Source organism: Strix aluco, chromosome 20, assembly GCF_031877795.1.
Source record: "Strix aluco isolate bStrAlu1 chromosome 20, bStrAlu1.hap1, whole genome shotgun sequence".
Taxonomy (NCBI): domain Eukaryota; kingdom Metazoa; phylum Chordata; class Aves; order Strigiformes; family Strigidae; genus Strix; species Strix aluco.
Window position 1 is genome coordinate 5,599,468 of NC_133950.1, and position 121,896 is coordinate 5,721,363.

Genomic DNA, 121,896 nt, shown 5'->3' on the forward strand with positions numbered 1-121,896 from the left:
GCCATCTCAGCCCTGCTGCCCCAGAGAACTCCAGCCCTGCTGCTGGCACAGAGTACTTTGCTCCAGGACACATCCCTGCCTGTAAAATCTCTTGGCAAACAGCATCCAGATACTGGGAGCAGCCCCTGGGATGTTCCCACCATGTTCCCTGCCTGCGAACAGTCCCTGGGGAGTGTGATGATGCACTGTCCCAAACCCGGGCCAGGGACTGTTCTGGCAGTTTGTCGTTACACATGATCACATTCCTGTACCCAGCAGTGTCCCCAGGAGCTGCTTAATTTAGAACTATAGATGTGTCCTACGGGATCAGGCGCACTGTGAGACGCAGCACTCCAAAGATCCTCCTAAAGGGGAACCTCTTGTCATACCTCCCCGATCCTACAACGTGAACACGCTTTTGACCCCCCTCCATCCCCATGCTCATCCAGAGCAGACACAGAGCTGCTCAGTATTTTTCGACGCAGCCATGGAAGACAGTTCATAACCTCACTAGCAGAGATCTGCTCTCCTGCACTGTAACATCAAGCTCTGTCTCAGCTTTTTGACTCTCCACCAAACACAGGAGCTGGCACTTCCCCTTGCTGCGACACAAAGGGCACCGGTTCTGCTCCCTGCGGAGGCGTGCCATGGGAATTGTAAACACAGCTGCTTTCATTAGGCGCATTATTCACCCTCTGGCTCAAAGTTGGACTGATGGTGTCTCAGGAGCGTAATGGAGAGAATATTAAAATGTTTTTTCATTGCACTGCCTCACCTAGATACTACGTGCTGCACTACTCCATTGCACAACTGGATGTCTGGAAAAGGGAAGCCTGAAAAGATTACTGTAAATAAGACTTAGAAAGAAGACAAAAATCAGGGGAAATTATAAGAAATCAGTAAATCAATGATCAATCTAGCGAAGACATACCTCTCCTTGCCTCACAGTACTAAAGATCCTCTCAGCAGAGCTCAAAGACACAAAATTGAAAACTGATTTGTGTTCACTAACACTGCAAAATATGAGTGAAAATTCTTTACAGGAGACAGGAAGTTTGGTTATAAGGACCATGGGATTACCCTAACACCCAGCATTTCTGCTTCCTGGAGCAAAGCAATGTTCTTCATTATTTGCTCTTAAACAATATCTTCCAAATATCCATCTACTTTACACCCAGAGACTGTGCAGCTCTGTCCTCTGGTCACTAGTCGAATGTTTTGGTTATGTTTTCATCAACTCTGAGCACACCTTTGCCCGATAACCAGTGTTTTCCTTTGTTTTCTTCCTCCTGCTCAGGAGAGTTTCCCACTCGCCTTCGCTTTCTTTGGCTTGTTTGTGGCCATGTGTCTGGACAGCCCCAGGGAAGGGCCCGTCTTCACTGACATCATCCTAAAAAGCAGCTGAAACATGTCAGGTTTGTTAAAAAGAGGCACAAGTGGGAGAGGCCGTTGTAACTGAGCCTCTGTGTGTCCTCAGAGGCCGCCACCAGCACACGCCAGCCAGTGGCCCAACACCACCGAGTGCCATTGTGGCCAACATCACGGTGACTCTAGGGGACATGGTGGGGACCTGGGGTAGGTGGCGGGGACTGGCGAGCATGGGGTGCCCAGTGGTGGCCCAGAACATGGCGGCGGCCTGAGGTACACGGGGATGCAGCAGGGCCCTGAGGTACATGGGGGAACCCGGGAACGTGGCAGGGCCACGAGGTACAGTGGGGGACAGGGGGACACCGCCCGGCCCCAAGGCGTTGGGGGTCACCTGGGAACGCAGTGGGGCCCTGAGGCAAATGGGGGACAGGGCTCAGCCCTGAGCACACGGGGACACGGTGGGGCCGAGGGAGGGCAGGACACGGCTCAGCCCGGAGGTACCTGGGGGACACAGGAGCACACAGGGACATGGCGGGGCCCGGAGGCACGCGGGGAGCTCGGGGTCACGGCAGCGCCTGAGGCGGACGGCGGACACGGGCACAGGCCGCCGACCCCAGGCCGCCCCGGCTCCCGCCCTCCGCGCCGCGTTGCCATAGCGACGCCGCCAGCCCGGTGCCCCGGCGATCTGTCGCTTTAAGAGCGCCGGGCCCGCGGCCGCCCCCGCCCTCGCCCGCCCGGCGGCCGGAAGGGGGCCGTGATGCAGCGCGCCCGCCCGCCGCCGTCGCCCGGGCTCTCAGGTAAGCGCGGCGGTTCGCTCGGCCCCACCCCGCCCGCCGCCGCTACCACCGGGGGAGGCGCTGCCCGGGGCGGCGGCCCCGCCCCGCTGGGTGCCCGCGGGCCCGACCGGCGGCGGCGCGGCGGGGCTGGGGGCGGCGGGGCCGCCGCGGTTCCGCCCCGTGCCCGGTCGCGGCGGGCGGGCGCAGGTGCGGGAGGCATCGGGACCGCTCCCGGGGCGCCTTTCGGTAACCCCCCGCGGGGCTTTCGGCCTCCCGTGGGTGTTGGGGAGCAGCGCCCGAGCGAGGGCGGCCCGGCGGGGTCCATGCGGCCCGGGCCGTGCTCGCCCCCGGGGCCGGGCACCCCCCGCCCGGCTCCTGCGGCCCGGGGCAGCCCGCGGTGGGCAGCGAGGTGGGACCGGGTTGCTGAGTCCCCCCCCCCCCCCCCCCCCCCAAACCGGGACACCCGCTTTTGTGCTGGGTCGCGCTCCCCGGGCGCTGCTCGGGACACTCGGGGGGTTCACGGCGGTGACGTGCAGCCTCAGACCGTTCGAACGAGCGCTGCCCGCCCGGCTCCGGGCTTTGCTTTCTTTGTTAGGCCGGTTTGCCGGCCGTGTCAGGAGCCGGCTCCAGCCCCGCCGGCGGTCTCGGCAGCAGAGGCTGGGCTGTGCCGTCCCGCGGCCAGGCCCGGCCGGAGCGGGGCCCGCGGGAGCGCTCCGGGGCTCTGGTCGCTGTGTCCCTGCCCTGCAGCTGGGGCAGGTTGGGGGCAGGTTCCTCGTGGCGCTGCCAGGCGCTGCTGGGGCTGGGCGAGGTAGGAGTAAGTGGGCAGGAGGGAGTAAACTGCGCTGCTGCGGTGTGGAATGACCCTGTTCGTTTTGTCAGGTCCTGAGATCCTGTTTTTCTCACAAGCTTTGAAGTTCGACCCTCGTGCTGGCTGATGGTTTCATTTGTTTGGGTTTTTTTTCCCTTTATGAAAAAGAGCTTTCCTTTTTTTTTTTTTTTTTTTTCCCCTTAAGCAGACGTCTGTGGGAAAACTTTGCTTTTAAACTTTTATTTTGGCCTTTTTTGGTTGATAGTAATTCAGTTTCTTGTTTGTTGGTGCTTTTCCTTTTCTTCCTTTTTGTGCTGGATGTGCTGGCTTTCTTTGGTCTGGCTAAATGTTCTTGGGGGGGTGGGAATTGGGAAAAGACAAAATATGAGAATCTGGGATTATTTCATGTCAGCTTCTCTAGTGGAATCTTGTAAGTCAAAGGGGAAGAAGAAAGAAGTGATCAAGTGGAGCTCGGGGTGCTTTACTTTGTTGGAGGCAGAAAGGGAAAAATCTTTTGAGGGAGTGACTGAGATTTTGTTTTGCTTATATTTCTCTTCTTTTGAGGTTGAAAGATAAACCAACGTTTTGAAATGCTTCAGTTTAAAATGCCAAGCTCTTTTTCTCTTCAACTGACTCCACTGAAAAAAAAAAAAAAGTTCCTTTAAAAAAAATGTAGCAGCAGTTCTCTAGTTCTAGAGCCAGAAGTAGTGGCATGTGTGGGCAGAGAGGCCGTGCTGCTCTTCCATCAGCCGTTCCTGCCTTCTCTCTGTGAACCATAAAATTAGAAAGGCTCCGATGTCCGTTTAGGCTGATTGTCTGGGTAATGTGGGCCGTGGAAATAGAGAGAGGCTTTCTGTGAATTAGCTGCTATGCCGCTTGGGGCTTGCTCAGCCTGTGGGTTCTGGCCTCTGGTGTATAATTGAGGAAAGTAATTGTATTTTAAGAAGACTTAAATCTATTACCCAGGTGTGTGCCTGTCCCCTGGGCAGATGTCAGGGTGTGTGAGCTTTCTTTTGCTGCCAGCAAGTGATCTGTGGCCTTTGGATGCTCACAGGCTACAGTTTGGAAGTTGCAGCGTCTTAAACTTTCAGGAGCGGTCCCTGCAAGACCCTGAGGCTCTCTGTCCCCTTCTTCCCCTGGGAATTGCCCAGGTGACCTGCCTCCTCACCACAGACCTGGCTTCTTTGCCTTTCCTAGGAGCTTTCATCTTTCTCATTCAATTCACTGTCCAGGAAGACTTTATTTGTTACGTCTTTCCTGATTTTGGTTTTTGTGCACAGTGACAAGCCTGGCCACAGAAAGCACAGGTCTGTGGTGAGGGACGGAGAGCCAAGAACAACCAGAACTGGGTGTAATTGAAAACTCAACTTTGCAGTGAAGGAAGGTGTTCAAAGCATGTGGCTGTCTGTCGAGGCTTCAGGTAGCTACTTGGATAACACTGAGTGGAGATTTGGATCCTCCACTTCCAAATAGTCATTGAGGAGAAGATGTCAGAAAGTCTCCTGAGTGTCTAAATACTTGGGAATTATCTAGGCTGGAGTCCAAAGTTGAAATGGCAGTAGGACTCTGGGTGACTTTTCTTCAGAGGGGCTACTTGCTGCTGCAGTTCTGCACCATCTGATGTGGTTGCGGGTTGCTGTTCTGAAGATGTCCTAGAGTGACTTCAGAATAGTTGAAATATTCAGAAGCCGACGTCTTGGAGTACTCTGCTTGTTCTGTCTTTCCTGCCCTTTCTTCCCTTTGAGGTGGCTGTTTCCTGGGGAATTTGGCTGCAGTGGGGGGGTCTGTGCTCAGGAGGGACCAGCAGTGTCCTGTGAGAAGGCTTTTGGGTATCAGTAACAGCCTAGAGCCCCTGCTGAGTGGGAGACCCGTGTGGAGAGCAGCATGCCCACCCAGGTGATGTACCTGGGCAGCGGTGTGGCTGCGCTCTGGATCTCTCCCCGTGGCAAGCCAGGGGCACTGGGATGCTGTCTGCTGGGCTGAGCCAGCCCGGGGCAGTTAAGGGCATGGCAGAGGCCTGGTCATCCAGGAGGAAGAGGAATTTGGGAGAGAAGCAGATCCGAGAGGGAGGAAATGCCCACTACAGCACAGAGTAGCTACTTCTGCCTGGTGTACCCTGGCTGGATCAACTTTAGGCAGTTTCTCCATGAGCCCAGGGATGAAATTCACTGTTTCATTCCCCAAATGTCCTATCGTCCCCTTGGGCTGTTTGTATCTGCTGGTGTTTGCCAGACATTGCCTGAGCTGCTCTTAAAACTGCAGCTGTTTTTGCAGGTTCCCAGTTACTGAACAGTTGTTCTTACTGTGTTTATTTTAGTGGTTATAAACTGATTTTTAAAAAGGAGTTGGAACTTGAGCTGGAAAGTCTCCTTTTTCTTCTTCCCCTTCATGATTTGGTTGAGAAGCTGCACCATAGGAGGTAGCAGCTGAGCCCTTCAATATTGCTCCCCTTTATGGTTGGAATTTTGAGATGTGGTTTCTCAGGGATTCGGGGGCAGTTGTCCTGCACCTTGATTTTAGCAGAGACATATGTTTGGGGGGCTGTCTGCTCTAATCCAGTAAAATTAGGAACTTGGCTAGGGAGTAAAAAGCTTGAAGGAGACTTTTTCATTTAGCCTGAATGTTTGCAGTCACAGCTATGTCTTTCTTAAAGACACAGAGCAAAAAGTTTCTTTAGGGCAATATTTCAAACTGCTGTGAGGTTCAGAGTTGCATTTGGAGCTAGAAGGTGCCACAGTTTCTCCATGACTCTGTCATCCTGCATTGTACAGGGCAAAGTCCCTCAGGGTGATTCTCACAGTGGGTTCAAGAACTTAAGGGTTGAGATGTAGGTAATCTTTTTAAAAAGTAGTAAGTAGCTTTAGTAAAGATACAAATTGAAGGAAAACCCAATGTGGTTAACTTGATCCTTTGCTCTCATGGTAACAAAAGTGTTTTGCCTTTCCACTCTGATCTTTGCTTCCTTCTGTTTGTTTCATAACAGTTACTTTTACAAGTTGAACTGAAAATAGGTGCTGGAAGTGGTGAATAATCGCTTCACTTGGAATAATCCATGGCGGGGAAGAGCCAAGGGTTCAGTCCTCCTGATCTCTTTTGTTAGAGACAGGCTAGCTTTTTCTTGTCCCTCCTGTGTTCTGTGTTGAATATTAAACAGTGATTTCTATGCAAGAAAGTCTTTCAAAGTACTTGAGTGACCAACTAGGGGCAGCTGAGAAAGGGTTGCCTGGGAGATACTGTTGAGAGCAGCTAATGCAGGGTGTGACAGCTTGCACGGAAGAAAGTGAAGAAAGGCAGGATCGTGATCTGATCTTCCCTGCCTCCCCTTTGGGGTGTAAGAGTGGTGATCCTTCTGAAAGCTCGGGGGATGCAAATGTGACCGAGTTGGTGGGCACAGGAGTTGTGCTGCTAGTTCTACTCACCGCAGTGCTCCTTCTAAAGAAATAAGGTGCAGCTGGCCCTGTGAAGATGAACTGAGAATGTAATCTGGGAATCAAATGCTGCGCTTCATTTCCTATGCTCTTCACAGTGCTCGTGCTTCCCCAGGGTTTTCACTGGGAAGGAAAGGATGTTGCCTTGTAGAGATGTAGCGCAGGGAGGAGCGTAGGGCTTCTGAATGCTCCTGTAGCATCACCAGAAACTTGGGTAAAATTCTGTTACATCACTTCAAGCAATCTCAGGGTAAAGCTGGCTTTTCAGGAAGCTTATTGTTTGTTCCCTTACTCCTCTTCAGAGCTTCTGCTGTACTGGTTATTCCTCTCTTTGGGTGCCTGCCTAGGGCTCAAGTGATAATTGTGGGGAAACGCTGAAATACGTATCCAGAAGTAAAGAAAATATTCCGTTTTACGTGTTCAGGTCACCACTGTTGCGTGTTTAATGGATTGCTTTTCCGGATGCTGCTCGACTTGCAGCTCTGAGTTTGTTCTTGTACTCTTCCGGCACCTACTTAAAATGAGTTTGCATGAAAATGTGACTGCTTTCAGGCTGTGGAGAATGAAAATGTGATGCTCCAGTTTGGTGTTGGCAAACTGTCCTCCTGTCTGGAGTTGTGTGGGAGGAGAAACAGTTTCTTGGTTGTGTGACCCCAATGGGGAGAAGAGCAGCTGGGATTTAACAAACTGGTTAAAACTATATAGGCCCCCAAATTCTCCAGAGACATCTCTCCTTTCCTAGAAGCTTCCTTTTAACAAGCTGATTTCTCAGGCTGATTGCTTGCAGATGAGATCATGCAGTGTGTTTTGCAGGGAAAGAATCTGAACTTAGGCTGGTGAGCCAGAAAGTTTTAACACACAAGTCACATGCCCGGTGTCCTCATGGCATGTACAAAACACTAGAGACTGTGAAAGCATCCGTCTTCAGGGCAGCTCTGTGCTCCAACAAGAGCTTTCTGAATATGCAGAGGTCCAAGGGATGCTCTCAAGTGCTGGGTCCTATTGCTTGGACAGCAACAGGAGATAGCAAGGAAGTATTTCATCTTTCCTTAGCTCTGTTTCTCTCTTTAGTGTGTGTGGTGTTGGGATAAGCCCAAGCGAGGGAAGGCTCTCATCTTAATTCCACAGACGTTTTTCTGCTGGCTTCAGCAAAGGAATTTATGTAGAATGGATGATATTTTTTCTGTTAATGCCTAAGAACATTCTGAGCAGGGAAGACTGGATGCTAATGTTCTGTTGCAGAAGAACCCACCAATCTCTGGTCCCTCTCAAAACAGTCACTGTTTTCTATTTCTCTTGATGGCAGCTGGGTTACAGTGTCCTTAATAGAAAAGCCTTTTTCAAAATAATCGCAACCATCATTTAAGAATGTTGAAAATTAAACAAAGCTGTTCTAAGGTGATGTTGGGTGGTGTTCCCAGCGTAGGGGAGCAAGCTAAAAACTTCTGTTGCCAGTAGCTATGAAGTACAGCCTGTTCTCACAGGCGAGGTAAAAGGGAACTTTCCTGATGCCAGGGCCTCTTTGTGCCTAAAATTACATCTCCCAAATCAAGAAGGCATTAGTTATGCAAAAACAGATGGGGGCGGAAGTTTTGCTAATATTGATTATGGAAATAGGAGCCAAGGAGCCATTTGCTTGCTCTTTAAGAAAAATAAAATTTGGAGTCAGACTGGGTGGGGAAAATTTCAAGTCCTAAACTTGAAATCTACAGACGTTTTCTGCAACTTGAAGACAGGAATGTATAAAGCAAGATGTGTAACACCTCCTACCACTGCACATGAGTGTTCTTCTGCCTGTAGGGGACTCTCATTGTGGGTCACTGTGAGCTTGTTTTCTGAAACAAATAGTTGAAAGTAAATCTTACAGGTAAGCCCAGGCTTGGTGGTATTGTTTTTTTCCTGTCACTGTGCTGCCTGTCACTTAAGCATGTCTGCTGTGTGGAAGTTTATCAGAAGCTCTTTCCAATGCATAACTTCACGCAGGTATTTTATAGAGGTGGAAAGTCAAGCACACAAGTGAAAAACACTTATATGCAGACTCGTCAAACTTCATTTGGCATCCTTGTGAGTGTGTAGTATAATGCAAGTTAAAATACCTACTTTCTATGTCATATTATTTTATTCCCTAGGTAAAATAGTTGTGACCATAAGTTGCTTTGGTTCCGTGCCTTTGCTCACTGGCTAATAATCCCAGGATCCTTCATTTAATGAAGAAGGCTGGAAAACCACTTGTTGCTCTGATGGATTGCAGTGAGTTGGTATATTTTTCATAACAGCTCAACCATTTCATTCTTCACACTGCTCCCCCGGATGGGATCCTCTGGGTCCGCTCATGGGCTGGCTGTCCACCTCGAGATTGTCCTGGGGCTGCCGGCTGGGTTGAGCAGTGTGTACACATGGGAGGTGATAATCTGTACCCCAAAGAGTGCTGCCTAAACCTTGTTTTGTCCATGAAATGTCAAGTATGGAGCTGTTGAAACACCAGCCCGCTCAGAACTGATGCTTGCAGAATGTATGAGCAAGGAGTTAAACTGGGTGGAGTTGTTCCAAAATCTGGATTTGGGGCCTGTCTGCTCCTAATGCAGCAGCTCTCTGGGTGTTTGCTTGGAAGGGCTCCCAGCATGGATGATGCTCTCCTGACCTGATTTGACTTTCCTTTCGTGATGCTTGGGTACTGTGCCCAAATCTGTCTGCAGCACTGTGCAATGCAGAGCTCTGGTGCCTGATGAACCTGAAACAAGTCAGCTCCTGTCCAGAGATGGTGGGGAGATGATCAGCTCATATGTGCCGTGGGGAATGGAGGAGAGGGTGAGAGCTCAAGAGGAGAGACAGACAAACAAAGTACACAGTTGTGTTTCTTCCCCAGGACTGTCCTATGTCCCGAGTCTGCCAGCTGCAGTTTGAAGGCCAGAAGAATAGGGCGGGGTATTTTCTTCCAACAGATGAATTTATGCAGTGAAAATGAGAAGTTAGTTCAGTTTCTTTGGGAATAGCATTTAAGGTGTAAAAATGTCCCACCCATCAGTAATGAAGAGCTGCTGAAGAACGAGCAAATACAGAGACAGAGCCTGCAGAGCACGCTGTGTTTGTAGCTCTTCTTTTTCCTTGGAGGATGATAATCTGGGCATGTTTTTGTTGCATGTATCGTTTGGTAGTGGTATCAGTCATTTGTGTTGCCTTTTAATGGAGAGCTAAACCAGCCAAGCATCAGGTTTTGTTGTCCCATCTGTATCATTGCTCTGTTATTTCACTTGTGCTCGTTTGTTTCTGCCTGTCAAAAAGTGTAAAAAGAAAAAAAAAAAAGGGGGGGGGGCAGAAATAGCTGGAGTACCAGTATTCTCCAATATGAAAATGTCAGCCTATAATGAGTGTTTTTCACTAAGCTCAGGCTGTTTCTGCTGTTCCTGACAAGCTGTCACATCTTCGTGCTGGGTAATGTGATCTTCCAGGAATGTTTATCTTTCATTTCTGCATTTATAGTGGAGCTGAGCTTGGGGGTGCTTGTGAGAACATGTGCAGTGCGAGCCTCCAACGCCATGTTATTGTTTGGGATGAGGTGTTGGCCATGTGCACTATGATTCAGTTGCTGAAGAGAAGAAATCAGCAGACTAGCAGAGCTAGCCATGCAGTGAGCTCCCTTGCTGTTTCCCTGGACAAGGGTCCCAATGCTGTAAATTCATCTCATGGACTTTGTTTTTAAGTGCATGTGTTTTGCATTTGTCTGGATTGTGATGGATATTATTCAAATAATCCAGCTTCCCAAAGTGTCCTTCCTCTTTCCATCAGTTTGACACCATGCATCTACGTATTTAGCTAGCAGCAGTCTTACGTTTTCTTTCATGTTTTGGGAAAACCTGGACAGGGTGTTACTCTGAGAAAATAACCTTTGCTGGCCAGTGCCGTGGGCAGATACCATGGGTCAGACCTGGCAGCACCACGGGCAGATGGCTGGGAGGAGTGGCATTGGTGGCAGTTTCTCTGGTGGCCAGCGACCTTCTTTCATCTTGGTGCCTGCTGCTGCTTCCCCATCACCCTCCAGACAAGAGCACCTCGTGTAGATGTGCTGCCTTCTTCCTGAGGACTGAACCCACCAGTGATTACATGTGGTTCAGTCTCTGCCACGGCACTGGAAGGGCACCAAATAGCAGCCATGCTTGTGAGACCTCCCTAGAGTAAAGACTTACAGTGGGGTTTTTCCAGTTGCTTCTACATCTTGAGAGCTATTGGCTGTTTTGCTTTTAACCTGTATTCTTGGAATTATTGCAAGCTTTTCTATTTGAATACAATGCCAAAAAGAAATCTCTTATGGCGCGTGTTAATTTGTGCAAGGACAGTCTGAGGCAGGGTACTGTGACCCTCTTTGAGACCCGTGCAGTACATCAAGGATACTGGTACTCTGGTATCCCTGCCAGTACAGAATTAGCCTTGATTGAGTCAGTGCCGACATCTTCGTTAACCAAGCTTTTCACATAATCTAGAAAGATTTCTAGAATAGAAAGTCAATGCAAGTCTTCCATAAAACTGTTGGCATTAATTATTCTACCTCTTCTCATTCGCTATCACAGGATGATGAAAACAGTGGTTGGAAAGGACATCTGGAGGTCTTCAGTCTGACCTCCTGCTTGAAGTGGGACTGTCTCCAGCATGTGATTGCCTCAGCCATGGCTTTGTCTGGCCAAGTCTTGACAGTGTCCAGGGATGGAGCAGTGTACCATGCAGGATCAGCTTTTGTTTGCTTTTGTTTGAGAGTTTTACCTAGTGAACCACCTTATAGTGTGGGTTATGTGTTTAGGTTTGAATGACCTCATCCTGCAGGTTTAAAAACATTTAAGTGAACTGTTAGGAAATGTCCCAGTAGAGCTAATAATGTAATGTGTAATGTATCTGCATCCTTCTGTCTTTTCTGTGCTAGTATGGGAAATATGAGCAGACCCTATTGCTGTTTCTGCAGGAAAAGGCAGGGATCCTGTTAGGTGGTTTTCTTATGTTTGCACGGGGTATTACAGCTGAAGCAGCATTTGTAGGACATGTCCCATTGTTGGAATGAACAAATGGGTGTTTTCCCCTTGCTATTAGCCGTGGCATTTGCCCAGATACGAGAGGGGCTTGTCAGGAGGCGCAGGATGAGCGCTGGGAGCATCCTTCGCCCTGAGGCTGAGTGTGGGATTGGTGCTGGCCAGCTGTGCGCCCAGGCTGAGGCCACACATGCACAAGGCATGCAGTTGCCTTTTATCTACCCTCCTCAGCCCCTTGCAATGGGAGGAGAGGGTTTTCCCCTGTGTCTGCTGCACTTATTTCAGAAAAAATACCAGGTCATGAGATGAGTGTGGCTGTTGGAGTGCACATCTAAGTTGCCCATCGTGGTCCTACGTGTTAATGGGAGCAGCACAGCTCCCTACATCTGAGAAGTAAACTTGCCTTCAGAAATGCCACAAGCTTCAGGACGCAGTGGGTGTCCATGAATGGCACGTAGTCAGGCCAGACCAGAGGCCTGCTGCTGCTTCTGGGCTGGGCTGGATTTCTTCAGACTAAACTGCAGATTGCAACACCCTTATGCTTACTTAGGCCAGGAGGCCTTGCTTGGAAGGGAAATGGCTGAGATGCAAGGAGCTGCTGAGGAGGTGGAAGCTTCCCTAGCCAAGGCCTCTTTGCTAGACTCAAATCTGGCTGCATCCCTGGACTCTGCATCCCCTCGTGTAATGGGGAGATTCAGAAATGATGTGTGTGCTTCACTGGCACTGAAAATGAGAGCTCCTGTGGGCTGGTTGGGATCTCGCTCGACACTTTCTGCTCTGGAGATTCATGTTGTAGTCCTGTTAGAGAGCAAACCAGCCGTTGTCAGATGAGTCTGGTGGTGTGGAGCAAGCAGCAGTGTCCTTGGGTGGGTTACAAATTCTCACTCACGCCGTGCAGAGGGGCCCGTTGGTATCCTGCCCATCTGAACTGCTCACCCGAGAGCACACTCCTGCCTTTTGTTTCCATACCAGAGCCAGCAAAAAAGGCTGGGAGCGTGGGTCTTCTGGTTATTTGAAGATGATAGTCCTTGCTAAGGAATCGCAGAAATGTGGTGACTACTGTTGTCAGCTGCTCTCTGCGTGCTAGCTTCGGATGAAAGTGCAGAGGTCAGGTTTGGGGTTGTATGGCTGGAGGGTCCTGGAGCAACAGCTGTACAGGGCCTCAGCCTCTGGCTGACACCCCTGACTTTGGCTGACAGCTCTTGTTTTACCAGCAGTTCTTCCATGCACCACTTATTTCTGCAGGGGTCTGTGCAGGTGGAGGAGCTGTAACGGCATCACTGCTGTAAGCTGAGCTCAGCCCGTTCGGTGGTTCAGTTGGTTTGGTGTCCCTGGATGGGAAAAGCAAATGTCTGGTGCTGAATCTCTCCCTTCCCATGTGCTGTTTCTCCTCACTGAAGCTTATAGCCAGTGCTTATAGTTTGCTTTGGCTTTCTGCTCATATTCTCCATGTCTCTGGAATAAAATCTCCAGTGAAGGAAGCTGATTAGCTTTTCTCTTAGCTGGATTTGGAATTAATACTCAGACATTGGTCTTCTCAGGTCTGCGCAGCTTCTAGTTTTTGAGGTGAGATATGCCAACGCAGATTCACCTGGGAGAGAGGAACGGACTTGGGGAAGTACCACCTCAGGTGAAATAGCAGGGCTTTGTCCCCAGCAGTCCTGGGTCCTGTGCAGCTCTGCTTGTCACAACTCTCCTTACGCTGCCTCCCTTGCTCCAAACGCCTTGCAGGGATGGAGGGCAGAGAGAGCTGGCCTGGTGTGGTGGTGGGGGAGGAACAGGTGAAGGGCAGTGCTCGGGACATCAGATACTATCTGGTGCTTCAAGAAGAAAGGTCAGCTTTGAAAGAGGCCTTGTGCTGCTGAATATATCAACTGCTTCCAGGGATTAGATGTCAAAAGCCCAGAGCAGGGGCTTACTAGCTCATGGCGGTTGAGCCCTTCCTTGGAGTGGCAGCGATTCTCATCTGCAGTGCCTGCTGTTGCAGGACACCAGAGGTGTGAAAGATGAGAAGACAAGAGGGTGCTTGGCTCATCGTGCAGACAAGAACAAGGCAGAGATGCTGGAGATGTCCTGCTTGGGCTGGTCCCAGTGTCCAGGGATAGGGAGGGATGTCTGCAGATAACGGTTTTCTCTGCCCCATTCTCACAGCTGCGTCAGCAGAGATGGCCAAGGAGAGTGTTTACAAGTGTGTCCTTGCTGAGTGCTGCTCTATGCCAGGAATTTACTCCTTGTCTGGATGATGTATTCACTGGGGCTTTGTCATTACACCAACTAAAGCTAAATTGATCTCACTCCGCTTGTTCTGACCCGGGGGTATAAGTACTAGTTTTCTTCTCTACTCTCACCCTGTATTTGAGGCAGCCCCTGGTGTGTAGCAGCTGGGGACTGTGTTGTTTAAAAGACAGGGCAAATGGGAGGCTGCTGCTGTTTGCATCTTTCCTGGTAGTATTAAAGCTCTGAGTGAGATCTGGGGGGCTGGGGAGGAGTTGTTATTCCTCCACTGTCACCTTCCCAGCCATTCTCATCCCTGGGTGAGGGAGCTGTGGTGGCAGAGCAGTGCTGAGGCCTCTTCTGCTCCTGTGTCCCAGCAGGACAGGGTTTCACTGGGCAGCTGCCTGTGTGCCCAGAAACAAGTAGCTTGGCTCAGCTGCAGAACTTTATCTGTTGGGGGCATGAGGATGTATCTATCCCATGGCTGGACCAGAGGTTGTGCTTAATTTAGTGATTTAGAAAGTTGCTGAGGGGCAAAGGAGAACCATACTGCTGTGGTATTTGCCCTTGAGGACTCTGGCATCTCTTTTCAGAGCAGGAAAGGCTTCCTTGGCATGGGGTGGGAGGTGTGTGGTGGAGGGTGAGTGCTCCCCTTGTGCCCTGTTGTCTCTTACACTGCTTGGGGAGCGTTTGTCCCACGTCAGGTGTCCATATATGTCACTGCATGCGCTATCTTGTCCTCTCTGAGCCTTCTTCCCTCATCCTGCAGAATAACTCTAGTCAGTACCTTGTATGCAAGAGTGGTTTGTCAGTATTTCACAGAACCATCGAATGGTTTGAGTTGGAAGAGACCTTAAAGATCATCTAGTGTCCGTGTCGTTGTCATGTTCCCCCCCGCCACAGGCAGGGACACCTTCCACTAGCCCAGGTTGCCCAAAGCCTGTCCAGCCTGACCTTGAACCCTTCCAGGGAGGGGGCAGCCACAGCTTCTCTGGGCAACCTGTGCCAGGGCCTCACCACCCTCACAGGGAAGAATTTCTCAGAGGATGTCACACACGTGTGCCAGACTTGCCCTCCCTGCTGTGCCAAGCTCTGCCCTGCTTCCCTCTTTTCCCAGGTTTATGGCTCAAAGTGGATTTCTTTGCAGAGGAAGGACGATACTAGCAGAACTAGGCTGAGCAGATGTTTCGGCTGAGGTAGGGTGGGAGTGAACATGCTCTCGCACTATGGGTCAGGACAGAAGAAGGCTGTAGGGTCTAAACAAAGCACTTTTACAGCAGGCTTCTGCGTTGCATCAAAAGTTCCTGGAAAGGTGAAGGTGGGAGCTGGCTTTTACCACCTCTCACTGAAAGCATAAAAAGCTTAAACGTTCTACAGGTCCAGCCTCCTTAGTGGGACTGTCCTGTGCTCTTCAGCTCCTTTGTCCCTGCATAGCTGAAGGCTGCTCAGGTGATGTTCTGGTCCTGTCTGACATGGGACATTGGAGCTTACTGGGATCATTGGACCCTCCTGTGGCCTTCTCAGATAAAGGCAGGTAGAGGTCCTGCCGTGGCTGGGCTCGGTGGGTGTCTGGAAGGCAAGGAGGGTAAGGATCATGGAGCAGAGCTGCTGTAGGACCGGTGGTCTGGTAGTATTGCTGGAGCAGCCTGTTGTGTGTTTTTTTTCTGGCAGAAAAAGCTTTTGGGTGCTATTCTAATGAGTGTTTTCCTATTCTCATCTGGATGTGTATTCCCAGCTCACTGTTGGTAACTGGGTCAGTTCTCTGGCCATAAGTCACAGGTCTGGTGCATGTCTTTTTTGACATTAATTTCTACAATGGGATTATGTAGCTTTTCCTCTGCAATAACCTTGTGCTCAGTACAGTGGAGGGATCTGCTCAGGTGGTCAAGGCCATTGGTCTGTCTTGAGCTGTTTGTCTAGTTGCCTTCACCTTAGCATCAGCATGCTCACTGCTGTTCATTTATTTCTCCCAGTGCCACCTGATCAGGCTCTGGGACAGCAGAAGGAAACTTCCTGATTTCAGTGCGAACAGCTCACCAGTTCATCACCCACGAATTTCAAATTTCTGCTTTGCTGCTCAGCATAGCAGGTTATTTTTAAGCACTGGAAGAAAAAAACCCCTGCTTTTAAGCCTGTCGAGGCACTTTCAAGGCATTATTTTCTATTTTGTGAGACCACCTCTTACCTCTTAGAATGCTTTTGAAATGCTTTTGAGACACGATACCCTATAGATGCCTAAAACCCAGACAAATTGCCCTGCGTTGGGATAAACAAGCTTTTGTGTCTAAATTTGTATATGGAATTTAGTATCTGTTAATTGGACTGATCTTTTCCAAAGCCAAACACAATCTCCTAGAGAAACTATAAAAATGCCAGCCCTGGCCTGAGCTGATTCTGCTCCCTCGCCATTTGGAAACCTGCTCATGCTGCAGAAAGCTGTTCTGTGCAAAACCAAAACAGGGTCTGTTGATGTTATTTCTAGTCCTTTGAGAAGATGACTTACTGGTCACATGTGCTGCTATGAGGTCATTAGGATGTCTCTCAAATACACAATTTGAGAACCGATGATGCTATTGCAGAAGTATGCTCCCTCTGCGATGTGAGATGCAAAACTCTCTGAAGTACTTTAATTTGTAATAGTCTGAGTGGGATCTGTTATTGTGCATATTTGGGCTCATTCCAATGAAAAAAGGGCTGTTTTCTGCTTTGCTTTGTCCCTAGATTGATTAGGGAATGTATACCGTGGGGTCAAGTTACATTTCAGAGGGCACCCAGCAGAGAGCTTATTTTTGTGTTGAAGTGCTGAAGGCAACAGTGAGTCTAACTGCAAAATCAGCAGTTTTCTAGCAGTGCTTTGTGCCTCCATGGCGGCGTCCTTCCCCAGGGAAGGGAGCTCCTCAGATGTGTTTGCTCTTCCTGATGCTGCAGGGAATGGGGAGTTTTCTCTAGACCCTTGATGTTGCTTCTGTGATGTGCATCTGCTTTGCTTTTATTGATGTCCCTCCTGGACTCCCTGTTCCTGGGTGTCCGCAGGCACCTTTGCCCCACACTGCAGGGGCTTGTATCCAGCTTGGTCCCTGGGCACTGTTATGTTGACAGGGCAGGTATCCTTATTTTGGCAGGAGAGTGTCTTGTAAGTTATCTGAATCAGTAACACCCTCTTGGAGTAGAGCTTCCCAAGCAGGAAGGGGTCTCATGTCTTTCTACCTCCACCCTGCTGCTGGGCGTGTGTTTCTGACCCAAACCATATATGAGCCTTAAGGATTGTCCCATCCCTCTGAGCTGATCAGTGCACTCAGACGTGGAAAAATTACTCAAGGGGGGGGAAAAAAGTAAATAGTTTTCTATTCTTGGTACACAGGTGAATTGTGTGGCTGAGATGGGGTATGGAGGCAGGGAGGAAGATGGGAGCAAGGCAACATCTGGCTGTGCATGTGCATACATATGACCATGTCTTACAGCTCACAGCTGTATTTTCCAGTTGGGACTTGGTGTGGGCACAGTGTGGTTCATGTCTGCTTCCTTTTTTTCTTTTGAATACCTGAAATACCTGCTGCTTCTGTTGATGCTTTGCTGTGATTACTGCTTGAAGCCTGGTGTAGCATGGGAGTCTTCGAAGAATGGGCTGAATTGCTGCTGTCTCCACTTCTCAGCTTCCTGCTGTGGAGTGCCCGTGAGTGTCACTCCTGAACAACATGGGCATCCACTTCCCACCCCAGTGCTGCTTCGCAGCCCTGTGCTGCTGACCCCAGGAGGATGCTTCCCTGCAGCGGGTTGTCCGAATGGGGCATCACAGCACTTCCCTTGCCGAGCAGCTTCCTTGCAGGAGGCAGGCCAGCACCTGTGTTTCCCAATGGGCAAGTCAGCAAAGTACTTCTGCTCTTCAGTCTCCTTCTGCTGTTGTGTTCCTTGCTGCTCGTCCCCTAACTGGGGCTTTATACTGGTGTCGCCAGGTGATGTTCCTCTCAAATCCCAGTGGCCTTGTCACCCAGGTGAGCGTGGCCCTGGCCTGCTGCAGGCTGCCCTATTCCAGGGCTCTCCAGTGGCCCCAGCAGTAGCTTTGCAGCAGAGCCCGGCCGTGGGCAGGGGCAGCAGGCAGTGCTGGAGGTGGAAGGGCTTTGAGGGCTGTGCAGCTGAAGAGCAGTTCTGCAGCCCCACGGCTGTGCCCTGTGGTGGTGCCTTACTGGGTGTGGGTGGTCTCCCCAGGGTGCCCACAGCCTGCTGGCCCCGTGGCCATGTCAGTGGCTCCTGTGGCTCCATCTGCTGCGGTCCTGCTTGTCCTGCCACCACGAAGCCTTAGCATCGTTACCTGCCTCTGAGGTTCTCACTGTCACCATTGGTAATTATCTCCCTGCAAGTGCCACATTCTGATACTGAGTTTTGTATTTTCACTCTATTTCTATATTTAAGTGAAAAGGAAATTAATGTGATGTCATGCAGCTGTCTAACGGCTGCAGTAGTGAACTTCACTCCTGTGGGAGCCCAACCTGAGGGAAGCAGACAAGAGTGAGCTGTTGCGATGAACATGTGATGAGCCCCAGCGTCACTGCTGGTCTCTCCCTCATCCAGGAAAGACCTTGAAAGTCCAGACGACTGAGAAGTGCCCTGCTCTGCTCTTTGGTTGCAATAATCCCATCGGCTGGAATTGCTTAATAAATGACTAGTTCTGTCTTTGCTTTTTACCTTTCCCCTATGGGTGACACATGCTGGTGAAGAATGAACGTGAGGAGCACGGCGTGGCGATGTCTTTGCCAGGATTTTTCCTGCGGGTGCAGGCAGCTGTGTTAAACAAGAAGGTGCAAGCTGGCTCTGCAGTGCTGTGCCGGGGCCTGGCTTGCCCCTGGGACTACACGGGCCCTGCTTCCTGAGCAGGAGAGCTGCTTTATGTTGTGGTTTTACTAAATGAATTCAAAGCTTGGCCTTCCTCCAGGCGAAGTCTGGGCCAAGTGCCAGCGGAGCAGCCCCTAGGGAGAGCACTGGAGCAAGGAGGGGCCAACAGCAGGGAAGAGCAGAGGAATCCAAGAAGGCAGATTTGCCTAGAAAACAGCTCTGTTTCCATCTGCTCGGTCAGGAGTTGCTATAGGAACTGGGATGATAGAGGCAGGGCCATCTCCTGGGCCTGTCTGTGTGTGCGGAGGGAGGGAGGAGGGAGGAGTTACTCAAGTTTGAACATATCATGTGTGCTGGTGGAAAGTTGCAAGGAATGTCGAAACTACAGCCTGGCTCAACCTATGGAGTTCAAAAGAGACACAGCAGTTGTTCCCTGTGCTCAGCAGGCCCCGGGCAAGGCAGGTAGGGTCCTTCCAGCGTAACTCTGCTTTCAGCTTGCGATCAGCTCTGCCCCCGCGCGCGCTTCTGTTGTTGGCTAAAGCACAAACGCCTTTGCAGACTTGCTGGAAGTGAAGGGGGTTTGTAGCGGTGGCAGTGCTGGGAGGTGAAGATTTCTCTCCCTGGCTGGTAGGGAGATGGTGGCTCTTTGCTTGCTGTTTTTTGTCCCGCGACTACAGGAGGGGTTCCCAAATCCCGGGTGTTCCCGCAGCGCTGCATGCCCGGGGCCCTCTGGGACCCGTGGGATCTGTTGTTGGGTGGAAATGTGAAGCTGGCTGGTGTCATTCTCCCGCACAGAAGTGGTTTCTGGGGCTGTGGCTCTCTGGGAAAGCCCATGGCGTTTGAGCTCTCAATCAGACATGCTTGCCTGAAATGTTTCAGGGCTAAGGCTGAGTCAGATATGCAAAAACTGGGGCTGGCAGCGAGTTGTTTGTGGTAAGGTGGGGGGGGACATGCTCCTGCCCTCCGAGCCCCAGCAGCTCCTGCCCGCTGCGAGTTCTGTGGCTGTGTGTTGCCTGTGTTCACTCTCCTCCTGAGGAGATGCAGACTGTTCCCTCCTGGTGCACCTACTGCAGTTTTTGTCACAGTCAAACTTTCTCAGATTCACATTTAGCCTACAACACAGGAGTATGAATATGCAGGAAGCTGCTCCTGAGAATCCTTGTTGTTAGTAGCAGTCCCTCCAGATAAAATCAGATTATTTCCCCATTGTCTCAGGTGCTGAGAACTTTCCAAAATAGCCGTGTTTCCACTGGAGCGTTCCAGGGTTGCTCACTGCTTTGCAGGTATTTATTTAATAGGTTTGGCTGAAATTTCATCTCCCCTTTTTCTGTCACGGAGGATAATCTCTGCTAAAAAAAAAAAGTGGGTAGTGTTGTTTCTCTTTTTGAGAAGCTGCACAATAAGCTGCTGAAAACTGAAATGTGATCTCTATATGCAGACATAAAGCTTGCCAAACTGGATTAGATCACAGCCCACCTACTCAGGCACCCATCTTATCTCAGGCAGTGGCTGCTTGGCACATTGCACATGAAAGCCCAAGAGCTTGAATGCAGACAAATGTGGAATAACCTGCCTATGTAAGAGATAACTTTCTGGTCACATTAATGACTAGTTTGCTTATGCCTGGCTAGATGAAAATTTGTATCCAGTATACTCTTTCTTTTACTCTGCTAATGGAATTGCAGATGTTCTTATTGTGTAGATCCGCTTCCAATATTTTATTGAATTACTCCCACATTGCTCTGTGGCAATATGTCCCAGAGGCTTAATGTGCATGGTATGCCGTGGAATTTAATTTCCTCATTTTTAATTTGTTGTTTTTTAATTTCAGTTAATTTTCAATATGGAAAAGTAAATGGGATCCTTTTTTTGGTCTAAGCATCATTATTGTATGTATTTCTTTCCCCCCCCCCCTCTCCTGTGTCTCTCCTCTTTGCCTCAAACAATCCCAGGATTTTCCTACAGCTACTTGCCTTCTGTGTAATTGCTAAATCTCGTTAATTCTCTGTAGGCTCCTCTTTTCTGGTCTGTCCTGAGAAAATTTGATCAGAATCAGCCATTGTGGCTTTCCATAGCTGTGAAATGCTGCTAGAGCTTTTTCAGTCTTCCTGTCTTTTCCTTTGTTTATAAGCAAAACATTTGGTTTGATTGCTTGAAATACAGTGTGGTAAGCAAAGATCTTCTCTGAATGGTCTATAGTCATGCTAGGTATTTGAAATTTGAATAATTGAAATTTCATCTCTGTACATGAGACGTTACATTTTATCTTGTAGACTTGTACTAGTCAATAGTAACCCAGCAGAACTTGGTTAGACCTGCCTGGAAATCCTCCCCGGAGTCTCCAGGTTTGATGCAGCAACTTCAGCTGCTCTGTAAGTGTTGCCGCTCGCTGCTCCCATCTTTGCCAGGCACTTCACAGAGTGGTTTTAAAGTTTAATTTGTGTGGTAAACAAAGCTTGCTCAAGCAGAATGTAACAGCTGTGTGTACCCAGACTTTGCTTTCTTGGTTAGGTGCACTGATGCACATTCTGCTCGGCCTCTGTAGAAATGATGCCCGCTGAGGACACAACCTGCCTTGTCCCCTCTGCTTCAGGCCAGTGTGCTGTTGGAGGGCAGTAAGACTTTCCACTTGCTGCATTTGGTGTTTGGAGTTATTTCAATCTGTGGAATGCAGTAAGAGATGATAATTTGTGCTTCTTTCTGATATTGAAAAAGCTTCTTTAGGTTTGGTATCTTTTTGTAGATGTATGGCATGGCTTTTCACATCTATAGACATTTTTTTGGTAAGACTACAGCAGAGCCAGTAATGCTTCTCAAGCTCAGGGCAAGGTCTGTGTGCCAGTGACAGGTGCACTGAATTTTTGTGTTATGAACATGAAGAGACATTTTACAAAACTAATAAAATGTAGCTTTTGGTAGTATCAGCATTTCTGTGGTGGTTTGATGGAAACTAAATGGCCAGCTAAATTAGTAGATGTTCCAAAAGAGTATTTCTGGTTTGACTTTCACTGAACCATCTCTGAGTTTGGCTTCCACCCTTGCAAAGAACAGGAGCTTCTCAGCTCGGTGCTGGGTACTATGTGCCCCTGTATGCGACTTTGCTTCCCTCTGGTTTTGCAGAGTCTGTCCCAGTAATCATGTTTTATCTTTTTAAAAGAAACCACTAGGAGCAGTTTGCAAAAAAAGTTGTAGATAAGTGGCTGTTACTGTAAAGTGGGTATTTTGGAAGGTAGGCGATTAATGAGGAAAGATAAAGATAACTGAAAAAGCATAGCAAATATATTTCAGGACAGTAAGCAATATTTTAATATCTGTGTAACAAAATAAATTTCATCAATGGTGTTTATATTGTTGAGAAAGGTTTAAAAAAACCCTCTTAACTGATTGCTATACAATACTGAGAGGTAAAACATTTCCTGTGTTTGGGGAGAAGCTGGATGATGTACTCTCCTTTATGAGGATATCTAAATACTTTGTTGCAGTGGTAACCAGGGAGGGTGTTAAACACAAGATAACATTTTGAAGTCTTTGAAACTTGAGCAAGATTGGAACTTGTTTGTTTAAAACAAATTGGCAAAACAGCTTTCTGAATCCTGGCTGCTGATGTGTAATAAATCTGGGAAGACTGAAGGAGTTCCAGAAGTTTGGGAAAACACAAATGTTGGAGCAGTGTTTTAAAACAGAGTGGGAGCACATAACCAACAGGTGGTTGAGACTAACCTCTGTCCAGAGCAAGATCTGGGGAAGCTGGTGCATTTGTAAATTGGTGTCAAATTAAAGAAAGAACATGCTTAGTGATCCATGTGCTCTGATGGAAAGCAGATCACGTCCAAAAAGTCTTCAGATTGTGGTTTTTAATGAGATTCCTGTCCTGGTTGCCAAAAGTAGCTGCGTTGACATCATATACCTGGATCCTGACTAAGTTCCCTGCTGTTGACCAAATGCTGCTGCTCCCGGGAGGCAGAAGAGGCTCTGCTTCGGGAGCAGGAGTGTGTTGGGTCCCCGGGGCAGGTCCTCCTTGCCTTGGGCAGGGTCTGATCTCTGGCATAGCCTTCATGCTCTACTAGGGTGCCTCACCACTGCTGGTAGCTGGTGGGCTCTGAACTGAGAAACACCCTCCTGAGCAGTTTTGGTGGTATCTGGTCCTTATTTGCTGTTAGTGTAACCAGTCCCTTCCCTCTCTCTGTGTTAAGGTGGCAGTATCTTGGTTTCCATTTTGCTGATTAGTACTACGTTGAATGAGTTGATTTAAAAAGTGCCACTTGATACCTCTCAAAAATAGTTACCAGTGGGAATGTGATCCCCACAGTCCCTAAACAGAGGGCCAGGGAGTAGTGTGCCAGCCATGCTCTGGCATCAGTAGGGGACAAACTCAGTTATTCCTGAGTTTGCCCATGAAGAAGCTGGTGGGAGTTGTAGCAAAATCTGACCGGAGCTGTCCCATGCCCAGACAGAACCTTGGTCTCATGAGTAGTGGCTTGGGAGAAAATATTAAGTAACTTAATACTGAAGTTTGGCTTCACTGAAGAGGTTGATGGAGCCAGGCTGGTTTAGTCAGGACAAGAGAAGGCTTTGGGATACCTAAGGGCAGATTATTAAAACAACAGAAACAGAGATGTATATCAGGAGGGTTGACAGTGATCACTGACTGAAATAACAGGAGTTTCTGCCTTGGCATAAGGAGGGCTGAAGTTTTCCCTCTGCAGACAGTCAAGCAGTGGAAGAGGTTGTCCAGAGAGGTGGGGGAGTTTCCATCATTGGAGGTTTTTAAGACCCAGCTGGACAAAGTCCTGTGCAGGCTGCTCTGAAATTGGTGCTAACCCTGTTTTGAGCAGGAGGTGGGATTAGATACTCTCCTGAGGATCTCTTCCAGCCCAAATAATTCTGCGACTCAGTAACCTGATCTCCTTCTGAATGCAAGTTTGAGTACAGTTAAGTAAAAGGTTATGGCGAAGCCCCTTGAGAATGGGGAGGGAGGAAGGTGGTTTAGATTGAGCGCTCTTAATACTCCATCTGTCATCTGTGTGGTTAACATGTCATATATATGGTTGCTGTGTGAGACTCTCGCAGTGGAAGATTGTAGGTCTTGAGAGGACTATTGCTAACTTGTAGCTGATATGTTTTGAGGATAGTTTAAAAAAAAAAAAAACAAACCCAAAAACAGAGTAAGCAACCTCCTCAAAAGCTGGAGAGAGATGCCAGTGTAAGGAATAGAGTGAAAATGTCACTGTGCCATGTGCTCCCTGGTGCCCATTCTGCATGGCAAGGAAGCTCTGGTAAGGGACAGTGATCATTGCTGCCTGGGCAAGGAGGACAGTTGGAGCTTGTTGTTTGTGCACATCTTCTGTTCTCCTGCCATTTCTGCCCTCCCTGCATCATCTGTTATACAGAAACAGTGGGACTGGAGGCTGCTCCTCGGTTGAGAGAGGGCTTTCTGGAGTGCACGAGTCTCGCCTTGCCCCTGCTGCTGGGTTTAGGGTTCCTGGAGGATGGTGTGCATTCATGTCCTGCGTAGAGTTGGGACGTGCCTGGCAGGTCGGTCTGGGTTGTGGGAAGTACCTCCAGGTCCCTTAGTTAAGATAAGCAGAGAGCACCCTTGCCTTAGGGTTGGTGGGGAAGGGTATCTATGTTTTTGGATTAGCCGAGCCAAGAACCACCAGTTGTTAGTACAATGAATTGCATTTCCTTATCTTTGGCTTTGCCTTTCTAATGGCTTCTAATTTTGGCCTGGTTACTTTGATGGATTAAATTACATTCGTTCATTTATCCCTAAGTCTGGTCTTGTGACAGAAGTGCTCTGTGCAGTTTCACAATCCAAGGACACCCCACTCCCGTGGGACTGGCCAACAGGCAATGGGAAAATGCTGGAGGATTTGTGGGTCCCTAACTCTTTTGTAAAAGCACCTGCACATCTCTGTAGGCTGTAGGTAAGGCACTCCTCATGTTTGAGTCAATGGGCTGAGCCTTCTCCTGGTGTTACATGGCTATGTCATGGGTGACTGGAATTCTGTTTTTCTCCTAAAATGTAGCAAGAGTGAGGTGTCACTTTTTTCATAATAACCCCATTAGATGTTTGGCTACAACATGGAAAACAAGGTTCAAACCCTCCGCAGCCTCAGGGCAGTCCTATCGCCCACCCCTCAAGAGGATGACCACAAAGTAACTCAATGTTCCCATTCTTCTGCCACTGCCTCATACCCAGCTCTGTGGTGTCCCTGTCCCCTCCCCATGTGCCACTCCCACAAGTTGTGGTCCCTTTCTTAGTCCCATGTGTTCTTCTTTTGTGTCTCTTAATACCACCTCAAAGATCACGCTGGAGCCTATTCCTGTCTCACTTCTCCTGTTGCTGTGTCTGTCTTCTCACATGCATCTTGATTAACCTAACCCTTTCACCTAAAATCTGGTTGCTTTTATCTGTCCAGCCATGTTACTGCTCTGGTTTGTGGTGTCACTGTTCCTCCTCTATGTCCCCCACCACATTTCTAACATTGCCATGGGTTTTTCCTCTTTCTGGCCATCTCTCTTGGTGCCTATATCCAAGATCTCCTGTTCCAGCTTCATGCTTCATTCCAGGATTTTGCTGGGCCTGCCCAGCTCCCCTGTCACTGTCTAGTGTGTTGATTTTTGGTGTCACTGTTTGCACTTGGTTTGTCCAGGTGCCACCCGTGTGGCATGCAGAGACCTCTCCCAATGCTACCAGGTTGACCGAATCTAGGGATGACCATAAAGACCACACTGAGTTCCCTGGAGGGAAAACTTGTTGCCTTCTTGCATGGCTCCTGCACACATGGCATGGCTGTCCTGATACTGGTCCCATCTGTTCACCCTTCAGCAGCTCTGCTGGAGTCGGTGGCCCTCTTCACAGGCCAGCAGCCCTGCTCTGTTTTTTCCAGTCTTATGGCAGTTGACTTCATTAGAAGATACTGCCTTGCCTTAAGATTGTTATTGTTGTCCCCGCGCACTCTTAGCATGATGCTAGCAGAGTTGCAAAGGCAGAATCTTTGTTAATAGTAAATAGGAATGTATAGGGAGGAGACAACTGGGGCTTCAAAGCCCTCTTAAAAAACCAGAATTCATACCAGCAGCAAGAAGTATTTGAATTGTAGACTAAGCAAAACGTTTGAAGATGTGATCAGAATCCTTTCTGCTAAGCATTTTCATCAACAAATTCTGTTTGGTCCAAACTGGAGCTGCATGGGCTGTAAGCACGTGCTTCAGAGGCAATCTGCTGGATTTGGGGTATCTCAGGTAAATTCTGAGGCAAAGAGAAATGGTCCGCTATTGTTCTGGAGGCACAGAAATGGAAATCATGCTTTCCAGCCTTTATTTCTTCAGGTCCCAATTAGTGGCTTTGGTGTTTCCTCCTTGAATTCGTTTAGGAATGCTAAGAGATTCTGACCAGTCCTCCTGACCATTCCTGAACCTCCTCTGAAGATACTTTGATTAAGGATAGCTCCTGTTGTAATACATAGAGTGCATCATACACACAGCTATGAGTCTTGATCGTGACTGTGGAGTTTCTTGGCGCAGTGCTGGGCATCTGTAATGGTATTCCTGTAGCAAACCCTACAGTCCCGCTCCGAGGTAATGATCTGTGAAGGAACCAGTTAAAACAAATGCCTGTTTCAGTTGGGATCTAGAGAGTCTTGCAAACATGCCAGACCTCCATAATGGATCTCTGGAGGGAGAACAGTACCTGGAGGAGCTCCAAGTCCCACCTTCTTCATGCACATCACTACAGAATAGCTCCGTCCTGCGCCCATGGTGCTTTTGCTCGCAGGCCCCATGCTGGGCTGGGGACAGCGCTGGGTCACAGCGAGCTGGTTCTCTGCGGAGAGGTGGATTGGCTTTTTAAACATGGTATCTGCTGGGTATATTGGGAAAAACTGCCCTCTTTTGCATTTCTTAGTGAGTTTTTCAGCAAGTAGATTTTTTTTTTTCCACTCTCACAATGATTGTAACAGGATTTTATTCTCCTGCAGCCAGCTGTTAGCAATTAGCAACTTGATCCATTCAGTCCTGAGAACAGAGTTTAACACTTTCTTGCCTCTGTGAGGATGTTGCTAATCCTGTTTTTGCTGGTTTCAGGCTTTCGCTGTAGTTTTGGCACTTTCTGTGTATGTGTGGGCAGGTCAGGAAGAAAGGCCTGAGCACAGCAAGGGACTCTTAATACAGCTGAAAGAGCTACAAAGTATCAAGTCTACCCAGAAAAAATCATTAGGAAGATGATTTCCAAGCAGTTTGTACAGAGGCTTGTATTCAGTAGTATATTCCAGTGTGTTCTAGCACTGAGAAGTGTAGAGTTTGGAAATCAAATCTACTACTAGCTGAGACTTAGACTCAGCAGAAATCAACATCAGTAGTTCTTCAAACAGCAATTTCTGGCTGTATGAGCTCCTGAGCAGAGCTGAGGCTCCTCTAGATGATGAGACATGTGAAAAACACTCTTGGTGACCTTGCTCAAGAGAATAACAGCTTCTGTAGAGCACTAGAAGATGAGACATTACACTGTTTGTTCCCTGTGTGCAGCATCTCTCCTGAGACTGCCAATCATGTGCTTTGGTGGTCTAGGACCAGGATCCAAGTGTGGCAGGAAGAGCAAGCCCAGCACAGCCTGGACCGAGCTGCAGGGGTCCCTACATAGGGCTGAACTGCTGTAAATACTTATTCACTGCCACACACAAAGGTGAGGATTTGTCTCACCAGACTGTGGCCACCTGGGAGTGATGAGGCTGGTCCAGATCAGCTGTTTAGGATCCCTCTGTCATCAGTGGAGATAGTCACATCTTGAAGATTCATCTGGCTCACCTTGGATGCTTTTTAGGCAAGGGCCAAATTCAAAGCCAGCTTTCATTGGCGCATTGCTGCAGATGGGGGAACTCTTGAGCTATCTCTGAAGGTTTCCTTGTCTTTCCTGGAGGGCAGGCTGGTCTTTATGGTCACATCTTCCAGTTCTGGCTTGCAGTTCCCCCAAGCCACACCGTTTTTGCTTGACCTGCTGAGCTCCATGTGCCCATCAAGTCCTCAGAAGCCCTTGGTTCACAGGGTGCTGGCTGCAGCAGGGTGGGACACACAACTATCTGTGCTGCCCCAGCCCATACCTTTCCTCCAGCACTGGTCGCTGGCTCAGTGGCAGGAGCTGATGTGGTGCTTGAGCATCTCTGTGTGACTCTCCTTATCCCCATCCCATTCCCTCTTCCATCCTGTTATCTTTTACATTCTGATCGCTGTATTCAAGCGGTTAAGTGATGTGACTGGCTATGTGGCAATAACAATAGGTGTGATTTAGAACATGGTGTGAGCTTTGTGTAAAGCAAATGGGCACTTAAATTATGGTGTTTGGCCTGTACCTGGTTGATTGAGATAATGTTGCTGTTTGTGTTACACATCACATTATTACACTGCTGTGACATTGGTGGCTGTTGTTATGACTTGCACATCATTTTGAGAGGATGACAAGCTTAGCACCACTACTCTTTTGTCAAATGACAAAATCCTTATGCTAAGACTCAGTACTTCTCACTTGAGGCAGTAGCTGATCCAAGCTGGGCTGTGAGCTCTGCTGATGGCAGAGGGTGGGTGCTCCTTCATCCCTGTGCTCTGCTGCAAGCATCTGCCTCCCTGCTGTTGATCCTTCTTTGCTGGGCTTTTGGATCAAATGGGAAGCCAAGGCATTTGAACACTTACAGTTCAGATCTCTGGGGTTGCTCTCATGTTTGGTTTTTTTCTTCAACAGTGGGCTCTGGTCCTCACCTAGCCACGTACGATTGCTGTTTCAGTGCTCTCTGGCCACCTTTTCCCTTAACGCTGGCCAAGTTGGAGGGAAATCTGAGGGTGTGTTTTGGTGGGAGCTAACATGTGGCTTTACTGATGCCTGACCCTCTCCCTGTTTGCCAGGCTCTGTTCCTAAGCCCTGCAGGGGTGATGAAGGTGTGGAGTGTATGTGTGCTTGCCTGCTGCCATCTGAGGGCTCCAGCACAGCTGGCAGCTTTTAAACCTCCAGCTGAGAAGTCACCTGGGCGATGTCTCCAAGCTGCTGTTCTCCTGCCAGAGTCTCCTCAGCAACTTGCAGCTCTGTTCAGTGGCTGGTCCAGCATGGGGACATGGGGCAAGGACGCTCTCTAGTCCAGGCTATACCCACATAGCCCAGCTGATCTGGGCAGACTCCTGGGTCGTGGTCAGGGCACCCCATATACCACCAGACAGCTCTCTGCCGTGTTTCCCATCAGCTGCTCCAGGAACATGGTTAAAGCCTTCATGTGCATGACACTTTCTCATGTCCTGTGGGAGGACAGTATCTAGTGCTGAACTCCACAGTTCCTTTTGCAAGTCCTGCTTGGGGAGCCTCCGGGGCACCCTAAGCAAATCACCTGCATAGATTAACATCCACCAGGTTTGTCTTCAAATTCTGCTGCAAAAATGTCTTTACAAAATCTCCCTCTGCATGGCTACAGGAAGTCTCTGCTCCGTGGTACTTGCAGTCTGTCAGGGGATGGTGGGAATTGATGTGTTTTGCATCTGAGATCACTCCCCTCCATTTCAGGGGGGAAAGACAACCACATAGCTTGAGAGTGCTTGGTCAGAATCTCTTTTCTGATTGCCAGACCTTCCTGCTGAGATATGGGCTGCCTTTTCTCTCCAACGCTTTGCTTTTGCATCCTCACCGCCCAAGATGCCACAAAATCACAGAACCTTGTGGTCACCTTCCTCCCAGCCTTGGCCAGGGTGCTCGCACGGAGCACGAGAGGTGGCTGAAGCAGCAGGGGTCCTGGCAATTTTAAGGTCTTTTTTGTTTTGCTTGCATTGTTGCATGACTGGGCATGGCACAGCTGGGCAGCATCCACTGATCATTAGTCTCCCCTCCTGCGTGCGTGTTTGGCTCTTTTCCCAAGAAGGCCCTTAGTTGTTTTTCAGGCTCAGAGCCATCTTTTCTGATGGAATCCAGCAGGGACAATGGCCAGTAGCAAATCCTTAGGAAAGAGAATAAAAACAGGGCAAGCCTCAGTGATTCTAACCCTGATTTAGCTTCTGGGCGTCTAGCAATCTGCGGCTGGGGGATTTCCTGAGCCAAAGGTTTTACCTTCGGATTTAAGAAGCTGGGGTGTATCTTTGTTGTGAATATATCTGATTGTTTTGGTATCCATGGCAACGCATGGCTGTGACTTGTACAATTTAATTATGTTGGGTGGAAAAAATACAGCCTTTTGTTACAGATCTTTGAGCTAATGGCATCTGATGCTCTTGCACGTATGCACTAGTGTAGTGATGGTCCCTTTTTTATCATCTCTTCCTTTACTAACAAATGCTAGCATTCAATTTTGCCTTTTTTACTACCACTCTGAGGATTCTTGAGCAAACACCCTCTGGTCCTGGCAACTTCTCATTTATTGATTTGTTCTGTTTTCTTTTCCTCTGACATTTCAATATGAGACAGAGCCTCTAACCTTCCTTCTGTAAAGCTGTCTTCCAGGATGGGAACCTCCCCAGGCTCTTTGTAGGACACAAAGAATTCACATAACTGCTGATATGACCTTGTGTTGCTTTAGGTGTTATCATGGCTTTCCACTGAAATTGCCAGTGTTTAAGCCCTTTGCTATTTTCCTTGTTTCCAAACAGGAAATTAAGTGTGCTTGCATGTGAGTGCACGTGCTCTTTTGGCAGCAATGTGGACATGTAGGGAGAGATTATTTTCACCTTGTTTTAGACATTTATCTTAAGGTTGTGTGACAAGTTCCAGAGTGCCCCCTTAGCTACTTGGAGTGTACATCTGGTGCAGATAGAGGTGTGCATTGGGTGGATAAGCCTTGCTTGGGGAGCCTGCTTGGACTGTCCAGGTTCATTGTAGATGCAGCTTCAATACTTCTTAATATAATAAGAGAAGTGAAGAATGGATGGGGGAGAGATTCCTTTGCATTGGACTTGTTTAAGAGCATTTAAGAGACTATGTCCACACAGTAGTCATGGCAGCTGAGCTCCTAAAAGCTGAATTATATTAATAGCTTTAGAGATGGTATGGGTAGTCAGGCAATTATTAGTTCTTTGCTAAGCCTCTGATCAGGGGATGGGTCAGAGAGTAGGGTTGAAGTCAAGACACTCTTGAAGGCGTGGAAGATTGCCCAACCCATCACGAGGCAATGCCAATATAGCAAGTCTGCAGCACAGAGAAGTCCTGTCTTTGGAGGACTCTTATCTTCTCTCTTTGCTTTGTCTTTCAGAAATGTAGATGGCAGCTGCTGTCTTTGAAGGACTCGTACCCATCTGACCCTGCGCAGCGCCTCCGATTGCTACCATGATCTTCTGCATGCTGCTGTTGGCCTCACTGCCTGAGCCGTCTGGCACCGAAGTCAACCCTGGTAGGGAGCTGCCAGGCTGGGAGAGCAGACTGATCTCCCACCCTTCATCTGCTCGTTCTCAGCCTTTCTTTGCTCCTCATGTTGAATGCATATGAATGGATTGAATGCACATAAATATAATCACTAATGTAGTTCCTGAATGTCCTCCTCTGGACTGAGATATCCAGTCTTCCTTGACAGCTGTGCTGGAGTGGGACACCTCTCCTGACAGTCCCAGGAGGGCTCAGGCGCATGGATATGCCCCTCTTTCTGCCCACCCAGATGGTCTGTGCTCTCAGCAGGCCTGTCTTGAGCTCTGATTATCCCTTCATCACTTTAACCACGTGGCCTGCAGAACAAACCTGACTCTCGACTGGCTTGGAGATACTGCGCTCACTGTGGAAAGCAAATTATCTATTAGCAAAGCATAAGCCACAGCTCTCCAGCCAGCAAGAGGGATTCTGGAGAGAGAAGTATGGAAGGAAAAGTAGAAAACCCATCCTAACTTTGTGCCAGATAGGAGACAGGGATATGAGTCTATGAGTCCCTGTGGAGGGCATGACCTCTTATCCTACAGGATTTGGCAAGTAATAATCATGATGAAGATGAGTAAGATAATTTGCAATATATTGCAGAAATCCCCATAGTGAGGTGGTTTGAGCTGGAGACAGTCTGTGAAATAAATGAGTCTAATCCTTTTCCAGCTTGGCTGAAGGTGTGGTGAGGCAGCCTGAGGGCCTTCGTTTGCTCTGCTGGCTCTGGCTCTGTCTGGAGCCCTTTGGCTGTGTCCGGCTCTGACCCTGCTCTGGCCTGTGGATCTTTGCAGAGGTTGGAGGTTGTGCTGTAACCAGCCAGAGGTGAAGCGAGGCCTGTGGGGGAGCTCAGCAGGCACTCCCTGTTACTCAGCTGTTCTCTGCACCATACACCCCCCAGCATGTCCAACTTTGAGCTGGGGCTACCTGCATCTTGTTCTGGTGCTTAAAAGCTAGTGGAAGAAGAGGGAAGATGGGAGCTAGTGGGTCAGTCATGCAGATTCCTTCTGGTGGTGGTAAGCACAGAATTTGGTACACCCAAAGGTGCAGGAGTAGCTCCCCCACCACCAGATCCTGGGAGGTGGGGTGGGCCCTGAGCACAGGGCTGTGGTCCCACACTCCTGCAGTAATCTTTTCCACCAAGAAGCAAGCGTGTAGCTTTGCTCACACTTCTCAGTTCTGCCTGTGACTTCCTCAGGCAGCTTTTCATTCCCAGCTCCCACAGCTGCTCAGCTGCCTCTCTGGGGGCCATGTCCTGTTCTCACTCAGACTCCAGCACACCCGTAGCCCAACTGATGCTCCTCAGCTGCAGTGCCTACAGGCTCCATTGATTATCGTGTCCTCCTGATCTGCTCCAGGAGTGGTCTGAAGCACCTCCTGCATTGCCTTCTAAATCAAAGGGGCTGTTCTGTGGATGATTTCAGACCTATGTGGGAAGGATCCTGTGGAGTCCTTCTGCCTAGCATCAGTTAGATGAGTTAGACCTCACTAACAGAGGTGAGCTGTGACATTCTTCTGAGCCTCAATGTATCCTGTCTGCCTGGCAGCTGAGTGTGTCCCTCAGTGTGTAGTAAAGGGTCAGGGATATCTGAGCAGGAGTCCTGGTGGCACCTAAACAGAACCCAAGGATGGCTTTGCTCAAGAGTATGTGCATTCTGGTGAGAGCCTCACGCTGCTTGTTTTGATGAAAGCAACGGCCACGTGTAGAGTGCATCCCTTGATGTCAGGGACACTCTGGCATCCATCTGCCAGCCCTGGTTTTGTGAACAAATGAGTTTGGTTAAGGACTGCAGTAAGTCCTGGTCTCCCAGAGTCCTTCCCAACTAGCTAGCTCTCCATCTGGCATTGCTGTAGGGTGTGCACTTGACCTTTAAATAAGTGTGACCAGACAGGACTCCCACTTTAGAATCACAAAAACACTTGCTGCTTTCAGATAACTCCACACTTCTGGAAAATCTTCAGATATTTACCCATAGTTCAGGAACATACTAGCTTTCCAGCAATAGATCAGATTGTACTGGTCTGTGGTGGGACAGGTAGGAGTGAAGACAGTCGAGGCTAGTTTGGGTTACTAAATTTACTGTTCAGTATCAGAGCAGGGTTAGAGCTCTTGGTTGGCTTTCAGCAGCCATAGTTGTCATGCTTGATCCCAATCAGACATCCCAGTTGCCTCCCAGTGAATTCTTCTGTAAACAGGCCTCTTAAGAAACCTCAGACATATGAATGACTGTTCTGGGTGAGACTAGAGGCCCATCCAGCTTGATGTCCTGACTCCAGCAGGGTCCCATCCCTGCTGGTCCTGGCAGAGTGCACAGCTGGGCGAGCACACAGCAGTGCTTTACCCGGGTATGCTCTTGGCTCACTGCAGTCAGCTGCTTGGGAGCTTTCTGAGCTAGCACTTGGGTGTTTGCTTGTGGTAGCTGTGAGTTTGTCTAGCTGATTTTTGAACCCATGTGAACCTTTGGCATTTGGAGTGTTTAATAGATTAAGGATGCATATGTTGTTTTTGAACTCTACTACCTGATCTTTTGATGCCTCCTGGTTCTTGTATTTTGAGAGACAGTGAGTAATTGTTCAGGATATAAATGATCTTTGTCATACTTCACTAATCTCTTTTATAATGATGGAGGCTGTTGGTCTTTCCTTTTGCATCATCTGTGTTGCCTTCTCTGCCTTTTGATGGGAGAAAGAAAGAATAAGAGCTCTATTCCATATCTGACTGGCATCTGACCATGAATACAGACAGTGGTGTAATGGTGTTTTGTGGTTTTTGTATGTATTCCCATAATTGCTTTTTTCTGGTATCATCAGCAAACATTGTCACCTCACCATCCATCTCCTTTACAGGATTATTTAGGAATACATAGAACATCACACATCTGTTGATACTGTGCCTGAGAACAGCTGCAGCCAAACCTATGGGAACAACCTCTGTTTGCAAACATTTCTACACTGAAATCTGTCAGGCAGTTATTTGGTGGTTGTTTATTTTCTGTGGTGGTAACAGCAAGGTGGGTTTCATGCCTCTGTCTCTTCTTGTAGCTTCTGAACCTGGTGAACAGCTTTATCCAGGTACAAGGGTAGCAGTCCTGAGATACAGAGATGAGGAAGACACCCAAGGCAGTGCCCTCGCTGGGGGAAGCGGTGAGGGTGCCAGCCGACACGTGTGCCACTTGGGAGTGACTGGAGCATGTGCTGGCACTTGCCCGTGTCACTGCAGACAGGGCAGGAGCTGGGGCTGTTACGGTGGGGCTGCTGTGAGCTCAGAGGGCAGAGACCAAAAATCTATAGGGAAGTTCATTTCCTTTTTTTCTGGGACATCACTGAGTATGTTTTTCGTTTTTTAATTGTTTCATGATTTAATCCCATTTAACTTTTTAATCTGTTGTTGATGTCAGTCTGACAAAAATATCTTGCTTGCCTGTTTTGAATACTGAGCCTTAATGAATGCATTAAGATTCTGAGTTTTCTGAAACATCTCTAATATTCCAAGACACGTTTAAAAACTTGTGTCAGGGGAGAGAGCTTGGCCAGCTTGGATTTATAAGCTACATCTGCACTGTCTTTGGTGTACTGAGCTGTACTGAGCTTGTAGAGCTCCGTGGCTTGAACCAGTTGTGTTTGTACTCCCTGGAGGCACCAAGTTTGAGAATCTTCTCATGGCTGGAGAGAAATGCTTGTTCCACTTGAGGCTGGAGGCAGGGAACAGACCAGGATGGGACAGTGTGGATGCTCAGGGGCTTGTGCTCAAATGTAAGCTCTAACCTGCAGTGACATGACAGAGCAGGTGCTTCCATAAGCAAGTCTAGTCATCTGTAATAGAAGCTGTTTAACTTCTCACTTGTTACTGGACTAGTGAAAAGAATAATTGTTCCTATTTGAATGTAAGTCAAGCATCCAGTTTATTCCAGAAGAAGAAGAAGAAAAATCTTTAACCAATGCTTCCTTTTTATGTCACATAATTTTTCATTGTAAAATAGGTCCATGCAACCAGTAACACTAGTATGGTTTTGGATTTCATGTTCTTAAAATATTTCTTTGTAAAGTTTTTGCCTTGCCAGGACTCTGCTGAATGATACTAACTGGGAGTGTATTTCATACTTATAATTTCAGTTTATGGTAATTATGAAGTATTTAATCCTTTTTATTTGCATCCTCTATTTTATCATTGTCTTGTTTATTCCCTGGGCATGATAGCGTTTTGATTAAACTTGTCTGGCAATTTAGAAATAACTAGTACTGATACCTTTTTTTCACTGCATGTGTTCCCATTTTCAGCTATATGCCGCTACCCTTTGGGTATGCATGAAGGGACGATACGAGATGAAGACATCACTGCTTCCAGCCAGTGGTACGATTCCACAGGACCCCAGTATGCACGGTAGGTTAATCTCTGGCAAAAAATCTAATCCTTTTTTTCTCCTAGATATCCAATATGTGATTGAGGAAGAAGTTCCCTCACCCTTAAAGGAACCTGTTTAACTTGTTTGCTGCTTCTGTATTAAATCTAATTAGTGCACAGTGAAAGACCAAGAGGCAGTGGTCATAGTCCCAAGCTGTAATATAGGAAATTCTGACTGAATATTAAGGAAAAAAAAAATCCTTCCCCATGAGAATGAACTGGTGGGACAGGCACCCAGAGAGGTGGTGATGTCTCAGTGTTTGGAGACTTTCAGGACTTGGCTGTACAAGGCCTTGAGCAACACACTGTTGCTTTGGAGTTAGCCCTGCTGTGAGCAGGAGATTGGACTAGAGGCTTTCAGAGGTTGCTTCCGACCCTCATCTCTTCCTGTAGTTCTGTGAATAAATCTCTAATGGATTTGTGACTTACAGGTCAGCTAGGGACAGTGCCCCTGGGAGTCTTGTAGAGCGCTTTAAATAATAGGAAATCATTTATGAGGATGAACTTTTCAACAGCATCCTATTGAGGAAATGGGCTGTGTCCACTTTGACTCAAAAACCTGGAAACTGCAGACTTAAGGAATTGTTAAAAAGCAGCTGAAGAAATTTCTTTCAATGTCAAGTAGTACTACTACAGTCTCTCTCATAAGCTTGTTTTTTCACTTTTTTTGTCATTTCATTTTGCTCAAAGCTACTAACTGATGATTTACAAAATACTTACAAATGTAAGTTTCCTTAGAATTGTTTATAATGATGATACCAAACATTCCTACAGTTTTGGTGCAAGTCAGATACTAATTTCAGGTTAACTGTGATACTTGCATTTTTATGGTGAATTTGGGCAGTCCAAAAGGATAAAATTCTACTAGTGTTTGATTTCTTTTTTTCAGTCTGTGGTAGAGCAAAGATGCTAAGTGTTGTGTGTTTTAATGGAGTTTGAACAAGCCTGGGGGTCTGAAAGCTGGGAGACTTGTTTTGTTCTCCAAGGTGTGGCTTATCTTCAGTTCTGCAAATACTTCAGGCATCACTTGCCATCTGCTACCATCATCTCTTTGCCAGGGCAGCTGGATGTCCGCAGGGTAAGACATGAAGACGCCCTCTAGCTGACTTCATTTTGTGAGAGGTCACAGTTTGTCCTGTGCAGATGTCTGTCCCTGCCATTTCACGGTTGCCCTTCCTGCATTTCTAATAACTTCCCTTACTTGCCACTTCACCATGAGAAAGTCTCACACAAACCTGAGACAAATATCTTCTCTAGCCTGTGCCTTGACCTTCAGTGTCTCCTTCTGGGTACTGCCTGCCTTGATAGATGGGGGTTGGGACTCACCAGTCCCATCAGTTAGAGATGGGATAGCTGTCTGAAAGACAGGGGCACTTCAAGGGCTTGCTGTTTGCTAAGAAATCCCTGTTGCTAAAAAGCCCACATGGTCTTGTTGTGTCTGGATAAATCTTTCACATTGAAAACTCACCACCTTGTGGCTAGCAGGGCTAAGCCTACAGAAGCCTAGGTAAGGCAGGGCTTCCTCTAGTGGCTCCACCTGCTGATTTCTGAAGCACTCTGCTCGGCGTGCAGTCTTCAAGGATAAAAGCCTTAATCTTTGCAGGTGGTGCCACAATGTTCAACTTCGAAGCAGAGACCCTTCACGCTGTACACCTAGCAGTGTCCTGCAGAAGCAGCTCTGAATGAAGAGGATGTGAAAGATGTGTTAAGATTTGTATTTGTACATATATTTATGTAAATATATAATTTGTAAATGGGCAGAACTTTTATTTCTAAAATGTATTTTAAGATAGCTCCTCTTTGTGCTTTAGAGCTGTAGGAGGTGGTCAAGCAGAGGTTCAGGCCTCACTGTATGGGGTTTAGAAGTGAGTATGCACTTTACCAGCAAGTGCTAAAAAGCATGCAGTATGCAGTTACCTGCTGAGTAGCTTAGTTGTTTCTGTGTGAATGTATGTGTCTGGGAAAGAAATTACTTCTAACAGTTAATGAAATAGAAATGAAAGAGTTGTTTTGAACAGGGCAAAACTGTCTGCAGGACTCTAAATCTAAACTGACCATCACCCCAAAGGGGAGAGGTATTTGGCAGCCAGCTGTCAGGTCTCACTTGCTGATTTGTTTTCTTTCTCCCAATTCGCAAAGTTTCAAGGTGTTTCCTCAGTTACTGGGAAGGCTGGATCCTTGGAAGTGACATTTTTTTTAGTGTGTGTGGTTTTCCCCTCAGGTTACAAAGGGAAGAGGGGGATGGAGCCTGGTGTCCGGCTGGCTTGTTGCAACCAGAAGATGTACAGTTCCTTCAAATTGACCTGCACAAGCTCTTTTTCATCACCTTGATTGGGACTCAGGGACGGCATGCTCGTGCCACAGGCAAAGAATTTGCCCGGGCTTACCGACTTGACTATAGCCGCAATGGAGAGCGCTGGATCTCCTGGAAAGATCGTCAGGGCAGGAAGGTGAGTGTAGCAGGAGCTGAATCCTGGAGCATGCCAGCAGTCAAGTCATAGAGAACTAAACTGTAGAAGGCACGTCCTCTATATACTGCTTAGTGCATCGTACTTTATCCTGACTTCTCTGTCAGGCATTCAGCATCCTCTGCCCTAGTCCTGTGTTTGCTGTGACCTTGGACTATTATTCCCCTGATCTGATCCCCCAAATCATTGCCGTGACTGAAAACTGTGGCTCTTCTCTACCTTTCTGTCCATGGTCAAAACATCATGTGAATGTCCCTCTACTAGCCAGACACTTGCTTCTAAATTGGAAGCTGCAAAACAGATGCCTGCTTTGTGATTAAAAAAAGGGAGGGGGTGGCTGGGAATGGAAATGAGTTTCTGGATGTCTGATGGCAGTTTGCAATGTAGGGAGCAACGAGGAGGAAGGAGTTTAGAGGGTAGGAGAGGTGTGCTGAGCACACACACTCAGAGAGGCTTCCCAGCTCACCACAGGTATCTCCTGCTATCTGCAGACTTGAGCACACAGCTCAGTGCTGGCTGTGCTCTGGTCATGGCTTATCCTTTGTTAAACTTCCCCTGGGAAGGAATCCCCTTCTCTCACCTGCAGCTTGTCTGACCTGATCACCCTGCCTCAGCCTGGCTTGTGGAGTCTGAAGACCTAAGCCAGACTAGAAAGGTCCTGGGTGTGGTGATGTTTTCTTGCACTGGGGGTGCTTTGGAAGTCACAGTGGGGTCTGTATTGCAGTATTATGTAATAGCTTCTAGCTTGTTAATGAATTATTTGCTCACTCAGACCTTTCATTGGCTATTTGGCCGTTACCATTATCTTGCTTGTCCCTCACATTTTGGTGTGTGCTACAAACACTGTTTGCAGGATGGGAGGGGAAGTTTAAGCTCCATGGGGCTGTTCATTGTCAGTACTTTCTTAGGTGAAGTCGGTTTGCATCTTGAGTTACCCCAGGATTCCACTGGTTAGACTGTCCACAAGTAGCTAAGTGCTTTTTGTCTCCCACCCCAGTCCTGTGCAGAGCAGTGTTCTCAGGCACTCAGGACTGTAGTGTCATGTGTTAGTTTAGTGTGGGTCAGTTTTTGCAAGATCTCTCTCTTAGGCCGTAATAAGGTAATGAGTATGTATTCAGCTCTGTATGATGCTATAATTTGAGCCATCATTTATTCTGCTCTGTATATGTGGAAGTCCACATATATTCTGTCAGTGTGTATATGTGTTCCCCATCACATGAGACCAAAAAGTTTTTTCCTTTCTGGTATCCTTAGAGAAGATGCTTCTGCTCCTCTGCTCCCGCTGTTCTGGACACACACAATGGGATGCAATTCCTGCCATTTCAGCTCCTCTGAAAAATGACTTTCCATAAAACATATTTTTCAGAATGTGTCACCAGTAAGGGGCAGATTCCATTAGTGAATCTATATTTCAGAAGCACTGCTGTCTGGTCAAATAATTTGGTAAAAAAGTCCTGTAAAATCATTCAAACCTTGGAATGAGATGCAAGATCCTAATTGACTTATTTGTATGCATTAGGAAGGCCTCTTCCAGTCCCACAGTTGATAGATGCCCAATCACTGATATTTCAGAGCGTCACTCTGAGCCCGTCTTGGCATGTCTCCGTCCAAGGGGATCACACAAATGTTTCAGTCAAACCCCTTCACTGTGCTGCTAAGTCTGACATGTAGCACATGCTGCTCCTCACCAGGAAAGTCACCTGCAGCTTTAATTTGCTCAGTGAAGGCGAAGAGTCAATTTGGTGTCCCCTTGTCTCTGACACCCGTTAAGGATGGTCCTCTCCGTTGGCACTAATGTTGCATGGCGCAGCGCTGTTAAGTCTTGGTCCCTCATCAGCTTCTGGTATCAGTCACCTGCAGTTGTTTGTCAGCAGCACCACTTCGTTCTTGCCATTGGGAACACTGGCATCAGTAGTGGCCGGGTCTGAAAATTGGTGCTGAGTTTGTTCACACACAGCTGATCCGCTTCGGGGTTTTTGGCCCTGAGAAGCTGCGTGCTCAATAGCAGCAACCCCACCTTGTGGAGGTGCTGTGTAAAGAGCATCTTCTCTTCTGCTTCTCTCAGAAGAGGTCTGTGCAGGAGAGGCAAAACTGCCAGCTCTTCCACTACAGAGCTGGTGTAAAGGTACCTGCTTCTGAGGGGGATGGCTGAAGCTTTCTTCCTCTGTCCAGCACTGTCCATCTGGGACTTCTTGGCTTGACATATCTGTGACCTCAGATTCCCTGACAAATGGTCAACTCCAGAGGATCTGTCCAACTTCTGTGATGCAGATGTGAGATATTCTGCCATATGCTGTCTCCTCTTGGGTTTTATCTCCTATCAGCAAGGTGTTGTGGAGCCATCTTAGGTGGCTTCCAGGTCTCCTGTCTTAGGCCATCTGACAGCTGAAAGGGTTAATTGCTGTCACTTGGTTCCTGAAGACAAGGATTACTTCTGCGTCCCTACTTCATTAGAAGAAATCACGGGTGTTTTTCCTAGGAAGAGAGATATTAAGAGGCTGCAGATTAAAAGCAGAAGAGGATGAGGAAGCGAGCTTACTTTTTGACTTTCCTTCTGTTTTCTTTGGTCAACTCCTGGGACTATGCACCTTTGCAGAGCTGTCCAGCCAGGTGCAGGAAACTTTCACAGCTATCCTGGTGCAGCCCAGTAGACCACCAGATGTGACTGGTTCTTCAGGGAGATGCAGTCCTTTGAGTGGTGTCTTTTTGTGGTACAGTTAAGTCTTTCACTTCTCAATGGACTCTCCAGCCACACTCACTCTCTGGAGATCTTCCTTGCTGTCATGAAGAGGAAGCCACCTTTTCTCCCTTTTTGGCCTCCCTCATCTTTTAAATTGCCTGTTCATCAACAATTGCAATCTATGTGGTCTTTTGGGTAACCTCAGCCTCTGATTCATCCTTCCCACTGATAGCATCTTTGAACAGGAGCCCTCAGGCTTGTAATTCAGACTTTTGATATCAAAAGTGTTCTTATTTTGTTTCCATAAGTCCAAATCCTTTCCAGAAAATCTCTTGGGTACTTTGTGTCCAATGCTGGGGGATTGACAGCTTCAGCTGTTTCCACAGACTGACTGTCAAAATAAATAGTGGATTGTTCCCAGAACCAGAGTGAAACCAAGGTGAAGGTGAAAGTCCCTAGCAGGATGGGGTGACTGACAGTGCTCAACACTTCAGTTCAAGACATCTGCTGTGCACCACAGGAATTTTGTTGGCTTATAGAGAAAGGACATCAGGACCCTCCGCCAGGTAACTAGCGATGAGGGCAAGTGCTCAGTTACCTGTTGTTAGGATGTACATGGATACTCGCTTGAAGAAAGAAATGTTACGTACGAGTAACTGGAGCTCTCTGCAACATATAGTACCCATGTACATTCATGTCCCACCTGCCTTTCTCCTCTCCCTCAGAGTACTGCCTGGTATGGGTCTGCAGCGGACAGGAGGTGCAATGGCAGCACCTCTCACCCTGTAAGCCACGTACCAGGTAGGAGGAGGGGAGCAGCAGCAGCTAACCCTCTGCAGCTACTGCATGGGACAGCTTCCCCAGTCTCAAATGATGGGGTACAAGTACACCACTGTACAAAGGAGCAGCACAACAGGGAGAAGTTGCTGCTAAGGATCTCTCTTTCTCCAGGTGATCCAAGGCAACATCGATACTTACGACGTGGTCTTGAAAGATCTTCGGCCTCCCATCATTGCACGTTTTATCCGGGTGATTCCTGTGACGGAGATGCCAATGACTGTCTGTATGAGGGTGGAGCTCTATGGCTGTGTCTGGTATGGTAAGTAGCAATTTCCATGCTTGTCACTGGAAAGTAGTCCTTACACAACGCTGACTGGGACGCACCTGCGTCCCCACGTATGCAGAGGGAATCCCAGGCCCACGGAACTGCTTCTGTTGGTCTACATCATAAATAAAAGGATCGTATGGACAGAGATGATGGAAGGCTGCTGCTGCTGTATTTCTGAGGTATATGGCCTTCTTTTTTAGATGGTTTGGCATCCTATAGCATCCCTGAAGGAGGGACAATAGCGGCTCCTGGCTTCCCCATCGTTTATCTGAATGACTCGACCTATGATGGCTACCAGGAGCGCAGGTGGGAGAAGTCGTCCTATTCTCTCTCGGTCACTGTGCAAATTATCTCTTCTTTCCTACTTACCCTGTCACTAGTATCTTGTATCTCAAACACTTCTTTGAGACCTCCAGAACTGCAAGTTAGCCTACTAGTTCTCCAAAGCATCGTGGCTTTGTTATTCCAGGCCCTTTGACAGGTTGTTAGTTTCTCTTAAAGGAGGGCACGGGCTCGGGATGCATCAGATTCATTTCCCCCAGCTGACAAAGGCTGGCAGGAAAGAAGTAATTTTTTTGTTATTGGAAGTTGTTGCTGCTTCTCTTTAAAGAGAAGACTGTGTCCTTATACAGCTAAGTGCTGTCTTTGTTCATAGCTTCCATGTTTACATGATGTGATGACACAGTCCTGATGTGTCTGGTTGCCCTAAAGCCCTCATCACTCTTGGTCTTTAATTGTGCTCGTCTTCATTACACTGATTTTTTTGTTGGTTCAGGTATAGCCTTCAACTGTTGTTGTTACTGCAGATCATAAGGTGCTGCTACTCTTCTGTTGCCCCAGATTGGAGTGGGAGAGCTGGCTGGACCTTCTACCTATGCAGTCCCAGTGTCCCTGGAGCAGATGAAGGTCCTTCCCCTCTTCATTGCCTTTGTTGCTTCTGCAATTTGATATCTGAAATGCATTCTCTAGCAGACTGCATCTTAAACTGTTGCAGGAGGTCTCCAGGGTAAACTGGGCATCCGAGAAAGTGCACAACACCTGAACTCTAGGCCTGCACTTGATACCTGTGAGCTTCTGGACAGATTTGAGATATTGTTTTTGAAAACAAAGCTCTCACGGACTTGAAACAACTTGGAAAACTGCATCACTCCCTGTGAGAAGCTCTAGGTCAGCAGAGGCACCACTGCCAATGTGGTATGAAAGGAAGGTGGCTGATTACTCACTGTAAAGATTTCTTGGGTATGATGCTTTTCCAATTTGGAGTCAAAAAGCCTCCAGTAACTGGATTTTGACAGCTCATTACAAGGTCTGTTAATTTTTCACATCACTGTGATCAGTTAGGGTGGTATGTTACTGAAATTTTGAGGTGTGTCTGGTTTACCCAATAGTTGACTTTCTTGGAAGGAGAATTCATTAGGAGTCTGTATCTGAAATGTTAAATAACTGGCCGAACTTTCAGACATTTAGTGTGACCACTTTCTTTGCTATACAGATTTGAGTGTGTCTCTGACTTGAAACGTCAGGCAAACTTAGGCATGGGTAGTCTCTTGAGGCAGCATATCCCTGCCTGTGCAGGAATGTTCCTAATAAGTGATCTGACAGTGTCTCTTCAGTGACCTGGTGTCATCCATTGACTTAAGGTGCTTTTATTATATGTTCTGTTTCATTTGTCATTAATCTCCTGAAAATTTTTAATGTTGCCTAAATTTTTTTATGGTTAAAGGTGATTTTTATAAACCTATTTGTGTTCTGTCACGCTGGAGGTTAAAATAATGGGGTGGAAAGTACATTCTTCATGCTCGTAGGATGTTGCAAGATACCGGGCAACAATGTCTTTATATGTTAGTATCTGATGCTTTCAAACTGCATTGATATAGTAGGAATTGGATATTTAAAAATAAAAAAAGTTTATGTGCAGAAAGATGTAGGTGTTGCACTTGGCTGTCCAGCAGTAGCTTAGGAAGCTGAGTCTGCTGGGGCGTGTCAGGGAGCTACAGATGTAGGCACAAAACCCAACGTGCTAAGCAAGGAGTCTTTCAAACTACTTAACCTCTAGGTCATGTGCCTGGCCAGGAAGCAGGAGTCTGCCTCTTCCAGCTGTTAATCCTGTTTTGGAGTTCAAAGGCATGCATACCTGTGCAAATTCCAGTGGCAGGAGCCTCACCTGGAATGGACTTGCAGAGCTTCCGTGTATGTAGCAGCAGCCCGCCCGGGTTACAAAGTCTGCCTAGAGGCAGCTGAATGAAACAAGTCCAGGGAGCAAGTTCAGGCACTAATACAGCTGAACTGTTTGCACTTTCCCTGCTACAGGACAAGGGACATCCCAGGGATGGCTCCTGGAAGGCAGGTGGGTCCGGAGTGTACCACATCTGGCATCTTCTACTGTGGGACAGTGCTGGAAAACTGTGTAGTGGGCTCTGCACTCTCAAATAGGAAGTGGAATGAGGCAGGGTCCTGGGCGAAGAGTCTGATCAGCCTTGGAAGTGGAGCCGATAACGCTCTCCTCTTGCACAAGGACCAATGCCAGAAATGATCCCAGTTAGAACTGGCTGGGGCTGGGTGAGCTGCCCGTGGTCTCACTGTTCTCTTTCCTGCTTTTCTGTGCCTGCCTGCAAAACTTTCCCCGCTGGTTCCCCCAGGACAGGATGGAGCAGTGTTCCTCCCATGCAGCTCCATGGTGGAATGCTGCAATTAAAGCTGTTTGGAGAGCGTACAGTGTCATTTTCTGTAGTCTCAGTTTTCATTCTTAAGAGACTCTGCTCGTAGCTTGGCTTTGCTGTCAGTGCTTGATATCAAGGCAAAAACTTCTGCCTTTTCCCAAGAGGGGAAAGATTTTTAAAAGCCCAGCCTGAGCAAAATAAAGGTGATGTTGCATAAGAACAGGGAATGAGTTCTTGTCCAGGATGGGTTAGGAGTAAATAATGTTTTCCCAATACCAGTTGAAGGACCCATGTGCTTTCACATTTGAGCTCTCCTGGCTGGTATTCTGCCTAACTGTTGGCTCTTTCTTGCTAGGCACTTGTACGGCGGGCTGGGCCAGCTGACAGACGGCGTGCTGGGACTGGACGACTTCACACAGAGCCACCAGTACCGCGTGTGGCCAGGCTACGACTATGTTGGCTGGAAGAATGAGAGCTTCAGCACGGGCTCTGTTGAAATGGAGTTCCAGTTTGACCGACCACGGAATTTCACCTCCATGAAGGTAGTCAGCGTTGTCCCTCTCCAGCAACCTGGGCCAGGCTTTGGGTCTGGGTGCTTCCAGATTGCCCCTTTGGGTCCTCTTCCCAAAGCAGGAGGATACAAGGTGCCTGACAGCAGAGTCCACCACAGGCAGAATTTGAGCAGATGTCCCAAGCTTGCCAATGTAGAAAGGTGAAGCAGGGGAGCACTTGCCTCTCCAGATCTCAGACACTCTCCTTTCAGTATTTGGCTTCAAGGAATAAAAAGCAGACACCTGAAGCAGTGGTTAGGCAGCTGAGATGGATTTAGGATGTAGACTACTTACTGTCTAGGGGCTGCCTGACCCTTGAGGTAAAGGAATGTGGTTGTGCTTCCATCTTGACCAAGAATTTCTCTGGATGCCTCAGTCTGTGCTTGTGCTGTGGGAAATTACTTAAACACACAGGAAAAGGATGAGCTGGACTTTGAGTCTGTAGTAAACAGCAGAATCTTTTAAAAAGGATTGGTGGCTTTTCTTGTAGATATTTCAAATGAAGGAGAACCCACCACATCCTTAAGTAAATTGTTTTGGTGGTTACTTACCCTAGTTTTATTTTGTCTATTTTTAACTTCCAACCATTGGCTCTTAGCCTGCTTTTGCTGGCAAAAATAAGAATCCTGCCTTCTCAGAAATTTTCCTGCTTCTACACTGTGATTAAACCACTCTCTTAATCTTTACTTCAGTAAACTAAGTTGGCTGAACTTCTCAGTGCCTTCCCTCTGAGATCCAGGGTAATTTTTGTAGCTGTTTTCCAATCCTTTCTTTCTTTGCCAGTGCTCTTTTGGAGGTATAGAAACTGGAACTGGATGCAGGCTTTCCATCAAACTACATAAAAGAATGGTACCAGTTTCCTGCTTTTGGACGATTCTTCTTTGTTTATGGATCTTGTGATCATATTAGTCCTCCTAGCCAACGGACAGGGAGCCAGTGATCATTAGGACGTTGGTATCATGCTAAAAGTCAGTTCAAAGTTACTGGCGTCCAGCATAAAAGTCCAGTGCAGAAAGCATCACTTTACATTTGTTCTGAGTGCACTATCCTGAAATGAGTCAGTCCTGAAAACCTCAGATTATTTTAGGAAACTTTGATTTTTTTTTTTTAATTTTTTTCTCCCCCATTTAATTGATTTTATTGCTAGTAATTCTGCTGTCTCCTTCAGATTATTGAAAAAGGTAGCAAATAACCTTGAGCTAGGAATACATGCTTGTTAGAAAAATGCCTAGAGAAGAATTTGTGCCTTAAAATTTGTAAGACTTACTAGTTGACAATTTTTAATCAAATTAATATCATTCATGAGTTCATACTATGCTAATATAGGAGTCAGATGTTATAATGAGTAAATCAAACGCCTTACCAGAGTCTGTCATGTAAACACAGCCATCCTGATCAACCAAACACATAAGCTCATAAAAATAGCTGCTTCATCTAGTAATTAATTACAAAGCTCTATTGATTAGCATAAGTTATTCTTCATTACTTATTGAATGTTGCCTGTTCCAGCTTTACATTATTTTGTACAGGCTAGATGGTCTGTAAATACTTGATGTCTTCATACCTGTTAGCTTTATTCCAGTCTTCCAGTTTCCAAGAAAGTATTAAAAATAAATGTTAGTAAATACTGCAACTGCATTTCAAATTCCTTAGGCTTGCATATTATAAAATTGGACTTTAGTTAGGTGGTGTTTGAAACAGAAAGTATCTCTGTATCAGTCCAAGATGTGAACATAGCCAGCTCGTGTCCAGATATGTCACCAGTGGTATATTGCAGGCGTCAGGCTTTCCTGCTTGTTATGGATGACTATCTCTCCTTATTGAATAATGTCAACTAAGCTTCATCTGTTCCTAATTATATGCAAATACCCTTCTTTTGTCTTTTTACTGCTCATCAGGCCTGTCATCCTCATTACTGCTTCACTGCTGTTCACTGCAAGACCTTGCAGAAGCCAAGCAATTAATAGGGTTCAAAGCTGCGCTTAGTTTGGAAACTGTTGTTGTCACAGTTGCTAATACTCCACAGCCATTAGGAAATAATTTCTAGAGTTGCTAGGGAGGGTCAGACCACCATGGCTATGGAAATGGAGTAGACTGAAGGGATACTGAAGACTTTAAGGGTCACCTTATTCCTTCTGGTTCCTGGTCGCTGGCCACAGTGCCAAGACGCTGTGGTCCAGAGCTTCAGGACTGCATGGCAGAAGTTCTACTGTCATGTTTGTTTGAAAAGGTGCAGGGCAAGATTTGTATCGAGGACAGACAGTGGCACAGCGTAAAGGATCCTTACAAGCCTTGTCCCTCTTCATGAAGCCTGCTTCCTGGGGAGTGCTGGAGGCCTGGGAGAGTGCCAGGTGTTTGGTGTTGAGGGGTCTGCAGTGCTGCAACCCAGGAAGGTGGAGATGTCACTTTTATGCTGGAGCCTCTTGGTTTGTGTGGAGCCCAAGAGCAGGAAAGGAGAAAGTTGCTACCAGCTCATAGAGAGCAAAATAAACCTCCCAGATACAGAGGTGCAGTCAGCCTGAAAGCAGTTTGAACTGTTTAGTCTGAAAGAGGACTATGTGGAGCTGTAACTCAGAGATGAGAGAGGATGCCTTTGTTTTAGTGAGATGTTAGCCTGGCAGCATAGTGATTGCTGTTTAAATTCCAGCATCATTAGTTAAACCAGTGGTGTCATTGCAGCAGGGACAACCTGATGATGAGCCACCAGGAGAGGCTGATGGATGCAGGCTTACACAGTGGTTTTCCTAAAACTTAGATCCTCAGTTGTCTTCAAGGTGCAACCACAGCAGGAGAGCTGCTGTATGTCAGGGGACTATCTTCTTGAGCTTTTACCACTTTCATAAAAAATAGCTTAAACTACAGATGCTGAAGGCTTTCTGAAGGAGACTAGAGCCCAGGTAGGGTTTTTCTTTCTTAGGATATATAATCAAGGAGAATTGGTCTGTGAGGCTTCAGATTAGTACAGAGTTTGTTCTGATTGATTTTTATATGGGCCTTTTGAAGAGCCTGCCAAAACTTGACCATTAATGTAGCTTTTGCATGTAAAATTAAGAGCTATTTCAGAATCACTTTTTGCACAAAAGTTCTCGTTGTACACAAGTGGCTGGAGCTTTACTGGAACAAGTCACTCATTCTGGGTTAGGAGTATTCATAAAGGGAGATATTAGAAATAGAAAATCTTCATGAACAGAAAATCCCTGAGGCTTGATTTAGGCTTCGGTAAATCTTCCTCCTGATTTGTCTGTTCTCTTCTTCCTAGGTGCACTGTAACAACATGTTTTCCAAGGGGGTGAAGATCTTCCAGAAAGTGGAGTGTCTGTTCAAACCACGCCTGATTGCAGACTGGGAGTCCGAACCTGTTGGAGTGGCAACTGTCTTAGATGACAAAAACCCCAGCGCTAGGTTTGTGACTGTCCCCCTCAATCAGCGCGTGGGTAAAGCCATACTTTGCCGCTTCTACTTTGCTGACACCTGGATGATGATGAGTGAGATTTCCTTCCAGTCAGGTGAGTATTCCTCCAGTCAAGCAGATCTGGTGAGGTACAGAGAGCAAAAGAGATGGCGTGGAGGTGCAGGACAGGTGGGGTTAACATGAGTGTGGGGCTACATGATGGGAAGGAGGTAATGGAAGTACTGAAAGGGTTGGAAGGGCAATGCAGGGACAGAAAGATCCAGTGTACAGTGGATGCTCTTCAGGCTGATACTGATGCACATCTGCAGAAGCATAATCAGGGCAACCAAAAACTGGACTATAGAGCATGTCTTCTTTTTGAGATAGTTGCCTGCAGGTTATAGGATTGAGTTTTACTTCTTTTTACCAAGTATTTCATTATGAGTAGTTTAAGTATATCTACAGGTAATGATCAAGTTAGCAGATTATGAAAAATAAGAGGCTGACTTTCTTTTTCTCAAGTTTTAACTATGACACAGAAGTCAGTGTCATGAGGTGCTTTAAAAGGCTCTAGAAGGGAACAGACAAGAGTCTTGGAGAGAACAGCCAGCACTGACAGTGAAGTGATCTGGCTAGAGCTTCCTACTGAAAGGTCCCTGATCAGCTATAGAGAGAGGAAATTCCTCTGGAAGGAATACTCTGATTGCAGCTGCTTGCTTATCTCGCTGATGGCAGCCTCTCCTGGCTACCCTCTGTCACATGGGACTAGGCAGACTCTTGGTCTAGCCTGGGGTGGTGATTCTTATAATCATGCTAAAATGAAAAAAAAAAAAAAAACCAAACAACCCACCCAAAAAACAAAACTGTTGCTCTGGCCAAGCTCGGGGGAGGGTCCTGCACATGCTGGTGGTTTGGTCAGGATGTCCACGCTGCTCATTGTAGAGGCTCGTTACTGCAGGTGTGCTGGGAAGTGCTGTGTGAGCAGGTGTCTCTGCTCATGCTGTTTGTGACCTGCTGCATGGGTCTTGTCCCTGTCCTGCTTGGGAAGGCCGGGGCGATGGCTGGGAGTGCACTGACCGCTGGCAGGAGCAGGGAGGTTGTTTGTTGGACTGACACCTTCCTTTCCCTTCCACAGACATGGAGAGCGTGAATCCTAATTTCATTACGGTAGCTACAAGCACAACAGATCTCCTGCAAACAGAGTGCAATGTCACCGAGGGGACCTGGGGTAAGGACTCTGTCACTTAGCTGTGCCAAGGGCTCAGGTGTTGGGGGATTTCACAGTAACATCCTCATCAGCGTGGTCACTCCCTCTATTTCTGAAGATCTGGGTCTGGCCTGGTTATTGCCCTCGTGCACAGAGCTGCCTCTTACAGTCCTCTGAACCTCAGCTATTCCTTCTTCCCTCAGCTGTGAGGCTGCCTCAGAGCAGGTGGGCTGAAGGCATGTGTGCAGCCAGTGAAACTCTGAAAACTGTCTGCTCTGATATGGATCCACTGCAGGAATCTGTTCCAATGCTGAGAGCAGTCTTTGATTGCAGAAGTCCTCTGCACAATTCTCAGCTGTGAGCCTCCAAAATGAGAATTTCTGATAAGAGCAAAATGTGAACACAGCTAATGTGAATGCTTAGGAAGCTGCCTGTAGGAAGGGATGTGTAGGAAGTTAGCCAGCACAGATAACAACCTGTGCTTTGATAACTCCAGATTCTTCTTCATACCTCTGATTGCAGAAACCACATCTTCTGTAACCAGCACCTGGATAGGAGAGAAAGCAGATGACTCCAATACCTCCATCCTTGTGGGCTGCCTTGTGGCAATTATTCTTCTGCTCCTGATGATTATAATCATTATTCTTTGGAAGCAATATGTTCAAAAAAGGTTGGAAAAGGTAATACAATGGGTTTATTTTGATGCAAGTTCAGTACTAAGCATTAACCCCAATGAGCTCAGAATTATGTGGAAAGCATGGGGCTTCTCCAGCTCCACAGAGCAGCTAAAACTCTTCTCACAGCAGGGGAGGATGCCAGCCCTATCCAAGATGTTACTGGAAATTGCTGCACTTGCAGCCAATACATTACTTAACAACTGAGCATCGTCTCAGCATTTTTTTTTCCTCTTTTGCAGGCCCCACGTCGAATCCTGGAGGAGGATGCCACAGTTCGCCTCTCCTTCTACAGCTACACCATTGCCAACAACCAGACCCAGATCCACCAGTCAAACCCCACCTATGAACGTGCTTTCCCACTGGATTTGGAATATCATCAGCCAGCTACGCTGCTCCAAAAGCTTCCAGAGCTCTCCCAAAGTGCAGAGGATTCAGGTAATGTAATTGTTAGTCTCCAGAAGTTACACATTTACTCTTTTATTATTTCTCTCAGATTTTAAAATGCTCTACTTCTCAGTGTCTAAGTAATCTTCTCTGACTCCTATGCAAGACAGTACTAACCCAGGCACCTAAGAGCATTCTGGAGCTCTGAAGCTTTTTAACATGTACCTTTGGCAGGTGGAGCACCAGCCCCACTAGAGGGTGGTGGTCTTTTATTGTTTTCTTTGAAGACTGTGTTTATACATTAGCAGGGTCATCTTTTAGGAGCTGGTTTTGGCAATCACAGCAATCACACATCGTTTGTCTCATCAGCCCCTTGGCAGTGGAGTCGCTGCCTGCAGCACTCCTGGCCTGTCCAGACCGGCTGGTGGAGAAGACCTTTAGCATCTTTTCCCGCAGCAAGGGCTCTTTGAAATTCCCTTAGCAAAAGCAGAGGGAAATTCAGTGGAGAATTGTTAGTAGTGCCCTGGCTTCCAGCCCCTGGGAAGCTTTTGCATGCAGGCAGAACGAAATATTTCCAACAGCGTTTTTACTCAGTGATGTCAGTGCTGATTAGTGAATGGAAGGGCAGTGCTGCATTCCTCAAGCACTGACAAGTTGCTAAGATCCAGCATTATGCTACACAAGGAGACGGATTTGGGTTGAGTCAGGATGTGAATTTGAAGCAGAACGAGTGTTCTGTGTAATACTGACCATACAGGGAGTTAATTATAGAGTTATCCCATGATATTTATGTAAATAAGCTGTAAGAGGTATAGCATAACATGGAAACCTCGATCAGTTGTTGTTGCAGAAGGGGATCCAGAACAAGTTTGACATTGCAAACAACATCCCTGTGTCAGGTAAGGGGAACAGGTCATGGTTAGGATGAATCAGAAACAGGAAGTCACTTCAGACTCATGCCTCCATGTCTGGGCAAGAACTTTAGCGCTCGTAACTGGGCAGAACAGGCAGCTGTTTAACACAAATTCACTGGCACCTCACAGGTATTCTGGTGTCTGCAGAAGCGCAGCTTGTTCTGGTTTAAGCCCTAGTTAAAACAAAGCAGTCTTCCATCTGGTGAGCCTTGGTACGAGGTAGCAGGCATGCAATGAGGCTGGGTTCCCAGAGGTCTGAGGGTCGAGAGGAGTGGAAGCTGGGCCGTACTGGTTTTATGGAGTGTGTGTGTCTGACTCCACCTGTATTTGGTTTCCCCTTAGTGTGCAGTGGGGACTATGCTGAGCCTGACCTGACCAAGTCCACTCCTCACCAAGGCTTTCAGAACAATGTTCCTCACTATGCTGAAACAGATATCGTCCACCTGCAAGGTGTGACCGGCAACAACATGTATGCAGTCCCTGCCCTCACCGTGGATTCACTGACCAAGAAGGACATCTCAGTGGGTGAATTCCCACGGCAGCAACTACGACTCAAGGAGAAGCTGGGAGAAGGACAGTTTGGAGAGGTACAGTCATTCTCCTTCACTTTCTTCCAACAGAAAGGAGATGCCTGGCAGAGCTGAATATTCTGAGCTGCCTCTGGTGCTGCTTCATATTTTTGGGCTGAGGGTTCTGCATACCAGTATTTTATTTAATATGTGCCTTTGCTGTTGGGGAAAGCTGATGTCCTTCAGGATAGACTTCAGAGAGCCCCACTCTGCACCTGTGAGGCTGCTGCTCGGTACCACATGAGTCTTTCTCAATGGATGAACTTTGCAAACATTTTCTGTTCACTGTTTATATCCCTGTTTACAACATTATAGAAAAGGCCTGGAGGTGGGAATTCAGACTGTTTCATGGTCTTCCATGGACATATCAAACGTGATGGCTGTCACCCACCTTTAAGCATGTGAGTTTGAAAACTCTAGCAGTGACTGCAGCCAAGACAGATTGATCCTAGCTGTAAAAACAGCTTTCCCATTAACAGATGGAGGTCTGGTGGGGCTCTGCACGCTAGTCCAAGCAAAGACAGACATTTCCCAAGCCCTGTGAAGCCCTCACGTGTTCTCTAGCATTGCTGCTTGCTCAAGCCCCAGTTTGTGTCAGAAGCCTCAGGCAGCATGATACATGCAACTGTCATTTACCAAGCTTTCTCTTTACTCCTTGAGCTCTTTTCAAGCTGTGAATGTTTTCACCTTGCCTTTTCTTCTCTCCCTGCTTTATTTCCACGCTGTTCCTAGTTCAGTACTGAGCAGGTCTTCCCATCTCCTGTTCCCACTCTTCCACTGTCTCTATTCCCAGCTTTTACTCACTTAGACTTAAATTGTACCTGTCTACTACATTTTGGCAAAGCACAGTCCTTTACTGGCTGCTTCCTCCTCTGTGATGTGCCTGTCTTTATGGTTCCTCCCTTCTGACAGCACACCTTCCCTACCCCAGCCCCTTCCTTATCCCTCTCACTTCTTTCTGGATCAGTCTGTGTATTGGGAAGGTGCTGACATCCTCAGCCTCTTCACCTGGCTCTTCAGTGTAGCCCCTTCTGCTGGTGCCTGGATCCTGCCCTGTCTTGGGCTGTGCTTCAAAAGTGAAAGAGAGGCTTTTTTTTTCTCCTCATTGTTTTGCTTCTGGTTTCTCCTTCCCTCTCATTCATGTCCTTCTAATAACTGTCAAAGCTTTCTCCTCCTCTTCCTTTGTGTTGTCAAACAGCAGCAGCCAGCCTCTCCCATATTCATTTTTCTTGGAGATTGATTCAGAGCCTGTTGCTTTCTTCACATCACAGGCTCTTTCCCTCACTTTTGTAAACGTGCTGCATTGCGTTCTCCCGTCTCTCCTTCTCACCTCCTTAGTCTTTACCAAACTGGTCATCATCATCGTATGCTCTGCCCCACTGCTCTGGCTTAGTGTGCAGTCTTGCTTCTAGAAACACGGCTCATTGCCTTTTTCACCTCTCCACTCAGAGCTCCCTTCCCTTTCAATCTTTTTTTCTTTCTTGCTCCTAACCGTCCCCTCCCAGGGACACATTACCTGTGCTTGTAATATATGTGCTTAATACTGTGGCTCTTTCCTATTCCTGTTTATACTTTCACCACAGCAGATTTCATTCTCTGTGTAACTGCAGCAGCATCTTTGTACTTTTGTTTCTGTTCTGTGGGTTTGTCCCATTTTCTATGTTGTCTCCTCTTTCTCCTCACCATGCTTATCACATAATTTCTTGCTGCTTTCTTTGTATGAAATTCATTAAGCTTCCATTACATTCCCCTCACTGCTGCAAGTCTCTTTGATACATCCAGTCTGCTCCCCTCCTCCAGTCCTTTTTCATATTCTACACACTCGGGTCTGTCTACTTTCCCCGCCCTAGCATCTCTTGCCCAGTTCTTCATTCAAATATGCATTTTGATAACTTCTTAAGCAAGTGTCTTGTCACCACTTCTTATACAACCCTGGCAGTAATTTTATGTCTTCATTTATTTATCTGAAGAAACTTGGAGTTCTGTGTACTCATCAGAGTACTCATCTCTGGTATGTTCACAGGTGAGGTGTTCACAGCATGCATGCACAGACACATGCGGCACTTTTCTCCTTTTTTTTTTTTTTTTTTTTTCCCTGGAATTAGAGGACTCTGGATAGTTGTCTGTAGTTCCTGGATGCTCTTCAGTTAAGTTTGAGCGGTGACTCAAGCCAGGCTGCAGGACAGTGCTGGGCCTGTATGGCTGGTGTGATGTGCTGTACATGCCAAACCTGCTGCAGCCGTGCTGTTTGCATGCACATGCAGAGTAAAGCAGACAACTCCAGGCACAGTGGCCTTCCTGAACATCTCCAGTACTTGCTGGGCGAATTGGACTGCCCCAGTAGGCTACTGGCACCAATCTGTACATGTGCAGTAAATTCAGTGTGCGGGGGACATCAGGCTGCAATCAGTGTGTGTTCCTACCTCATGGGCTGTATAGTGTACGTACACATTTTGTCCAGGATCTAGGGCCAACCTATGGGCTATTTCTGATCAGAACAGTGTCACCTTCATTACATCATTCACTTGGTCATTCTGCAACTGGTGACCAAACCAGTGACCTCAATGTGACGTTGTTTTCCTCTGGTTTCCTGTCTGTGCATGCTCTCATAGTTGCCTCTGCCTTTTGCCTGGCAGGTGCACCTTTGCGAAGCCGATGGCCTGCTGGAATTCCTGGGCGTCTCATCTACAGAATTCACTCACCAGCCAGTTCTCGTGGCAGTGAAAATGCTGAGATCAGATGTCAACAAAACTGCCAGGTAAGTGCATCTGCGGTGCCGACCGTCTGAGAAGGAAAGCAAATACTCTCCAAGCGACAGTTCCACATGGGTTAACCCTGGTGACTTCTGTAAGAGAGTGTCATGTGTCTCTGGTGTGTGTTCTGTGTGGTCATGTAAGGAACAGGACACAAGGAGGGAGTTGGGGATAGGAATAGACATAATGTCAAACGAAACTGCTGTATTAATCCTGTCTGCTGGGGAAGGGGTCAGTGTTGAACACAAGCACAGAACCAGCTTTCAAACTGACGGTGTGCCCAAGCATAAATGTCTCTGAACTGAGATTTTCTTACATGCTGCTTCTGCTTTCCTTAGACAAAGGAATAGTTCTGGATTTGAACCTGTGTTTTCTGTTTTATAAGAAATGATTTCCTGAAGGAGATCAAGATCATGTCACGGCTGAAGAACCCAAATATCATCCGGCTTCTGGGTGTGTGTGTGCGTGATGACCCCCTGTGCATGATAACAGAGTACATGGAAAACGGAGACCTCAATCAGTTCCTGTCGCAGAGGGAGATTTACAGCAAATTTGCCGTTTCAAACAATATTCCCTGCGTCAGGTAAGAGTTGCTGCCCAGCTTTGGGACAGAACAATACAGAACAACCAGTTTCATCTGTTGTGCCTTCCAGGCAGTGAGCTTCCTCCAGCCTGGCCACTGCCACAGCACGTACTGTGGACACTGGTCCTGCTTGGTGTGGGAGGCTGTTCTGGAGGCCTCTGGAGGTCTGTGTTCCTGTGAAGTGTCACTGTCTGGGGGATGTTCTGGTCACGGTGACCATATTAGATGTGACCATCTGTTTACATTAGTGGGCTTGCATCAAATATTTCATTAATATAGCAAGCCAGTTGCATTATGGCAAGAATTTTGGGATGAAAATCAAGAATGTCTCTTAGGCTTTTAAGAAGGTTTGTATGTTCTCTGGATGACTAAAAAAATATTACGTGACTGGAGTTGAGTGTGGAGCTGCACTAAAGAAAAATTTCACCAGCCAACAGAAGGGGAGAATATTTGGTAAAGAAAGCCATTTTCTGTCAGCAGTGGCACTTACTTCCCTCCACTGTGAAAGGATTAAATCTAACATAAGAACATCTCTATGGCAGAAATCCTTTCCTTAGAGGAGAGTTGTGTGTAGGACTAATGTATTCTGATGTGTTCTAACATATAAAGAACCCTGCGCTCATCAGAAGTTGCAGCATTGCTTAGCCTTTGGCATGTACCTCCCCAAAGGATTACATTTATTTATAGCTCAAGAACTGGGCAGTTAGGCAGAGCCAGTTCTGTTGATGGACTGGACAGGCGATGGCTGGGTCTTGCCATGCCAAAATAATACCAGTGTTTCTGCCAGTAGCTGGCAGCGGTCAGTGGTCCTGTTGGGGAGTGTTAAGCTGGCATCCTGCAGTTATTACACACAGAAACTGTAGGATGGGAGAGAATTTGCATCTGAGTAGAGACATACTCCAGCTCTCTCCTGTCTCCCCTTTAGACTTGTGGCTTTTTTTCCTGGCCAAAGCCTCAAACTGTCCTTTCTTCTTTATCTCCTCATCTCTCATCTGACTTAAGCACTGTCACTTACATTATTCTTCCTTGGTTTCCATTACTTGGCTCTACCTCTAGTTTTTCTTTCTCTCTAGCTGATCCTTCAGCCTCTCCTTTTGTCCTTCCCAGTCAGATACAGTTTCTCGTTAAAGGAAGCCGGTATGACTAGCTCAGATAGCTGTCTGTACAGGAGTTGTTTACTGAGAATGAAATGAATCCCCCTGCCAAAGCGTGCAGCTTGTCTCTGCAGTGCTGTGAGTGTCTTGTAGGGCAAGGACCAGCCATCTCACCTGTGTCTCAAGCCCAGTATTTGACGCACCGAGCGTGGTGACCAGCCCTTTCCTGCAGAGAGGTCACACGTTTCTAAGTCCTTATGGCTCTTTGGTATTTGAAATGAATCTCCCTACTGTCTCTCTGCCTATTGAACAAAATGTGAAGATGAGTCTGCTGAGAATTGTCTCCCGTCCTGCCCCTCTATGCAGAGCTGCACGCATCAAGCCCTGCTGAGCTTGGTGAGCAGAGGGGCAGGGAGCCAAAAGGCAGGGAGCTGCTGACGGGCCCCTGCCAGCTGCGGGAGGGACGGAGAGAGGGGGACGCTTGAATGGGAAGAGCAACAGCCCCAGGCAGGGACATAACTGCAGCTGAGCAGGAGGAAGGGAGAACGCAGGATCTTGGAGGTGATGCCTGCTCCTGTGCAAAAAGCTGACAACCAGGTTGTCAAGGTACAAAGGGGTGGCAGAGTTCCTTCTCCGGGGGCACAACAGGTCCACCCAGGTCAGGAGAGACGTCGAGCTGACTGTGGGACCGGGCCCAGTGTCACCTAGCTGAGTCGTGGTGTCACTGTGCTGAAAGGCTGGCAGGGCAGTGGTGCCCAGACCCGCCTGCCAGTGCTCTGCTGGGGCGAGGGGCTGCCTCTGAATCGGTGTAGCCATGGCTTAGTTGTTGATTAGAACAGATAGATTGGATCTGTTATTGTTAGATGCATTAAATGATTGTAACTTAGATAACATGGTAGTGGTTTTCTCATTGCCACCAGAACGCAGAGGAGACGACTAATACTTTCCCTTTCTGACCTTTATCAGAGAAATACTAACTGTGAACAGTGTATTAGATTTGTTGTGACAAACGCTTGGTTGTGTGAAGCATTTGAGCACGCACAGTGGGAAACGAGGCGAGCATCACAGAATGGTAGTGTGTGAAGAATGCTGAAAGTCAGATGGTGCAAACTGTGTGCATCATGCAACTTTACTAATGCTATCTTCATCTTGCTAATGGGGAATTAAAATTATATCGGATGGAAAATGCATCTGTTTATACTTTCGGTAATATTAAACATATAAAGAAAAGTAAGCACTCTTTAATGTTAAGTGCCATACTAATGTAAGTATGCAATAGTGGCAGTGTTTGAAATACCAGGCTAAGCAGTTTTTAAAATACAAGATTCTGAGATTGTACAGCTTTATTTTTATGTCTCTCTGCAAAAAGTTGATGCTTTGATGCATAAACTCTTTGAAAATCTTGAGATTAATGCGTGATATTAAAAATCTAAAGGATGTCAAATTCTAAGGACCCTGAATTTCAGGGACAGCTTTTCAGGGACAACTTGTCTGTTCTTGCCTAGTCACCTCAGGAGCTTGGCTTAGCCTGGCAGGTGAGGCTGTTAGTGCCCTGAAACTAGACAGTTTAGTTTCACTGTTAGGGCAGGAAATAAAACGACAGGTCACTGTAACACATCAAATGCAAGAAAGAGTTAAGGATGGGGAACTCTATTGATTTTTCTTTCTGTTATGTTTTCTTTTGATGCAGCTACTCTAACCTGCTGTACATGGCCACCCAGATTGCCTCTGGAATGAAGTATTTAGCATCTCTGAATTTTGTGCACAGAGATCTGGCAACTCGCAACTGCCTGGTGGGGAACAACTACACCATCAAGATTGCGGACTTCGGCATGAGCAGGAATCTTTACAGTGGGGATTACTACCGTATCCAGGGAAGAGCTGTGCTGCCCATACGTTGGATGGCCTGGGAAAGCATCCTCCTGGTAGGGACTGAACAAAACCATTCTCTCTCCTTTCCTCTGATTTTCACTGTGCCCCTGAAACAGTAACACCTGTATGTGTAACAGTCCTTGCAGCATCAAAGCGTGTGCTACAGATGGCCCCGCTGAGAAAGTCTGTTAGGTTGTGTTGGACATAACTGGTGTCCTGGGAAAGGAGCGTGCCCTCACAAATAGGGCACAGATCGTGGAATCATAGATGGTTTGGGCTGGAAGGGACCTTTAAAGGTCATCTAGTCCAACCCCCCTGCAATGAGCAGGGACATCTTCAACTAGATCAGGTTGCTCAGAGCCTCGTCTGATCTGACCTTGAATGTTCCCAGGCATGGGGCATCTCCAACCTCTCTGGGCAACCTGTGCCAGTGTGTCACCACCCTCACAGGAAAGAACTTCTTCCTTCTCTCTAATCTAAATCTACCAGCTTTCAGTTTAAAACCGTTACCCCCTGTCCTATCCCTCCCCCCTGATCAGGAGTCCTTCCCCAACTTTCCTGTAGCCCCTTTAAGGCCTGGAGGCCGCTCTAAGGTCTACCCAGAGCCTTCTCTTCTCCAGCTGAACCCCCCCAACTCTCTCAGCCTGTCCTCACAGGAGGGTGCTCCAGTCCCCTGAGCATCTTCATGGCCTCCTCTGGCCCCGCTCGAGCAGGTCCGTGTCCTTCTGATGTTGGTGCCCCCAGAGCTGGACACACACTGCAAGGGGGTCTCACGAGAGCAGACCAGAGGGGGACAATCCCCTCCCTCGACCTGCTGGCCACACTTCTCCTGATGCAGCCCAGGACACAGTTGGCTTTCTGGGCTGCAAGCACACGTTGCTGGTTCATGCCCAGCTTTTCATCCACCAGCACCCAGGTCCTTCTTGGCAGGGCTGCTCTCAATCCCTTCATCCCCCAGCCTGTGTTAAAACCAGGGGTTGCCCCAACCCATGTGCAGAACCACGCACTTGATGTTGTTGAACCTCATGAAGTTCACATGGGCTCACTTCTTGAGCTTGTCCAGGTCGCTCTGGATGGCATCTTGACCCTCAGCCCTCATCTGGGGCCTAATTTCTGTTCTGTGCCTGGCATTCAGGATTCCTGCTGGAATTGTAAGGAGGTTGTGTTTCTGTGGTTATTTCCCCAGCTGGGGAGCTGACAGGGGCAGGGACAAAACTTCATGAGTTTCAAGTGCCGAGTCTGGTTTTGAGGTTGCGGTTTTGTTTCGTGTTTAAGGGTCCTGCTGTCTCCCCTTAGGAGACTGTACGACAGCCCAAACACATCCAGTCTGGAGGCAGTTCCTTAATATTCAGCCCAATATTTCTTTCTCAAACTAGTTGGTGAGATCACCTGGTTATACTTTCTTACAATGCGTACTCTGAATGCCCAGAAAAATTGTAATTATCTCTGCTATAAAGGCTGATAGGCCTAAACTTTTCTAAATTCCCCCTATTTTCCTGGTTACAGCTGCATCTAAACCATAAGTCACTCCCATCTTCCTTGTGCAAACATCTTCCAAACATTGACAGGCTGCTAGGGTTGCCAGATAAGCCTGGGCAATCCGGTCTTGGATGTTTTCTGTCCAAACAGACCCTCCAGTCCCCGATTGTTTTCTGTTGTTTTCTGAGCAATCTTCGGCTGCTTTTTACTTCTTCAGAAACACATTGTTCCAAACACGGCCAGTTTGGGCACATTTTTCAAAGATGGAAAACAGGGACAGCAAGCAGACTGTCGCAGACTACTTACATGTGCAAAGATCAAAATTATCTTGGCCTTTCTCTAAGAGTCTGGAGTCTGCTTTGGCTCTGCTTTCACCCCGAGGGCTTTGCTTCCTGTTCAAAGGCTTTTCTGTGCTGCACTGCTGTGTTTTGGGTGGAGGTAGGCAGCAGCTATCCACCCTCCTGCCATAGTCCATTTTTCTACTGCTGCAAATACAGACTTTCTCAGGAGGGACTGTAGCCTTTGGCTTTCTGAGACTTGCTCCCTGTTCCAAGAGATTTGTCCCAGTGAAAACTGCACCTTTTTAGAGCTGTTCTGTGGGTCCCACAGACATGCTGCTCCTGCCCCACAAAGCAGCCATGTCATACCTCATTCCCTTTGTATTGCTGGGAGCAGGTCACCTGCTCTGCTGCCTCTTTCAGAGTACGTTCCCAGGTATGAATTCTGCATCCTCATGTTTAGCTGCAGAGGGTGTAGACTGAAATGGTTTTTGCTGAATGTGCGCTGTGAGCAACCTGGGCTTACAACATTCTTTCTGTTCCCAGGGCAAGTTCACCACAGCCAGTGATGTCTGGGCATTCGGGGTCACCCTCTGGGAGATGTTCATACTGTGTAAGGAGCAACCTTACAGCCTCCTCTCGGATGAGCAAGTCATCGAGAACACAGGAGAGTTCTTCCGGAGCCAGGGCAGGCAGGTAAGAAAGCAAATGTCATGTGTCCTTCCTTCCCTTGGCCTGGTCACATCCAGGTGGATCTCCTCAGGGCCTTTCTGCTGGCCTTACGTCATCTGCAGAAGTCTCTGCTTCTATTACTCATCTTCTCAAGTGTGTCCTGCCTCTCTTCCCCTTTATCTAGGCTCATTGCACCGACTTTCCTCTCTGAGTCCCACTGGAAGAATCTTTTGGCCCTGTCCAGTGCTGCTTCCTTATTATAAGCCCCTTCTATTTCAATCTGCCCTGTCTTCCTCAGCTTCTCTGGGCTCTCCCACACGATCCTTTTGCTCTTTTCCTCGGTCAGATCTCTCTCCCACTAGCATTTTTTTCTGGAAGATGAGGAAGCACTTACTGAGGTGGGGAAGGAGGAGTTGCTAATTCCCAGGGATTAGATAACCTCTGTAATTATTTCCACATATGCCAAGAAGCCTTTGACCACCTTTAGTTGCTGAAGGGCTTTTCTGTGTTGTTCTGTCCTCTATTACTAACTCCCAGGCAGGACTGTGCTGCCTTCAACAGGACAATCCAGCTCCTCAGTACCGAGGATCACTGTACCCCAAAAAGGAGGAGTGCCAGTTCAGAACAGTTTGCTGTTCTCCTAAAATTCACCTTTAGCACCAAACAAGTTAAAGGATTAAAGGGAAAGAAATGATGGGAGGTTTTATTCACTGTCTCCTGAATACTAATGATTTAGTGAAGAGCCTAAAAGATGTGTATTAAAATGAGAGGGGGAAAAAAATCTGCCAAGCTGTGCTTTAGATAAGCTCTAAAAGGTGTTTTTTCTGTCTCTGCTAACAAGCTGTCACGATGCTTAGAAAGCCTCATGGGTTGTCTACGGTGAGTGAAAGTATTTGGATTTTATTGTGGTAAATTTGGTTTTGGTTTGTGTTTTGCTGTCACTTGGAAGACAAATCTCTGAAGCATTCATATTTCCTGGGGGACAAAGGACTGTTTTGTGACCAGCTCATCAAACAAGTTGGCAGAGTGTCCGCAGTGCCATTTGAGATGGCGTCAAAGCTCCATCCAGACTCCACTGCCAGATTCACGCTTAATGGATTTCAAACAATGCATGATGGCCGTGTCTTGTAAACCTAGAATGAAACTGTCCTTTTGATGTTAATTTAGTAAAGATTCAGTTCTCTTATGAAAAAACACTGAAATAGCTGTAACTTTCTTCGTTTCAGATCTATCTCTCCCAGACTCCTCTGTGTCCTAACCCTGTGTTCGACCTGATGCTGAAATGTTGGAGCAGGGATATAAAAGATCGTCCCACTTTTGATATGATTCACCACTTCCTGCTAGAACAAATGGAATCAAACATTTGACTCCAGAAAAAGAGGCAAACTGTTGAGAACAGAGTGACTTTGGTGTCTTTGCCTGTACCTCACAGGAAGATGGTCAGGCCACCTTGCTCTCCTCCCTTGACTGTACCGTATTTAAGTTGAGATGTCCATGGCAGCTGCTCATTCTATTGGCCATGGTCTGACACACAGGACCAGAGGATCTCATTTGGTTGAAAAATCATCTCCTCTTCTGAATAATTTCCTGGGAATACTGTGAGAGGGGTTTTGTTAGATACCCGTACACCTTTGGGCAAAAGGAATGAGTAAAACTTTGAGGGACTTGGAGCTGTCTCCTGGGTGGAATAGAGAGCTACCGGTCGGTGAGAGCGCTACCACTCAAGAACAGATTTTTAGAAGTAAAGACTTCAGACTTCTAAAACTATTCCATTAAATCAAATGGAAGTCTTGTGCACATTAGCAAGTGTTTCTGTATGCTCTTGCTACAGACAATATGTATAGTGAGACTAGAAATGTCTAGAGCTAGGAAATGGCTTAACGGGCTTGAGAACTGATGGAGCATTTAGCAACCCTTTGGAAGTCATGCTGCCAGGGTCTACGGAGGATGCTGATACAAGAGTCCAAGATCATGTTCTTTTTTCCTGTGGTTGTTAAGCACTGCTTTTGTTATATATGTGCGTTTTCCCCACACTGGATTTTTTTTTCTAGAAAAAAAAATTTTGAAAATGAATGTTAAAGGTCATAGGAAGGTCACTGCGGTAGAAGATCTTCTCCTGACCTACAAATTAAGGCTAGGGTAGGGAGTTTGTATTGAAAAGTAGCTGATACTGTACTACTGTCACTATGTAGATTTATTAGCCTAATGAACTTGTAGCCACAATGGACTGATGTGCAATTAATCCTGTATAAGTACCCATTAATATGAGATCTCTAAGTCAATGCTGTTACATGTGCAGAGGGAATTTAGATGTGGTGAAACCGAATGGCTGAGAGCAGAACCCGCTATGTCACTTGTCCTGGCTCACGCGAGAGGAAGGGGAGCAGAGCACGGGTCGTCCCCCGGCACACGCGTGCGCACGCGCGCTCGGCTGCGTGAGTCTGGCGGCAGCGGTTCCTCCTCAGGGCTGCAGCAGGGCTGGTGCTGGCGGCCAGGCAGATGCGCTTCGGCCCAGGCTCCTTTGTCGCCCTGATCAGCTCTGGCATCGGGAGGTGGGACTGACACATCCCCTTAGTTTGGGCTTGGGTTTTGTTTTGGATGCTCCCTGCACAATGCAAGACCATTTACTCATTGAACTTGGGGTTGGTTTTTGTTTGTCGTGTCACAAACGGCTCATTCTCTGGAGGGTTTTAGAGGGCTCTGAAATCCATTTGGAGTGAGTTAGAGAATTCAGCTCGTTTCTACAATGAATCCATTGTGGATTTACCAGGTGCCTGGGGAATACTCTGCTATTCCCTCTCGAATCATTTAGCAAGATACTTAGGACCAAACCAGATATTTCATAAGCTGGAAGAAGATGAAAGCTCAGCACTTGGCTTTTTTTAAACAGCATCCAACATAGCGCATATTTCCAGTAAAGATTATAAAGATAATTTGTATCTTAGCCACAAGCATAGTATGAATGGCTGTCTGTGCTGTAAGAGGGCACTGCTGAGAGGGGGAATGTCAAAACACTTACAATATGAGCATAACTTATGTTATGAATTGGCAGCTGCCAGGACGGACCATGGCATGGCCATGTCTGCCCCTGGGCAGAACAAACTGTCATGAAGTTTCCCAGTTGCAGCTCACTTGATGGGCCCGTGCCCAGGTTGTCCTGCTGCAGACCTGGCGTGGGGCTCCCCTGGCTCCATCCGAGCTGGCCCCCGAGCCCTCTTCACGTGCCAAGGAGCCGGAGGGTCCATCATCTCATCTCCCTGCGAGGGCTACACGGGCTCAGGTGAATCTCACCCCCAAATATGTTTTTTTTTTCTCCTTTGACTAGAGGGGCCCAGGGTGAGCTGCCATTACAGGTGGGCACCATCTGTCTGGAGTTGGGTGATGGGGGTCAAAGCCAGCGCGGTCCCTGCTGCAGCCTGTTGGGCACTGGTGGCTGACAAACCACACATCAGTGGTATTTCTGGAGTATTTCTATCCTGTTCCAGAAAATGTACCCAAGTAATGCACAGCCGTGTGTGTGATCGCCTGTACTTGGGAGGTTAGAGATACCAGAGCGCTGTAACGTCACCTGGATGGGCTTTGTACTTCTGTTACGTCAGGATGTGCTGTTCCTCCGCTGACATGTTGACATACGAAGTTTCTCTCGTATCAATAAATTCTAATGATAACCTTGACAAAAGTGAATTTCTACTTTTTTTTACCCAGGTGTCTGTACTGAGGACTGATACTTTGGTCTGATTATTCAGTAGCCCTTTGTTAAGTGTGACCCCAGGTTTGGAAGAAGCAGCCAGTGGCTATGGCTGTTTAAAGGAGTGAGCTTTGAAGGGAGTTTCTGAAAATGCTGGGAAGATGCTGGCATGAGCTTCCTCAGGAGCTGAGGAGGCTGATGGGACCTGGAACAGCTTGGGATCATTGTTCCATGCCATGAATATGGTGCTGCATGTCAGTAAGCAATTTATTTTCATGTTCATGTTAAACCTAGAGGAAGATCTAGGCTGGGAGGGACCTTTGTAAGCCTGTAATCCAGTTGTCCACTAAAAGCTGAGTTAACTTCAAAGCTGCATTGGGGTGCTCTGGGTGTTCCCCAGCTGAGCTTTGAAAATCTCCAAGAATGGAGATGTCACCATGAGCTAGGGCCGTGCCTCTCCCATGGGGGAGAATTTTCTTCTTGCATCCAGTGGGCCTTCCCCTTGTTGCATCTTGTGCCTCTTACCTCTCGGTGTTTCGCCGCACACCTCTGAGAAGAGCCGTTGTACACCTCGCAGACCCATCCACCCTGCTGACCTGGGGCTGCTGGAGAGGTGGGCCCCTGACTAGAGCTCAGGTATTTGGGCAAACTCAACTATATTTATAAAGGCTGGATATTCCAGATCTCTCAAAGTGTTTAGGTACTAAAGGCAAGAGTCAAAGCAGCATCTTTATCTCCTGAGATAAAATTTTGGATGGAGTATAGACACCTAAGCAGATGAGAACAACCCTTGAGTACTCTGATTTCTGGTTAGTATCTTTGAAGTAGCTGCCAGCCATGTGGCCGAGCTCTTCAAGGCCGCAGAGGGCTTTGGCAGTGAAGCAGGCTTGTTGCTGCTGTTGTAGTTGGTGGAAACAGCATTGGTGTGAACAGATGTAGTGGTCTTTGACTTGAGGAGATACTGGCCACTGTGGCTGTTCAGGGAACAGGAGGCCCAAGTCCTGGGCCTGCCTTCAGCTGGAGGGGCGTGAAACCCACCGCACACAAGACAGCATGACCGTGTGATGTTGGGAACAGAAACAACCTTTATCCTGTGTGAAGCATCCTCAGCCAGCCAGGCGGGGAGGGTGACAAGGGCAGGGAGAGGAGGGTTGAGCCTTCCAGCGCAGCGCAGTGAATGCCCTAACCTCCGCCTTGGGGTTTCCTCCCAGAAAGGTGGGCAGCGGCTGTGTGTGTGCAGACAGTGCTGGCCTGGCCCTGCGTGGGCTGCACCGGTGGACAGGGCACACACAGCCAGGTTCTCCTGGGTTGTGCGTGTTGGACATGAACTGCAGCGTGACCACGTATCTGTGCTGGGGCTGCTTATGGGGAACATCTGGTGCTGCTGTCCCAAGGGCTACGAGCCTTCAGGAAACCTGACAAATGCTATAAAGTCTCCGTGCTCATCCAAAATTTCCAGGTGGGGAAAAAGACATGTCCAGAAAAACCTGACAAGCTGTGTGCTGCAGCTGGAAGTGCTGCTGGGTACCGACACCGCTCCCGGCAGCATCACAGAGGTTTCCCGGGCGACTGCATCATAGTGACTCTCCTTCCTCCCACGCCCACCACAGATTGCTGCCACATTGCCATGGCAGCCCCGAAGGAAAATAACCTCTTCCCTCGCAATCCCTACTATATCCCTGGGTAAGTTCTGAAGTTTTTCCAAAATGCCTGTTCATTTCCAATGCAAATAGCTCCGGCTGGGATCACGTAGTATTTATGATTTTTAAAGACACTATTAAATATTCCATGTAGCAGGGCTCCAAAGGAGACAGGGCTCCAGGATAAGAAGCACCACCTTATACCAGGGTATAATTAAAGACCATACCATGCCATAGCTCATTGAGCGTAAAGTCAAAATCTTTTTTTCCCCTTTTTTTCATTTGTTTTAAGCTGCCAAATGTTATCAGGGCTGCTGTGCAGGGTTTGGCTTCCAAACTGTCATAATTCTTGCATCAAGGATCTTTGAAGATCTTCTTTAAATAAATATTTGCATCGACATCACACGCTCCTGTCAAATTGGTTGGAGCACAGTCCTGCTGCCGGATCCAAGCTCTCTGAAGAAGTTAGTGACTGTGGATGCTGGTGATCTAGTTGATACAGTCAGACTTTTTCCAAAGCTTTTTGCAACATTCTCCTCTAAAGGCTTGGAAAGAAGAAACTAAGCTGTCATGGGTAAGAGGTGATGAGTTATTGGTTAAAAGGTAAGACACAAAGAGCAGAAGTAAGAGGATAGGCTTCGGGGTGTGCATGGGGTTCCCTGGTGACTTGTGCTGGGGGACGTGGTCCAAGATGCACATAAATGGGCTGAGAAGGGCTGGATGGCCACTGAGGGAAAACAAGCTTCTGTTGGAACAAAAATCTCTCAGATTAGTCCAGCCTGAGGGTAACTCCAGAGGGCACGAGGATGATATCCCAGGGTGGAGGGGCTGCCGACAGACCGGGCTGCAAACTTTGACACAGAGAAAACCAGCCGTGTCCCACACAGCTGCAGGTGCAGCGCAGGACGGGCAGGAGGTGGGCAGATCCCGAGCTGCAGATAAAGGGTGGAGCACATTTCCTCCCTTAATGATGCTCCTGTGGTGACGATCAGATCAGTCCTTCCCATTAGAGCAGCATGCAGGATTTTTCCATTACTGATATCTGTATCTTCTAAACTTACATAAGCTCTGGGGTTGGGGAGTTTTAACAGGTTTGTGCATTACTGCAGTTGTCTGAACGATGTGATGTGTTACTCCATGCGTGCTGTCACCCTGTCAAAGCTGTGTGCTGGCAGCAGCTTGGGAAAGATGAGTAATAGCAAGGAAGGAGCTGTGGCTGGACTTGCACGTCCAAAAGCCTCAAAACATTCCCTTGCTCACTCCTGCCAGCAGACAGCCCCCCAAGAAGCAGCTTCGAGCTCTAATACTGACACAGCAGCTGGGGCTGCTCCTCTCCAGGCTGGTGCTTTGGTCACTGAAGGCAGGAGGAGGAACAACCCAATTCTGCTACTGTGTTTTGCAATGCTGTGCAGGCTCATAGCGTCACGCCAAGCCCTGGAGGAAGCCCCTGTGGGTCGTGAGGGTGCTGCTTTGCATCTGGTTTGGGTGGTTGAGTGCAAGGAGAAGCTGCCTGAAGGGCATCGCTGGAGCCCAGGCTCTGCTGCTGGCAGACGGTGCACCCTGTGCTGGGGTGCTGGCAGGAGGAGGAGGAGGAAGGTGCCACATGGCAGCAACTCACCAGTTGCCCCGTGCATCGTACCCAGCTGTGCCAGTGAACTGGAAAACACAGTGGAGTCATCAGAACTGGCTGCTGTCGCTCAGGTCGGGCAATGGTCAGGGCCAGGGCTTTGAAAATGCCACCGCAACGCTCAAGAGCATTGGGAAGCCAAACCCAACATGTGGGATGGTGTGGGATGGACTTGGCACACAGAGAAGGGGTAAATTCATGAATCCCAGGCACTGGGCACAGCCCTGCCTGCCCCATCCCGGCTTGGTGGCGCTGGGAAGGGCGCGGAGCAGAGCAAGTCTGGGGAGTGGTGATTGAAGAGATATGGCTGAGTAAGAGAAAAGTGAAATGGGGCTCAGCCTTGGGAAAGCAGGTTACTCACCGCTCGCTGGTGTTTGAGATCAGCAGCTGCAGTGGCTCAGCGTGAACTACAGAAACAGGGGATCCCTCTGGTTTCTTAAAATACCAAGCAGGAGGACAAGCAGCCCTCCTCAGACCAGTCTCTTCTCCAAGCACCACAGCTTTTATCAGCAGAACTTGTAATTCACTCCGTGGCTGATCCCTTCTCCCTAAACCCAAACTGACTTGCCTGAGCTCCTTGGATTACCTCGCTTTTAATTGCTTATGAATTGAATCCTTTCTCAGCCCTACCATTATGTTGTTCATGATCAAAATCCCTCTGGCTATCCTGTAATTATTCAGGCTATATCATTTGCACTCTTGCTCAGCTTTTTCGTCCTGGCGTAGCTTCCCCATGTTGCAAGACCTATTGAAAATCAATGTGGACGAGCCACCGACCTCCTCCGGCAGCTGCTGGTGAGAGATCCTGCATGCAAAGTGGGAAAACTTGCCAAGTGTAAATGCATGGCTCTGCTCACTGTTGTTTAAAGTATTTGGAAGGGAAAGTACTTACTCATCATCTTATGATCCTTGTGCATCATCCAGCTTTATCCCCAGATAGGCAGTGGGCTCATTGATTGAATATTTCTGTCTGTACGTTGCAACTGGTAGCTCTACCTTTCTTCTTCAGCGGTGGAATAATCACCATTAGGAAATTTGATACTGGGAATAGCTAAAGTTTCTGCGCCTGCCCTACCCTGAGCCACCAAGAACTCAAACTGCCCATCCCACGACACGGGGAGCAAAGAAGTAGCGTGTTGCTACAGATCCTGCACAAAGGTCCTGAAAAAACGGAGCGATGTTTGTTACTGGGGCTGAGCAGCCACCCGCCCGTGCCTCTCCCAACCGTGCCTGGTTAGGTTTGTACAAGGGTGCGGAGCGGAGAGGTTTGGCAGGTACAAGCACATAATTTTTCTGATTTTTAAATATTGAACAACGGACACTAGGAAATTACCAGTAACTCACAGATTTAAAACAAAGAGAGCAACTGCAAAATTTCAAACCTGAAGCGTTTTTAACTGGAAATGGTATTTTTAACTGGAGGGCTGTCCCTGTCGATGCTGTCTAAGTGCCACGCTGTGCTCCTGCCGTAAGTCTTCCCATCCGCAGGTGCTGCTTCAGCCACCTGCCCCAACCTCATTCCCTGTTTCTCTGTGAACTGAAGCGCAAGCTTGTGCCTATACACACCTGTAAATCTGAGCCAGCTTTCCTGCTTGCGTGTGCAAACACACACAGACACACCTGCCTGGCTTCATGCATAACCACACGCATCTGCTCGGTGCTCCCCTTGCGCTGCTGCTCCAGCAGCATGAACTGATTCACGCTCACAGGCACATCCCTGCACAGTCCCCTTCCCTGGGCTCCTACTCCAAGCCACGTGTGCTCCTGGCCGTGGCCTTTCCTGTGTACAAAAGCTCTAAGGCAGGTTATCCTGCCAGTGGACACCTTTCAATGCCACCACAGTGACCACTCTTTTTTGGTTTCCTCCTCAGCTATGAGGGCTTTGTCCCTCAGTACAAATATCAGTTTGGAAAGACTTTTGGCAAAACCACTTACAACCTGCTGATGGATCCTGGTGTTGCAAAGAGCCCTCGCCCCTTGCTGGCGCCGCTGCACAACCAGAAGTTCACTGAGGACTTCGGCAGGAGGAAGGATGGTGTCCAGGGTTATCTCCCTGAGCGTCCAGGTGAGCAGACCCCAGGTCTCATCCTTTCACCAGAACAGGCTCTGCTAACGAGCACAGGGTCAATCATGAGCAGCAGGGTCTTCAATAGACTCCTGGGGTGAAATGGGATATTTTCCATGGAGCAATCACAGCTCTGGTGTTGGAGCATGGGCAGCCGGAGAGCAGCACCGGGGTGGAGCTGGAGCACTCGGCCTTGGCTGATGAGTCTTCTCACATTGGCATCTGGTGGAGTGGAGAGGAGAATTTTAGTTTCCAGGTTATCTTCGGTTAGATGAAGAGAAATTATTTTAAGGCGTATTGTGAACTCGCTCCCTAATTCTTTTATATTCCCATCATGGTTTAATCCCAGCTACCAACTATGTACCACAACTGCTCACTCACTCCCCTTCAGCAGGTTAGGGGGAGAGGATTGAAAGGGTAAAAAATGAGAAAACTCAGGGGTTGAGATAAAAACAGTTTAATAATTGAAATAAAATCAAATAATGAGAAATGGTAATGAAAAGGATAATAATAAAAAGAGATAAATAAAACCCAAGACAGACAAGCGATGCAAATGAAAACAGCTGCTCACCACCAACCGACCGATGCCCAGCCACCCCTGAGCAGCAGTCGTTGTGTGTCCATCCCGTGTGTGCGTGTGTCCCGCCTCACCGCCAACCTCTCCCCCTCTAGTTTTATTGCCGAGTTCGATGTGATACGGTCTGGGATATCCCTGGGGTCACTTGGGGTCAACTGACCTGGCTGTGTCCCCTCCCAACTTCTTGTGCAGCCCCAGCCTGCTTGTGGGTGGGGTGGGGTGAGGAGCAGAAGAGGTCTTGACGGTGTAAGCACTGCCCAGCAGTAACAGGAACATCAGAGTGTTATCAACACTATTTTCAGCACAAATCCAAAACATAGCCCCATACTAGCTATTACGAAGAAAATTAATTCTATCCCAGTCAAAACCAGCATAGTTCCACAGGCTAAAGTCTCTTTCTGGGGACGGTTGGCTCTGTCACCTCTGCCCCTTTCCTGGCTGGCCCACCTGCTGCAGAGCTCATTGTGCTCAGAGCTCTTACTCGCAGCTTGTGGTTCATTTTGCATCTTGCTGCTCCTACCTCAGCTCAGCAGGTGGTCTTGTGTGCCCCCCCTTTCCCCCTTTCCCCCTTTCCCCCTTTCCCCCTTTCCCCCTTTCCCCCTTTCCCCCTTTCCCCCTTTCCCCCTTTCCCCCTTTCCCCCTTTCCCCCTTTCCCCCCTTCCCACCTTCCCACCTTCCCACCTTCCCCTAACCAGCCCCATCTCCTCCATCACACACTGAGACATGCTCACATAGATTCCCAGTGTGGACCATTTGCAGGATTCTCCTGCATCCCAGCCCTGCCAGGCAAAGGGTCCCTGTTGAGCAGACCCAAACCAGGCCACAGCAGCCACTGCACCATGATGCTGTACCAACCCCTCTCAGGGACGTCTCCTTTGGAGACTCGTGTGCCACGTACCATCTCACGTGTCTAGGCCTGATCTGTTCATCTGTTGCGGCCGTCCCGTTCAGTGGGAGCAAGTCCTCTCCTGGCTGAACGCAGGGCTAACGTGCCCAGGAAGGATCTGGGTCTTCATTTCCCTGGAGACGGCCACACCGAAGCAATGTTTTCCCATTTCATGCTGGGAATTCATGCTGTGTAGCTTCTTGCAAACTTTTGGCCTTTCTGTTCATCCTGGCCTTGTTTTCGAGGATCCAGGTCTCTACTACACAGGTGGTGTTTACAGGCTTCATTCCTGGACGTTTAAATTTGCATTTCCTTGGACTAAAATGTAGTTTGGATGGACTCAACCAACCAGTTGACCCAGTTGCTCTCTCATTATCCTGTCCTCATTCTCGTTCTCTCCTCGCCAACCTTACGTCACCCACCAATGTCTGCAGCTGGGGGCTCACAGTTGCTGCTTGTTGGTGAAATGCTGAAGAACGTGGCCACAGGGGAGCACCTTGCTGTGCTGGTAATTCTTCACCAACAGCTTCTGCTGGCGAGCTGTTGGTGAGCGATCCCTAAAACCCTCCATTGCAAACCTCATTAGTAGTGGCTGGCATCCTCCTGGGTACTTGACATGATGGAGATGCGTACGCGGCAGTGTTGGATTGTGTGGCTGCCTTTAGCAAACTCAGTCTGAACACTTTTTCTCAAGGTCTATTTTTGATAAAGCCTTGTTGAATCCCACAATGTTTTTTTCCTGTGAGGTCTGGGTCAGTTGGGGATATCAACCAGGGTTTGCTGGATCTCCAGAGGTGGCCGTGTTGGCATTGAGGGGTTTATGGCACAGGCCAAGCATACAGGTGCCTGCTCCCTGGGAACCTGGGCTGAAACTGGGGGTATTTACTCAAATCAAATGCACGATGATCTGCTGACCTTTCATTTAGTACCTTACTGTGCAACCTTCCTGAATCAGTAAGTTTGCAAAACTCAGGGTCATGAAAAAGAGCTCATATGGATTTTTCAAGTGCAAAACAACTTCATTTTTCCTTTTTCTTTGGTTTGCACTGTAAAAAGAAGAGAGTAGATACAATATTTTCATTAATAATGATGGAAATACTAAGACAAACCTGCTTTAAAATCTGTACACTGGATTGAGAAATCACTTTCGTCAACAATTTGTCTTTATTTTGTCTCTAGCTATCAATATTTGATAATACAATTACATAGACCATATATACTTTATAGATTTATATACAGTATATATACTTTATAGAGTTATACACAGTATATATAGTTTATAATACAATTATAAGGAGATTACAAACCTGGATGCCCATCAGAAGTCCTATACTCTTGCAGAAAGGGGTAAATTTTGCTCCACGCTCTTTGAGCTGGGACAGGTCGTTGTTCTCCGGAACTCTGCCGATGAAACCTTTGCTGGGAGACGGGGTCTCGTCCGTGGGGCTTTGCACTGCGATACAGATGTTCACCAAACATGAGGATGTCAGGGGAAGGCAGTAATGACCACAGGGCTGAAAAAAAAAATCACCTATGAGAACAAAAATGGGAGCAATTTGGTTTGTTTAAAAAAGGCAAGACTGGCATAGTAAGTTTTCCAATAAGGAAAAGGTGGTTGCAGGGCCTAAGAGCGAGCACCCTCTGTAACCACTGCGGAGGGAGAAATTGGCTTCACTCCTGGCACAGAGCACCCGGCCTGGGGGTGTCCTACGGGGCCGGGGCAGGCTGGGGAGCCACGTCACGGGATATTTTTAAGGGAAAGCCAGACAAAAGTAGCCAAGCTCAACTGTCCCTGCAGAGTCTCAAGTCGCAGGGCTCTGTCCCTAGTTCACAGTGGAGATATTTAGCATACACTAGATCTAAGATAATCTTTTTCCCAGCCATCGTTAGAGCAGACCCTTTCCTTGATGAACAGCAGCGATGTCAGTGCAAAAATTCCTCAGGATGGGTGTGTGTTTTGGGGTGTGCTGACACAGCCATGTGGAGAAAAGGGTATGTTTGGTTGGTTGTTTTTTTCCCATTCTTTATAGGTTGGCTGATGATATTTTACAGTTTAGGTATCAGAATAATTGAACTATTTGTGCAGTTTTTTGGAGCAGGCTGGTTTATTGGGTGGGTCTGACGGCACTTGCAGGATACAATCACAGCTGAGGATGCTGTTGACCTCCAGGCTTCTTTCCTTCTACAGAGGGGTGTGGGGGGGCTGGGGTCCAGTGTGATGGGGATCCCTTGTCCTCATTTGGCCGCTCCTTTCCCTTAACTCACTGTCTGTCCCACAGGGCACTTTCCCTATGAGAAACCTGGGGCTGCTCCAAGCTTTCCTGAACCAGTCCTTGGGCCAAAGTCTCCCCCACCGGGGCCAGGGCCGGCAAAGGAAGAGCTGACGATGATGCGCACGGACCCCCTGCCCCAGCACCACCCCAGTGAGTACGCCCCAAGGACACAACTGCCTCAGGGGTACCCACAGAGGATTTCACATCGTCCTGCGTCTGAGGGGAAAGAGTGGCGATTGCCCGAGATCACCCCGGCCTACGGACAGGGAAAAAGGTGCAGACCCAGCTGGCTCGGCAGTGACTTGGTGGGAAGCAAACTGGTAAGTGGTCTTGGGTGGAAAAACGTGGTATAAGGGATGCTGCTGCAGAGGGACGGGGGTTTGGGGACTGGCGGGCATGGAAGGGATCTCTCTGGTGCGTGAAGAGGGAACTTCATATGGGCGTGGATGGCAAAGATGGAAAGTTTAGTGTCATGTAGAGAAACAGTAAATACACAAATGTTTCTAGCAGTAGCAAATCCACCACAACTTCAGGAAATAGTTGTAATCATTAATTACTCTTCCTAATACAGGTTTAACTTCTCTTTTGGTTGAGTTTATCTTCAAATCCGTTATTAAATCTTGTGTTGTGCTGTCCTACGCAGCCAGGCTTGTGTTTCCTTCAGGTGAACTGTGAGCCCTGCCACTGTCCTCCTCCTCCTCCTGAAGACAGAACACTCCTGGCAACCTTATGTGCCAGGTTTCTGAACCCTTAACTGCTCCTACTGCTCACCTGAATTTCCCATCATCATTACCCCTCATTGAAACACAAGCATTGGGAGTTGCCCAAGGAGCTGGGCGCTGCTTTGCACGGCACTGCTGGTATCACTTGGGACCAACGTGTTTCACCCCCTTATTTCTTCTGGAGCCAGAGAGAGCATTTGTCACGCCACAGCCAGCCAGGGCTCTGCAAATCCCTTGAAGGCAGAGATTAGAGATTTGACGTATCAAGTCAAAAGCTGGCTTGGATATAAATCCCAAGAAGGGGCATTCCTGCTTCTTGCTCTGAGAAACAGATTTGTGAAGGAGCTCAGCGCCCAAAGGTCCCCTTGTTCTCTCTGGGGATTTTGCAAAACCTCTGCATACAGAGAGTTCACCTAGTAATTTGACTTTCCCAGAAATTCTTGGAGCAGCTCTTAGTGTACAGCCAGGAAGAAATGGAAATGGCAGTTGCCATTCACAGGTTTTGGCAGCAATTTAAGCAATGGACCCAAAGGAGGAAGCATGCTTTACTGGTGTTTATTTTATTTCTGCTTTTATTTTGAGCCTGTAAAAATTGAAGGTGTGACTCTGCCAGAATATGCTGAAACTGCAGATACAGAGCAAGATTATCGGTTACCAAAACTGGAGGTACCATGTGTGATCCAACAGAAAGTCATTCCAGGTAAAAAAGGGGGAGGTCATGTGCAGCATGAGTCCACCTCAGGAGAAATTGTGTCACCCTTCTCCCCCTGGGGGAATCTCAGAGACATTGGCCAGTCACTCCAGCTCGTTTGAACACTTTGGGATGGAAAATGCCCCTGCTCCTCTCCATGCAAGGGTGTTTCTTTGGGATTCTGTCACCCCTGAGGATCTCACGCTGAGGGACACGTGCCCATGGGCAGGTGGAAGGGATGCAGCTGTGGGGCCAGGCTAGAAAATGCTCCAGGAAGCAAGGGGAGATGGGTCATGGGCTCTGCACCAACCCCGGCAGCTTGATGAGTGTCTGTTACCGTTGAGGTAGTTACTTCTCTCCTAGAAATAAGATGTTTTTCTGAATCATCAAATCAACAAACAGTGGTGTATTGCACCATCATAAATGTATAAAACTGTCTTACAAGGAGTTAGACTCTGTAATTTCACCACTTGCAGTACTGGAAGAGCATTTCTCTGCAAGTAGGAGGATTATAAAGGGCTGGACTCCCCCTAAAGGGTACGACACCAGTGGGGAGGATACTTTGCTCTGCAGCAGACCGCAGAGAATACAGGGGCTGTACGTCAAAATATTTCAGACTTGGTGAAAGAGCATCGATGTTACAGGATGCAGAAGACAAATTTCCCTCTCTCCAAAGCATCCCTTTGGGAAGAGGGAGTTCTGGCTGCTCTTCAAGTTGTACCTCTCTCCATTTTATGTAGTTTTAGACTTTATATAGTTTCTGTATTATAATTGGTGAAAACTGGTTGGATGGGCAGGGCAAATGAGGAAAAGAAAGGTTGGACACCCAGTTGTTAGCTCCTGAGCGTGTATTAAACTGGGAGAGAACATGACAGAGATGTTGATGTAAAGAAAAAAATAAGAAAATTAAATGTTTCTTCTATACCTCACGGAGACCAACAAAGAGCAGTTCAGCCCATTAAGTTTTCTTTGCAAATAATAAAAAAGGCTCTTTCAGAAAAGATACTTCACATGTAAGAAATAATTTTACAATTTAAATGGATGAACTTTTCCTTCCAATACTTTGCCAAGGTTTTATATTTATCCCAGCCTCTTCCACTTCCAGACTGGTTGATCCTTATACAATATGTATGTTCTCAAGCAGAAAATGTTCCCTCTTGTCTTCATCCACAGGGTATGCTGGATTCATCCCCTGCCTGACCCAGGTTAACGGTGTGAACTACGTCCAGGCTGTGAAGGAAGCAACGAACGAATTTGACCGACAACAGGTAGCTGATACGCACAAATCATATTTCAACAGTATAACGTTGGTGTTGATTCATCTGCAACACCAAAAGTGGTTTCATTTACAGTAGTAGTATTAGAACTGGGGTTATAAGTACAAGCAAAATAAAATGCTATTAGGTAACATGTTGAAAAAATCATGAGCAATTAAATTCTCTAACTTGTTTCCTTGGGACATTAAGGGAGGATAAATGAGTTCATAAAAGGATTAAGCAAATCTATTGCGGGTTAGGTCAAGGGTGGCTATTAAAAATGTTGCTCTGAGTGCAGAAACACAGATGCATCTATCTGTGCTTCCCTTACACAATATATCTTCTCTACCTGGATGGCAGTGCTGGATGGTTTCCTGGGCTGCTTGGATGGATATTTCTCCCTCATAATGGGTTGTAAGGCTTTTTCCTTTACTAACATCATTTGTCTTAAAGGGATCTAGATCTTTCTCCTCCTTTTGGGAAGGACACAGAAACATCCCTACTGAAAAACTATTTTGTCCCCTTGCTGTAAGATCTCCCATATAATGCCATGTAATCCTCCCACACAGGAAAATGAGATCTCTCCCACAGTAGTTAACAGTTTGCATTCAAAGCTACGCATTTCTTTCTGCTGCCAGGATGGAGTGAGATCCCCAAGATGCAGCATCTTGCTGGAGAGGGCTGATCAGTTCATTAAAAGCAGGTTACAACATTTCCAGCCCTTTCTGGTCACCAGGATTCACTGCAGTGCCTTCGTCCCAGAGCATGTGGGTCTGATGTAGAAAAAAGTCCAAGACTGAGGATCCCCAGCTCAGAGAACCTCAGCTGGGAAGAAGTGACTCAGCGGGGAAAGCAGCAGGGCTGACAGCGCTCATGGCAGCCTCATGCTTTGGCTGAAATGTTTTTTCCTGTGCTGGCTTCCCCATCCTCTCCTTCTGCTGTTAATAGGAATTGAAATGAAACAAACAGAACAAAACCCAGGCATTATCAAAACTAAATGTGCTGTTTGCAAAGCCTTTATCCCCCTGTTTTCTTCAGAAACGCCTGCCATGCAGTGAATTGGTGAGGGAGGTGTTTCTGCAGCGCAGGATCCGGCAGAGGTTAGCTGCAGCGTTTCAGGCACTGAAGGAATATAAGCATGCTAAAAAAAAAAAAAAAATTCACACCACATTTCTGTCTAAGATGGCTTCTGACTTCAAGCCACTAATCTTCTGCCCTAAATCTCCGTTGCCCTAGGTTACATACTGGGATGTGCCGTGGCTCATTGCTTACTGTCTGCATCGGGCAAAATAACGCAACCCTCTCGCTCCAGCGCCGCGCTTGAGGAATTGCAGCAATCGCTCCATCACTAGTCACAAAAGGGCTCAGCGGCCCCGTGGTTTGCTCATCTCCGTAAACCCCGTCCCTTCTCCACCGAGGAGGCGGCACAGCTTTAGTGACACCTTTAGGGGTTTCGCCGCTGCAGAGAGCTGCAATATCCATCCTCGCGCACAGCCCCTTGTCTGGGTCTGGCCGCAGAGGGCAGGGACAGATCCAGGAGATGATTTACACTCACCCTTCAGTTAGTGCTCCCTAAGCCTTCCCGTTCCTCCCAGCCTGGGCATTACCAGCTGGTCATCAAAAAAACCCCTCAAAACCAGTTAAATGGGTTGAACCAAAACACAGATGTGCAGAGTCATAGCACAGGAGCGGACAAGGCGTGTGTCCAACTCCAGCAGATACTGCTGGCTCGTGGTGTAGCAAATGTAGGAGCACAAGGGACGTGCAGATGATGCCCAGGGGTGATGAACGCAGCCCAGACTGTAGAGGTCCTGACGACTAGGCCTAGGCCAGGAGCTGCTCTGTGCACCTGGGTACGTGCTGTTGAGAGCCGCTGCCAACACCTGTCAGGAGAAAAGCTTATAAAGTGGAAAAAGGGGAAGATGCAATGTAGATCCTAATTAGAAGAAAACAGAACTGGGAAGAGAATTGCTGTACATTGGCTTAAAATAGTTAATACAGAGTCAAAGCACATGACTTGGGCAATAACAGTATGGTTGAAAATGAACTGTACTATGGTGGTAGGTTTTTTTATTTGTTTGTTTGTTTTCCAGATGATGGACAGAAACCCAGCTTGCAGTGCTGGCAAGAGATTTCCCCAAACATACTGGCCTAACAACAGAATTTACACCAGTGATGGACTGATACCTTCCTACGCAGGCTTCATACCAGGTAAGTTTATCAGCTGAGTGAAAATGCAAGTCACTAATATTAATTACTGTCATTAAGTAGCACTGTTATTAGCTGTAGTGTTGTAGAAGTGAACAATTACTAAAATGTTCCACAAGGGTAGTAGATTTTTTTCCAGTCTGTGCCAAGGTGCTGGAGTCGGGGCACCCCTGCCTTTCTGCAGGAGAGCCCATCGTCCCGCGGCCAGCCGGGACTTGCGCAGAACATTCCTCTGGTTTCCAGCCACCGACCTCCTGCTGCAGCAGAGGAGGCTCAGCAACACCCCCCCCCCCTTACAATTTCTTCATCGGGAAAGCAATTCTGTTCTAAAAAGCTTAAAGTCTGCTAAAAAGCAAAAGGTAAATGATACAAATGGGTTGAGGAAGCACCAAAAAAAAAGCAGTGAAATGGTGTTAGTCATCGAGACAGGTGGTGGCTACCCCGTACTGTCTGCCTGATCCTTGTCAGGTAATGGTGTTGCCTAAAAGGGGAGGTCTGAAGTAATTTTGTGTATGTTAAGGGGAAGGTCTGCCCATGCACCTGAAAGCATTAAGGTATCAGGCTAAAATTTCAATAAATCAGCAACTAATATTGCTATCTTTGGCCACAGCAAAGTCAAGAGACCACAGCTCAGTAATGTGGGAGAGGAAATCATGGAGATAAGCTAGACAGGCCCAAACTCACAGCTTGCACTTAATGCAGAGATACAAAATGTGGTAGAAATGAAAGCAAAGCGTGGGAAAACAGCTATCCTGGCAGGGTTGGGCTGTAGCTGATATCGAGGTTGAGCCCAGAGAGGAGAATGTTGAGGCAGTGAACGTGGCTCTAGCAAGACTTGTACCGGGGCGTGGGAAAACCATGCAGAAAAAGCAAAGTTTAACACACGGCCAGTCAGCAGGAGCGTGCGGGATGGTCTAAGGGAAAGGCTGGAAGCATCTTACACCCTGATGGGGAAAGGCGAGGCTGGACAGGCCTTCTGATCAAAGGTGAAGAGAAATACGTTCATTCTGGCCTCTGTCACCACACTGCTGCTCCCGGTGCGTTACACTCAGCCCGTCCCCCCTCCGCAGCCCTGGCCGTCCCGGTGCCCCCTTCCTCTGTGCTGGGTTGCCTGGGGAGGGCTGCGGTCACACTCCACAAAGCTTTAGCCAGCAAGCTAAACCCCCCGGGAGAAAAGTTGTCATGAACCTAAGGGTTCCGGTGTTAATACTCACCCATGTGTTTGTTCTCTCTCCACAAGCCTGCAGCAAGTGGGGGGGGAGCAGCCAGAGCGTGATTAATGGATACTGGGGGGACAACACTGTCCTGCCCTCAGTAACTGTCAGGCCAGGGAACACACCAGCTTCAGTGTCATGAAAAGGAGGGAGAAAAAACCCACCCTAAAATCAAGGACAAAAATCAACTGCTTAAAGTGTTACTTCATGCTTTAAAATTGCCATCTTTTCACCTACGGAAGTATTCTCCTGCGTAGCTTTGAAACCAACCACCTCGTTCTCTAGACAGACTGACTTCCACTGCCCCAAGACCCCCCCCCCCCCCCCGAGTCGGGGCAATTTTAACTACTCCAACCAGTTCAACTCTGGAAGGAGAAACTTATTTTTAAGACAGAAAAAATGAACACAAAATCAGTTACAATTGAGAACACAGAACAAAATTTCTTAGCAGGAAAGCAGCCTGCTATCTCCTGTCCAGCTGCTGAGTGACACGTCTGTCACTTCAGGTAACACTGAACATATTAACTGTTTCCACAGTGAAAATTTGTTTTGCCAATATAGAGTTTTCACGAGATGAAGGTGTAATTTATCAGGTGCTCAGCTCGCGGAGGCTGCAGTAACACCCGATTATTTAGTTGTAAAACCACTACATACTAATTTTTAGTGACCCCAGCGAGGCTGCACACACACGGGTGCTCCTGAGCCGCCCTCCCCGCAGCAGCGGGCACAGCACAGCTGGTCACAGCTGTCCCCAGCGCTCCCCACAGGCCAGGGCTACCTGCTGGGCTTACGCTGCCAGGTAGCTGCAGTGGATCAGCCCAGCTCTTCCTCCGCCAGGAGCACCCACCCCATCAAAGGCAACTTGCCTGCACCATTTTGTTGCCCAGGCAGCTGGGATAAGCTGTCATAGCTTACAGACACCCCCCCCTTGAACCCCAACAGTCAGGAGAGCCACTGGGCTCCCGCCAAGAGCAAAGCCTGTAAGAGGAGTCCACAGGCAGGTACCTAAATTTAGACGCGGCTTGGAGCTGGATTCCACCCTCCCTGTGAAGTGTATCCCCCCCCACCAGTGCACTTGTTACGAGGGAATACCGGAGGATTTCTTCAGTTCCCAAGGACTGTCACCACGTCCCGTGCAACAGGCACCCAGCTCACAGGAGGGCAGGGAGAGAAGCGTGGTTGCCCCAGGCAAGGTGGCAGAGCTCACCCCAAGTCCATCATTTTTCTTTTCCAGACCTCCGACACACCTACGGGCTCACTTTTAGGAACAGCACCCGAAAAGCTTACGAAAAGGAACAAAGGAGACGAGCTTGTGCACTGTGAAAAATGCTTTAATGGTGCCTGTACAGCATTTGAAGTGACTTTGAGACAGGAAGAGGAACACAACACAGACAGAGAAGTTTTGAATGAAAGAGTTCATACAGCTTTAAACAAAATTTACAGGTGTTCATCTGCATAGCTTTTACTCTGCCTCTTCCTCAGCCTCCTCCTCAAACTCCCCCTCCTCCTCAGCTGTAGCATCCTGGTACTGCTGATACTCAGACACCAGGTCGTTCATGTTGCTCTCAGCCTCTGTGAACTCCATCTCGTCCATGCCCTCACCAGTGTACCAGTGCAGGAAAGCCTTTCGGCGGAACATGGCCGTGAACTGCTCAGAAATGCGTTTGAACAGCTCCTGGATGGCCGTGCTGTTCCCAATGAAGGTGGCAGACATTTTCAGGCCACGAGGTGGAATGTCACAGACCGCTGTTTTAACGTTATTGGGAATCCATTCAACAAAATAGCTGCTATTTTTGTTCTGAACATTCAGCATTTGCTCGTCAACCTCTTTCATCGACATACGGCCTCTAAAAACAGCAGCTACGGTCAGATAGCGGCCGTGACGTGGGTCACACGCAGCCATCATATTCTTTGCATCAAACATCTGCTGTGTTAGCTCTGGCACAGTTAAAGCACGGTACTGCTGGCTCCCACGGCTCGTGAGCGGGGCAAAACCAGGCATGAAAAAGTGCAAACGGGGAAAGGGAACCATGTTCACTGCCAGCTTCCGCAGGTCAGCGTTAAGCTGGCCTGGGAACCGCAGGCAGGTGGTAACACCGCTCATGGTGGCCGACACTAAATGGTTCAGATCACCGTATGTCGGAGTAGTTAACTTCAGTGTTCTGAAGCATATGTCGTAGAGGGCTTCGTTATCAATACAGTATGTCTCATCCGTGTTCTCCACAAGCTGGTGAACCGAGAGCGTGGCATTGTAGGGCTCTACTACAGTATCTGATACTTTAGGGGAGGGTACAACACTGAAAGTATTCATAATTCGGTCTGGGTACTCTTCACGAATTTTGCTGATGAGGAGGGTACCCATGCCAGAGCCCGTACCACCACCGAGAGAGTGAGTGAGCTGAAAGCCCTGGAGACAATCACAGCTTTCTGCCTCCTTTCTTACAACATCTAACACGGAATCAACTAATTCAGCACCTTCCGTATAATGGCCCTTTGCCCAGTTGTTTCCTGCTCCGCTCTGACCTGGAAGAGAGCCATTTTCGTATTAGATTACGGTCACTGCTTCCTGCTTATTGCTTGCAAGCAAAGCTTAGGGGCATCGGGCTACAGAGAAACAGAAAAGCTTTCACTTTATCGAGCGCAGAGCTGTGGTTTCACACAAACACCTCTGAAACGGCTCGGCAGATACACGGAAAACATTCGTGATCAGTGACACCGCAGCCATTTAATTTCTCCTGATAGCATGGAGGAGGGTAATGAGAATCGGAAGAGCAACGACCCCTTGTGCCTTCTCGGACCTGCTCTCCCAGCAGCTGCCATCACGCACCATCCGCTGTTCCCCGGTATTTCGTGCCCGTCATGAAGCGCAGGATTAACCCCCCTCCCGGGGCCGCGCTTGCCTCAGGAGCATGTGCGGCGCTGAAGCCCGCAGTGCAGCGTCCCTGCCCTGCCCACCCCACCCCGAGCCGGTTACACGACAGGTCCCTCCCCCGCTCCCGGCGCACTCACCGAACACGAAGTTGTCTGGCCTGAATATCTGGCCGAAGGGCCCGGAGCGCACCGAGTCCATGGTGCCGGGCTCCAGGTCCACCAGGACGGCGCGGGGCACGTACTTGCCACCTGCAAGACAGGGAGAAGCCGTGACTGCGGCGCCGGGGGCGGCCCGGGGAGGGGGCGCGCGGCGCGCCGGGCCCTACCTGTGGCCTCGTTGTAGTAGACGTTAATGCGCTCCAGCTGCAGGTCGCTGTCTCCGTGGTAGGTACCGGTTGGGTCGATGCCATGTTCGTCGCTGATCACCTCCCAGAACTGCCGGAGAAAATCGCGTCAGAGGCGGCTGGGCCGGGCGTGCCCCACTCCTCCCATCTCCCACCCCCGCCGCCCCCTGCCCACCGCCCGGACCTTGGCCCCGATCTGGTTTCCGCACTGCCCGGCCTGCAGGTGCACGATCTCCCTCATGATGGCGGCGGCACAGCTCGCTCTCACCCAACGCCACTCTTCCACCAACCGACTCTGACTGCGCGAGGCAACCGCCAAGCCTTATATAGCAGCGGAATGCGCGCGCAGCCTTCTTTTCCCCGCCCGGGCGGTCATCCGCAGCAGCTATTGGCTACTCATAACGAGGCTCTAAAAATGAGGAAATCTGGCTGGCCGGAACGCTGTCATTCAAATCATTGGCTCCTATTGGCTCCGCCCGCTTGTCTGTTGATTTTACTGTTAGGCAACCGAGGCCCACGAATGCCCGCCCTACTCGCTCAGGGCACTCCCGATTGGCTTAATTGAATGATTGATGTCGAGCATGATTGGCTGCCGGCCTCAGGGATGAGCTAACGCCATTTGATTGGATGAAAACAAAGTGTCCTAGTAACCGTCGCAATGACTCCGCAGCCGGCGCTGGGCGGTGGCTCGCGCAGCCGCCTATTCCCGAAGCCGTGTGCGCACTTTGCGCAGCGTAGGCGGCGGCTCCTCCTTACTGCGGGAGAGGGGGAGGGCGGTTTCCGGCGAAACCTGGCCGGGCCGCTTCCCCCGCGGGTCCCGAGCGCCCCCCTGCCTCTCGCCTCCGCTGCTCCGGGAGGGCCTCCCTCGCCCGCCCGCGCTGCCACCCCTGTCCCCCTCCGCCGGCCCCGGGGCGCTGCGGCGGCGCCGGGGGGGCAGGGAGCCCGTCTGCGCAGGCGCGGGCTGCGGCGCCTTTCTAGCACTTTCTGGCGCGCAGCCGCCTGAGGCAGCGGGGGCCGGGCGGCCGTTGTCATGGCAACCGCGCTCCGCGCCGGGAGGCGGGAAGGGGATAGGCCCGGGCAGGGCCTGCGGCGGCTGCAGCATCGAGCGGTGCGGGGGAGCCCGTCCTCGGCGTCGTGGGCTCGGGGCGGGCCGGCGGCCGGGGGGAGCCGTTTAGCGGCAGCTCCTTTGCCGGGAGGCCCTGCGCTGCCAGGGGAGCGCTCGAGTGAGGTGGCGTCCGCCTGGGAGGGAGCCTGCGGGGGCTGCCGGCCTCTCACCGGCCTCCCACCGGCCGGCTGCTCAGCGGGCCTTTCCCAGGGCGGGCAGAGCAGCCCTGGGTGATGCCTCTGTCCTGGGCTGGACGTTCATGGCGCAGCCCTGTCATGAGGCAGCCAAGCATCCCAAGCTGGCTAAATGTCTCCCTTGCTTTCCTTTTCTCCACCTCTTAATAGGCCATACTGTCCCCTTCTACCATCCGACTTTGTTAGCACATTCTTGCATAGACAGTTCATGTGTTGTTCACAGCTTTGTTGTTTTAGCAGAGTATTTTTATGATTATACGTATTCATTAGGATGCCAGCAAGGTCTACAAGTCCTAGCATCTCTTCTTGTTTCATAATGCAGCTAAAACTTGAAAGAGGCTCTTAATGGGTTCTCCAAACCTACCTAGTCTCAAAGTGTTGCCTTGATGTGGGAGTAGACTGAGGCAAAAGCAGCAGGTGACCTCAATTCTTTCTACACAAACAGCACATCAGGCCAGTGCTGTCATTCAGGCATTCATATAAGGTAGAGGTACATTATGGCTTGTATATATAACATGGTCTGTGCTTGGTAACAATTATCCAGCTGCTGCTGCGACTGGATCAGGTGAGGAGGTAGTCAGGAGAAGAACAGCAGTGTGAAGACTTTTGCTGGAGATCAAATAGCCTCTAGTAGCTGGCTTAATACAAAGGTTATGATGATTGATATTTCTGGCATGTAAACAACATATTCCCCCAGAGATGCTGGAAGGAGCCCAGGAGCACTGGGAGCAGCCCTAGAGACACTGGGAGGAGCCCCAGCGCATCAGGAGTGACCTGAGAGGATCCTGGGCAGCTCCAGGAGGCCCTGGAGAAGGTGTTTATCAGCCCCAGAGGTGCCCAGACACAACTAGGAAGACACACATACAGCTCATCCTCCACATTCGAAGCCAAAATGCAGGAGGTTTATGCAGTTTACTTCGAGATAGCTGAGTAATGCAAAGGCAGTAGGGTCCAGATTTATCCCACCTAATTATAGACATTGATTTGAATAGCTAACTCTGGGCTGTGTTCACACCAGAGTCAGTGGAAAGGCATGGCTCGGCCCACTCCAGCTCTGAATAGCCCTCTGACGACACCTTTCTGTCCTCTGTAAAGGTGTTTGTTCCAAAATCTCAGTATCGTTTAAATATCAAAGGCAGCCAGGATGAATCTGAATTAGACTTGCTCAAGATTTCACACCAGGCTGTAATAATCAGTAAAGACAGCTCTTCCTCCAGGATGTGATGTCATCTCTTTAGGGTAACATAAAAGATTACTACTGTCTTCTTTCTGGTTAAAAAGAGACAATGTAGAATGTCTTGCCTGTGTTCTGCTGTCTAAGAAAGTACACTCAGCATAAATTCTCATCGAGGCATACTCAGAACAGTGTTAGCAAGCTTCTGCGCTCATGAAGCCCTAGAAAACTGTCCCTAAAATGGAGCTGCAGGGCTCGTAGGAGGTTTGCTGGTACAAGTGCTGCTGTATTTTTGCAGATACAGGTTGGGGATTTTTTCAGCTGGGGCCAGAAAGTGAAGGACTGCACATCAGCGACAAAGATCTTACTTTGTTAGAAATCATCAGCCTTTGTAGCTGGTGCTTCTCACAGCTTGTGCTTCACCGCGCTGCCTTTAATGTTTGGGAAGCTGTTCTGTTATGTGTAGAGGGAGAAATGGTTGCCACCCCCAGTGTTCCCAGTGGCAGCAAAAAAGTGGAAATACTCTGCTCAGTTAAGACTTCGGATCTCTATCTCCAACGTGCTAACAGGATTGCACCCAGCGGAGCAGTACCCTATGGGGCAGCTAAAACTTTGCTCCTGTGACTGAGCTTCCAGAGGTTTCCCTGGAAGATTCAGCCACCTAAAAATTTATGGGTTAGGAGGCATTTCAAATTATTCATGCAACATTTATTTGTGCTAATTCTATCCCAGTCAGCTAGTACTTCTGTTCTTAGCTACATGCAGATCCACAGGAAATGACCATTCTATTTTAAATATTTTTGCATTTTTGAAATTAAAGTAAAATGCCAGTACTTCTAAGCTCTCTGTGAGGAGGAACACAGCCAAGCTGCCAGAAATCTCCATGGAGAGCTGCTGGAGCTGCCGACTATCTTAGCTCTGCCACTTCTAATGCTGTGTCAGCCCAGCAACGTCATTAGTGCGTACCAGAAGGTGAGCTGGCAAGTAATAAGGCAGGTTTTTCTGCCAGAACCTTGTCTCATGAAGCATTTCTTCAAAGGCAAAATTCTGTATGAAACACTGACAATTGGGCAAATTCTGGGAGAAAAAAAGTTGCACATTCCACGGTCCTGACTGAGGAAAATGCTTAAGTGCATTTCCAATTGTTGGTTTAGTGGGCAGCCTGCACAGAGACGCTGCTGCAGATGCCCGGGGCAGAGGAGTGGGGGGCAGCTGGAAAGCGAGTGGGACAGCAGAAAAGAGAACTGCTCGGCCAAGGTGGGGAGGTATGTGGCTCCCACATCATGATTTCATTGAAGACATCTGCTTTATCTGGTATTTGATTTCTTTGAAGGCTCTCCTCAAACCCTGCTGTGACAAGCAAGGAGGTTTCATCTCATTTAGGTGCTTCTGAATTTCCCATCTGTAAGTTTGCTGTATCAATTAATGGCTGTAACGGGGATACTACAAAACATTAGGGGCCGCTATTATGAGGCCACATTCCCTGGGTATAATCCAAGGAAAGACACGGTAGTGACATTATAACTAAGTTGGAAATCACATTTCTGTTTTGTTGAACAATATATTAGTTATTTTTAACTTTTTATTGTCTTTTTTTTTTTAACTGTACTGCTTTCAGCATGCAAACGTTTTAGTGTGACTATAATTGGTTTGAGCAGAGTGGGGAGATACTTTAGCTTTTAAGTATTGCATTCCCCTTTTACTGAACCAGTGTTCTTTTTCTGCTATGGGGTATATAGATATAATCCCTCCCCTTGGCAGGCAGGCAGACAACAGCTATAATTCTTCTCTTGATGCTTAACCAGCAAGATAGCAGTCTGTGTCTCTGAAATAGCATCCTAGTCTAAACTGAGCCTAATACTTGGGGCTGGGATGATGTTGGGGCTGACAGGGGTCCAAAACAGAAATCACAAAACTAATTCTTTTTATATAGGTAAAAATCTGAAGGCCTGAGTTCAGGAGAGGGACACTGCAGAACGAATGTGGATGGAACCCTGCCTCCAGAACTGGAAAGCTTTTGGTGTCGGGGTCGTTCCAGGTTTATGGTTGCACTGAAGTATGACGTGGGTGTGTGCAGACCTTTTGTCATTCTAGTCTTTCTGATTGTTACTTCTAAGGATAAACAAAACTTTGTTTTCTAGAAATTGCTGCTCCTGAGAGATTGAAGTTAGTGAAGGTGAGGGGCTGCTTCCAGAGGCTGGCGAGTGAGATGTGCCGTTGTGGGATTCCTGCTTGAGAGAAATAGGAACAGCTGGGTGGAATCAAGCCACAGGTCCATCCAGGCCAGCATCTTGTCTTTAATGATCAGCAGCAGCTGCCAAAGAAGAACAGGGCAAACATATACGGATGTGGCAGGTGGTTCAGGCAATTCTTTAGCCATGAGCAAGTAACTTTTTGTTTAATAGCCCCAGTGGATTATTATGAATTTATCTAATCACCTTTTGCAGCCTTGTAAACTTTGACATAAACAGCCTCCTGTCGTGATGAGTCCCACAGTTTAACCACAAGCTGTGTGGAAGAAGAGCTCCTTCCATTTGGTTGGATGATTTCCACTGAGCTCCTCAGTTCAGAAGGCGGCCATGAGCCTGTCACTTCAGAGCTTGCAGTCGAGAGAGTCTTAAACATTGACAGTGATTACCATGAAACAGAAGGTAATGCTAAACCAGCTTTTACTTTGAACTTTGAACACTGCTCCTGTAAAGTTTCCTTCATTCGGTCCCACAGCTTCACTGCTGTACATTGTCCCGCGATAAGCCTGATAGGTATCGCCACCTTTCATTTGGGAGATCTGTTTCTCTGGAGAATTTCCACCAAGAAGTGGTGACTAATTCGATCATGAGGTGCACATATGGTGAACACCCCCTGGTGTGAACAAAAATAAGCTTTCCTTCACACAAAAGTTGATTTTATCATTTCTCTGTCTCTCTCAAACCTCTTCTTCATTCCCAGTGCAGTTCTCTTCCTATTCTTTCTCTCTCTTGTTTCCAAAAAAACCTTTATCTGTACTGCATGCTAGTGCCCATTTCCTGGCATAGAGGCCTTCTTCCACTGGTATCACAGCTCCTTAAATCACTGATTAGAGCTGCTTTTGCATCCCACACATAGAGAGCTTCCATACTGCAGTGTGTCTTTCATCTGTGTCCACATCAGGAGTCTCCTTGACAAGTTTCCAGACAAGCCTGCTTGCTAATTTATTTGATTTGTGGTGGGACCAGCTACTAGCTTTGTTGGAGATTTCCCCAGGCTTAAGGCGCTGCTCTGCCAGCCTCCCTCTTGTGACTAATCCCTGTCATTACACACTCAGGGGAGCGACAGTTTACGTTTGGTGTTTGGTTTGAACAGGGGATCTAAAAGCATCCAGAAGGCTGTGAGTATCTCATATCAAGGCCATGGTGGAAACCAGGTCAAAGACGCCTCTTCTGCCTGGTCTCCGCTGTGTTTGCAAAACATCAAAACACTTTGACTTGCCTGGGTTTGATGGCCTTATGAAAGGACTTTTATATTAAGAGAGCTGTGGCAAAAATTGAGGTTTTACTGATCCCAGTATTCATTCGGGCTTGTTCTTCTGATATCATTTCCATCTATTTCAGTGTGTTCTGAATTAGCCCTTGAAGTAGGAGTGACAGTCCATGAGGTAGGATATAAACATCATACGGCTTCCTGCTTCTCTGGAAGATATTCAGATACGTGATCATAGGCATGGTATAAGAACAAAACAAAAGTGTACTGATCAGTCTCTAAATCCAGCCATCCTAAAAGGCATTCCTCTCATGTTCTGCTGGATTTGCTCCACCAGTGACTGTGGATTTCAAGTTATTTCGTTACCGTTTATAATAGCAGCCCCAAACAACCGAAATGAGTGCAAGTGCTGCAGTGCCCAGTGCTGGACGTTGTTTCTACACTTGCTATGCCAGAGGCCTTCCCTTAACCACTGAACTGGGTGTCTCCACAGGCAGGGCAGTATCTCGAGGAGAGGAGGAGTTACACTCACTGCATTACTCATGGGAAGCTGGAGCTCAGCCGTATGACCAGTTTTGCAAAGTCCTTGAAGCATGCATGACCTTCTCATGACTTGCCAAGATAAGCTCGGAAGTCTGTGACAGCACCTGCTAGAGAGTCCAGCTCTGAACTAATTCTTCCATAAGCATCCTGTGAAATACCTGTGTCTCAAAAAGCAGCACTTATTGACAGCCCTGCCTCAGGTACAGCTGGGAGGGAGTTTAGGACTCAGCTTAGGTCTCTCTTCTACAACCACAGGGAGCCTCGGTGCATCAGAACAGGGGGAGGAAAGAAACAATCTGATCCTGTGGTGGTGAACTTCCTACTGCAGAGTGGGACTGCAGGCAATTTCTCTCAGTTTTCAGGGGAATTCATTGGTACGGCCCAGAGGGGATGTACTGTTTGGGAATCCATGATGCTTTGGAAATGGTATAAACTGGGAGAAAAACAGGGGCTAATATACTCCTACAAACATGATGAAATGAAATTTAGGCCACTCTAGCCAGCAGCAGGTCAGCTAACCTATTGGGTTTCTGGAGCTAAAGTGCTTTCTGGTGTCAATTTTTATATCTAATACTTTTGATTTCCTTCTTACTGATACTTGCTGACAGCAGCAGAACTGAAATTACATGTGAGCAGACATTATCTGCCAGAAGAGCATTCTCATGTTCAGCCTGAGTGAGAAGTGAGGGAGCTATGCATAAACATGAAGAATTTATGGACAGTTAGAAAATCCTCATTATTAATCATTTCCACAATTGCATCGTAACCAAAGGGCTGCAAGCATCTTCGTTTCAAAGTGAGTGAGTTAATCTAGAATCTCCTTTTAAGTAGATTTCTGATGTCCAGGTAATCCGGGGATTAATTCTGCAGATTTATGTAGTGCTGACATGAAGGAGCTGCTTCTATAGAGAGCTGGGAGAAAGGAATATGTTACTTTTATTAGTTTCTATTCTTCTCATAGATTCCAAATTTTGTTATTTTTTGTCTTTTTTATAACTAAAAACATACTTCAGGGCTTTTAAAATACCAGAGGTGTATCTCATCATCTAGTAAATGCATCTATAAGTGTGTTTTTTTCTGCCAGATAGAAAGAGAATGATACGCATTGTCAATACTGCCTGTTCCAAGCCCAGATCACCTGATGACCTGAGCTACTGGGGGCTGCAGCTTGGGATGGGCAGCACAGTCATCATATGAGAAGAAATATGCCTGTCCTTGCCTGCCCCCACGACCTGCCTGCAGGAGAAGACAGCAGTGGCAGCATTTGGAAGGAGCGATGGGAAAGGAGGGAGCGGAGCTGCTGCCTGCAGTGTGTGGACCACTGGAGGAAGAACTTCAGCCATCGAAATGTCTCACGTGTGCCTTTGATGAGAACAGCAGCTTTTGGCTCAAGAGCTTAGAATCTGCTCTAAATCAAGTGGTTGTGGGTTGTCTTCACATCGCAGAGCGGTGGTTCAATGTCAAGTGGTGGCTCAAGTGACATGGATTTAAGGGGGCAGGATAGGCCATCTGTCCGTGCCACCACTCATACAGCTCAGGGTCATGTGCGAGGCAAAAGTAAAGTGTCAGGAGGACACGCTGAGCTTCCTGTGTAATTCCTCACTTATTATCTGCATGGAAGCCCCAGAGCTTCTAAACAAAGCTGGGGGAAGTTCCAGCCGATGTCCTTTCCCCTTGAGCACTGTGATCTCATATTCAAAATCAAGAAGGTGTAATGACTGAGCAGGCCAGAACACCTGGAGTCCTGGGGTTTTTGGCATCTCTCTGGCTTATTTCCATTTCTGACAGTGGCAGGATTTTTCTTGGGCAGGTTGCAAATCTCAGCCAGGAGTCCCACAGTTCTGTGCTGACAGGTCACAGAGCCACAGCTCTGTTTAATGATTGCATTTCCAGAGTGGGAGGAATGAAGTCTCAGGAATTTCCCCGATATCACTGACTCCCTGGCAACCTCTTTTTTTTTTTTTTTTCTCTTCTATGCAGGCTTGCCTGAATCCCTCCTACCTTCTTCAGGTGGTTTGAGCAAAGAACACATCAAAGATGTAGACACATCTCTCATCAACTAAATACCAGCAGCCAGGTTATCTGAAGTCATTTTGTGCCTGCCTGCCACTGGGAAGAAAGTGCCTTCAGGGGTTCTCATTGTGTACCCCGAAAGTACACAGCATAACAGCTCTTGAGTAAACAGGCAAAATCAGCATCCCCCATCCTCCTCACTGAAACACTCTATATTCACAGTAAAGCCCCCGCTTTGATCTCCTGCCAAGAATAACACAGACAGTCTATTAAAACATCTTTAATAACATGATATAATTAAAAATATCTAACGTGCAACTCAAAGAAATGAATATGAAGCTTCTTTAAATCTGTTTCCACACCCCTCCAAACTTGACTGACAGGTTCCAAACCTTCATTAATTGGCCTGAAAATTTATGAATACCCCAATATTATGGGGGAGGGGGTGTGTCCTATATATGAGTTGGGAGCACAAGGGATTAATAATGAGATTTGAAAGGATTTGTGTGCTGTGGTAGCTTTAAAAATCCTGCAAGGCACATCAGTGCATCTGTGAGCATTTACATTTCTGTTTAAAGTGGTCTGAAATGAGTTGGAGACACTCGTCCCTTAGGCTTTTAACAGCCTGTGTGTTTAAGTGTCTGAAGCAATCCGAGAAGTGAACTCTAAATGCTTTAGTCAAAGGACAGTGTTTGAATCAATCCCTTTTCTTCACAATAATACAGAGAATTTGTAGAGCACCTCATCTTTTAGATGAGCAGAGCAGAGCAGACCAGAGGAGCTGGAATGACTGCCAGAGGAATGACTCCCAGAGGAATCCTGAGTATTGGATTATAAAGTAACTCTGGTCACAGCCTAATATGAAAGTCATTGGACTGACAATTAGTAAAGCTTCTGTTCCCGGGTCTGCTCTTGTCTAAAGGACAATATTAGAGGAGATAACTTCACTTTCAGAGTCAGCGAGACAAGCAGTTCAGTGCAAATAAACAAACCGGTGAAACTCAGCCCATCATGCACCCTGTTTTAGCTGATGTGACATTAAATGTGCTAATTTAAGTCCTGGTTAAAGAGTATAAATTGACAATTTTAACCCTGAGTTGCCATGACTGAGCTGAGAGACAGGAACTCAGCTGTGTGTCTGTGCTCTTTGTTTCTCCTTTGATGCTCTGCACATTTTGTAGAGACCAAGACTAAAAACCATTGCTTTTGAAGGATTCTTGGTCAGCAGGAGCATTCACTGGAAGGGACACATGGATACCATCACTGAGGTGGAAGAACAGACAGGTCAGTAGTTACAGGCAGAAAATACCTGCTTTTTCCCTAGAATACGGAAGCGAGTTGGCTGTTACATTCTGACTATATTTTGATGCTGTTCCAGTCTTCAGTAGTGGCAGTACAGCAGGTACCGTCTCTCTTGTGGGCACAGAAGAGAACAGAGCACTTTTTTCAGTCACCACCTCTCCTGATTAGACAGGATTATTCAATATTAACTTTACAATAGCTCAGGGCCTGCCTGCTCAGAGGTGTCGTTTCATTAGGTTGACATGAGTAATCCTCAGCTGCAGCCCAAGCGAGATGTGTGCAGGCTGCTCTCATTTGGAGAACGAATAGCTTGCCATCCACCGGGAATCCCAGGTTTCCTGTGGAGCAGGATCCGTTGTCTCAAAGTACAGTAGTGTAAGTGCTGGCAGGTTGAAATAAGGTGCTGAGGCTCTGGGAGTCCTGCAGGAAAATCACTTGCATCCTCCAGTGACTTACACCTGTGTGATTTCTGTGTGTACCCTATTAACTGCCCTCTGGCAGGAGCACTGGGTCCCAGAATAACTGTCAGTTGTCATCAAAAACACTGCTGTTCCTGTTACTGAAGCTGTTTTCCTTGACCATTACTCGGTATGAGATGCGCATGAAAGAACCAGTGAGCAGCACGACAAAGAGGATAAGGAGCAAAGACCAGACCCCTGGTTCAATCCCTTTGAGGAAGCTTGGGCTGTCCTGCGGGATGGTGTTGGTCAGACTCAGCAGGTACCCAAGAGTCCAGCCAGATGATGTATCACCCATCTATTGAAATAAAAAGAAGAAGTCAGAAGAGAAGGAGACAGTCTGCACCCCAAATGTGTTTCCGTGCACAGACCCAAGGCCTCGTATACTTTATTTGAGACTGATCCAAGGATTAGGCTTGAAATGAGGAACTCTCCCACTCCCCGTGCCCTGAGTGCACTAATAGGCCTTAATTGCTCTGCCCAGCCTCACCTGGCACTTCTACCCACCCCCTCTGCCCACGGGCCTGGGAGCTGCCTCTTTCCTGATCTGTGCTGCATGTGTGTGCTGTTCCTTCTCCTGCTTACTGGCTTTCCCAGGTGGATCTCGGGTCTACACTGTGGGTAGTTCTGTCTCTGGTCCTGTTGCCTGGTTGAACCCCTCTGTTGTAGGTGGCTTGTCTCTGGCTTTCCAGGCTGGGCTCCCTGGATGGACCCCAGACCTACCTCCTTACCTTGCCTTAGTCATGATCACCACACGGCTGACTGACCCACGGCCCTGCTCAGTGGGACCATGCCTTCGCTGGTGGGTTGTGAAGAGGTCTGTGAATAAACAGGCTTGCTTTTGTGAGGGGGAGGACCTGAATCAAATCCTCCTTTCCTTAGGGGCTCCAGATCCTAAAGCAATTTCAGACCTTCTAAGCTAGTTATAAACCCTCACTAGTATAAAGGCGATTACAAAGAGGTGGGGCAGCACCTTTTAGCTCAGGAAATATTATCAGCAGCCTGTCCTTAGCATTAAGTGGTGATCAAGCCATGCTTCCTCCCTCATTGGGCATAGACTCGTAAACACGGCGCTGCTTGAGGTAAGGTTTTGGACCCATCTATTTTTCAGTGGGGACAAGTGTAATCTCTAGATCTCTGACACTGGCTTTCTTGCTTATCACAACTGTGAATTTATTTTGCAAAAAACATCTTGCTGGAGAAACCTAGCTGGTTAGGGCTTGTAGGAGTGGGGACAAGCTGGCTTTACTGAAACCAACCCTCCCTCCTAATTGGAAATACCACACTGTAGGTAACTGACCTTCTGGAATGCAGTCCAAACAGACCTGTCAAAGTCAAACACGTATCCCTCTGTACTGAGATGAAAGATGAAGGCAGACACAACACAGTAATCAGCAAGTGTATCCAGGCTTGTTTGGGATTCCTTAACCAGCTGGTGTCATTTCCAAAAGAAGATGGGGGAAAAAATAAAAGTAAATATTCAGTAGCTATATTTCAGGCCTGCTATAACTTCTCCTTTCCTGCTCTGAGGCTGACGGTGGGACTGGAGGAGCAGTTTGTGTCCTGTGCAGACTGAAACTATGTTTCCTGCACCCACGGGGCTGTGGTCTGGGAACCAGGGTCATCTCTTTGTGCCTTTGTTCCCATCTTATTGCAGACTAAGTAAAACCGTATGTTTGGGTTAAAGCCTAAGCTATAGCGATACTTTTATTTAGGCTGAATGTACTGCACTGATCTAAGGAGGACCACTCGTCACTGGCTCTGTGTGTGAGCCTGATACTTCGTATAAACGCTGCAGGCCTTGCTAAGGACTGTACCCTTGAAGAGGAGCTAAAAGATTGATAAGAGGGGAACATCCTGAGCCAGAAGGAGCCAGAGGCTGGATAATCATGCCTGAGAAGCATGAAGTCAGCAGAAATCGGTGGTAACTGGAGGAAAGGTAAAGGCAGTGGGGGGAGGCCACAACCACTGACTCAATTTAAGACCAAGAAGATGTGCCCCCCCCACCCTTTGAGTTTGCACAGAATAATTCAAACACACGGTAACTTTAAACTGAGACAACGCACGTTGTTAACCAGTGAGGGACAAAGCGATAAGAAACTCCCCCGTGGTCATTACAGTAAACGTGTATTCGTGTGGTTTGAAGTGTATAAATACATTGAAGTTCTCCTGGGTGGTGTGCTAGCTTTGTGGAATTACCACCTAGCATCTCACTGTGCAGACATGGAATAAAAGAAATACCTCAACCCTGTGTGTCTTGGCTTGCATACTGGGTGAAAGAACCCTTTTTTTGGGATAACATTATTAAAGACCAGGCAGTTCCAGAAGCAGCAGGACTGGCAGCCAGGTCTCCTACAGTTGCTTTGCAGGTGAACTGCTTGGTATGATTCTCTGCTCTCTAATTAGATTGAGCTAATGCTGCAGCCTTTGTCTCAATAGGAGCATTAACAAGATCTTTCTCTTCTCTTCAGAAGAGAAAGCTTTAGGGAAGTGCTTATGGGCTTTGCTACCCCCTTAGCAAACCCTGTAGGAATTGTCCAATGTGACTGTTACTGTGGATGCTTGGTCAGTGTAGGTGCGAATGAGGGTGACACCATAAAGCCACCAACTGAGGGAAAGAACATAGAAATTCCCACTGACTTGGTCTCCATGGACCCAGGTGAAATGGGAAAGGCCCTGGAGTCTGAGCAGATGTGTTCCTTGCACTTAAGGAGAGGAGGGTAACAAGAAGACCAAGGTGATCTACAGGAGTGAGTAGACCCTTCCTATTTACTCCTTAATATGCAGTAAAAGGTACTTGTGGTTTTTCATTTAGTTAAGTCCAGCTGGGAGCTGAGAGGAATGAAAATAAGTGGAGCCTGTTTCCTCAAAGTAAAAAAAACCCAACACCAAACCAAAACCAAAACCCAGGCAAATCCAAGCTTTCCCCTGAGAGAGCCAGTTAGTCATGGCTCTGTCAGTCTGAGCCCCATGGGCTTTTACAACAGACTGTTCCTTGCTTCCCACTCTTCCTGCACACTAAGTTATTCCACAGTTACCTCTTTAACAGACATCCCACAAAGCCTGTCGACAGCCTGACCCAAGTCAGGAGAGGGTACAGTTTCTCTCATGAAGTCCATGGCCTCGGAAATCACCTACAACAGCAGCAGAAATAATCATCAGGTTGGACTGTGCTCTGCATCCTTGCACTGCAAACAGTGCCTATAGGAAGTAAGTGGCAGTGGCTGTGGGGGCATTGCCAGGGTGCCCGTTCTGTGTGGGTGGTTACGGTGCCTCTGATGGGTGCGAGGAGGACAAGCAGATCTGTTACTGTCTGGAGATGGAAACTGGACTGTTTCTAGCTTGTGTGCAGCGGCCTTCCCAGCCCTGCCTGGCTAAGTAGACTAGTCCTTATGCTCCTTTGCACCCTGTCCATGGGAGGCTCTCAGGAGCTGGGAAGATTTCTGTAATTCCTCCCTCTGAAATGCACTTGGTTTCACAGAATCACAGAATCATTCAGGTTGGAAAAGACCCTTGGGATCATCGAGTCCAACCATCAGCCTGACTCTACAAAGTTCTCCCCTACACCACATCCCCCAACATCTCATCCAAACGACCCTTAAACACATTGTTTAAGGTTTGTCCTAGGATCTTGAGCTGGTCCTGGCTTAACAACCCAACGACTTTGAACACTGGATCCATGCTTGTGGTGGAGCATGCCCAGATGTTTGCTAGGGGAGTGGCAGAGGATCTTCAGCTTTACCGCAGCCTTCATGTGGGAAGACCTGCTCAACATGCAACTCCTGGCTGTCCTATCACTCCTGGCTCTGTGAAGCCCCTAAATTTGTCTCACAAGCAGGCGTTGCTGAGACATGGGTGAAGAAAGCCCTACCACAGCCATTGGTGGGAAGCCTGTGGTTCATATTCGAACAGCTGGTGCCAATGAGGGGGATAGGGCAGGAGTGTATGTGTGCAGCATTAGCCAGAGCGCTGGCTCTCTTGGCTAGCAGAGGGCACAGCATGGCTGTTCCCACTGTATTCATTAATGATCAAACTGGTCCCATGTCATGGATTCTCCATACCAGTTGCCTACCCCCGTGTAAATGAGAACCCACCAGAAACCTGGTCTGGAGGGGCTTGAAAACACTGCTGAGGGAATGCTTGAAGAAGCTGCAGGAAGAGGAAGAGTTGAGCAGGCTTTGCACAAGTCTCTTGCAGGAGGTGGGATTGCTGGAGCCGGTGATGTTGAAGACCTCCTCAGGGCCAGGGATGTTGGATGTGTCATCACTGACAGCACAAGGCCCGGCATGCACTGATTTCCACTGCACTTCCCGGAAATAGGTGAGGGGCCAGCAGGGATTAGACACAGTTTTAGCACTTCTCTGATCCTAGAGGCAGAACAAAACAAGGACAGAGGCAGCAGGAGAGGAGGTTGGCATCCCAAAGCTACACAAAGGAAGACAAAATGTAACAGTGAAGAACAGTTTTTCTTTGGCACCACAATGTTGTAATTGAGCAGGAGGGCTGCAAAAGGTTTGCCAAACCTTATCTCAGCTAGTTAACTTCAAGGCCCAGACTGATGCAGCAGGCTCCCAGCTCCTGCAGATTTCAGGGCAAGCTGCAATGACAGGACCTGCAGTGGGAGGCTGAGGAGTCCCAGCCCTACCTGCTCTCCCTTAGACCAGAAATACAATTTCCATGAATCCTGTACTCTTCATTGTTGCAGGAAAGAGGCTGTTCTGGTCTGCCTCCCAAATGGCTCAACCCATCAAGAATCAATGTTTCTTATCTCTAAGAATTCCCTAATATAACTGTGGTGAAGTGGGTCTCCATGTGGGACATTCAGGTCTCAGTTAAGGGGAGGTGTGGTCTATAGGGAGACAAGTGGAAGGGCAGTGAGAGTTTATTTCTGAAAAATTCAGTTTTGGTGGAGACTAAAATGATTCCTCAGTTTGCATCAGATCCTGCCCCCTCCAAGTGAAATAGAGTTCGGAAGAACCAAAACACCTGCATGTTTTCAAAATGAAATATTGCTCTTTTAAAGATGCTTCAGGGTTAAATTCAGCAAAGGACATACCCCAAATGGAAGGTCCCAGTTGGTTCCTGGGTGCTGTTGTTTTGGCTTCCCTTCTGAGATGGAGGAGCAGCTCAGAGGAGCCAAGGGAAGTCTTTGCCTCTCTTCAGCACCTCTGGAGAGCAATTTTGTGCTCATGTGTATTAAGTAAGGAGCCAAATAGCACCTTCAAGTAGGAAACTCTTGAATGGGTGCCTGTGCATCTGCTTGGAGGACATTGATTTGGGCATAGAGAATATGTTTTACAAATGCACTGGGCTTTTCTAGATATATGCAAATGTCCTCTACTAAAGACAGGGATTGACATTTTGCCCATTAGAAGCCACACCTTGTGCAACTGTCATTTAGTGATATTGTATCTAGGAACCTTGCAACTGCCCTTCTGGCAGATACTTACTTGAATGAGCATAGAGAGCAGCCTGCTGCGGAGCTGGTCCGCGCCGTGGCAGGGGCAGTGATGAGTGTACACGCTGTGCATCTGCCCATACAGCTGCAGCCTCACTCCCTCTTTTGATGCCTGGTTCTCTTCTTCCACCTTGTAAGTGAGCTGCGTTGAGGTCCCTCCCACGGAGAGGACTCCTGCCATCCCCTTTCCAGAGGGGACCAACTGTCCTCGCCAGTCGTACTGACCCAAAAAGAACCAGAGAGGTCAGTTCTTAAGACTTCTACATCAGGGCTGCAGTCAGATGCACTAGTGCACAGAGGGAGAAAGCAGCTTTCTCGTTAGTACAGCCCAACTTTTTTTTTTTTTTTTCCACACAGGACATGAGGATGCTGAACTGGTGCTTTCGGAGCAAACAGAGGATCCATTGTACAAGCACTGCCATCTGCACAGAGAGCTCCACACAGCCAGCGAGAGAAAACAGGGCTTGCCATCCTGGATGGCTGTTTGAGGCAGTGGTCTCAGCAGGTAGGAGCAGGGGAGAGATGACAGGGTGTGGTGGGGGGGGAATGGGAGGGAGGTTTCCAGGTGGGAAGATATGGGCTTCAAGTGCTGCCTTGGTGGGGATCCTCCTGTCAGAAGAACCCTGTGGTTTCATCTTCTGCAGTCTTGCAGAACTGATTTTGGCAATGCTGAAGTTAGCTGAAGTACAGACAGGAAAGTTCACATGGGTGTAAGCATTCTGTCCCTGGCTGCGGGAGGCTGTGTTGCTGCCAGCAGGGCTAGCAACTCCCTAACCAGTGCATGCTTGTTATCAGAACTGCCTTTCACTTCCCTGATGTGGAACTCAGTCTAATCCACCTTTCTCTTGCCCTTTGAATTCTTCTTGAGACCCTTTGGCTGGAGAAGCCATGGGTAGAGCAAGGAAACTTAAATGTATTCTTTTTATTTAGTGAGTGCCTTCTGAACACAGACCAGGCCCCTGTGCTGGGGACAGCCAGCTGCACTCTCACTAGTGTCTCAATGAGAGGACATTTGATGGGCTTTTGCTTTGGCAGCAAAAGACTCTGCTTCTCTGTCCACCATCCACAGGATGTCCTGTGGGACAGCTGGACTCCAGCGGCAATCCCACAGCACCCCACAGACCGCAGCAACGCCTGTTTGACCGTGGTGCTGAGCTAGAGCTGCAGGGACTCAGAGCAGCAGAGTTCTTGCTGACACCCCAGGGCCAGACTACGTAACGTCATCTATGTGAGCATGCTGGATGTGTTGTCCAGACAGCCTCACCTCTGTTGGGGCAACTGCATGAATGTGTCCGTGAAAGGCAGTATTAGAGTTTTGGTCCTTCAACCTAGTTACAGCTGTCTCACATCATGCCCCCCAACCAGCTGGTGTCGGATATAACCTGCCTCCTCTGAAAGGCAGTGGAAGTTGTGCTTAAGCATTGTTTAAAGTACAGGGTTTTAATGATCCCTCCACATGTGTCTGTAGCTGTTTGTTAATGCTCAGTTCAGTTCTGTGCTCCCCAGGCAGGATCATCCTTTACCTTGAAGAAGTTCTCCAGGACATAGTTGACAGCAGCCCAGCTGAATGCTTCCTCGTCTGGACTGGACAGTATTTGTGCCCCCTGAAAGTTGAAGGGGGATGACTTCAGGGCCGCAGTCAGGGCTGCAAGGAGACTGTCAGAGAGTATGTGATCGGTGAGGCTAAACAGAAAAGAAAAAGAAGGCACATTTGTTGTTACAGGACCCTACCAGGAGCAGCCTGCAGTGGTGGCACAGCTGCAGGGTTTCTGCTCTGCTCCCCACTTTGGGTAGTAGCACAGAGACACAGTGACAATCCCACTTCTGCTGCTACTTCCCTCACATGGCACTGGGGGCAAGAACAGCAGAGGGATGATTTGAGCAGTTGTGCCACCATTCAAGAATTTGGGAGTTTAGTGCCCTCTGCCACTGAGGGAATCCAGCGGCCTTGCCCCACTGACCTGGTCCCCTCCAGACCTTACTTTTCCCCAGTATCTAAAAGGAGATAAAGGTCCCAGAAATGAGGTGTCTGAGAACAGGGTCCACAAAAGTGTGTATAAGGTGGATCTTCACCACCATTCCCAACCTGCTGACAAGAAACACCCCTGCAAGCCCATGTGGGCTGTCACATAAACTGAAAACACTTCCGCTTCCAGACTGACCGGTATTTTCCCAAGCACTAATTGTGAAGGAGACTTTACAAAGACTGGTAGCAGCAGCAAGACTATCATCCTCATGGCTGCTTGGGGGGACAGTGTGGAGACACAGCCATACTGTACTCCTCTTGAGTACATCAGGACCTGAAGAAGGTTTACCTGACTAGCAGATTAGGGATGAAACACTGCAGAGCAGACAGGGTGAGATGCATTTACAGAATGATCCACATGAGGTGTTCTGATCTCTGGGTGTGGGTTTGCAACATTCACTCACTTCAGCTGCCTCATGCTGGCGGTTGCTCCCAAGTAGAGGGGGGTTTGGCTGTGCTGCTCTGCTGGGATCTCTTTCTGGGCCCAGTTCAAACATGGCTCCAAGCTCTTCACTACTTTCTGAGGAGAATCTGAGTAGTTGGAGACTCCTGGACCTGAGGACCAGGGGAAAGAATTAAATTTTCTAAGGAAAGGTATGAGAGAAGTGTGAGAGCTGTTACCCAAGAGGTTGCTGTCCTAGGGCATGGATAAAAACAGGACCTGTCATAGGCAGAATTAAGGAGTTCCTCCAGGTAACTGTCCTGCTGAAGTATGGTACTGGGAGCAAAACACATGTGCATGTAAATCCCAGATCTCACTAAGAGAGCCCTAGGTCTGCTGCTGAGACATCCCATAAATAACCACATATCAGCCACGTGACCGCTGCAACAGCTGAGGCTGCCTCAGCCCACGGAAGACAACATGTGTCTTTAGCTGCTATAAAAGATAAGCAAAAAGACAGACTGCCATGCAGACAGAACTGAGGCTGATGTGTCACCTCTCCTCCAGCCACTTCCTCTTGTGTTGGCGGAGGTGGCTTCTGAGCCCTGTGCCTGCAAGCAAGACACCCCTGCTCTAGAGGAAGCTGGTGCTGTGCAGAGAGAAGCTGTGTGCAAGCCTTGACTCATCTTTCCAGCAAGATCCAATGGAGTCTTAAATGGTGGGTTTGAACTACTACCCAGAAAGAGCCTCACTTCCCCATCCTCTGGCCCACTTGTCTTCCCAGCTGCATGACTCCCTCACCATGTGCTTGGCTCTCCTGGGCCCTGTATAGGGCTGAGCTGCAGCTTGCCTACGGCTACTGAAAGGCTGTGACTGCACTGCCATGCAGACAGAGGACTACTCACATCTGAGCGAGAGACCTGCCTGGCCCTCTTGCTGCTGACAAACTGCTGCACCGCGCTACAGTTACTGGTTTTAACCCAGCAGGTGAACGTGGCAGCAGTCAAGGGACACCTAAAAAGTTTCAGGGAGCCTGTATTGCATCTTCTGTGTGTGGTCTGTATTGCTTACAGTCTGAAAGGGCACAAATCCTCTGCCCTGCTTGTTGTGCAGCTGCCCTTCCGCACACACTGGTACTGAGAGTTCAGGGTTTCCCAGCATCCTGCTATAATCAGGCTTCAACATCAAAGCAAGATTGAGCGATAGGGAAGAAAAACCCTAAACATTAGTGCATGAAGGCCTTTCAGCTGGCTTTGGCAGGGCCAAACTCATTCAAACTAGTGAGGGAGACCTCAATATTCTCCAAAATGTGACACCTAAAACCAAGCTGAACTCATGCTTGTGCTGTTGAACCCCACATAGGGGGTTGGGGGGTTGGAGTCTTTGCACCTCTGTTGTCCTGGAGCTACACCTCTTACTGCCCAGTCAGGAGGAGGCAGAAGATACCAGGAGTCACCCTGAAGCCAGATTTGTCTCCGTTACTGTTCACTGTCTTGCTTGGGTAAGAAGCTCAGCAACCTTGGCTCTGCCACTGATCCACGTGGACATCAGGATGAGTCCCATCCTCTCTGTGTGCTTCCCTGCCTGCAGCAGGCCAAAAAAACTGTCACCTGCTACTGCCAAGTGCTCTGATGTCCAGCTGTGTATGGCTAAATCTGCCCATGTTGAGAAGACCCGTGCTGAAAATAAGCAGCTTGTGCTTTACCATCACCACAATTTCAGTGTACAGCTAGATGATACAGGAGCCAAGGAAATGGCAGCAATGGTCCATGCACAGATCTCTGGGTTTCTATCCATCCCATGCCAGTCCCACAGACCACCAAGCATGAATCAGGAACCTTACCTTGCACAGGACAGGAACTACATTCCTTGATCACCCCAGTCTTGTTTGCCTTGGTGGTGGTCCACTGGTAGATGAACAGGATAGTGCGGGATGGGCCAGCATCCAGAACAATGGCATACTGGAAAACCCCAAAATCAGTCTAGATAAACACCACCGAATGCATGCTGCTTTGTTATTGTAGGGTTACTCAGCATCACAGAGGTATTCAGAGTAACCCCTGGGTCTGCACTGTAGTATTTGTGTTAGCTTTTTACATTCAAAGAAAAGGCGAAGCCAGAAGCTGATGTGGATTTGCAGAGAACCATTTGCATTTCTGAATATACATGAGGAGCAGCAGGAGTGGAGTAACACCCAGAAATACATCAGCCCTACAGTGGCATGCTCTGTAGCTGTTCCTGAAATCAGGTAGAGGGCTTCCACTGAGAGCTGAGCCACCTGGAACTCAGGAAAAACAGGTCCTAAAGCAGTAGGAGATGGCATTATGCAGGTTCTCGGCTGATTCTGGGACTCAAAGTGCTGCTGAATTGGTTTGCTAAGGAGATAAGGGTTTCATGCAGGAATCGCAGGGCTGCGGCTTGTTCCTGCTTCTGAGGAACTCAAGACTCCCACACGTGTTTGATGCCCCGCTGCAGAGGCGGTGCGACACGGGCCGGGTTTGCCCCGATGTGTGCCAGGCCCGTGGGAGCTGCGGCACGCTGGGACCAGCCTGCACGTACACTGTCCAGTGCAGCAGCCCTGAGGAGACTGGGATAATGTCTTGGCAGAGACGGCAGCAGTGAACGTGAGATTTCTCAACACCTCGTCCACTGACAGTTCTCCTACTGCCTAGCAGTGAGGTCGAGGGCTTTCTTAGTCTCTTTGCAGCCCAGTGTCTGGTCTATTTGCTGCTTGCTGATGGAGCCTTGCTGATCTGCACCTCTTATGTGAGGGTTAGGAAGCGAGAGGCCACTGGGGTCCCCTGCAGCACAGCGCTGTGGCTGTTTTGGATGTCTCCACACTCAAAATAGCCCCAGTGCTAGCCTAGGGTCTCCTCCTCTCCCCCCTGTTATATGACCCCACACTGGGACATGTCCTACACAGACGGGAAAGAAACTTGTGAGATCTAGAAGGTACGTGGCAGTGCATGGTCTAAGCTGTATCTTGCGCAGAAATAGATGTAGCTGTGACTGAGTGCCAAGAGAGACCTCCTGAGAGGTGGATGCTAACATGGTCGGAAGGGTTTTAGCACAGAACAGAGCCTGGCAGCAGCCTCCAAGCAAAGCTGTCTGCCTGCTGCCTTCCTGGGAGCAACCAGCTGCACCAGCCACAGCGCCTGGGCCAGGAGCTGGTGGGACTGGAGCTGGAGCAGAAATGCGGAAGGAGGATGGAGCTCCCTGCCCAAGCCTGCTGGCATCCTCCCACACGAGTGACAGCTCGTATTTCTCGCAGGGACACGTCGGCTGCCGCAAAAGAGGAAGAAACAAATGGTATTGGCAGAGAAACCTGGATATTTTTCCACCTTCACAAAATGAGAGGCTGCTGCTGGGAGCACACGGGAGGAGGAGGGATCACTGTGTTTCTGCCCCAGCTCAACACCAGGGAAGGGCAAAGTGCTTGCTGGGCAGAGCATGGAGCAATAAGGGTTTTTTTTTTAATCCAATTTTGTTTCCAAGAGGAGTGTGGAGGAGGGGTAGTATCTCTAAACTCACAGGTTAACCTATTTCTGTTTGAGTAAACCGTAGTGTGCCACTGATCTCACCTCAGCCTCGATGCATGTAGAGGCAGAGCGGATGGGCATTGACCCCCCTGACACTGGGCAGATCTGACCCTGCTGCACAGAACAGGTTGGTTCTTTGGTTAAAATCAAGAGAGGACAGAAGAGGAAAAGGTATGGAAGATAATTATTTTTTGTAAAGACAGAAGCAGCAGTTCAGGGCCAAATTCCTACTGACTTTCAAGAGGGACTTGGTCTTTCCCTCCACTGACACCACTGGTCCCTTGCTGCTCTGGGGTAGCTCCTGACATGGGCTGCCTCTTCTCAGCCTGCGGTGAGCTTCTCTGCTGGGTGATATCCAGCCTGTATTTCCCTGACCAGCCAAAGGGGTTGGCTTGTTTTGCTTTGAAAAGCTACAGCATGTTGAAGGATACAGACCCATCCTCAGTCTTGTTCTAGTCCCTTCCTCAGTTTGTTTCGGGCTAGTAACCAAGTCAGTAGTGCAGTGAATGTAAAAAGCAGCAAAACACACCAGGTTTTAGTTTAAATGTCCAGCTTGCACAAGGCAGCAAGCAGGTTCTCCTTAAGAAGCAGCCCCAGAGACGAGGAGAAGGTCCTCTGCTTACTGCCCTGCTTGACCCCCGGCTTGGCCGCCCCTCGGGCAGGCGGGCGCCCTTACCTTGGTCCTGAGAGGGGTGATGGGCACATCTTTAGTGGAGACGCAAAGGAGCACAATGCCCGTCAGTCCCGCTGCGATCACCAGCCAGGGGGGAAGGAGTTCACGCCAAGACATGAAGCGCTTTCTCCTTTCGCAAAGAGTCAAAAGAGGAAGCAGAGGAGCAGCAAACTGACAGCAGCTGCTTTTTACAACCTTTAAAAAGAGGAGAAAGGGCGGGGCCGGGGCCAGGCTCTGACTTCAGCCCAGCCCCAAGCCACAGGGACCACAAGGAGCGCGTGGGCCATGCTACAATGCGTCAGGCAGCTCTCCCTTCCATCTCTCCATGCAATAAATAAAACGACGGCTTCATGCCTGATCCAGTGCTAGCTTTGCAAAGGCATCGGTGCAACCTCGAAACTGCCCCAGGTGACGGGGTTGAGGTAAACAGAAATGTGGGGTTAAATCAGCTGTGTAATAAGCAGGCAAAACTCATCCGTTTGGTATTTTGCGCCTGGCAGGGCTAGCTGCCAAAATTAGAAGTGGGGAAACTCCTTGTCACTGGGTTTACTTTATATCTGAGGGCTGCAGGGTGGGCCTGGGGTCCTTCCCTGCAAGCACGTGTCCATCAGGTTGGGGCAGAGCGTGGGCATTCTTCTCAGTTCCTCCAGACTGCTCCTGCCCCCTTGTTCACTCTCAGTTGGCACCTGGGACAGGAAAACATCTGCACATTTTGGTTTCCACCCACAGGAGACTCTGGCTGGTTTGGTCTTTGTTATGGGTAGGAGACAGTGGGGGCTGCTCGGGTCTTTTGCCACTCAGAAGGCCAGTGTCAGGGCAGGTGCCTGTACACCCCTTGCTGACAGCCTCCCCATGAAAGATAACTAACCCCCAGACTTTACAAAACATGTGCCTGCTTTCTCCTTTCTGGTGCCAAAAAAACATGTCCCCGAAACCAGAATTTCTGAAGTAAAATGTGTTAGTCCCAGGAGAGGTGCTTCTTTCAGGCTGTTCCCATCTGTTTCCCAGTGGCTGGGTCTAGGAGTAAAAGTGCAAGACTTTTTAATAAATGTTTTTGTTTGTGTGAGCTGGACCATTTATTGACAAGGCCATCTTGTCCCTACCAGAGGACTTCACCAGCCAGGCCTCTGTCTGCAGAACTAAAGGAATGACACCTTCTTGGTCTTGCAGGGGTATTTGGAGACACATCTCTCCATCTTAGAGTTGTTTTAAGCAAAGCGCCAGAATTCCCTCATCTGCCTGCAGACTTTAGACTCTAGTTCAGATTTTCCTAGTCAGCAACTAGAATGCATCTGCCAATGTCCTATAGTGACAGGACAAGGGGCAATAGTTTTAAACTGAAAGAGGGCAGGTTTAGATTGCACATGAGGAAGAAATTTTTTACGATGAGGGTGGTGAGACATGGAAACAGGTTGCCCAGAGAAGTTGTGGATGTCCCATCACAGGAGGTGTTCAAGGTCAGGTTGGGCAGAGCTTGGAGCAACCTGCCCTAGTGCAAAATGTCCTTGCCCATGGCAGGGGGTTGGACTGGGTGCTCTTCAGAGGTCCCTTCCAACCCAAATGGGAACATGGATTAAATTGCCAGAGTGCTGACAGTCCTCCTCCCCTTCCTCTCACATCTGCTTGTGAGGACAAGCAGGCTGTCCTGTGCTCTGGTGGGAAGGATTTGTGCAGCAGATCATCTCGCTGCAGCGTCACAGGTAAACCAGGTGCCCCAGGCATCCTCCTGTCTCAAAGAAATGCTGCAGTGGGGATGGGTGGAGTGGCTGCTCACACTGTGGTGGTTGGCTGATTGCTCATGCCCAGGTGTAGACTAAGTAAAACCGTATGTTTGGGTTAAAGCCTAAGCTATAGCGATACTTTCATTTAGGCCGAATGTACTGCACTGATCTAAGGAGGACCACTCATCAGGGGAAGGGAAGGTTTAGACTAGATATTAGGAAGGATTTCTTTGCAGAAGGGGTTGTTGGGCGTTGGAATGGGCTGCCCAGGGCAGGGGGGGAGTCCCCATCCCTGGAGGGGTTGAAGAGTCGGGCTGACCCAGTGCTGAGGGATCTGGTGGAGTTGGGAACGGTCAGTGTGAGGTTAATGGTTGGACTGGAGGAGCTTCAAGGGCTTTTCCAACCGAGATGATTCTGTGATTCTGTGATCACTGGCTCTGTGTGTGAGCCTGATACTTCGTATAAACGCTGCAGGCCTTGCTAAGGACTGTACCCTTGAAGAGGAGCTAAAAGATTGATAAGAGGGGAACATCCTGAGGGGTTTCTGCGATGGGTTGGGCTGGCACAGCTCTGTACAATCCTGGTGCCTGGCTGTAGATCTCATGAAGGACAAATTGGGATTTTTTTTTCCCCCACTCTGTAGCCGCTATCCCGAAAGTACAGGCCTGCAAAGGTCAAACCATGGTAGGAAAGGCCATTTCTCCTTTGTCAAGCTGCTTTTGGCAGCTTTTCTCGTTTTCACCGCGGTCTGCCAGGGGTCTGCCCAGCAGCGGTGGCCGCCCGGCTCGGGGGGACGCCTCACGCTCCCGCAGCAACCCCGACACTTGCTGCCGGGCTCCCGCCTTGGAGCAGGGTCCCCTGGGGCCTTCCCCTGAGCTCACCGGCAGCCGCAGCAGCTCCCCGGCGCCGGGAGCCCGGGAGTCCCGGAGCAGTGAGGGCGGAACCTTTGTGCGGCGGAGCGGGTTCCGCGGGGCGCCGAGGAGCGACGGACCGCGCTGCGCTGGGGGGCCCGAGAGCGGGGCGGCCCGCGGGAGCTGTGGCGGGAGCGGGCCCGGCGGGGCCCGGCCAGGCCGCCATGTACGCGGGGCTGCAGGAGCTGGGGGTGGCCAACGGCGAGGACCTGAAGGAGACGCTGACCAACTGCACGGAGCCGCTGAAGGCCATCGAGCAGTTCCAGGTGGGCCGGGGCGCTATGGAGGTGCCCGCGCGGCGGGGGCCGCCCATGAGGGGCCGCGGCTGGGGGGGGGGGGGGGGGGCAACAGAGGGCCCGAAGTGGGGCCTGTTTTGTGGGGGTTTTCCTCCCGGCATGTCTTTAGCAGTCCCTGCTGTGGTTTGGTGGCTGGCAGAGCCGGGTAACCCCCCACCTCGCCCCTGTCCGGTGTTTGTGTTGGCAGACAGAGAATGGAGTGCTGCTGCCCTCGCTGCAGTCGGCCCTGCCCTTCCTGGACCTGCACGGCACCCCCCGGCTGGAGTTCCACCAGTCGGTGTTCGACGAGCTGAGGGAGAAGCTGCTGGAGAGGGTCTCTGCCATCGCTTTGGAAGGGAAACTTGAGGAGAGGTTTGTCGGCAGTCTTGCTGGTTATTCGGAGCGAGCTGGGAATTTTGTGTGGAAATGGGTTACAGTGGACGAGTAACTTCTGCAGAGACGAGTGAGGTTCTGGGTGGATCGAGTTCCGCTGGCTTTGAGATGAGCCACATCGCTCCTTCACTGTAACATGGTGCTTAGTCTCTTGCTCTTACATGTTTTCAGATACAAGAAGTTGGAAGATCTCCTAGAGAAGAGCTTTTCCCTGGTCAAGATGCCTTCCATACAGCCTGTGGTAATGTGTGTCATGAAGCACTTGCCCAAGGTAAAACTGCTCCGCCGTTGGCCTGTTCAGTTACACCTTGTTGTACAGCTTCTCTTAGCTGTGCCGTTGGCTGGGCTGCATGCTCCGTCTGCAGAGCTTCTGCAAGTTTGCCATTCAGCGTTAGGAAATGACTGAAGATTTACTATGTGCTTGTATCCAATAGCAACTTTGTAGACTAATTCAGAAACAAGCAACTACACTGTTGACTGGGCAGATAATGTCAATCTGTTTTGTTCCGCAGACTGATTCATTGTTTCATATTCTTGGTTGGTGTTAGCCTTCAATTATCAGTAAAGATAATGGCCTGTTGCAAGGGTGTCCAGAGAAGGGCAACGGAGCTGGTGCAGGGTCTGGAGTACAGGTCGTATGAGGAGCAGCTGAGGGAACTGGGATTGTTTAGTCTGGAGAAGAGGAGGCTGAGGGGAGACCTCATGGCCCTCTCCAACTCCCTGAAAGGAGGGTGCAGAGAGGGGGGACGAGTCTCTTTAACCAAGTAATAAGCGATAGGACAAGAGGGAATGGCCTCAAGTTGCGCCAGGGAAGGTTTAGACTGGATATTAGGAAGCATTTCTTTACAGAACGGGTAGTAGTCAGGCGTTGGAATGGGCTGCCCAGGGAGGTGGTGGAGTCCCCATCCCTGGAAGGGTTCAAGAGGTGGGTTGACATGGCGCTTGGGGATCTGGTGTAGTTGGGATCTGTCAGTGTGAGGTTAACGGTTGTGATCTTCAAGGTCCTTTCCAACCGAGATGATTCTGTGATTCTGTTTCCCTATTTTATTCAATACATGCAGCTTCCTAAAAGTAGTCCAGTTCACTGATAGGTGAATTTTTCCACAGCTGATTTAAAAATCTATGACAAGTGGAAAATAAGATTTGAAAAATGCAACTAGAAATAGATAGGAGTGAGATTCAGATCTGTGAAACAAGAATCTTTAGGAGCAGCCTTATTAAAAACAGCATATTGTACTTAAGGTAATGGATTCAAAACTGCTACTAGAACTTCTGTAAGTTACTGAGTTTTGAAACATCACCCCAAATCTTAGCATCATAGGTTTAAAGGAAGTCTTAAGTGTCTTAGGACTGGCTTACTGTTACAGGAGTAGGGAAGGCAAAAGATGAGTCTGTGATACTGCCTGCTGTTTAATTGCATTGTTGTATAAATTACCAAACAGTCTGAGATTATGATTTAGACATTTTACTACTTGGACAATCAGGCGGGTAAGCTGCTCTGCCCCTTGGTAACTGCTCTGTTGATCATAGGTCCCTGAAAAGAAGCTGAAGTTAGTAATGGCCGATAAGGATTTGTATAAAGCATGTGCAGTGGAGGTGAAGCGTCAGATTTGGCAGGATAACCAGGCTCTGTTTGGCGATGAGGTATCTCCACTGCTGAAGCAATATATCCTGGAGAAAGAAAATATTCTCTTCAGCAATGATATCTCTGTTTTGCACAATTTCTTCAGTCCGTCTCCCAAAACAAGACGTCAAGGAGAGGTAAGGACAAGGAAACCTCTTACAACATGCTTGTGAATGGAATTCATCAGCTTTCAGTCAACCTCATCAAATAACGGTGTAATTTTCACCCACCCAGCTTTGCTACTAAAGTTGTTTGGCTAGACAAAGTATTTGCAAGAAATACCAGAGCGTTTTCTCCTACATATCTTGATGAAAGCAGCAGGAATTATTTTAACAGTGCTGTGTAATAATTGATTAGTGTTCTAAGCTGTTTATGAACTTTTAAAAAAATAGGAAGGACACATTTTTTCTGTTATTGCTCAGTCTGGCTTTAATACCCCTCAGCTGTTCTGAAGGCTGAGCATCTCTATCAAATCAGTTTGAATATCTTAAATTTCTTTTCTTAGGACTTTTGTGGGTTTTTGTTTAGCAGGACAGAGACCAACAGAAGCTTTTATTTTTATTTTTTTCATAAAAATGGAAAGGGACATTGAAAGTGGTAGCTAAGCTGGCATTTAGAAAAGTTGCTCTTTGAATGGAGTTACATGAGGTGGCTGAGCTGATCCAACACTCAGACACAGGAAGGGCAGGTGCTGCTCCTCCCCTCCCTACCTGTAGCTCTGGTGATTATCAGACCCTTCCATGAGCTGATTCAGCTCGGTAATTGCTACAGAAACTCTAGTAAATAAACCCAGTAAGTAGTTTTCCAAGACAGTGAGTTGGATCTGCTCAAAGAAGAGATCAGCTGGCACCAAAGCCATTGCAAGGAGGTGGGCTGGATTCTGCAGGCAGGCTTGATGTGGGAGGGAACAGTGGCAGAGGTGTTAGAAGGAGTGGGGCCCTCCTCTTCTTGGCAACAGCAAGCCAGTAGAGTGGTTCAGCTATAACGTGTCGCTTTACCTCAGGGGGCTTTTGCTCCAAAAAGGAAATATCAGACTTTCTGTAAGGACCTTGCTATCAAGAGTGCTAAGAAATTTCAGTGATAAGGCAGTATAAAGCTTTAATTTCAGAGAGGGTAGCCCGTCTGTTACGTGGGGTGTTTGGTTTGGGTCTGTTTTGCTTTCAAAAGCCCATTTAGTGTTAAGTGTTCTGGTGCAGTTTGCTTCAGGTTTACACTGCAGACTTGTGGTTTAACCCCAGTTGGCAACTGAGCACCACAGTCTTGCTCACGGCCTCCCCTGGTGGGACTGGGGGGAGAATTGGAAGGGTAAAAGAAAGAAGCTTGTGGGTTGAACTAAAAGCAGTTTAATAATTAAAAAAAAAAAAATCAGAAGGAAACAAACAGCAATGGGCGAGGCAAATCAAACCCAAGAAAAACAAGCAATGCAAATGAAAACAGTTGCTCACCACCAACCAACTGATGCCCAGCCAGTTGCTGAGCAGCACCACTCCCCCAAACCTCCACCCCGGTTTTATGGCTGAGCACGATGTCACATGGCATGGGATGTCCCTGGGGTCAGCTGTCCCGGCTCTGTCCCCTCCCGATTCCTTGTGCACCCCCAGAGTGCTCGCTGGTGGGGCGGTGTGAGGAGCCAGAAGGCCTTGACTCTGTACCTGCTGGCTGCTCGGCAAGAACTAAAACATCCCCATGTTATCAACACTGTTTTCAGCACAAATCCAAAACATAGCCCCATACAAATTACTATGAAGAAATTTAACTCTGTCCCAAAGAAGCCTTCACCTTCATTCTCATAGCCTAAAGGTAGATAGAAATACTAAAAGACTTCTAAAGAAAAGTGAGGTTTGTTCATGTTACAATAATTGTAAATGATATTCATCAATAAGGGGTACTGGTTCTTACCTGTTTCACATAACTGAGCACCTTATTTTACAAATGCCTCCACTTCCTTTTGCAAGAGAGCCTTTTCTTGATAGTCGTTATTCTTTCATTATGGCTGTGAAAGATTTGGTGAACATCTCTTGAACAAATGCTTTTGGAAATCTTCGTGTAAAATAGATCCCTTTCAGGAACTCAGGTCAATGTGGATGTTTCCATCTTAATAAATCATGTAGAAGAATTAACACATGTTTTATGTAGGTGAAATAACAGTATCTCTTATACTGAGTGCACGTTTTTTCCATTTTGGGTTTAGGTGGTTCAGAAGCTGACCCAGATGATTGGTAAGAATGTGAAGCTCTATGATATGGTGTTGCAGTTTCTGAGAACATTGTTCCTTCGTACAAGGAATGTTCATTACTGCACGCTACGGGCAGAGCTCCTGATGTCGCTGCATGACCTGGAAGTCAATGAAATCTGCAACGTTGACCCCTGTCATAAGGTATTAATCATGTGGGACAGGTAGGAGTATTACTGGAAGGTTTTCTGTTGCACTCAGTCCTGTGCGTATCTGCTGCCCTGTGGGACTTTAGTCCAGAGATGACTCCTCTTTGTGAAGAGAGTTCAGACCTTGAACCCAAAAGTCATCTTATATTCCTTGGAACCTCAGATGAAAATTTCCTCTTGGTTAAGCAGCAGCTTGCTTTCATTTCATAACCCATAAATCATTCAAATTTCTGGTACTTGTGCAGTATTAAACACAACATCTAATCTGCCCTATGTAGATGCTGCAAAAAATAAAAACATTAGTTAGCCCCAGCTTCTTAATCCAATCTTGCTTCCCTCCCTGTTGTGCCTGGTGTGATATACTCCATCTGTCAGTAAACTGTGTGTAACACTAAGTACTTTGGATCTTGAATTATAAGAAAACATTAAACTATTGAAATATTGGGGGGTGACATATGTGTTGTTAATGTTACACCAGGATCTTGCTACTTGTCCTTTATCTGTGGTCAGCATCACTCTGATCCTAGAACAAAGCTTTTTCTCTTAAGTAACGTTGCTAAGTTTTATGTGTATTCAGCTTATAGGGAATATGTCCTAGAGTGATGATGTTACTGCATGTTTTTCAATATCTTCTAATCAGGAGTCCCAAAATCAGTATACAGACAGTGACTGAATAAAAAAGGGCAATTCTTGTTCAAGTTGCAGATCGTTTTCAGTGGTCTCATTTTGCCACTGCAAAATGCAGTGGCTGCTGCAAGGAGAGGAAGCCACGATGAAAGCATTTCAAAAATTCAGCAAGCTGTTCTTTTTTGAGAGCTGAAATGTTGGGGGAAATTATATGTTGTTTTCCGAAAGAGGAAAAAAGTCCTTAATTTTAGGTCAGATGAAACATTTCCCTTAACTGTCTTTTTCCATTTTGATAATACAGCTCTGAAGCAGAAGCACCTCCACTGTTAATATCCCCTGCTTGTGGTATTGCAATGGCTAAATTATTTCTGCTAAGTGATGCTGCTTTGTCAGCCTCCTACTTGTGTAAATCCTCATTGACCAGGGGTGCTGGGCAGCAGTGTATTTTGTTCATGCCTCTTTATTGCCAGGGAATTCCTTTCTTGGGAGGGGAGAAAGTGACTCCAGGTTAACTTATCTCTGACCTCTTTTGGGAATGGCATATTTCTGACCTCTGTATTTGTGATCAGCTTGCTGCCATACCAAAGTATAATAACAAAACGTATTAATTCCAGATATTTGGAGGTCATTCGAACCTGTTTTCTCTGACATTGTGTATTTTATTGCTGATTTACTGAGTTGCTGTGTTCCATAAAGCTTTCTCCTTTTTTACAACAGTTCACCTGGTGCCTTGACGCTTGCATTCGGGAGAAGTTTGTGGACAACAAGAGAGCTCGGGAATTACAAGGGTTTCTGGATGGAGTGAAGAAAGGACAAGAACAAGTGTTGGGGTAAGGCGCTTGGGCTGTTTATTGAGAAACTGAAAATGGGTCCCTGGCAGTCACAACATCTGACGGGTATTGTAGGTGTTAATTCTTCCCTAGAGCCAGCTAACAGCCAGTAGCTGTTCTGTGCGGTCACATCCAGAGCATTAATGCACTGGGGCATAGCCAGGCCTGTTCTGGTGACGTAGCTTGTACGGCTGAAGTTACCACCCTCGAGTCTCCCCTGTGGCCTGTAGCTGGCTGCGGGAGCTCTCCTGCTTGACTTCAGCGCACAAGACGTTTACTAATTGTTTCAGGTAACATGCCCTTTGAAGTCAAAGAAATAACATTTGTGGTGTTTTTACATGGCAAGAGAAGGTTCATCAGTTGGACACCTGTAGGTAACAAAAGACAGAAATTTAGGTTTTCCGTTATCATAGTAAGGGTATCGTTACAGTCCTTGCCCTGTGTCTACCTCTCTTCTTAAGCACAGGAGTGTGCATGTGCTTATAAAAATACAGTGTACACACACTCACACACGCTACTTTGATGCTACATCTGATGGTTGACAGGATTACAACAGAGAATAGGCTGATCTTACGCTGGTGAAACACAGTGGTGTCCTACAGCCGGATATGACACTGTATGGTAGGGTTGTTTGTTATGTATGACATGTATTTGATATTTGCTTCTCAGGGACTTATCTATGATCCTGTGCGATCCCTTTGCCATTAACACCTTAGCCTTGAGTACCATAAGGCACCTGCAAGACCTGGTTGGGCAGGACACCTTACCCAGGGTGAGTGTTGCAGCTTGTGTGCCTCGTCTGAACTATAGTCTTAATTGAGTAGCATTCATCAACAAAGGGCTGGCACTGTAGAAGAAGTACAATTAAGTTCTCAAATCTGTGTGTAAATTGAAATAAGGGAAATGTGATATTTGTGTGATATCTGTTTTTAGCACATACCTTAGAGCTCTGCAGGAGCGCTGCTTGGAGACGGGCATTTTGGAGCTCTCCGAATTGACAACGAATTCTTTGCATGGCTCATTCTATCCTAACAGCTATGCATATATAGAATCGTATATAGAATGTGTGCCTTCCTGCTTTGTCTGGCCATCGGTTTGCCTAACAGCAGCAGCCTTTTTTCCCTGCCACAGTAAATGTGATGGATTAGTTTACACTGTTCTGGTCTGTTGGCTGCGATATAATACAGTTCCTGCAAGCAGGAGGTGCTTAAATGTTAAAGGCAGGTGGCCTTACAGGTCTCTGAACAGTGTGAGGCATTTGCTGGTTTTATCCCTGAGTTGTTAAATTTTATTGTTGAATTGAGTAACTTCCTCATGACAGTTCAAAACTGAAAATTGTTTTGGTTTCAGGGCACAGTATAAATGAAAAACCATTGTCATTCTTACGCATGCTTTTCCTTTCTTACTTCTGCTGAGATGACTTGATTTATCCTGTCACACGTTATATTTCAGTACACTAATTTGGCTCAACATGTTTAAAAACAATGTTGTGATGAGATCGGCTGCATACTTCTTGGCACGTTATAAAATGTTACAAAAAAACACAAATCCCAGGTGTGTCTGTTATTTGATTCCTATTTGAGGAATCAGCTGTCAATTAAATCAGAGAACTGAATGCCTCTAGCAGTCTTGGATAAAGCTGCTAAGGCAGGAGAGCTTTGAATATCAACCACTCCTTCCAAATAAAAATCTGTATGTGCAACTTGTGGAAGATCAAAAATAGCTGTTTTTCTCCTTCCCTTAACATTCGAGGAAAGCCCGGATCTGCTGCTGCTCCTTAGGATGCTGTCTTTGGGACAGGGGGCCTGGGACATGATTGACAGTCAAGTCTTCAAGGAACCGAAAATGGTGAGCCATTTTGAAGCTTAGAATCTAACAGAATTAAACAAATTTAGACTTGTTCATTATTTTATTGCATCCCTGATTTAGCATTCGTTCTGCATACCTTTCTTCGTAACTTTCTTAGAGAAAACATCTAAGTTGTCACAGAGCAGCAGCTCAAGTGGACAAGCTGTAAGCTTTGTTCACCTGCTTTTTTATTTACATAAATGCCTGGCCCTTACTGTTTTATAATCAAACTGTACCTCTATTAAATTCTTCAGTGGTTGCTCATTGTTCCTGGAAACTTCTACACAACTAACAAGTTTGTAAAACGGATCTTGTATGAGGAAAGCAGGATTTCAGAGGCTGGTCTGAAACTCTGATAGCAGTGTAGCAGCTTTTCATAGATATAAGAAGTTTTTCCCTTCCGGATATCTGTTGTAGCAATTTTGTGCAGTGCCGCATTCAGCTACAATCTTTTCCATGCTTTGGAAATACTTTGTGCAGTATTATAGGCAACCCTAGCGTAGTTTGGGAGCAGGTATGTTCAACTGATGGCAGGAAGGGTAACCATGGTGTCACACAACAAAGAGAAATTCACTCTTTCTGTTCTGAACTATAAAGCAACAAATGGCTACCTAGGGGGACATTTGAAGCCTCCAAAATATATATTTCTGGCTCATCGCACATTTAAATTTACCACAAGGAAGGGTGTGCATTAATAATCAGATTGTAACAGCGAGAGTGACTGGAACTGCAACAGGAGCGATTTGACTTGCAGAGGTGCTCTCCTGAATCTCTTAGGAAGAAGCTATGGACATTTTTCCTACAGGGAATCTCCAAACCTGTATTTTAAATCTGTGATTGTCACAAGCTGTAACCTCCCACTCTGTGAATCTGATACAACATAGGTTGATCTGCCTTGTACGAGGACATGCTCTTTATTGTTGCTATTCTAGCTGTGCACTGATCCGTGTCAGTTTGGGGAATGAACAAACCGATTTGTAATTCTTGATAAAAGCAGTTAGGTACCATCCTTAACATGCAGTGCTTGCAGCATTGGAAAAGATATTTTTTGGTTTTTGGGCCCCTCCAAAAAGGCCATTGAATGACTCGAGCGTGTCCAGAGAAGGGCAACAGAGCTGGTGCAGGGTCTGGAGCACAGGTCTGATGGGGAGCGGCTGAGGGAACTGGGGGGGTTTAGTCTGGAGAAGAGGAGGCTGAGGGGAGTCCTCATGGCCCTCTACAACTCCCTGAAAGGAGGGTGCAGAGAGGGGGGATGAGTCTCTTGAGCCAAGGACCCAGCGCCAGGACAAGAGGGAATGGCCTCAAGCTGCGCCAGGGCAGGGTCAGACTGGCTCTTAGGAAGGATTTCTTTGCAGAAGGGGTTGTTGGGCGTTGGAATGGGCTGCCCAGGGCAGGGGGGGAGTCCCCATCCCTGGAGGGGTTGAAGAGTCGGGTTGACCCAGCGCTGAGGGATCTGGTGGAGTTGGGAACGGTCAGTGTGAGGTTCATGGTTGGACTGGAGGAGCTTCAAGGTCTTTTCCAACCTTGATGATTCTGTGATTCTGAGAAGATCTCTCAGAAGACATGCTACTTAATTGTCAAAAGAAAGGATTTAAGCAAGAGTGTTTCTGTAGAGGAGATGAAGTACATTTTTCCTAATTACCAGTGGAACACGTGGAAGTGAATTATTCAAGAATTTTGACTGGAACTGAATGTCTGAAATCTTGTTTTCCTAAGTGTCGGATGGGGCTCATAATATTGCCTCACTGTTTGTTACGGTATGCTGGGACCATTACATGGTGTGAACTGCTGGATGAAAGCACTGTTCTTTCCCTCTGTTCTTCCATCCCTCTAAGGAAGCTGAGTTGATCACAAAGTTCTTGCCTATGCTGATGTCTTTTGTGGTGGATGACCACACGTTCAATGTTGATCAAAAACTGCCCTCGGAGGAGAAGGGACCAATTCCCTACCCCAGCACCATTCCTGAAGCTTACACCAAGTATGTAACCTGCCTTACCACCTTTGTACATGTAGTCTTGTTACCAAAGTCAAACATTAAGGAGCCAGCCAGCACTGTCAGGAAAAAACACTGTATGTGTTAAAATGAAAACCTTCTTGGAGTTAGATTTAGTCCTGGTTAACCAAGCCAGAACTGTTCCTTTAGCAGAAGAGATTCCCACAATGATTTCTCAAATAAAATTTATCTACAAAAAATAATACTTCTTTTAACAACCATTCTTTTGGCAGATTGAATATGAAACTATTTGGTATTACTGCTTTCAAATATGCTGCTGTGTCGCTTCCCAGTCAGTGAATGATGAGTGTTGGAGTGATATTTGGGTGCAGCCTGGATGAGTGCCCGTGCTTGGTTCTGAAGAGTAAAGTTTGCATTTTTGTCACACAGACACTCATTCTCTGTCGGTAACCTATCCCTCCAGGGATGGCAAAAAGTTAAATAAAACCTCTGTGTGCTGTGTTGTGTTCAGATCTTGCACTAGTTTTCAGCACAATTCTCATCCGTAGGCTGGAATCTGGAGTACTGTATCCTGGTAGTTGTACTCTCCTCTATGACAGTGTTGATATTTGACCTTTGGGAAACTAAAACAAAACAGTATTGGACTTTGTATAATTTTTGAGTATTTGGCCTTCTTCTAAAACCCATTTTGAATAGCGCTTTTATCCTTAATACTATCATAAACGTTCACAATCAAATCCAACTGTTTGATTGTGAGACAGCACAATGTTTGCTGAATGGTAAATTTTTTGGGACCATGGTAGTGAACATAGTGATGGTCATCTACTCAGTCACTGAATAGCTGCTCTTCAGTGGGTTTGAGGTCAGCCACTGCTCTAACTGCTTGACTGCTAACCAATGGTATTTTAAACCCTTTTTTTAAGGGGGGAAAAAAAAATATCTGTTTTAGCTTTATTGATTAAGAAACTTTGCTTCTGCCATAACAGATTCTTGCAGGAGAATAGAATAGCTTGTGAGATTGGGCTGTATTACATCCTTCACATCACTAAACAGAGGAACAAGAACGCTTTCCTTAGGCTTCTGCCAGCACTAGGTAAGTTTTTTGTCTCATCTTCTATTGTATAGCTGTTTGCCGTGTACTGGAGACCCAGGAGGCAAGTAAACCTGGAGTGAAAGTGATTTCAGACTCAGACATGATCTTCTCCCTTTGGCTTTTCTGGTGACTTAGTTGTAAGGCCCTCCAGAAGTGTTTGCTTGTTTTGCACCTGCAATTAGGATACTTTTCTGCTCATCCAAGAGTTTAGGGGTAGTGGCTGAAGGTCAGTGGTTACTTAGATCAAAAGCTGTATTAACAATGAGATTAGTTGAGAACTGTTTGGAATGAATCTGAAAAATAAAAAGCAGGTGGCTTAATTCTGCCACTGCTCATAGTAATTGCAGGTGGCCAGAAATTCTTGGGACTTAGCTTTCTGTGGTGAAAAAAAATGTAACAAAGCAGGACTGACATTCTTCCCTGGGATTACCTTCTTCACTGACTTCTCTGGGGTAAGTTGCATGAGAGATCTGAAGCACTCTTAGGAATTGTGGCTCCTGGTAATGATGGCAGGGGTTCACTTCTCACTCCCTCACCGCAGCTCTGGTGTTCTGTGAACCCTTTGCTGAACTGTCAGCTCATTTACATGGGTGGGTTTTCCACTGGTAAGTGATTTGTATCTCCTCACCATGGGGTCTGAGGAGTGCAAGGAGGTGAATGTGGCCATGAACAGAGTAGGGGACTTTGTGATTTTGGCAGGAGCAAGCTGCTCTGTGACTTCAGCCTCGATGGAGACATGGGCTTTCTACATATTCTTCTCACCCCTCTTCTCCTAATCATTTATGTCTGAAAGATCAAAGCCACCTGCCCCGGCTACCTGTTTTAAAAGGAAATGTCACTGAGAAGTTTTCAGCAGGAATTCTGCTGTGATGTCAGGTTTTGGCACACCCTTGTCAGTCTCAGTCTCTTTCCTTTTTACGTTGTATAGTTGAGACATTCAGTGACTTGGCCTTTGGTGATATTTTTCTGCATCTGCTTACTGGTAACCTCACACTGCTGGGTGATGAATTTGCACTTGAGGAGTTCTGCACCAGTCTCTTTGATGGCTTCTTTCTCACTGCCTGCTCAAGGTAAATCTGATTTTCCTCGGGGGGAAGTGTGGAAAGTGAGGACACCTGAGAGAGGTTATAGTGATTTGAACTATAGCTTAATAGTTCAGCAAACTCTTGACATATAGTGGAAATATTAGCCTGATGCTGTTTTCTTTTAAGGAAAGGCTTATATTTTGTGATCAAGTTTTTATCAGCAAAATTGTTAAGTGTTGATTATGAATTATTACCTAAATTGTAATTCATTATTCATAAGTCGGAGTTGCAAAGGACAACATCCTCATGCTTTGCAGTAGCTCTGAATATGGAGAGTTCACTTCAGCGGTATCAGCTGCACACAGAAAATCTGTTTGTATCTGTTAATTGTGTGAAGTCAGTGTGGTTCAAGTGGTGGCCTGCAGACCAGACCTAACCCCCAGAAGCCTTCCCTAAAAGTGACTAGAACTGCTGTTCCGGCAGAGCAGCGTGTGCTGCTGCTGCTGCCGCTTCCTCCACACATACAGAGGGATGAACATCCTCCTGCGTGTACATATGGTCTGTCCAGCAGGGACCAGCTGCTGCCACGTGCTTAAAATCTCCCCCTCCTTCCTCGTGGTTGCTACAGTTAGTCCACTCTTGTTGAATAATGACATGAATTGCTTCAAAGTCTAAGGCAGCGTTAGCACTCTGTAGCATGCAGGCTACAATTCTCTGGTGTTTTGGAAAATTACAACAAAGCTGCCAGTCTGTGAATTATTCTGGTAGTGTTACTGTAGCTTTCCTGTTTTCAAGGTGGTGTTTGTATCAGTTACTCTGCTTTAAAATTGCTTTTTGCAGAAAGGAGAATGTACATAGACATGTGCTAAGACTGCTGCTTCATTTGCATCACAAAGTGGCGCCTGCCAAATTAGAGTCTCTCCAGAAGGCTTTGGAACCCACCAAGCAGGTAAGAAGGGAAGCATAAGAAAGGGAAAATTAATTGCAAATGAAAGCAGCTGCCTTTCCAGACGTTGCTTAATGGAACATGAGCTCTGCTCTCCAAGTGTACCAAGTTGTGTCTTAATTACCTTGTAACTTCCTTTCTCTGTGTTGGCTTGTGTTAAAACACAGAGGGTAATTGCATACTTAATGTTCTAGCTAGTACCAGCTAGAATGAAGTATGACTCTTCTGGTCTTCCCCTCCCTAATTCTCATTCTGCAGAGTGGGGAAGCTGTGAAGGAGCTTTATAACCAACTCACTGAGAAACTGGAGCTTCGCAAGCCAAGTCCAGCCGAAGTGACTGAGACTCCCTCCATGGAACTGCCCTTGCCCACTGTGCCCACACCAGCCTCACGCTGAGCTATGTAGTGCAAGAGTGAGACAGCAGAAGAACTAACTTAGTGCTCTGCAGCGTGAAGGCACTGTGCTGCCTTTCAAGTGTCTCTGCCTATAGGGTGGAAACAAAAAAAAGCCACTGAAGCTCATTCAGGAATCACTGCAGTTTACCTAACTCACTGGCTCTTGCTGGTTAGAAAACTCTGTATGCAGTGCATTGCAAAGGTTTACTTTTCTTAGATGGCTGAGTGTTGTCTTGTAGATTCACTTAAAATCTGACTGTACATTTTTTTTCAAAAAAAAATGCGTATTTTTAAGCTTGGCATATTGTATTTTTAAACTCTACTTTAAGAACTGATCAGTGAGTGTTTTGCTCCTGAAGGCTAACCATAGCTTTCTTCGGCCGTTAGTTTGCTCCTCTGGGTCTCTGGAGAAGATGCTCAGCAGAGGAAATGTCAGAGGAGATAAGCTCCGCTGATACAATTTCCTGTTTGAGGTTCTGGCTCTTCTGGTACGTGGTAAGATGTGCTGCATTAGTCAGAGATGTCCGCCGCTGTCACTAGACCAAGAAGCAGTCAACAGCCATCTTCTCAGCCAGAAATTGAATCATTCTCTCCCCTTTTCTCCTCACTTTTCTCCAAAGGAGTAGCTTGAAATGAGTCCTGGAGCCAGTCAAAAAACCCAAGATTAGCATATTCCCCAATGACAATAGGGTTTGAGTGTAGGTGGAGTGAAATTCTGTCTTTGAAAAAACAGCCTGTTCTTCATGGCTCATTTGTGTCACTGTCTGCACTGTTACAGTTAATTCCTGTTCTGCTTTTGTTGCTGCCTCAGTGTAGCCTCAGGTAGAGCATGCGGGAAGATGGACATGGAAGAAGAATGAGTTGTGTGAGCTTACAACAGACTCCACACTGCTCTCAGTAGGTACAATATGCCTGAAAAGAGTCTTGCCAGTCCCCCGTAAGCAGGAAGCTGCCTACGTG

At 47.8% G+C, this 121,896-nt stretch overlaps 5 protein-coding genes across 9 annotated transcripts; 3 read left to right on the plus strand and 2 right to left on the minus strand.

Moving 5' to 3' along the window:
* Positions 1–2,066: 2,066 nt before the first annotated feature.
* Positions 2,067–64,203, plus strand: LOC141932522 (discoidin domain-containing receptor 2-like). 4 transcript variants are annotated; one of them, XM_074846218.1, is made up of 17 exons: positions 2,067–2,144; positions 30,634–30,771; positions 35,061–35,163; positions 37,406–37,634; positions 41,284–41,431; positions 41,641–41,746; positions 44,456–44,642; positions 47,911–48,157; positions 49,178–49,270; positions 49,772–49,929; positions 50,166–50,361; positions 51,567–51,811; positions 54,430–54,551; positions 54,932–55,129; positions 57,914–58,148; positions 60,399–60,548; positions 61,751–64,203. In XM_074846218.1, exons 2-17 carry the CDS (start codon positions 30,708–30,710, stop codon positions 61,889–61,891), a joined length of 2,622 nt encoding a protein of 873 aa, XP_074702319.1. In that variant the 5' UTR covers positions 2,067–2,144; positions 30,634–30,707; the 3' UTR covers positions 61,892–64,203. The 4 variants fall into 4 exon arrangements, with proteins under 4 accessions (XP_074702319.1, XP_074702320.1, XP_074702322.1 ...); XM_074846219.1 differs by lacking the exon at positions 2,067–2,144 and adding an exon at positions 2,241–2,330; XM_074846221.1 differs by lacking the exon at positions 2,067–2,144 and adding an exon at positions 2,300–2,369.
* Positions 64,204–65,839: 1,636 nt separating this feature from the next.
* Positions 65,840–80,694, plus strand: CIMIP2A (ciliary microtubule inner protein 2A). Its single transcript, XM_074846203.1, has 7 exons — positions 65,840–65,895; positions 69,351–69,544; positions 73,287–73,600; positions 74,585–74,702; positions 75,867–75,961; positions 78,043–78,160; positions 80,606–80,694. The coding sequence occupies exons 1-7, from the start codon at positions 65,840–65,842 to the stop codon at positions 80,692–80,694; spliced, it is 984 nt and encodes a 327-aa protein (XP_074702304.1).
* On the minus strand, positions 80,682–82,888 carry TUBB4B (tubulin beta 4B class IVb). The gene is made up of 4 exons (XM_074846202.1): positions 82,771–82,888; positions 82,569–82,677; positions 82,381–82,491; positions 80,682–81,894 (listed from the first exon to the last, which is right to left on the minus strand). Exons 1-4 carry the CDS (start codon positions 82,825–82,827, stop codon positions 80,834–80,836), a joined length of 1,338 nt encoding a protein of 445 aa, XP_074702303.1. The 5' UTR covers positions 82,828–82,888; the 3' UTR covers positions 80,682–80,833.
* Positions 82,889–91,339: 8,451 nt separating this feature from the next.
* Positions 91,340–105,032, minus strand: LOC141932418 (ectonucleoside triphosphate diphosphohydrolase 2-like). Its single transcript, XM_074845971.1, has 9 exons — positions 104,916–105,032; positions 102,544–102,661; positions 100,723–100,873; positions 99,816–99,975; positions 98,285–98,512; positions 96,929–97,201; positions 95,873–95,968; positions 94,135–94,266; positions 91,340–93,132 (listed from the first exon to the last, which is right to left on the minus strand). Exons 1-9 carry the CDS (start codon positions 105,027–105,029, stop codon positions 92,902–92,904), a joined length of 1,503 nt encoding a protein of 500 aa, XP_074702072.1. The 5' UTR covers positions 105,030–105,032; the 3' UTR covers positions 91,340–92,901.
* Positions 105,033–107,625: 2,593 nt separating this feature from the next.
* NELFB (negative elongation factor complex member B) lies at positions 107,626–121,237 on the plus strand. 2 transcript variants are annotated; one of them, XM_074845969.1, is made up of 13 exons: positions 107,626–107,810; positions 108,028–108,191; positions 108,384–108,483; positions 109,743–109,973; positions 112,028–112,213; positions 113,563–113,675; positions 114,345–114,447; positions 115,428–115,523; positions 117,359–117,501; positions 118,464–118,570; positions 119,499–119,640; positions 120,436–120,544; positions 120,800–121,237. In XM_074845969.1, exons 1-13 carry the CDS (start codon positions 107,709–107,711, stop codon positions 120,935–120,937), a joined length of 1,734 nt encoding a protein of 577 aa, XP_074702070.1. In that variant the 5' UTR covers positions 107,626–107,708; the 3' UTR covers positions 120,938–121,237. The 2 variants fall into 2 exon arrangements, with proteins under 2 accessions (XP_074702070.1, XP_074702071.1); XM_074845970.1 differs by lacking the exon at positions 108,028–108,191 and having other exon boundaries at positions 107,682–107,810.
* The last annotated feature ends 659 nt before the right edge of the window (positions 121,238–121,896 follow it).

Coding starts and splice junctions, on each gene's coding strand:
- LOC141932418 (XM_074845971.1), bottom strand. CDS start 105,029: ATGTCTTGGCGTGAACTCCTTCCCCCCTGGCTGGTGATCGCAGCGGGA. Junction 97,202..98,284: donor TGCTCTCTATGCTCATTCAA/GTAAGTATCTGC, acceptor TTCTGCCTCTAG/GATCAGAGAAGTGCTAAAAC. Junction 94,267..95,872: donor GTGGGATGTCTGTTAAAGAG/GTAACTGTGGAA, acceptor AAATGACACCAG/CTGGTTAAGGAATCCCAAAC.
- TUBB4B (XM_074846202.1), bottom strand. CDS start 82,827: ATGAGGGAGATCGTGCACCTGCAGGCCGGGCAGTGCGGAAACCAGATC. Junction 82,678..82,770: donor GAAACCAGATCGGGGCCAAG/GTCCGGGCGGTG, acceptor TTTCTCCGGCAG/TTCTGGGAGGTGATCAGCGA. Junction 82,492..82,568: donor CTACTACAACGAGGCCACAG/GTAGGGCCCGGC, acceptor CCTGTCTTGCAG/GTGGCAAGTACGTGCCCCGC.
- NELFB (XM_074845969.1), top strand. CDS start 107,709: ATGTACGCGGGGCTGCAGGAGCTGGGGGTGGCCAACGGCGAGGACCTG. Junction 109,974..112,027: donor AAACAAGACGTCAAGGAGAG/GTAAGGACAAGG, acceptor TTTTGGGTTTAG/GTGGTTCAGAAGCTGACCCA. Junction 114,448..115,427: donor GGCAGGACACCTTACCCAGG/GTGAGTGTTGCA, acceptor TTAACATTCGAG/GAAAGCCCGGATCTGCTGCT.
- CIMIP2A (XM_074846203.1), top strand. CDS start 65,840: ATGGCAGCCCCGAAGGAAAATAACCTCTTCCCTCGCAATCCCTACTAT. Junction 65,896..69,350: donor AATCCCTACTATATCCCTGG/GTAAGTTCTGAA, acceptor TTTCCTCCTCAG/CTATGAGGGCTTTGTCCCTC. Junction 69,545..73,286: donor TTATCTCCCTGAGCGTCCAG/GTGAGCAGACCC, acceptor TCTGTCCCACAG/GGCACTTTCCCTATGAGAAA.
- LOC141932522 (XM_074846218.1), top strand. CDS start 30,708: ATGATCTTCTGCATGCTGCTGTTGGCCTCACTGCCTGAGCCGTCTGGC. Junction 54,552..54,931: donor GATGTCAACAAAACTGCCAG/GTAAGTGCATCT, acceptor CTGTTTTATAAG/AAATGATTTCCTGAAGGAGA. Junction 60,549..61,750: donor TCCGGAGCCAGGGCAGGCAG/GTAAGAAAGCAA, acceptor TCTTCGTTTCAG/ATCTATCTCTCCCAGACTCC.